The sequence below is a fragment of the Lutjanus erythropterus genome, chromosome 15 (assembly GCF_056507025.1).
Source record: "Lutjanus erythropterus isolate fLutEry1 chromosome 15, fLutEry1.hap2, whole genome shotgun sequence".
Taxonomy (NCBI): domain Eukaryota; kingdom Metazoa; phylum Chordata; class Actinopteri; order Lutjaniformes; family Lutjanidae; genus Lutjanus; species Lutjanus erythropterus.
Window position 1 is genome coordinate 4,856,092 of NC_139331.1, and position 106,915 is coordinate 4,963,006.

The window sequence follows — 106,915 nt, forward strand, 5'->3', positions numbered from 1 at the left end:
TGACTGGACTGGGATACCTTGGGCTCTGTGCTGTGAGTGCTCCAACTTCTTGGAGGTACAATACCTAATTGCTAGAGTGCACCTTTAAAAGACATCAATTAAACACTTATATTTTGTGCTGATAGCTGATATTGTTTGCATACAGTTTTCATGAAATTTTCTACCAGGAAAAATGAATTGTGTGTGGATGAAACATTTGGTACATGATGTAAAATGACGGCTTGATCAAGACTCACCTGAGAACAAATATAAGTAAATGGGGGAACTGCATTTTTTCCTGAATAAAAAGCACTTTAAAGTTTATTTCTTAATCGATTTTCGAGGAGTTGTTTTTATATTCAAGAGTTTATGATCTGTGTGGAGTAAGCCAGAAAAACAAACTTTTTCTACTCCATGTAGACCATCACCTTGAATATAACAAAATTTGGTTGAGAAATTTAAACATTAAAGTGTTTTATATCAACAAAAATGTCAGCTTCTCCATTTACACGATATTTGTTCAGAGGCCAGTTTTGTCTGGACCATTATGGTGGTGAAGTTGATGTATTGAAGTCCAATTTTCATTTTTGGGCGAACAGTCCCTTTAAGAGGTGTTGCACATTTCGCATACACATGTATGTGTTTGTAGGCTCTGAAGGTAGTTTCATCACTCAGGATGGGAAGAAAAACCTCACTGTTAAACATTAGAGAAAGAAATATGTTGATGATGGAGTGTGTGACTCCAGTGACATGGCTGCATTCTGCCTCTGTTTCCACCACCCAACTAAGGTTTATTCTGTTTATGGACACTCACCCTGGATTAACAGGCTCTTACATAACTTCCTATACATATTGGTAATTGGTAATGTGCTTTTCAAATCTGCAGTATGAGTGTTTCACATTATATGTCATCACAGCAAATTTACCAAGTCAGCATTGGTCTTATTATAAAATTTACCAGATTATACACCATCATAAAAGCTGGTTAAATATGATCCATCATCTGGATACACCTGTGGAGGGAAAAGTGAATTAATGAGGCCACATGTTGCGTTACGCTCATGGTTTTTTTCCCCTTTCATCCACTTCTGATAATTCACCGTTTTTCTCACAGATCAGATGATCTCCTGTGTTCTGGTGACAGCTGTCAGCTTTTACCTGTGCATGTGGAGGTGATAAAGACTCCGCTCTCACCAGGCGGAATAAACGTGCTCCGCTCTCCTGCTCAGACTCCACCGAGCGAGCGCACGGACAGCAAATCCGAGCCATCTGACGCGGAGGATTTGTAGGTTTAGGCGAAATTGCTTCCCCCTCCTCTGCGAGATTAAACACGGCGGCTTCCATGTATAGATTCTCACTATGTTTACGGCGCCAAGCATGTGCGGAATGCGCGTCCTGTGCGGGGAACGTTGGAGGAGCAGCGAGCAGTTTTGAGACTTTTTGGAGAGCGCCGGGACGCTGCTGGACACCATGCACACGGATGTGGTGCTGCTGCTGCTCAGCCCGCTGGTCTGGACCGTTGCTGTGTCCGGACAGCCGCGTCCGAGAGGTCAGATGCTGCAGTCCTACAGACTCGTCAGGTCAGTTCATTGTGATGGAGAGAATGACTTTTATGTGCCATGCGTAAATACGCACCAAACGGACAAACGGGCATGTTTGGGCGAATTAAATCATATGTGAAATCCTACATTTCCTACTATAGAATCTGTATTTGTTTATTCAAACTCTTCACTGTAAACATAAAGTGTTTGTTTTAACTTTAAAAAAAAGTCCAGGCTGCTTTAAATTTTCAAGTTGACTGAATTTCAAAAGACAATCTGAGGCATTTTTTGTAGAGATTCAAAACAAATAAACTTTTCTAGTCAAATAAACATGATTTTAATTCAGTTATACTTGATAAAAATATGTTCAGATATAAAGTTGAACCAACAGCTAGGGCCTGACAATACTGGATTTTTGGGGCTGTTGCCAATATCTGTATTAGGGAATGAAAACATTCCGATATCAATATATCAATATTCTTTATACAGAATATAGTGTAAGTACATACACACTTTGTTTTTGCAATGATCTCTAAAACGTGGTGTGACAAAGATATGTAATGGAGGCAGGATATTTTACAGTTCAACACTGAAATTTATTGCCCAAAATGACATTGGAGCACTGAAACAGTAAACCTTCACTGGGATATTTAATAATTATAAATAACTAGAAATAAATTAAAACACATTGAGCAAAATACATTTTAAATTATACCTGAATTAAGAAAAAACATAAATATGCATAAAATGCTGCCAATAAATCTCACAAATAAAAACAATCTGCATTATGTTGTTTTAAAAAAAAATAATAGAGACACATTAGACAACATGTATGCTGATACAGTAGAGCTGTGATAGGCAAATATCAGGCTGATAATATTGTTTGACTTTTGTTTTTTAAGAGTCAGTTCTTCATTTTGCACAAAGAACTTCCAGCACGGACACAAAGACAATGTGTGAAACTGCTCCCATTGAATTCATTGCACTTCAAATGGAAGAGAATAGAGACTGAATTCAATACAAAAGCTTCAGAGTGTTTTTTGTTTGTTTGTTTGTTTGTTTGTTTTGTTGTTGTTGTTGTTGTTGTTGTTGTTGTTAAAATAATCAACCATATATTGTCTTAAAGTGTATTGGAGACACAGCAAGTTTTCATTGTATATGTTTTCTTCAAACTATAAAAAAAAGAGCTCAATTTAATGAGTTGATTGAACTCTGTACAGTACATTCATCCAACTCATTATTTCAAGGTAGAACAACACTTTGTTTACTTAACTTGAACAATTTCACTGAGTGAAATATTCAAATGCAAGACCACATGTTGTTATGGCTGCTCCATTCCATCAAATGTAAATATTCCAGATGTTTTGTGTTATCATTTTATTATGACATTTAACAGCAATTCAAATTTACTTATTGGCATCTTTGGAAACTTGTGACTCACCTTGAGATTGATAAAAAAAGAAAAAAGTTATTTGGATTATAACAATATAAGCTTGTTGACCCAGCAGCTGGTCAGTGGGTTTAAGAGGTTAAGTTCTGCACAAATGTCCTTTTACAGCCTGAATTCTCAACATGTTTTCATCTGATCATGAAAGTTCCTTCTTGACACTGAAAAGAGTTAATTCAATAATCATAACACAATTGTTAATCTGTCTGCTGATGGAGACATGCTGTTGGAATCTGCTGTGAACCACGAGTTACAATAAATTGTCAAAAATGTGTCCATCGTTCTCTTGGCTGTTTTATCAGGATTGGTTTTCACGGAAACGTCAGATTTCAGATTAGTCTTTTGTGGCATCCCGGAGCCCAGTTATGAAATTAGCACATGACACTGTTGCATTTGGTTGTGAAGGATTTTCCCTCTTCTGTCAGGCTTCTGTCATGGTGACGTAATGTTATTATTCATTCTGATTTAGGGATTGCATCAATGTGATCGTGGTCACATAAAGCTGATAGCTGGCAAAATATCTGTAAATAAAGCCAGAATCTATCATCAGAATTATCAGATAAACAGATGACCTGTTAGAAAGACCTGTTTCAAAACTGACCTGTGGGCCCCTGATCACCAGTTCCTCCATTAACCAACTTTGTTTGGTTAGAAATTGATTGAATTGTTGAATATTTTGGTCACACTTTGTATGACATATCCACGGTGCATTAAGGGGCAGTCATGGTGAGTTATAAGGCATTGCTAAAGCTTCATGACTCCACACACACAATGCTTTCTGAAGCACTACATCAACAGAGTTGTCATGAATTGGTTATGAACTAGAGTGTGACTGATAAGGCTTATCAAACGTCATGACTACCTACCTTATATTTTGTCTTTTTCTTACTTTTAAAGGAAAAGTTCACCCCAAAATCATACATACATATTTTTCATCAGGCCTGGATTGCTATTTATCCAGCTAGGTTGTTTTGGTGCGAGTTGCAGAGTTTTGGAGATATTGGCCGTGGAGACCTGGTTCCTCAAAATAATCCACAGACCTTGTTGTGAGCAGTTTCATGTACTTTCCTTGTAATATCGAGAAAGTAGTTCCTGTAGATTCTACTGCAGAAAGAGAGCAGATCCTATACTGAAACTGCTCACAAAAAGGTCTAGATTATCTTGAGCATGATTTTTTCAGAGAGACACTGGTTTTGAATCTTTCAAATGTATTGTTTTTGGTGCGCTAAGCACCTCAGGAGTAGTAGTAGTAGTAGTGCCATTTAGTCCCATTATATTGGAGGGAAGGTAGCTGGGAAAAGATGCATCGTCCTTTCAAAACTTGTAAGAAAGAAAACCTACGGTTGCTGTAAAATTCTCACAAAATGCAAAAGGCTAGAAACATGGCAGTGCAACATGACATAAACATTCCATTTTTTTTACAAATTCATTTGATCTTTTAAAAGATCCCCCAGCTCCAAAATGCAGTTTTGTCCCGCTTTGCAAGAATGACTGATATGCATAAATCCCTGAATCCCATTTCAGTATATTATTGATTTGATCAAGCTAATTGACACACCAGGAAAGTGACCCTGGGGCCCCAAGACAGTTGTATGCTTTGGGCCTGGTTGGCAATCTAACAAAGAGAGTTTATGCTTATCTTCCTTTTGATGAGGCCAAGGCTTCTCAAAATATTCCAGTTCTGATATGATAAACTGTTTCCAATAATATGAACACCAAATGATTATTTCCAGGATACTCCTGCTGTCTTGACCACACCATATGCATGCATTTTAAATAGAAGTGTGCCTCATGAGAGATGCACCAGCCGCTTCCACACCACACACAGTCACTGACTGCGCTGTCTTCTCTTAGCTGGGCTGATGGAGCATCAGGACAGAGTCCTGCTCCTACATGCCTGATGATCAACGCTCTGTGTTTGGTTGACAGCAGCAAAATGTGACATGTGCCTGGTTAGAGAAATCACTTACTCTGATTACGTAACCTGTAATCTAAGTGTGTTAATGTGCTTTCTGAATTATTGCTATTGTTGTGGCTTTGGGAAAGGTTATCCGGGCGGAAGGAAGGCCAGCAATTAAAATGTAATTTTTAGAAAATCACAACTGTAAAACATGTTATACTGTGAATCTGCTGTGCATCTGTCCAAAGACACAAATTTGGATTTAAAAAGTTGAGTTACTATTACTGATGACTGGGAATTTGCTTCACTTGCCTCCAAAATTAATCTTGCTTCATGGAAAGTTGTCAAATGTTGTGCAGGTTCTGCTGTTTTTAGAATATTTACTACAAGTGAACAACATATGATTTGCAAGTGTGTTTGCAAGTAGTACTGTAATTTGGTCAGGACCATTAAAAGTACTGAAGCATATGAACAAAGTTGGAAGTTGTTTGTTTAGTTTGTGAACATAATTATCTTTGGTTTCATTTCTTTCCAACTGGAGCTCAGTGACATAACAATAGCTGATTTTTTTTTTTGGGGGGGGGGGGGGGGCTTGGGGTCAAAAGTCAAAAGACTCAAGTCCAAGTAAAGTCCCAAATTGATTTGCAAATCTTTTATGACAAGCTCAAATTTGTGACTTGAGTCCAAGTCTCTGTCTTCTGCCAGGGGAAAAATCCCCCAGTGTACACGTAGTGGTGTGTTTTAAATGTGTGTCAACAATTGAGACTAAATTAATCTCATGAATCATATCTTTGAATCAGCCTTTCAGAGGATTGGAAAATCCAAGAAGACCAGTGGGTCAACACTGCACTGCTGCTCACCTGTATGTTGTTACTGGCATCAATAAATGATTTCACAGCAATGTTATGAGCTAATCTCATGAAACTAAACCTCTTACTTGAATAGCTACAAAAATGTAAAAAGTCTATGTCAGCTAGATGATTCAAATGATCAGCTCATCATCAAGCCTCTGCAGAAACCTGATAACAACCTGATCATTTGAATCAGGTGTGTTGGAGCAGGGAAACATCTAAAACATGCAGGGCAGTGTGTCCTGAGGACCAGGGCTGAGAAACACTGAGCTAGGCTATGTCAAATTTGTGAGAAAATAACATGTTTTATAAATGAAAAGTTAAATTCTTTAGCAATAAAATAAGTCCGTACAGTCAGGGGTTTTGCTGCAGTCTCCTGTGTCCGAGTCATGAATTTATGCAGCATATAATGATGAAATCAAATGACTCCTCCAATGCTGTTCTGTCTTGTAAGAACCGAATTGCAAAGTGGATTCTCAGAAGAGCCTCTGAAATAAAACAGCAAGACACTGAGGCAAGAAAGAGAAAATCTCTGGTGTTCTGGTCAGTTGAGGACATTCTGAGAACTACTGAAATATTGCAGTGAGCACGTGCAATACCCATGTACACTTTTTCAGAACCACAATGAAACCTGATTAATTACACAACTGTGAAGGGGATTTCTTCTTGTTACATTTCTTGGTAACATGCCACACTTCTTGGCTTCTTGGTACATTCTGTACTGTCCATTTTAACCATACAGATGTTAAACTACTATCTCAAGTCGACTCGGTTATCCTTAAGTCAACTCAGTTTTAGGTTCCAGGGCCAGGAAGAAACCAGACGGTGTTCTGACAGCTCATCAGCTCTTTGACCTCTATCCTCAATCACATGCTTAATCATTTCTCAGTTCCGCTGCATCCAAGCTGATGAGTGAAGGTAAAAGCTAACCATCCGGTTCAAAGGAGTTAACCTTTCCCAGTAAATGCCTTCATAAGTCTTTTCCAACATCTGTCAGTAGGTCAGTAATACTCACCGCAACAACAGGGAACAGATGCAGCAGCCTCAGTCAGCCGAGGCTACTTTTTAGTTTAATAAATGCAGTTTGCTCTGTTGTAATGGGATTTTGGGAGCCTTTGCAAAGGCCAGTGGAGGTCTGATGGTCAAAAGAAATCTTTCAACAGTAGATTCAAGCCAGCATCCGTGGGTTTAGTTTCATCTGGATGGAGCAATCGCCCACTGTTCCTAAATAAATTCTATGTTGATCACCTCCTATGTGTTAGAATTGACCCTTTGTTTAGTTGCTGTTGCTACGCCTGTCAAACTTTACATTCTTGCACTGCATTTAAGCAGTTTAAGGTGAAAACGGTGACAGATTTAACATCATAATTGGGAGTAATTGTTGAAACACGAGGGCTTTGAATCCTTAGGGAAGTAAACAAAAACAGATTCTCATTTCTAGCTGATGATGGTGGATTTTGTTGGCTAACATAATGACTCACAAGCAGATTTCATAAGTGTAGCTGGCAGATGTGAGCTAATGCTAACTCGACTTAAGATGTCCGTCTCCAGCTGACGTTTTAATGTTTCCATCTGACACATTTTGAAACAAAAACCCCATGATAGTGCTTATGTAAAGTTACCTAACAGCTGCATGCATGATATAATGTTAATACTAGAGGACTGAGGCTAAAGCTAGCTTACATCTCAGCAAACATTGGTCAGATGGTGAAATAGGGCAGGTATATCTAAATGATAAATGACAGAAATACACTCATTAACATGAGAAAAGGAAGCAGGGAGCAGCAGATGAAGACAGAGTTCAATCTATTCCCCACACATGTGCTCTCACATTTTTTGGAGACTACAAAAAAGATGCCACCTTCCAGATACACAAAACGCAGAGTATCGCTCTTCTCAGAGTCTCCTGCACACCACGTCAACATGTAGAGAAATGGAAAGCTTGACAGCCCTAGTTACAGTTGCTAACCTATGATTGGACAGTAGCTGTTTGGAGGCAGGGCTTAGCGAAGGGCCATTTATCATATCTAACACCAGTTTCAATTCAAGGTTGAATCTACATTCTTTGGAATTAGTCCACTGGTCCCGGCTAAGATCATTTTTGTTCTTTCTCATGTTTTTTTCCACACTAGAGGGCACTTTATCACATTTGTCCACCCCAGAGGGCAAGTTATCATGATTTGTCCATTGAAAGGACATAACAGAGGGTACTTTGCTCCATTGTTTCCCCCAAAAAGGCACGCTTAAAGTCACTTTATCTTGTTGTTTTGGACACTGAGCCACCCTAGAGGGAACTTTATCATATTTTATTTACCATACAGGCATCCAAGGCACTTTTATGATGCTTTTTTGCCCATGGGGGCACCAGGGTGCACCTCATCTCGAGGGCCTTGGGTGAATTTGATATTATTTGATTTTCTCTCTGTTGTTGAGAAAAAATGTTTTTTGATGTTCATGTAACAAATAAGAGAGACAAAATCATGTCAAAGACCTCCAAAATCTGTTTTTCAGCATGCCCCTCTTACTGACAGATTACTTTCAAGACTTATTCAACTGAGCCTTGGTGCTGTCTAACATTGCATAATGCTTGCGTAAAATCACATAATGTTTTTCCTCTTTCAGATCAAAAAGAGAAATGCCTCTGACAGAAGGATCCGGTCGCAAGATTGGCAGGTATGTGTGTGTGTGTGTGTCTGTGTGTGTGTTGAAAATCTTTTTTAGTCCAATTAGAATGAAAACAGAGGCTAGACAGGAGAATCTTATAGTGGAGATTAAAGCAGCATAACTGGACTTAGAGGCACATGGTCAACATTTTAATCACACTATTGTTAGCAGTGAGGAGGACGGGCCGCTTCCGTGTATCCTACTAAACCCAATATAATCCATTCTTATCCTTCAGAATTAGGAAGTTCATAAGATTATTCGCCTGTGCTGCATAAACTCAATATGATGACAACAAGCTACGATGCGGAACTCACGCTACTGCGGCAAAGTCAGGTGCACACAGCATTGAAAAGCTTATTAGGAGCTGATTCTAGAATAAATACGTGATTTGAAAGAAGTTTGAGAGACACATTAGTAAAATCTAGCTCACTCATTCTTGAGAATTGGGACAAAACCATATTTTGAGGGGGTTTTGATTTTTACTCTTCAATTATGCTGGGAAATATATTTTAAAAGATCAAACTCTTGGCTATTAAACCTTGTAACGTGTCAAACTCCATGAAATTTTCCATCTGACGCAGTTGACAAATTGTAACATTTTCATTTCACAGCATAGTCATAGTGAGCTGACGTTTTATTTTTTAAAATGCACATTTTTAAAGGTCTGCATTTTAAACTTAACTAAGGTAAAAGTATGTCAGTATTATAGCAAAATTTACTGGAAGTGTCAAAAGTAAATGTAGCATTACTCATAGTGCAGTAAAATGTTTCCTATTAGTGTTTTACTATTATTGAATTAGTATCACTGCTGCATTAATGTGTATGTTTCATTTTACTGCTGTAAATGTTTAAGGCTGAGCTCATTTTAACTACTTTATACTGTTGAGTAGTTTAATCTACAGCATGATATTGTATAAAATCATCATGTTTGCACTAGCTGAAAATTTACAGCATGTCATATTAGAGAAAATGTGTATATTGAGATCTATATTGTGGAATAGCCCTAAAACTATGGAGATGTTATTTTTAAGCCACATCGTCCAGCCCTAAACACAAAGTAACACAAAAATGGGGTTGTCATTAGTTTTGTAAGCATGAACCAAAGTAAAGTAAGTCATGACTTGATGATGCTCTATATGGAAAGTTAAAGGTTTACTAAAACTGTTAAGAGGGTCATGAATTAATGTAGGTACCACATTTCATGGTATGTGATACTGTAAAGTGGATTTTTTTTCCAGGAAACGCAAAGTTGTCCAGCTTGTAAGACATACGCGTCTGGTGCCCCATTGGTCTGTGTTAGCGGTCCACTTATTTTTTTTCTAAAATCTCAGTTTCTTTTTGCTTGGCAAAATGTTTGAGAAGTGAAACCCTGTACACACATAACAGTGTTTATAAGTTAAATGCAAACATTGCTCTCATCATCAACCCATTTTTGTCTAGAAAGTGTCAGAATCTACCTTTAAGGATGATGCTCGCATAGCACAGATTTGTTAACAGTTGTTTTTAATCAAATTACTTCAAAATAATTGACAGTGAACCTGGAACCATGTATAATCTGTTGTGTGGTAACATGAAGGCAACAGGCTACATATGGTACAGAATGCACACAGGACTGGGGTTTGGGAAGGTCAATAGGAGTCCATCAGCAGTCTTTTGCCCCCATCCCCCTAACTGGTAAATCTGTCCATGCGTCCACCTGCTCATTAATGCTAATATCCAGTCAGCCAATCACGTGGCAGCAGTTCAGAAAGAGATGCGATATAAGTGATTTTGACCATGGAATGGATGTTGGTGGCAGATGGCTGGTTTTAGTATCTGACAAACCCCTGATCTCCTGGGATTTTCACACACAATGCTGAACACACTGCTGAAATGAGAGAGAATGGCGCAAAAAGCAAAAACATCCAATTAGCAAGGTTTTTTTTCTGTGGATGTCAGCTGACAGGAGGATGACATGCAACTCCTCTGACCATGAGTTCCTCTATTTAGCACACACCTGGTCCCCCTCCTCACGGCTAAAAACCCAAAATTGAGGCTCAGACTCACCAAAACTGAACAGTAGATGTAAAGCGTTGCCTGTTCTGATTCACGTCTGGACAAGCACCTTTAATGACATTTGCAAGCACCTTGTTGAATCCATGTCACAAAGACTTCAAGTTGTTTTCACGCCTAAAGTAGGGTCATACCCAGAACTAGAAAGATTAAAGGCGATAAGCTATTCTTGAAAAAGATAGCTGATTGTTTAGTCTCATTCCAACATCATCAAATGCAGACATTTCAGGTTGGTGGCTCCAACCAAGTGAGACTCAACAATCAACCCAACCTAAAGCGTTGGTATGTGACTCCCTGGGAATGAGAGTGACCAATCAGCTCTCTAGACATACTACAATGTTAATGTTTATACTGACTTTTTAAAATACAACCCAACCATTATTTCTACATGTCATTTCATGACCAGTAAATAGAGTCAATCTTGAATGTTGTCCAGGTTGAAATATAGTTCTGGTTCCAGAAATTTTGGTCACATATACTGAGGCTTTTTGTGTGCAGGAAACTTGTTGACTTTTGTCTTTTTGGTTACATTTACACAAAAGATGTGCCCGTCCTTAGCATATAGTTAATATCAGTTCATTTTGTGCATCACAACAAGTAGGTTACAAGTATCAAGACTGTGTCAGACAAAGACAGTGTGGGCAAATTGAAAGATACTGAGATTAAAGCAACTTTGTGGCAGAACTTCACAAACAGTGACTGGAAGGTGATTACGTGCTGTGCAATGACTCTTCAGAAACGTGTTCTCAGCATCAAATTCCTTTCATTCAGTTGATATGTCTTCACTGTCAAAGGGTATTAAATATTGCACAGTTATGTGCACAGTTTTATAAATACTGGATCAACTTGAGTGAAATAGCATAAAAGGTTTCACTGAGTAACAATGAACAACAATTAATGACAAAATAGGAATGTACTGACATGTAAATGCAAAATGTCAAAATAATAACAAACTTTATATTATGGTACTTGTACTAAGCATTGGTAATAGGTACTAAAGCTCTCATAAGATGTTTATTAACAATATGGGTTCATAAGACTATATAAGAATTCAAATTTATTGTTAGATTATAACACATGTATGAGTACTTATAAGAAACTTGCTAATGGTTTATATTTTTTTTAAAAAAGTAACTCACCTCAGTAGGTCTCTGCAGCTGTCACTGTCTAGAAAATGTAAAAAGCCTCCAGATACTAATAATTACAACAAAAAAGGTCATGGTTTACTGTTGACAAGTGTATGATAAAGGATTAACGAACCTTAATAAGCACTGTTCACACTTTAGCTCCCCCCCCAAATATGTAGTTAGCTGTTAATAATTGCATAACAATGGATGAATTAATCCTATCAAGCACTGCTCACACTTTAGATCCAGTACCGCCAAATGCATAGTTAACTGTTAATAACTGCATGATAAAGGATAAATTAACTTTAACCAACATTGTTCACACTTTAGATCCAGTATCTCCAAAATGTGTAGTTAACTGTTAATAAGAGCACAATTAAGTGCTAATAATAACTGCATAATAAAGTATGTAGAAGTCTTAATGAAGAGATAGCAAAAGTACAGTAAAGTTTTAACAATGATATGACAGGTAAGTTATTTAATCTCAAATGTTTGTAACTCACAAGGCTTTCATTAACATTCTTAAGCAGTCTTTAAACTGTTAATAAGTGTCCCAAGTGCTTATAAATGTCTTATAATCTCACAATATTTGTATTATGTTTATTATGCTATTATTTACACATCTTGTCTTACTAACACATTTTAATGCTAATAAGCATCTTATAAGGGTCTTATTACCTTAATTGATGCTTACTACATGCAACTTGATATAAAGTGTTACCCAATAAGATTGCAGAGTTGTTCATCTTTCTTGGAGACCCTAAACTTAAAATGTAGTGGTTCAGAAATAAATTTTGTGTTGTTGTTTTCCATCAGTCCCATATTCAAGAGGAGTCCAGATATAACTAAAGCCTGGGGTACAAAGACGGAGCAGCTGCTGAGGATAGATGACCATGACTTTACAATGCGACCAGGATTTGGAGGTAAGGGGCTTCATCTGTGTCACTCACTCACTCACCATGCAGCCTGCCAGTAGACTACTCAAAGATGCTTCTGTCTTAATTCAGTGTCCAGACAAGTCATTAGCCACATGTGTTCTTTTAGACTTTACAGTAAACCCCAACCCACACCATCCCATCTATACACTCATCTAAATGTGGGTGGTGGGAGTGTCCCGCGCTGGCTTGTAGAGATGACATAACAGAGCAGGATTATGTCTGAGCCATGCTGCTGTGGGCCAGTGATTAATTACCCAGCAGTCACAGTCAGTAGCTTTAGGTTACTATCACTCCCATCTTAATCTGCCACATTAGCAGCGCTTAAAGCTTGAATTTGTGCACTTTTTTAAATTCTCACACTTGCATTTCCGCTATAAGTACCAGATCTCATATGGAGTTCTTAGAAAGACATTACTCCAGTAACGACAGGCTTTCATCAGTTGTTAATTATTAGGAAATTAAAGCTGGACTGAGCCTGATTAGTTACTTGAGAGTTGTTATGCTAAATACTAATGTTTTTAGTGGAAAGTCGATACTTTATGTGTAAGGTGTTGCGCAAAAAATATTTGAGACAGTCTTCAAAAATTGCATGCTTACTTTAGTGTCTGAATATCCTTCATGCAGCATAACTATGCTAATTGTTCTCTTATCCTGATGTACATACACTGTTTTCAAAACACCCCAATGCCTATGAAACAGGTGTGTTTTGAGTAACGTAACTCCCTAGAATGGTTTGTATCTTCTTTGTCAAACAGATGCTTTTTGGTCTCTATGAGTGACTATGTGTTATATGGAGTACCTCAGGGTTCAATCCTTGGTCCTATTCTTTTCTCTTTATGTATGTTTCCCTTGGGCCAGATAATCAATCTCTTTGATTGTATATCATATCAATCTTACGCAGATGACTCTCAGTTCTATATTTTTGTAGATAATGGATTCAGTAGTTATTTCAGCAGCCTAGACACACTCCACAACTGTTTAGCTGCTATAAAGGTCTGGATGTCACTTAACTTTCTTCAGCTATATTCTGACAAAACTGAGTTTCTCATTATTGGCCTTGAAAATGCTACAGTAACAAAAGTTATATTTGATGCTCAGTTGAAATTTGAACACAGTGTCAACAAACTGGTTCAATCCTGGTTTTTTTTCCAACCCAAAAATCAGCCTATTATTATCATCCTTACTAGGACATGCCGAAGATCATATTTTAGTCTTCCTGCATTGGCTGACAGTGATGATCAGGATTTGATTTTAAGATTCTTTCAATCACTCAATCAACCAATCAAAACCTGTTGGTGATACTGCAATCCTCTCCTAGCACCCAAACCTTGGAACAATCTCCTCCCTGCCATTAGATCAGCTGAGTCTGTTGACGCAGCATTGCAAAGCAGCATCACCAAAGGTTTTAGTGGTGACCATGGGAATAGTAAAAAGAGCAGCTGTAGAGGATTTAAGGGTTTGTGGAGGATCACAGAATGAGAGGGAGTCTGATATAAAGGAGGGTGAGGCCATCTGGTGACTTGAAAACTTAAAAGAAGTACATTAAAATCCATTCTAAAAGATACAGGGAACCAGTGTAGATTATGTAAAACAGGATTTATATGATCTCTCATGTAGTTTTAGTTAAAACCCTGTCAGCGGCATTCTGAAAAGTTTGTCATTTCGCAATAGCTGCTTTGGATAACCCAGTGTGCAACAGTCATTATGACTAGAAACAAGAGCATGAACAAGTCTTTCAGGATCTGTCTGACTCAGTGGAAGTCTCACGTTTGCGATGTTGTGTAAATGATGAAAAACCTTACCTTACCTGCAGCCTTGTGTGCAAGGCTGCAGGTAAGAAAGTTTAGATTCTGACCTTAATTTTACTGCCCATTTTAATTCTTTAACTAAAACTGTTTTTCATCATTTCTGTCCCAGTTCAGCTAGAACTAGGAGGATCTCAGTCTTCAATCTTCGATTTGCTTTACAAAGTTCTTGCTCATTCACTCAATAATGGCTGACACACAGTTAGTTAGGTTGGACAAAGTATTTGGGTCATCTGGGCACATGGACATATATAGCTGTGGTTCCCAGTGGCAGTATGTATACAGAGAACAGCAAAGGTCCTACAATACTGCCACATCATTGACAATGTTTGTTGTTTCTGACCAGTAACACATGGTTGAAACCAACTTAGAGCTGTACCGAGAGGCCGACCCATTTCTCATGACGCCCAAGTAAAGATTGTAGTCAGTATTTTCAAAGGTGGCACTAAGGTCAAGGAGAATAAGGAAAAATACATTTCCATTATTTGCATAAATAAGGAAAGTTTTACTTCCACAAAGTTTAGACACAAAACAACGTAGTTGGGTTTAAGGCTAAAGATATAACTGCTATTTGACTACATTTATGGTCATGTATGCATAGGATGAATTTCTGTGGATGTGCACTTCTGATTTTATAACTTTCTGAAACTCAGAATTTTTTTAAATCATGCCCAGTTGAGAAAATTCTTTCCCTATCTGTTTCACTCATTTGAACAAATGAATAACGCTGTACTACAAAAATAGTACAGCTGAGTGGAATGTAGATGGCAGCATAACTGGGATTTTAAGGCCGGGTAAGGTCACATTTTTGAAAAAAATGTCTGATCTTTACTTTGGGACAAGGATATTTTCCACACTAGTCCTTGGTCTGTGCTAATTCATCAGGAATAATGCTTCATAAATTTAGCTCTTTCCATTTTGAAAATATAGAGAATCCCTACCCAAAAAAACTAAAAATACAAAAACACTATAATAACAGTTAGGATTAGAGTACTCACTGGCTCTGTGCCATGTATTTGTAAAATCTGCACCCAACTGCTTTTATGGGGATTTAAATGACAGAGAGCAGAAGTCTTTGTTTGAAGTAATAGGATTAGTATAAAAGGGAGTCACAACCTCCAAATAAACACAGATAATTCAGTTTTGGTTCCAAATGAGGCAACTGGGCTACATCTGCACACACTGTACTGCTATATTATAAAGGACCAGTGTGGAAGATTTAGGGGGATTCGCAGAATATGGTAGAAATGGAATATAATTAAGTATATTTCAGTAGTGTATAATCACCTGAAAATAAGAATCATTGTGTTTTTGTTACCTTAGAGTGAGCACTTTATATCCACAGATGGAGTGGCTCCTCTTCCATGGAGGCTGCCATATTGAACCATCATGTTTACTCCAGAAAAGACAAACCAAACACTGGGTCTAAATATGGCCTTTTGGATTTTTAGTGAGGTTCTTGGCCGCCGTAGGTTCTCTTACATGCTTGGAAGGGGAGGATGAGGCAAAATGGTTGCAATGTGCCACCTCACTGTTAGATGCCACTAAATCCTACGCACTGGTCCTTTAAGATAATAGTCATGTCAACAGTTTTGTAAATTACAGGTTAATGTTTTTAATGAAAATTGTTGCATATTCTTCAAGGGCCTGCAGTCCCAGTTGGAGTGGATGTTCAGGTTGAAAGTTTGGATGCTATTTCAGAGGTTGATATGGTAAGTCTGGACCAGACTTTGATAAAGATCATTTTAGCAAATTGTTGGTTTAGATAGCAGTGTGTAACACACATGTGTTTCCTCGTTGAAGGACTTCACTATGACCCTGTATCTGAGGCACTACTGGAAAGATGAACGTCTGTCCTTCAGAAGCAACACCAACCAGAGCATGACCTTCGACAGCCGCCTGGTGAAGAAAATCTGGGTCCCTGACATGTTTTTTGTCCACTCAAAGAAGTCTTTCACCCACGACACCACCACTGACAATGTCATGCTGCGGGTTTATCCAGACGGAAAAGTCCTCTACAGCCTCAGGTAATTCCAAAAACCCAAGAAGGCCATTAAAGGCACGGATTGTTGAAAGGTTCAACATTTTGGGAAAAACACTTTTTTACTTTCTATTCAAGAGTGACCTGGAACTATTACTACGGGGTGGGTTTACAGTTTTCACACTAAAACCAGCTCAGATTCCTACATAGTATGAAAAAGTATGGAATTTGGATTTAGTAATTTATGAGTAACAATAAAGTATAAATAAATAATAAAGTATGGAAAAGAGAAAAGAGAGTATGGAAAAATATATGTGTTTCCAGACTGCCCCTATTCTGTGTTATAAAGTATTAATTTCTAAAAATGAACTGAACATACAAGCAGTGTTTTTCATGGAATTTGATGCAGGCTAAGCTGTCATAGTAACAAGAATTTATATAAGGAAAATGTAGGCTCTGCCTCACACTGTAATTTAACAACTTAAAATGTTCTAGGGTGTTTCTGTTTTTTCATGTATGTATATGATAGAATAGTGGCATTAGAATGAACCAGAGACACCAAATTTCAGGCTTTTCTGGCCAAAATTCTTCCTCAGGGGAGCATGCAGACTTGGCTATTTTTTCTGCAGTGGCTGGCTGCTCCATATGCATTGAAAGATCTGTTTATGAGTTGTGCAGTGATAAAGTTATCATAAAAGTAAATGTATTATCTCTTGTGCATAATGAAACTGAACCTTTATGTCCTCATTCATCATCATTCCTATGGACACAGTAAATAAAGAAGGCTGCACAGACACCATGAAAATGAAATATTACTTTCTCCAACTCATTTTTGGTTATTGGTTATAAAAGAGACTAAAAATATGTAATAATAATAGGTAGAGCCAGTTAGTTTTTTCCTCTTTGGGCAGAGTTTGACATTGAAAAGTTATCCAACTTTCTGTGTAAGTTGCAACAACTACAGCGAAAGCAAGTTTGCCAAGAGCTGGCTCAACAATCCCAAACATAGTGCCTGGTTGGCTAAGGATTCATAATGGGAGAAGAACACTAGATTCCAAATTTCCAAATTTAGACTCTGGAAAAGTATAGTATTTTGAAATGGAAAATGTGTAGGAACCATGCCAGCTGCGTGCAGTGAAGCCGCTGGCCACAAAACCAAACCAACAAGCTGGAAGGGCCTAAAAAGCTCTGTAGAGCTGAGGAGAGCTGCAGAGATGTTTATCATTCTCCCTGGGTTCATCGCTACGACTGACTCTTTTCACATAACACACACCGTCTGTATACAAAATGTAGAGCAGCGTTAAATAAGCCATATCCAGCACGTCACACTATTTTACTGGGGCAGGTTATGATGTTAGTGGGTGTTCAGGGATGTAATTACCATCGGCTGCCCCGCCAAGACAAAGTGGCACCAGCTGCAGCAGAACATGATGTGTATTTAAGGGGATAACCTACTGCCAATTATGGCCGCTAATACTGCTGAGCAAGGCCTTGTGATTTTGGCAAGCTGTAGGAGGCTCCTGGCCAAGATAGTTGATTTTCTAATCCACATTACAGAGGCTGGCAGAGATTAACAGCTGGCCATCTGCCTTCTGCATAGTACTGGCCTCCTGACAAACAAACCAAATTCAAATGATGACATCAACATCTGCAAATATTCTGCATTCACTGTTTGATCTGAAATACCTGGGTGTTAGCAGCACTGGGGGTGATTGATAGATATGTTATTGACAGCAGGAGCCTAATGATCAGTAGAAATGATCAGATACATCTGGAAGATAAAATCAAACAAAACTCTGATCACAAGTCTGATCCGACTAGGACTCAATCGGAAATCCTGATCTTGACCTTCATGTGTAGTACTTTGCTACCTAGTGAACGTGTTCTGACTTAGTGATAAATAGTAGATATAAACATCCTCATCACGTGATCAAGGTTAATCTGTGTGGGCTTGGTGCTGGTTGGAGATTTTCCAGACTAAGGGAGATTGGCAAGTGAGGATGACAGTTTGTAGACCTGGCCTGCAGACCGTGTGGCCTTCTCTCGTCCTGTGAGCTGGATTATGTATTTTCATTTATCATCTCTGTGTGTGCTGGAAACCAAATCTCTGCTGAAACCCCTGTCCCACAGTATGCGCCTGTGAATATGGAGGGGTCAGTCCCTGCTGAAGGTTAGACACGCATCGTGGGCCTAGCATGAAAAGTCATTTGCCACTGTTTACAGTATTTATAACCAGATGAAAACTGCAAACATCTTTGTTGATGTTATGAGTCTCCCATCCCCCATGAGCTGCTTAACCTTAACCTTCCCCAAAAGCCAGTTAACTCTCTCTGATCCAGCAGGACTGCACAGAATCCAGCAGCAGAATGCTTTAGCTGATGACTTACAGTATGATAAACAGCATCAGTGCCATGTGTAGAAAAACAGATTCTCTCTGGTCCAGTTCTGTGGCTGGTTCAAGCTGACTTTCATTCACTGCACAGTGGAGACAGAAGCTATGATTCTGTCTGACCAGAGTGAGTTTCTTCCAGGTTTATATGCAGATTTTACAGGAAACCAAGGATGTATAATGTGTCAATCAAGAGGTGGGTGTCTGAGAAACCCTTTTCTGACCAATTCTGTCTGAGAGGCTCTACAATACAAGTTGGGTCTTCCTTGATCAACAGGAATTGATTGTTAATATAATTACAAAAGACTAAAAGGGGAGAGTTCTGGGATTTGGTTAGGTATGACAAGGAAACAGGGTCTCCTCACAATATAACCTAAGGAAAGGTTTCATTCACAGAGATATGTTAATTAATGTAAAAAAAATAGTGCATCAAAAGCAAAGGCAGACACTTAAATAAGAGTATATATATATATATATATATATATATATATATATATATATATATATATATATATATATACACATATATATACATATATATACATATATATATAAATATTTTCCTCTACACATGTCAGCTGTGTTTCAGTGAGTTCTAAATGGTCTTTGCACTGCTCTGCCTGTTTACTAAGTAAGTTTAAGTCACACACAATTTAGCATCATGCTATTGGCCTTTTCCAGCATGCACTGATGTGGTGAAATTCATATCTTACAACAGAAAGTGATGTATTCTTTTGAGAAAGTGTAAATCAGATTTACTCATAGGTGTCCCTCAAGGTTTTGATTTAGGACCACTTCTTTTCTCTATTTTTGTTAATGATCTCCTTATTAAGCACAACTATATGCAGATGATACTATTATATATATATACACCAAAAGCTTCTATCTCACAAATTTAAGAGGCCTTGCAATCTGATTTTAATATTCTACAGACTTGTTCGTCATCTAACAAATTATTGTTCAGTAAAACAAAAGCCTACTCAATGCCTCTTGGTGTGAGGCATAACTTCAAATCAAACCTGTAACTTTAAATGATGGTTGAACAGAGTAAATAATGGTGTTAGCGTTCAGCAGCATTCCAGACATACAGTAATACCTAATTTAATGATTAAGACTATTTAGATTATTATTGTGTTGTAGCCTGATTTGCAAAGCCTCCACAAGAATTCATCTTTGGTCCCACAAATCATTTCAAGAACTCAGTAACTTTACCTTTATTTCAAGCAAAGTAGCCAAAGTCTGAACATAAAGAAGCGGCTGCTCTGTGGGTAGTACTTTCTAAGGCTCAAGAACTATTAGGGCAAAATAAAATGCTGCTGGCTTCAAAACATTAGTCTCCTAATAAAAGTTTGTCACCAGTCGGTGTACTCCAGTGTGTTTGGACCTATTTCTTCCAAGTCTTTCCTTTGACATTTATTAGGGGAATGTTTTTTGTGCTGAAAGTCACTGACTGGTCAAACACAAATCTTACAGCTGCCATAATCTGTGTACAGCAACAAACACAGTAAACCACAAGTAACAATTTTAGGGTGAGTGCTAAACATTTCTTGGTGTTATATCCTTGTTTGGGAAAATTATGCCTTTGGTTTTTTAAATGCTATTAGACTCATTTACCTCATGTTCATGGTTCTTCATATACAATGGAAACACAAAAAGAAATGCTCACCATTGAATTGTTTTGGCATTGCAGGGTGACAGTCACAGCCATGTGCAGCATGGACCTGAGTCGCTTTCCTCTCGACACTCAGACATGCTCTTTGGAGATAGAGAGTTGTAAGTGAATGATTTCTCATCTACAGTTACAATGATCAGTCTTTGTATTTGTGTGGAGTAGTATTGTCATAGCTGCAGAAGCATTGGATTATTAAGATTAAGGAAATGTTATGAAATTGTGGAGGGTGTCGTCTCTGCACTGTACAGAGTCTTCAGTCTGGTTTTATTTTCATATTAGTTACAGTAGAATTTGTGCCACAGATATTCAGTTAAGGATCTTTGTCTGTCCAGATGCGTACACAGATGATGACCTGATGCTGTACTGGAAGGAAGGGAACAGGTCATTAAACACAGACGAGAGAATTTCTCTGTCCCAGTTCCTCATACAGGAGTTCCACACCACCACAAGGCTGGCCTTCTACAGCAGCACAGGTACTGACACAAAGTTCACAGCTGTCTTTTGATTTAGGTCAACACTATCTTCATTCCATAACCTCTAACTTCATCTCTTCTCCAGGCTGGTACAACCGTTTGTACATCAACTTCACTCTGCGGCGTCACATCTTCTTTTTCCTGCTGCAGACCTACTTCCCAGCCACTCTCATGGTCATGTTGTCCTGGGTGTCCTTCTGGATCGACCGCAGGGCCGTCCCTGCCAGAGTGCCGCTTGGTGAGGGTGCTCGGCCTTGGTTAGCCGATTAATGCAGTGGTTAGATAGGCGATTGCTGGCTTAGTTCATGCATTAGTTCATGTTGAAACTTTTTGTCCTGCTTTAGGTATAACTACGGTGCTCACCATGTCTACCATCATCACTGGAGTCAATGCCTCCATGCCCAGGGTGTCCTACATCAAAGCTGTGGATATCTACCTGTGGGTCAGTTTTGTCTTTGTGTTCTTGTCGGTGATAGAGTATGCTGCAGTCAACTACCTGTCTACTCTACAAGAACGCAAGGAGAGGAAACTCAGAGACAGGGTTAGTACTGCCTTGGTTGTTCAGTTGGTCTACCACTTTTGTCAAGAGTGAATTATCTCAACATCTGTTGCTTGGATTGCTTTGAATGTTTGACACATATACTTGAAGTCATAATGTTGCCCTGAATCTTTATTATCAGGTCAGAATTTTAATTGGACTTTATGATGCCATACCTTAAAAATTAATGACATTCCACCAGCATCAGCTAAACTTAGTGTTTAGTGGAAATTAGTAATTACCATTGTGAAAATGATAAATAGGGAGCACAGCTATGTTCTTAAAGTCCTGTGTTCCCAGTGTCCTATGTTCCCATGTCCAGGTATAGGGTTAGCAACAAAGGTGAAAACAGTAAATATTGAGTGTATCAATGATCCTAGGGTCCTATGTTCCCAAGGTCCTATGTTCCCAGGTCATACGTTCCCGGGGTCCCATGTTCCTAAGATCCTATGTTTCCAAGGTCTTATGTTCTCAGGATTAGGGATAGCCAAATCCTAGCTGCAATGGTGAAAAAAAAACGAATAAAGAGTGTATTTATGTTCCAAGGTCCTAAGTTCCCAAGGTCCTAATTGATCAAGGTCTTAATTTCCTATGATCATATGTTCCCAGGATCCTAAGTTCCCAAGGTCATAAGAGGTCATAAGTTGCCAGGGTCCAATTTCCCAAGTTCCTATGTTCCTAAGGTCCTATGTTCCCAAAGTCTTGTGTTCCTAGATACAATGGTGAAATGGTAAATAGAAAGTGTATTTATGTTCCAGGTACTAGGTTCTCAAGGTCCTCAGTGGTCAAGGTTTTAGTTTCCCATGATCCTGTTTCAAGGATCCTAAGTTCCTAAGGTCCTATGTTTCCAATGTCCTATGTTCTCAGGGTTAGGGTCAGCCTATCCCTAACTACAGTGGTCATAGAAATGATCCTTGTTAAACATTACTGGCTGAATATCAGCTTATTATTATTGTCACAGCGAGTATGTTAGCATGCTGATGTTAGCATTTATCATCACTGTGCTGAAGAGCAGCTAGTATGACTGTAGAGTCCAAGTCTTATTCAAATTTTTACCTCAAAATGTTGATATTTGTGAAATTTAATGGATGGATATTAAGCCACAACATTCACAGTTAGAAATGAAAAACTGAATTAAATTTGTCAACGTTATTACCTTTATTGAGTCAGTAAAATTTAAATTACTATGGTTCATGATTTACATTGCTAACAAGGATTTTTTGCTCACATTGTGTTTTGGAAAACTACATACTTACATACATTACAGTAAACCCTTTTGTCTCTCTGCAGCTGCCGTGTACCTGTGGCATGGCCCATCCTGGCATGATGTCAGCCAGCTACAGCGAGGTGGACTTCAACACAACAGGAAACTACGGCATGCCAGAAGAGAACGGCGTGAAACGGGAGAGGATGCTGGTGCAGTTGGCGATGGAGAGCGACCAGGTCACCGGCCATGTTGGCTCCAGCGCTTACAGCAACGTCTGGATTGACACACATGCCATAGATAAATACTCCCGGGTCATCTTCCCTGGATCTTACATCCTCTTCAACATCATCTACTGGTCTATCTACTCCTAACACAGACCGGACTCAAACAGACCTGTGGATAACCAGGTCTGAACACAATCTGCCTCTCTGCTTGTCTGAGTGATTAACAGATGCAGATGCAGACTGGAGACTTGTGCATTAAACTATACGATTCAGGTTTTTGTATCTTCGAAGTTGAAAGAAAGAGTATGAAGCAATGAATCCAAAGACAGACTTGTGTCCTGTGGAGGTCTTCAGACAGTCTTCAGATGTGCAACACGTTCTACTTCACCTCAGTCCTCAGGTCTCTGCAAAAATGTTGACTGGTCAGAAGTAGAGGACCTGGGACTCTAACAGGACCAAAATCTTTAGTCAGTCATGAAAACAATAATTACCCAACGAGGCTTCATCACGGGACAGATGAAGCACCATGATGTGGACTTGATGGGAGCAGTTATGCCTGGACATTTTGAATTCAACTGGTTGTTATCTACCAAATGTTAATGAAGGTTTTTCCCAACTGGTTCAAAGCCTGATGGACTCTTTAATCAAGGGCTTCAAACAAATCGCAGGAAGTAAATACTGAGTGTAAACTTTTTTTTAAAGGATGGTCCATCTTTCACAACTTCTATTCTGGTTGATGTGCAGCAGGGTGAAGCGCAAAAGGCCTGGCTGAGCTGAAATATAGATCAGATGGTGTGGAGATTTTATAAATACAGTCTCAGCCAATCACATCACTGGTATAATAGCTCTGAAACAGCTGATCCAATCACAGTGATGAATAATGACAGAAGTTCAGCAAATGGAAAAGGTTTCTTCAGGAAATTATGTTGTCAGGATGGTGCAGAGCACACTGCACCAAATGTAAGTAATAAATAATGAAAAACAGCTTGATGGAACAGTTTATAACTAAATCAAAAATGTTTCTGTACAAATACACACTGCAAGACATTACATTATAATAACACTAGGGCTGCACAATATGGTAATATTGCAATTATTCTGACAGATATTATAACTGTGATATGATTCATGGGAATGATCTTTCCTGAATCACAATTTTAATTTTCACTGAAAAAATATAAGAATCATGATGATGTGACATTTGATTGGGGTCTGTAGCACACAAGATTTGCAGGTCAGCACTTCATTATTATGCTGTCAAAAAATAGCAGCTCCTGCAATTTGGGCACACCACTTGGTCATATTGCAATTAACTGTGTAGCCCTAAATAATACAATACTTATAATGTTATAGATTAATTCAGACTGGTTTAGAGATGCCCCTGCTCTCTGACTGGACAGTGAGTTAAATGAGTTTATGTACATTTTGAGCATTAATCTGTTGTTGCTGTGCATTAACTGCAAGTTTGCTCTTGTTGACAAAATCACTAGGTTGGCAGCTGTGTGAGGTTTCTGAAACTTCTGTTGTATTCTCAGAAACACAGATGGGTCTAAAATGCATTTGTACCGAAGCTCAGAACAGCCATGGTTGCTTTTTTTTTTTTTTTTTTTAAGAATTTTGTTATCTCAGTCACAGGTTAATTATGACTATTATTATTTAAAGCTTATATCTGGTTGACTAAAATTCACCATTTTCTGCAACAACGCTGCCTTCAAATCTTACTCACGAATTCTTATACACGACTCATGAACTCGCTTTCTGATAGTTTCCAAGAGACGTGCATTCATACGAACTCTTCTTGTGAACACAGCTCAGTCATACATCTCATGTTTTAGATTGTTTATTGCAGCAGCAGGACAAAGTTAGAGTTTGGTGTCTAGGCTCTGACCTCATTGCTCCCCTCAGATTATCTTTACATAGAGATACTGAGGAGTGATGAACACATATCTTGAACTACTTGTTGGAGCCTGTAGGTAGATGCTTGGGTGGTGGTGGGGCTGCAAGAACAGGCAGGGACACTGATGCAAGGCAGCAATGGTAGTGACAGACAGAGGGAGAGACTGGAGGTTTTAGCGGTTTAAATAGACTGCCAGACTGGAAGGGTGTGTTTGGTATGTGCTACAGAGAGTGAGGCATGTCACATGTGGTTAGCGGTGCAGCTCGAGTTGACTGCCTGAACTAGCTTCCAGGTGTCGCTACATTAAATGCAACCCCTGTATACAGGTAGCAAGTATTCATTTCCAGATTGATGACACACAGTGAAAACACTATATGAAAACCATCTGGGGGCGCCACTACAGTGTGATGTTTTTTCCTCTGTGGGTCTGCAGCAGTGACGATGCAGAATGACTGTGACCAAAACTGCTGTCATTGAATCAGTCTATATGAGGTCTCGGTTTGTTTGTTTGTAACGTGGAACTAAACAACAGTGCATCATTTTTTTGTACCTAAAGTGACTACAGTGAAACCTTGTGCAGGGCTCTTAATTTGACACAAGCTATCCATGAGGTGAGAAAAAGTCAAATCTTTCAGGGTTTCATGGTTTAATGTCATTGATCCAGATATTTTTGAACTTATACGAGCACATTATTTTGTACTTTCTCCTGTAACTCTTGTCATCTACATAGTGGCATATTAAATCATGTGGAGTTTAATTAAAATGTTTTCTTACTGCAGTTGCTCTTTGGCTGTTTACTGCAAAAGCTTCACTGACTAACTTTAACAAATGGGAGAAACTTCTGCTGGAAGGCAGAACCTCTGAAACGTTGGATTCTGTTTGATCAGCGGATGAAAGGAGGCCTCTGCAGACCAGCACCCAAAAGTTTTTTGAAATGCATCCTTCTGTTGCTGAGATCTTATGTAATTCTGCTGTAACATCTGTTGCAGCTCATGCCAAATTTCAGACAAAGCCAGACAACAACCGAGAGCTTAGTCAAATCTAGGGTAAAAATTTCATTGTAAACAAACTCAAATATCCTCTGACAAAAAGGGATTAATGGTGACCCTGACATAAAAAGACTGTCAGGTTACAGTTGTGATGGGAGAGACCACCACTTGGTAATTGTAGTGCACTAACAGTTCAGCATCTACTGTCTGCTGATTGCTTTTTAGTTACATCTTATTACATTTAATTCTGAATTTTCTGAGGGCTTTGTCAGCAGAAATACACTGCCTGGCCAAATAAGTCACACTCTAATATTTCATTGGACCACCTTTAGCTTTGATTACAGCACTCCTTCACCATGACATCATTTTGATAAGCTTATGCAAGATCTTGTATTGATGACAGGAGAGTTGGGCCGCTGTGTAAAGTCTTCTCCTGCACACACCAAAGATTCTCAATGGAGTTAAGATCTGGACTCTGTGGTGGACAATCCATGTGTGAAAATGATGTCTCATGCTCCCTGAACCTCTCTTTCACTATTTGAGTGAATCCTGACATTGTCATCTTGGAATATGTCTGTGTCATCAGGGAAGAAAAAAATCCATTGATGTAAAAACCTTTTCATTCAGTATATTCAGGTAGTGAACTGACCTCATTTTCTGGACACATAATGTTTCTGAACCTCGACCTGAGCAACTGAAGTAACCACAGATCATAACACTGCCCCCACAGACTTCTTACCCTGATGCCCCCATCACTCTGGAACAGGGTAAACCTGGACTCATCAGACCACATGACCTTTGTTCATTGATCCACAGTCCAATCTTTATGCTCTCTAACAAACTGAAGCCTTTTTTTGATGATCCCCACTGATAAGTGGTTTTCTTAAGGCTCCACAGCTGTTTAGTCCCAATCCCTTGAGTTCTCTTCACATTGTTTGTGTAGAAATGCTCTTACTTTCACTGTTAAACACAGCCGTGAGTTCTACTGTTGATTTTTTCCAACCTCATTTCTTCCTTGAAGATGATGGTTCACCACTATCCTTCCAGGTTTTAATGTGTTGGACAGTTCTTAACCCGGTTTTAGTAATTTCATCAATCTTCTTAGTTGTTTTCTTTGCTTGATGCAGGACAATAATTTGACTCTTCTGAAACAGAGTAACATCTTTTCCTCGACCACAGGATATGTCTTCTGACATGTTTAAGAAATGAGAAGCTGCTCACTGCATCAGTTAGAGTTCAACAACTTGTTGCTGGGTGAAACATTAATCACTGCAGTAATTATACAATGGAAGGATCTGAAATATTTGACTAGTTAAATCCAGGTGACTTTTTTTGACCAGGCAGTGTATAAGACAATGGAACCAAATGCAGAAGGCAGATCTATGCAGTTACAAAAAAAAATGTAAAAGTCCACTGGAGCAGGCAAAATGCAAAATCCAAATGACACAGAGATGTTCTAGAGAATATATAAAATACATTATGGCAAAAAGCAACACTGCTGCTGCAGATTCATTTCTGATCAGCTTTATGAAAATTTCATGCCTGCCAATTAATTCTACCATGAAAACTGCACATTAAATAGTTAACAGATTAAAATATGATGCACTGTCCCATTATTAAGCATGTATGTTACTGGCTGAATATTATCTGTGATGAATAGTACAGATCAGCAATTCCCAAATTTAAAAATGCAACGGTTCAGTTTGAAATCTGAAAATCTTCTGGGGCCCACCCAAATCTGTAATCACATCTCTGATCAACCCATGAACTGTACCAATGACGAGATATAAGATACCTTCTGGTGTGAATGTGTCAGGTCAGCAGATACAGTGTAACACCAGTTAAACTAGGTAAAATAAATGAAGAATAACATTTGAATCACATGCCTTTATTAGTTCTGATTACTTAAAAAAAAATACATTTTATGGTTATATCAAGCTCAAGAGCCACCTGCAGGGCCTCCGCACTTTGGGAATCATGGGATAGATTAATCAATTCTCTGATCGTTGTTCTGAACTGCGAAATCAGCAGTGTAAAACAGATTTGACAGCAAATCAGAATCAATCTTAAAAACATCACAGATCTACAAATGAACTCCTGCTGCTTCTCCAATTTCTACTGTAGGTAGTACCTCATACAACCACACACAAATAATCTGAACTATCTCTTTAACATGGCAAACATATTTAAGTGCATTGATTGCTGTGAGAATGTGGTGAAGATGACCTGATAAGTTTCTAAGCAAACCATGAAAAAACTTACGGATGAAACTGTGAGGCAATATTTCATTATCTTATTCAATTTGGAAATGAAAGATGTATCACTCATTTATAAATGAACAAATTTAATATATTTTATGTCAAAACAACTGCCTGCCTCCACAGCAGCTACCAATTAAAGAGTTTGAAGTTAGATCAAAGGATCAATTAAACATTTCCCAGCTTTTTAATCAACTTTGACAGGATACAAAAAAAAGGCTCAAATGCAGCATTTGGACCAGGATGCTACATTTTAGAACAGGAAGAGGCTCTCCTGAGTGTGGGGGGACCAGGTCAGCGGTGACCGGCAGCAGCTTCTCCTGCATCAACCAGACTGCTGTGTGTTCTCTCCTGTCAGCGTCCTCTCCTCCTTCCGTTTGGCGTCGGTGAACTCCTGCCTTGCCTTCTGCAGCAGCTCTGGTTGGAGCAGCACATCCAGCGCCGTCATGACCAGAGCCTTCGCTGTCCTCAGGGTGAAGAACTGAGCTTTCTCATCACCTGAATCAAACACACAAACATGTGATATCTACGTCATACGTGATGATTTAAAAGATAGCAAAGGAGAAAGAAAGAACGAGCAGGGTCAAAGACACATCACATCAGAAACGTGATATTTATTTTTGCCATATTGTGCCAACAAATTCCTGTAAATGCACCTTTATAGGAGGAATATGCAGCAACTGCACATGTACGTGTCCACAGACTTTGGGAAAGCTTGGACTGGCTGCAGGAGCACTGCAGGAGCACTGCATCATCGTAAATTGACGATAACAAACTACAGTGAGTCCTCCACTGTGAGCTCACTTGCTGTTTATAACTCTCAGTTGTGTGTCAATGTAAAGTTACGCCCGTCCTGAAAACAAAAATCCACTGCTCTGGAAATCGCACTCTGGACTCTGAGTTCAGCGGCTGCCTGTCTCACTTCCTGCCAAACTCCATTAACATTTTGCTCAACAGTTATAAACATCTATGCCTTCTTACGACTCATTAAACAGACACTTGGACATTTGGTGAACATTCAGCATGAATCTGAACTCTAATTCACATGAAACAGGCAAACAAAGAGAGCTATTCTGGCCCAGAATAGAAAATTTGGGTATTTCTATTCAGTACTTCACATAACATGTTTCCTTGATCTCTGATGAGACATCGTGGTCATTACATGATTTATTACACTACATATATGACAGATTTCTCCTTTAAGATGTAACTATGTCTACATAGCTTTTATAGGAACGTCTCTTATTTTCAAAAGTTGGTTGGGTACCAAGTTTGCTCAACTGTTATTGGAGTATAGGGGGGGACTTCAGTCAGTTGAAATTTCTGTGCTTGAATAAACACTGTGCTGCGTGAACAATGGACCAAACTCCAAAACCCGAGCTGTAACAAACCTGAGTTATCCTTTAACAGTGAGATTTACACAGATCCAGGTTCACGTTCTTAACGTACCAGAGGCCACAGTGTATTCCTCTGTGTGGCTCAGAGCCTTGGAACCAATGTAGAAGTGTGGATGGATGCCAGGAACTACAAAGGTCACATTGCCAAAGTCTGTGGAGCCTGTAGAGAACAGAGACAAGAAAACTGTTCATCAGCACACTGGATTTAATTATACAGTTACAGAGAGGTGGTCACTGTGATGTACAGATAAATAAACGAGATTCAGTTCACTCATGCTTCAACTACTGAATATTAACACACAGGGATGGAAGGTATATTTTTGAGTGTATGTACAGGATGTCATGTATAGTGAGCCCTTTTAACTTTTCATCAGTAGCGGTAATAGCAATCATAGATATTAAAAATTACTTCATGACTAGTCTGAATTTCAGGCCAACATGTCCATTACGTCATTTTGACTGCAAGTTTTTGCGTCTGCACCAAAAGTGGTGCAGCATGCTAGGAGGGACCACTCGCAGCCATAGGCCTGATTTTAGGGATGACGACAGTGAGAGGTGTCCATGGAAGAGGTGAGCTGATTGGTTGAAGTGACAGACACATGGTTCATCCATTCACTGGCTAAGTGTTTTTTTTTATATAAGTGCCTGCCCTTTTCAAATCAACAGGTATGTTCGAGATGAGCCAGGCCTGCACAGATCCCAACTTGCTCTGACATCATGTAAACGTGGACAGCAATAAACTCACGAGATCGAGGTGGCCGCAGTTTTTAGAGCCAGGCGCCGCAGCTGCTCTCCACCGACTGCAAACACCTGGCTGTCACCTGATTGATGAGCTGACGGGCTCTGATTGGCTCTTAATTTTGACAACAAACAACACGGGTTGTATAAAATACTAATTTTCTGTGTAACTGTAATATTTAACGCTGGATATATTAGTTTTATGTTGTGCAACTAAGTTTTAATCTGTCAACAATCATCATTTTCTGGTAAAAACTCAAATCCAGGTTGTTTGTGTGCAGGAATTTTTAAAGTTGTTAATCTATGCGTTTGTCCATTAATTACCTTTACTGTAACTGTGTTGCTACCATCTTTGCTAGGTTTGCCTTGTAAAAGAGATCCTTGATCTCAATGGGACTAACCTGGTTAAATAAAGGCTAAATAAAAATAAAAATAATAATTTTTCAGTTGTAGATATCCATAATTATTATTCTCAGTGGTGAAGATGAATTTACTGATATTTATAATTCAGTTAAAGATAACTTTAAACCAGTTTTGACTGATCAAAATGTATTTTTACATGTGAAAATATATATTGTAACATGTCAAAATTGTTTTGCAGATATCTTGAATTAACATTTAATTAACATGTCATTTCCGCTAAAAACTAAATTGTTACTAGTCAGCCCCACTGGTTACATGTTAAAAGGCCTTGCCATCTGCCATGCCTCATTTATCTGCAGTTTGTAGAACCAGAACCAAATCACAATTTTTTTAAAAAAAAGGAAAAATGTGTGAGAAAACATCATTATAATGAGGTACTGTAGTGCTGCAGAGCTGCTCCTGGCCTGAAAAAACTTGTTCTCCTGATGAATTAAACATGTTTGTTTGATCAGCCCTCAATAAATATCACTTCATCACAATTTAATTTTTATTTCTTTCAGTTAACAAGAAAATTGCAACGCAAAACTGATCATCTCTACTGTCATAATAGCAATTTCAGTCAAAATAATCACCATATGACTTTTTTAACAATTCATGCTGCCCTAATCTAAAGTCTGTTTTTGTTCTCTCACCAGATGCGTTGTTCAGGACTTCTTCATCTGTGGTGAACTCCATCCCCAGAGCCTTGCCGTTCTTCTCATACAAGTCTTCCAGAGTCCTATTTCGCAGTATGTTGTCAAAAGCATTTCTGGCATACTCCACTTCAACCTGTGGCAGAAAGGAAGGGGACACAGTGAACAGCAGCACTGGAGAAACCAGTCCGCTCACTTGGTAATTAATTTTTTTTTGTTTGTTTTACCTGGCAGCCAGTTGCAGCAGCAGCTGATCTAAAACACATCTCAGCTTTCTTCTTCAGGACGGGCAGCTCAGCTCGTGACGGTGTTCTCAGGCAGTACTTCAGCTCAGTGTAGGCAGGGATGATGTTTGGTTTCACTCCTCCGTGCTTTATGACACCTGCACAACACAACAGGATTTAATGTGAGCTTTCTGAGCTCCTCACAGCAACACGTGAGTACAGATGTTCACCAGCTGTTCACCGTGAACTCTCCAGTCTGGCTTCATCTGCTGTCTGAGCACAGACAGGTTGTTGTAGCACAGAACGGCCGCATCCAACGCATTGACTCCCTCCCAGGGGTAGGCCGAGGCATGAGACGCCTTCCCATGATACTTTATGGTTACACTGGAAGACACAAGACAGAAAAACAAAACACACATCAGTCTCTCTGCTGCTCTGGTTAAATAAGGAAGTCTAGAAAAGCATCAAAATCATGACAGAGGGGCAGGACTGGTCATTATAAGGACATTAAAGGAGTAGTTCAAATTATTTTAAAATTCAGTAGATAGTGGAAGACGTGCCCCCAGTTTGGAGAAGCAGCCAGCACACTGGTGTAGGAAGCTAAGCAATGTACTGCTGTGGACAGGGTCAGCAGTAAAACATGTGCATGCTGTATTTAGAATATTTTTACAGCTTTACATTGCTGTCAGAGAGACTTTTCTGGCTGGAAACCACTGTTATATGAGCCAAATATCACTCTCTCTTGCTCAACCAGACTCCACTGGTAAAAACAGTAATTTTACCTCACAGAAAACAGAAGTTTCTGATCTACTGCTGCCTCGATCTGTTAGTTTGTTTATGTCATTGTGTGACTTCTGTGTTTTTAAAGGTTAGTTCAGATTTACAATAACACAAACAAAGCAACAGATCCAGGCTGTTTTTGCCAATGGAGTTTGGTTGGTTTATAGTTAGAGAGTTACATTTGGCTCATAAACAGACAGTTTCCTGTCAGAAAAGTCTGTCTGACAGCAAGATAAAGCTGTGAAAACATTCTAAATACAGTGTCCACTTGAACTGATTTTTCAGATGTCCAAAATACATTTTGCAGTTGACCCTGTCCACAGCAGCACATTGCTTAACTTCCTACACCACTGGTTCTCTTGCTGCTTCTCCAAATCTGGGTTGTGTCAGCCACATCCAAACTATCCCTCGAATAATGAATAATAAAATTCTCTACTAAAATTCTAATTTTCTCTACTTTTCAAGCAGCAGAGATTTAGCTACAGTAATTAGCTGAACCATAATTGGTGAATCTGAAGCATGGTTACTGTGTTTTGTGTCTGTCTTGTTTCTAATTTGTCCCAGTGGCCAATGGCGAAGGCATTTTGAATATAAAGTGTGGGCTGCACACAACAAATTCTGAAAAATATTTAACTGTTCCTTTAAAACTTACTCATGTACAGCCACATGAGGGAGATATGGAGCATCATCCTGTAGAGGGTGGGCCATGAACACCACATCCATATCATCAAACGCTCCCTCCCTTATCAAGTCTATTTTACCTCCACCATCCTCCTCAGCTGGAGTCCCCAGCACCGTCACCTGTGGACATAATAATAATTATTATCAAGGATTATTGTTACGCAGTCATCATCTAATGGAGCAGGTAGGTTGTCACTTTGCTTCTTTGTGGAAATGTACTAAATGTACTGAAATGATACATTTATGACTAAATAGATGGGTTTTTGTCATCAGCTCTTAGAAAAGTCATCAGTGTGTGTAGCCTTTGTCTACAGTGGCTACACATACAACAAAAAGTTGTTTAAAAAGCTGATCTCACCTGGGTGTCAGCTGTCATGTGTCACTGACAGTCATTAGTCTAACTAGGTAGAAAGTCTCATGTTTTTTTTTTTTTTTTATCACCATGGCAACCTGTGCCTCCTAGTGCCTAAACTATGGATTGTGCTGCCTGTACTCTTCAGATCACTCTTGCGTTCCAAACGACCCCAGTCTCCCCTACTGTATTTAATAATTTGTGCCTGCACCTGTAGAGGGAGCATCTTCTCCTCTGCGGTCTGCAGCACAGCTTTGAGCCCCACAGCCGCAGCAGCTCCAACCTCAGCTATCAGGTTGTGTCCACAGGCGTGTCCAATCCCAGGCAGGGCGTCGTACTCACACAGGAAGCCCACGTTGACCCTCTGCTTCTCTCCAGCTCCGCAGCTCCAGCTGGCTCGAAACGCAGTCTGCAGTTTGAAGTGAGGCTCCACCTTCCAGCCTCCTTCTTGCCTGAAAAACTCCACCAGCCTGTCGTGAGACTTGTTTTCCTCATAAGCCAGCTCCGGACAGCTCCATATGTCCTGACTGAGGGTGTGGAGCTTTGCTTTACCTTCATCTATACAGCAGCTGACTCTCTGTTTCAGCTCCAGCAGCAGCTCTGCTCGGTCAGACATGTTGGTCACTTTATTAGAAATGAACGTCAGCTCGTCAGTGTGTTGACAGGATGCACAACTTCAGATGTGCCACTGCAGCTCCTCCTGGCATCTGTGGAGGAAACACTGTCACGTGACTGTTCAATTTTTTTCCCCCCTGAAACTTTATGGAACAAGGTCTATAAACAGAATAAATAAATGAAAAGTTTGTCAACGGTGTACATATACAGATAGGAATAGAAATCATATGATATATATTATTTATAATAATTAAATCAACAAATTAGGAGAGACAAATGGGAAAAATACATAAATACACTAAAATTGAATAAATAAATAAATAAACTAAAAAATAAATGAATATATAGAATAAAATAAGTAAAATGAAATTAAAAAGAAACAAATATATACATTAAATACAATTAAATAAATAACTAAAAAGTAAATAATAAAAAACATCTAAACTATCTAAACTATAATCACATAAATAAATTAATATATAAATTAAAATAAGTAAAATTAAATTAAATAAATAAATAAAAATAAACAATACTAAATTAAACACAATTAAATAAACATCAAATGATTTACATCAAATCATGCAATATTAAACAAAAGGTAAATTAATATTCACATACATGCAAATATATCCATCTATACATATACACATACATACACACATACATACATGTATTCATATCCACACATAACCATACATATCCATTCATACACTTGCACTCATATACATATATATGTATATATATGTATAGGTAGTGTACACATACACAGATGCAGACATGCATATAACTGTATACACACACTCCCTGACATATTTATTGGATGTACAGACAAAATAAATAGGTAATTAAATAAACTAGAGAAGGTGTGAATGCAGCAAGCTGAAGCCAAACTGCAATGCTGCCTTGAATACAATAAAGTTTGAATGATTTGAATGTTTGTTGAAAGGCTGACGCTACACTGACTTGCTACCATGATAATATAAGAATGTTTGAATCACGTGGAACATTTGAATGTTTCTTAAAAAGCCACACTGAATAGCTGCCATGATAATATAATATTTGAATTATGTAGAATATTTGAATATTAGTTAAAAAACTGAAGCCATGCTGAATAGCTGCCTTTTTAATGTAATGACATTGAATTATGTAGAATATTTGAATATTAGTTAAAAAGCTGACGCCACACTGAATAGCTGCCATGAAAATACATTAGAATTATGTAGAAAATTTGAATGTCTGTTAGAAAGCTGAAAGAAATAGATCTGAAGAAAGAACGAGGGAAACAATTTTACATGAAACAGCTCAAAGTTCAAATTTCTCAACAGGTAAAAAAAGACTGCAAGTTGAGCACAGAACAACACAGACAGACAGAGAGACACAGACAGGCATGCAGAGCAACAGACAGAGACAGATAGACAGTCTTTTTAAACTGTTAATAATGTCAAACCTTGAGCTGCTTCAGGTGTAATTGTCTCTGTATGAGGTTTTAACTGCTAAGATCTCAGGTTGGTGAAATTGACCAATCGCCTGTGTGTAACGGCACAGTGAAATTTGAATACTGAGATGACCTAACAGCTGTTGGTTTATTCAGCCAATCACCTGTGTGCAACAGCACATTCAATATTGAATACTAAAAAAAAGGCAAAAGTTGAGACAACATACCTCTCAAACTCCAGCTGTTTCATGAAACACTGTAATTGCTACAGCTATAAACGGTGAGCGAGAGGACAGGATGCCAAATGCGAAGGTGCAAATTTTTATTTCTGTGGTGTGAAAAATGAGGCCACTAACACGATGGAAAAAATCTGCTTTCTTCCAGAAATGTTGGCTCTCACTTAACATGGGAGTGAATGGAGCAGTTAGACATGTTGTCCTCTTAGATCCCGCTCAGCCCAAACCGTTAGTCCGTTTGCTTCTGCGGTCACGCCTCTGCGACCAGCACGACTTTTCCTACAAATCCTCCTCCTACGACTTCATGTACAATTTGTGTATGTAGAGTGAACAGTGTGGCCGTAGCAGTGAGTTTAAGAGAAAATTTCTAGATGATTATAAAAATCTATTGGATGTCTGTATTTGGGGTTGGTGGAGCTTCTTTTGTAGGATTCTCTAATTGGCTTAAGAAGTAAAATCACCACTCAGTGGTTTTGAGGCTCCAGGTTTCATCAATACAACAGAAAGATTGAAAGGCTCTCAGAAAGAGGCTTGAGGTATCTGTGATTCATTGCCTTAGGTAGATAGATCACTACTTCAAAGTTTGAGGACCCTGGTTTGATCCTTGGCTTAGTTTTGAGAGTCGTTTCCAAAGGAAAGAGTGAAAAGCTCTAGGAAAGAGTCTTCATGTATCTCTGATTCGTTGACTTAGGAAGGCAGATCACTGTTTTCAAGTTCTGAAGAACCAGGTTCAGTCCTTGGGTTAGTTTTGAGCTGAAGTTGATGACCTGCTAAGATTTAAGTTCAACTCAGTGTTGGATTGAATCCTGCTTGAGGACATGTGTTGTCTTTAAAGACACCAGCAGAACACACCCCCTACAGGCTGCTCTGGTTCACTGTGTATGTTGTGGATATTAAAAAAGATTCAAGATAGATTTGTAATTTTTTTTTATTTTATTAATAAATAATAATAAATATGAAAAAAAAAATCTCTAATTCAATTTGATTTTTAATGATGTTTTTTGGGTTCATAAGATCAATTAATTGATTTTTTTTTTTTTTTATTGAATTGAACTTTTATTTTACATATGGCCAACAAGAAACAGATGCAAAAAAAATTAAAATCCTAAAATAATTTTTAATGCTTTCCATGAAATAACACATATCAATTGTAGTTTTGCATATTGATAAGGGGAAATAGTCCGTGCAACAGTGTGGCCATAACAGTTATGCAAATACTATATGTGTTTATTTTCATTTTGCATTTGTGTTGTAATTTTTTTTTTAGAATGAATGAATTGAAAATTCAATTTTGAAAGCCTTAATGACTATAGTTCTGTTATTAAAAAAAATAAACAAATAAAAACATGCATGATGAAACAATTCTCAAAGATCATACAATTTTCTCCAGTTCTTTTGAAGATCGATAAACTTTTCATTTTTTGATGCGACTGTCAACCTGCTGGCAGAGACGGAAGTTGGGGACTCTTATTTTGAAGGCAGCACAGTGAAAACTATTTTTATGAAGTTGTATATTGATTTATTGGTTGTGTATCGGTTCTGCAGCAAAAAACAAATATTATTTCCTCATTTCTGTCACTCTCAAGTTCAGTCAAAAAATTAAACTGAGAAAAAGTTCCCTGACACCCAGACACCCCCTCCATCCCCGGGGGTCGTGTTGCCCAGGGCGCAACTTCGCTCGGTGTCGGCGAAGTGATCAGAGGACACATCCGAAAATGCTGCAAATTGAGCAGATAATTCCTGTTTATTGAAGACGTGTGGAGTACGAGAGGGGAAATTAGACCAAATGGACGGAAACAACAACAAAAACTGAAGTTTTGAGGTAAGTCTGAGGCTGAATGGACACAAACACAAACAGTGTCGCTGCGTCCGTTGCTAGGTGGCTAACAGGTAAGCTAACAACACCTGTGTGTACATTAAGTTTGGGGCGGATAAACAAACAGCGGCCATTCCACCTGAATAAATGAAGGACAGTTAAAATTTAAAATGAAGGGGAAATTATGAGATTATTGTGGGAAGTCACATGTCGTTTTATATCACTTTTGTCAAGCTTTCCTTGTGTTATTGTCAGAGTAAATCAACGCCACCTGTGCATGAGTACTGAGCAAAAGCGAATATCGAACGATTGCGTCTAGAAGGGAACCCCAGACCCGCGACAGATCTCGTTTCAGTTTTGAGACAAACCATAAATTTCTGTAACGCTAACCAAGTATATTAAACCATAGACCCAGGCAGGTTTTTGTTGTTTTTTGCCACAGCGTTGTCACCTTACAAAACCACAATATGAAACAATTCGTTTATACAAGCGTGCTCAATAAAGAAACGACATATGCAAATCTTGCGAGAATGATGCAAATTAAGGATTTCATATAACTGTCGATGATAAACATGAGTAAAGACAATATCCCTATAGTAAATCATAATTATGAGTTTAAATCATAATAACGTTGTATCGTTGATTATGACATTTTCTGATTATTTGGGCCTTTATCAGAATTTGGCTTTGTAACTAATAATATCTCTCTTGTCTATCTATATCTATATATCTATATATACGCGCGCGTGTGTGTATGAAGACGTTCATATAAGCTGTAGTTTATTTATTCCTGATGGTAATGATGGATAATTTTATATTCCACAGCTCTGACCAAATCTGACAAAAACAAAGAGCAATTCAGATTAATTTATATTTTGTCTTGTAAAGTTTATAAAAAAAACTTTTGCCTGAGAGTTCATGAGCCCTGACACAATCGGTCAATTCAGTATTATTTTATCTGTTTATCAGCTGTAATTTCAGTGTCAGAATAATAAACAATATTAGAAATTTCTCATCATGGGCTGCAAAATTTATTCATGGTTCCCTAGATACAAATAATTTAAAAAAGGATGTGAAGCTTTAAAGAGTCATAAAAAGTTATTGAATTCTGGTCATTCATAATCCATCAGAAAATGATTATCCTTCTTCTTATCATTATCATTATTATTATTATTATTATTAGTAGTAGTAGTAGTAGTATATTTTTATACTCTCACATGTGACTTTATAGTATGTAAAATATCTATTTTGTATTTTTTACTTTACTTCTTATTTTTTAAGCACAGGTTTTTCAGATACTTCAGATACTACTTACAGATTACTCCAGATTAAAAATATTAGTTTTATGTTTTTCCTATGAAAATATGTATGAAAAATAAAAAACAGACTTGGCTAAGAAGGTCTCTTCTGAAAGATTAAAAAAACTGGAACACATTGGAATGAAAGATAATTGATGAGTACAAATATCCAGTTTTTATCATATATACTGAGGCTGGTTTGAATGTGTACAACTCTGAATTCTGCTGACTTCATTTATTTTGTGTTTGATTGTAGATGGTTCCAGGTGGACTGCTCTGGTCTTCACACTGTCTGTGGGAAACTATGGAGGAGTCTTCAGGTTAGTCCACTTTCTACTGTTAATTCTGATTATACAGAATTATAAAGTTGGTCACCAGCCTGAAAGATAAGCGATGTACTGCTGTTAACAGAGTCAGCAATGAAATGAAAAGATCCCTAACTTCCTGTCCTGTTTTAAAGTATATTGTGGGCATCAAGTATTTGTCTATTCTATTTAGAATTTTTAGCATCCAATTTTACATTTAAATACTCCAAATAATTATACAAACATGTAAATGAATGTATCAGTACAATAGCTATTAACATCGTTATAACATAGTTATCAATAATGTGTTCAGTTCAACCTGTTACGTATTGGTTTAAGTTCTATATGAAATATTTGACCTGGTCTCACAGCCTGACTGTGATCAGTTGTACCACCTGACAGTAATGACAGGAAATATGATGAATTATTGCATTTTTATTTCAAACACAAAAAAATGCTTTTTTTCAGTCAACAATCTCTAATGAAGTAAGTTTACTAGGGAGTTCATGCATTTATGATAAAATAACATTTTAGATGCACTAATTTCAGTTTTCTTGCCCGATTCCAATTTCCAATTTTTCTTTTAAGGGCCTAGTCTGCCGATTCCGATTTTTAGTCTTTCTAAGAACTATAATTGACAGCATTCACAAACATTTTTGCAGCTTTTCACGTAAAAAATAAATTGGATTTTCATAATAAAATACTGTCTATTAATTATTCATTAAATACTATTTTACAGTTTTTTAAAAATCATATCCATTTCACGTAACGTTTTTTTTTCTTGCAACAGTGTTCTTACCCACATTTTCTTCTAATGAGAAAATAATTACTGCAGTTGATTGTCTTTAAATAAACTATTTAACTGTCATAAGGACTATCATGTTTTTTTTTCATGTCCAGACACAGGTAAAAGCATGACCCCTTCAAAGTATGGTTACCATCACATGGTGAGGACGACTATACGATTAAATGTCCCCATCCATGTGAGTCAGCACCAGAAATACTAGTAGTTTAAAATATTTATCAATATTTCATTCATGCACAATGCCAGTTATCTGTTGCCTCTAAGATTTTATGTAGCCACACACCACTAGTCGGGGCTGCGGCACAGTCAGACGGCAGCTCCTCTCGCCCAGCGCGTATGAACCGATATGGCTGATGTTCATGAATGAACAGGTGCTCCTACCCAGTTTACTCAGTCTACCAAGTCTACCACAGTCATGTCAAGTCCACGTCAGCACGAGTCTGCAGAGTCCCCACCAGTAACACCAAGTCTGCCACAGTTAAGTCAGTTCTGTCTGAAGGAGGTGGGTGGAGTGGTTGTTTTAGCTTGGAGGCTGGTCTTCAGGGTTTTGGTGTCCCAAGGTTGATGGTTCAATAACCTCATTCTGACCCATAGTTCTATAGTCCTAATACATTAGGACTATTCCCACATATGCTCTATAAACATGCCATTAAGAGTGTAGGCATAGTATATTTTTGAGATATAAATCTGATACACTGACAGGCTGAACAGCAGGAGTTCATAAACAACTAAAAGAACTTGTGAAACAATCCTGTTGTAAACTGGTTGATCATCATTCAGGTAAGTGGTTGCAGATGAATGTTAATCTTCTTGGCTTAAGAACAATCATCTCCACTGTGAATCAGAGCAGCCTGTAGGGGGCGCTGCTCTGCTGGTGTCTTTCAAGACAATAACACATGTCCTCAAGCAGGATTCAAACCAACACTGATCAGACAACTTCAGTCTTAGCCTCTTAGCCTCCTGAGCTGATCTCTGTGCAGCAAGTTCAGCTTGTTTGGGATTCTTTTAGAGTTGTTGAAGAAAGTTCTGTTTTCAAAAGTTTCTGTCAGGATTCAGGTTTGAATCCAGAATCTTCTCATCCTGCATCCAATCCATAACTGAGTGAGCCATAACCACTTTGGTTTGTCATGAATCAACCCCAAGCCTCTTTCTGAGACCCTTTCAGTCTCACTGTTGTACAGAGGCCTCAAAAATAACCTGAGGATCAAACCTGGGTCTTCATGAATTCTAAGAACTGATCTAACTTGTGAAGCCAATGAATCAGAGAATCCTAAAAAAGAAGCTACAACCCCCCAAAATATAGACATCCAATAGATTTTTATAACTTTTATTAAATGTTTGATCTGTGAATGAATTGATAACTTAATATTGATTTTTGTGTCCTGCATTCAGTCAAATGTAAATATTCTATTTTTCTGCAGATGTGGTCTCACATATTTAGTATTTTTGCAAACCTTTGATCAGCAGTATAATTTCTGATCAAGTTCATTGTGTTTGAACGAAGTTTGTCTGCACAGAATGAGTTAGAAACAGCTGATCTATCAGTGGGACAGTGGCTTCATTTGATGCACACTGAGATTCCTCTGACAGAGTTTCAGAGCGGTGAGCTCTGGTGTACAGAAGCCTGTTTACACCCAGGTGGTGGGAAAAACAAATTACATATTATTTTCCATATTTCGCAGATTGAATTGTGGGTGCAGCCTGTATCTATGTGCATACAATATTATGTTAAGGTATACATGGATATGCATGTTTGTATTTTATGTGTAGGCTCGCTACTTTTGTGTACATGCATAACATAATATTAAGTCATTTAAGTTTACTTATTTAAAAATTGTATCTATATATGTACACTTATTTTCTGTAGTAGTACATTTTTACACCTCGTGTCATCAGTAGTTATTGTTTAAACACGTTTAAATTGTTTGAAGTTGTGAATTCTTGTCTGGGACGAGGCTGTTTTCTGACACAGAGCAAGTTTAAAGCAAACCAAATGTGATGGCCAAGGCCACACAAATGGACAGTTGAGGGTAAAATCATGCACACTCACCTCACTTCTTTGTTCAATGCACAGGTTAGTTTAATTTGCAGTCAACCACACCCCAAACAATTCAGGTCCACACAGTTTATTTGAGTTATAATTTCTTTATTTTCCTTTAGCTTTACACTGTTTAAATGGAGTGCACACACAGTTACCATGCTGGTGGGGGTGGTTTCCTCCTGGATGGGCAAAAGGTGTGGCACAGGAGTGGAACCTGTTAAATCCTGTGGCCAGCTCATCAGGCCGTACCATCTGCAGCCGAGTCAGAGGGGGTTTATGGGTTTAGTTTGTTTTTTCTGTGTATTAGTTTTAGTAGATACCATTTTGTTTTCCCCTTTTTGTGTTAGTTGGTTTGGCCAAGCCGGGATATATGTTCCCTCACATTTAATTTTGGTAGGTCAGTTTGTTCAGTTAACACAGTTTTGTTGATGTCATTTTTGAGTATAGTTATATTTTTTTGACCTCTTTTATAGGCCTCATTATTAAGTTCTTGATTTATATTGTTTGGCATTATTTTTTGGGTAAATAAAAACCCTCTTTTCAACAAATTCCTGTTCTTCTCGTTGCCTTACTGCTTGGTCCCTGACACCAAAACATTTCCTAAATAAATTATATATAAATAAATATATGAATCCTTAAAGAATAAATTCTCACCAAATGAAAACGGGTAGAAGTCGATGCTAAAGCGTCGATTCTGATGTCTCCGCCTGCAACAGTTTCATACAACTGTGACTTCTTGTGTTCCCTACACCTGATTGAAACCATTGATCCATTATAAATCCTATTTGCAAGTGTCCCAGGAGTTTGAGAATTATGGCTCTATTGATACAGTATACAGTTAATAATGAGAAAAGATTGCAAGGAAAGAGCTATTACCTTTATTACCTAATAGTATCCAACATAGTTATTCAAAAATATATCAAAGTCAAATATAAAAAAGCTTTAAAATTGACCAAGTTATTGGCATAAGTGTGTTTTTAGAGACAGGTCTGTCAGGCGGCCATTTTGCGGCCGTCTCGAAAGCGTTGGTCTCCCAAATTTAATCAGTTCATGTACCTGTTATAGAGTGTTAGCACACAAGATTTGGTGCAAATCCGTCCACCTGTTCAAAAGTTATCGCGCAAACAAAACTCTGTGACGGACACACGGACTCACATACGGCCGGACAACCGGAGAACAGTATGCCTCCAGCCCGGCACCTTCAGCGGGCGGAGGCATAATGAATAAAAAAAAAATTTCACTGCTGGTACCCGTACTTGCAGCTGCCATTACACAAACCCACCACATCATGTGCTGTGTGTCCTGTCCTCACATGTCACATGGACCAAACGCAGCTGTACCTTAAATGATAAATCTCAGGTTCCTGGACAAAGAGCAGGACCTCAATGATTAGAATTAAATCAGCCAACCCTGACCCAGCCTCTGCGCTGTTTCAGGCCACGGCACATCAGTGACAACCAATCATCAGACTCCCGCTGAGTGCCGCCCCTCTCGGGATTGAATTATCAGCCTTTTCAGCCCCACTGACATTTCCAGAAAATCAGCAGGCTGACTGGCGTCTGCTCGTCCTCTTCTCTCTCACTAGTTATTACACTTTGATGAATTTATAAGGAAGCTGTTGGCATTTCTGAGAATGCAGCACACTGTCTCTGTTAGTTAATTTACAGGTGCACAGGACAAACCCCAACACGTAAAGGAATTTCACACTGACGAAAAAGTAGAAGAGGCTCTCAATGAAGTTTTACTTTACTTTTACCACTTTTATTGCAAAGTAAAGCCATAAAATCATTTTAAAATGAATATGTTCTGTCACATAAATGTGTGCCAGTTTCTTTTTGGTGGGGGTCTAAGTAACAATGTAAGAATCAGGATAATGTACAGTTAGCAGGTTGTTAGATTATATAAGACCCCTCTGCTTCACATCTGGGTCCTGCTTCACCCTGTCAGGGTTTATTTCTCTATAGTGACGCGCTCGCTCTACATTATCCCACTTATTATGTGGCTACTTATTAAAAAGTATCAATAGTTTGACCTAAAATGTTGATTTAAATATGATTTTATCGATTTAGAAAGGATTTTATTGCTTCTGCTTGAAAAATAGCCTGTTTGTTTCTATGGTTAGAACTGCAACGATAACTCCATAGCGAAGATTAGCCTACTTAGCATTATAATGCACATTAAACTGACAAGCTGAATGTCTGAATACTGAGGCTGATATCTCTGTCCTCAGTTTCCATGTTTCCTCCTCGCTGTAGCCCTGCAGCTGACACACTCAGAAACAGTTTTTACTGTTAAAGCTGCTAACAATACTATCGTATCGCTAACGCTTTAGTAGAAGTGCTCACCTGATCTGCTGCTGCTGCCTGAATTAGAGGACAGGATGCCGCTCCAATTTTCCTGATCTGTAATGGTCGGAGCCCAGTACCTCGTTAGACCTCTCTCACATCTATAACCATGAATCCAAAGTTTTGTTCTCTCCAAATATTGGAAAAAATATTCCATTGATTTTTCTAATGGAACAACAGAAAACTAAAGGTTTCAGACATCTTTCTACGGATTCATATGACAGCCTCCATAACTCTTCATATCAACAGTCTGCTATAAAGAAATAACAGACCTTAGAATGATGCAATTGACCAATCAGAATCAAGTATTTAACAATGCTGTGTAATAATATGAAATAAACCCCTCCAACACCCTTCCGCTTCAGTCAACCCCATTCCTTACATAAAAGAACATTGTGTTGGAGCAAATTTAATATCAGTAGGCAAACTGTTGCTTTCGTTAGGTGCTGCTGAAAGCATCTAAGCAGAGATTTCCACCATGTAAGCAGAGAGATCTGCTGAGATTATAAAAACTGATGACATGTCTGAAATGTCCTGTGGAGCCAGACGAGCAGGTCTGTATTCTTAAGTAAACAGGCAGTGAAGCTTTCAGGAGATTGGCATTATGTATTTTATTTTGTTTGTTTGTTTGTTTGTTCTGCTCAGTACTAGGGCTGCACCATTAATTAGTGATGTGTCGGTCGCGAACGATCCGGATCTTAGAGCCGGCTCTTTGAAGTGAACGACGGGAACCGGCTCTTGATTGGGAGTCGATTTGTTTTTTTCTCCTCTTTTTTTCTGTTAATGTCGCATGTGATTGGTGGCGTGTGTGTGTCCACACTGAGTAGAAGGGGGAGGGGAGGGGTTATAGACACACAACACAGTGAGCACATAAACAAGTGGGAGGGAGACGAGAGAGAACATGCGCTACAGACAGAGACAACATGCGCTACAGACAGAGACAACTTGAAAGGTGAGAAAATACACTCGTTTGAGATGAACTGCGCCTCACCTGGAAAGTAGACGAGATCAGGCGGCCGCAGCAGGAAGTGGAGACGAAAATCTACAGTCAAATTGGACAATTTTCAACAGAGTCAAGAGAGAATAGAGGAAGAGACCACCTGTAGGTTACCTGTAGTCTGTAGACCACGATCATAGCTGAAGAAATAAAGTGCGTTCTTGACCACTGATTGAAGTTAAAATAGAAGAGATCCTCCTTCTGATACATGTAACATCTGTTCTTTTATCTGCCTTGTAAAACCAACTCATATATAAGCCATACATATAATCTTTATTATTATCAGACAAAATATCTGCTTGTTGACAGATTAAAACTTCATTGCACAACAGAAGATTAATATATCCAGTGTTAAATATTACAATTACACAGAAAATTAGTAATTAATATAATATGTGGTGTTTGTTGTCAAAATTAAGCACTCTGCCTAATACTGTAGTACTCTCCTCTATGTTGAGTATGTTGAGTATATAAATAAAGTCATATAAATAATAAACATTTGATATAATGTATGTTTTTTACATTAGTAATTCATTTTACATTATTTTGGGTAATAAATTAATTTGAGCAACAGAAAATCTGAGGAGCCACTTGGGAGCCGAAAGAGACGGCTCTTTTTAGGGAGCCGAGCCAAAAGAACCAGCTCACTAAAAAGAGCCAAAATTCCCATCACTACCATTAATGGAAATATTATCAAACATGCAATGTGGACAAGTGCCCTTCACCTGATTTTTGTCATGTGTGTAACATACAGCTGTTTTACTGTGGGATCATTGTCACACACTTTCTAACCAAGAAGGACACAAGTGCAGCAGTTTGAACTGCTTTCCACATATTAATCAGGGACAACACCTGAGATGTATACCAGTTACTAAATGAATTTCATAAAAACAGGCCAGAGGTCTGCAACCTTTATGATCAAAAGAGGCATATTTGTCCAGAAAGTCTGGAGCCACAACAATGAAATTCTCTCATTTCTCTGAGGACTTTCCCTTTTTTTGATTTGTCATCCATAGCTTGCTTATGGAGACTCAAGAAGACACTGTAAAAATCTACCTGACAAAATATTTTTTGGTGTACAGGCCACAAATGTATAACAGTTAAAGGACTAAAGAATTGATTTAGAAGACAAAAAGTACTTTTCAAGGCAAAATACTGTAATAGATTTTGAGTTTTGACTCCAAGTGAAACTCTTGAGCTTTGAAATAAACTTTAAAAAGTTTTGCTGATAATCTTTAGTTGAGATAATTTACTTCTTTAGATACATCTTTGAGTAAAAGTATTTAAAAAATTGGTCACAGTGAGCTGTGAACCTGATTTGTCATTATTTTGGTGATTGGTGAAAATGATTCAAATTAAATTATTTTAATTGGAAATATTAAGATTTTAAGCATGATTCACTTTCACTTCAGTGAATTTACTCAGTGTATCAAAAATGATACAAGTATTTTGGGTTTCTAACACAACAAAGTTTCATGTTTCAAAATGTGTAAGTAGACTTGGCATCATTAGAGCTGCAACAATTAATTGGTTAGCAATCAAAAACTTAAATTAATTAGTCAGTTTGAATGTTTTTTTTCTTTTAAGAAAACAATCTGATTCCAACCTCTTCAATGTGAATATTTTCTAGTTTCTTTACTCCTGTCTAACTGAATTAAACTGAATATCTTTGGGTTGTGGACAAAACAAGACATGTGAGGACGAGATTTTATGGACCATAAAACTAAGCAATTAATGGATTAAAAAACTGACAGATTAATTGACAATGAAGATAATTGTTACAGGAAAGACTTTCCTATTTTTCAAGTGACAAGATTGTTATTGTCAAAGTAATGCAATTACAATTTCAAGCAGTTTCAAGCATTTTATCCAAAATTCAAGCATTTTCAAGGATTTCCAGCACCTGTGAGAACCTTGAATGTTGTGTTTTTGTATGGTTACCACTGACAGTATATCACACACACACACTAAAAGAATTTCAAGCTCTCTTAGGTGTCCTCTGGTGGCCCCATGCAAGCGCCAAGTTTGCTTCTGCCTTGGTCCGGCTCTGACCTCTAACATGATAATCTTATTGACTTTGCTGTAGATTAAACTACCCAACATTATATAAAGTAGTTCAAATTTGCTAAATCTTAAACATCTACAGCAGAAAAATGCACCAGACACATCAGTGCAGCTGCAACGTCAGTCCAACACCATCATATACGTCACACAAAGTAAAATAAAAGAAACACAAGAAACACATAAATGCCAATCAAATTTTTTTTATTTATTTAAACAGATTGTATAACGAATTGAACAGCCAAATCAAAATGAGCCAATTAATTTAATTTAAAGGGTAACTTTGATTAGAGAATTGACCCAGCAGAGATTAATTTTGAGCGTGATGGCCATCGTGGAAGTTTTGTTTTTGTCCAGTTAATGAAGATGACAGTTAAATGGATAAAGACAAAAATAAAAATGAAACTGCAGTTTTGCAAAGGGCGAAACCAAAACGTCTGTTTCTGCTTAAATAAAACTATATTAGGGCCAAAAGTTTTATACTTGAAAAAATAAAATTTGAAACTGAAAATTCAAGTTTTGATGTTGAATTTTGAAAAATACATCAGTGTATTTAAAATAAAAATAAGTGCACAACATTTTTTTTCAGGTTAAATATAATTATGATTCACTCTGGTAATTCATTCATTCATTCATTTTCTGTAAGCGCTTATTCTGTAACGGTCGCGGGCTGCTGGAGTCTATCCCAGCTGACATTGGGTGAGAGGCGGGGTTCACCCTGGACAAGTCGCCAGTTCATCACAGGGCTGACACATAGACAGACAACCACTCACACTCACATTCACACCTACAGGCAATTTAGAGTCACCAATTAACCCAACATGCATGTGTTTGGACTGTGGGAGGAAGCCGGAGCACCCGGAGAGAACCCACGCAGACACGAGGAGAACATTCAAACTCCACACAGAAAGACCCTGACCCAGCCAGGGAGCTGGAGGATCAAACTCAGGACCTTCTTACTGTGAGGCAGTGCTAACCACTGCACCACCGTGCCGCCCACTCTGGTAATTCTTTTGAATAAATTATTTATTTTCATTTTTCACTTTCATATATTTTGATATGTGAGATTCTATTTTTTTCAGTTGCATGTTTTATCTTTTCAGATTCAAATCTTATTTTTTACAGTTTCCATTTTTTTTTTTTTTTCAGTTTCAGTTCTTGTCTTTTCAGTTTCAGACTTTTGGCCCGGATTTCACGTGGGGGGCGTGGTATCAACTGAGAGGGGTGTGGAATCATGACAGACAGCTTAACAAAAAGGCTAGGGACCTTCCCCTATCACGTTGCCTTCAGGGAACGTAGGAACTAAAACGGTTCAACGCAACACTTTTTGTAGGCTACACCAGGCGATTGGCAGTGAAAAAACTGATGTTAGTGACAAACTTCCATTTGAACGGCATGCATGAATATCCTGCACAGCTAAATCTGTTTTAATTTCCTCTGTGAGGCTAAAGCTGCTAATATGTTACTTTATATAAGTGTTATATTCTTTAATACGTGGTAAGTTTATCCAAATGTGCTGAAAAAACCTGCAGCATGTTGATCCATGCTACAGGCAAGCTGCTGCAGGTTTTTTCAGCACATTGCATGTTGTCACAAACCGACCTTTCATTTTGAACATTTCTCACCTGTGGGCCTGCAGAGCTGGACGCCATCATTGCGAGCGGACACTGCGCATTTTATTTTTTCAAGTACAAAACTTTTGGCCCTAATATAGCTCCATATGTCTTGTTCTTTGAAAACGGGTCTCTAACTGTAGCGATCCTTTCGAATTGTGAATTTGGAGAATCGTGACGCCTCTCAAAGTGATAATGCCTACTTGCTAACCTTCCCAATTTACCCATGAGACTCCTGATTTACATCGCCCTCTCTCAGTTTAGTGTTTTAGTGAAATTCTTTTATTTTCATTCTACATAAATCGCCAAGGTCTCAAGGTTGGCAAGTGTTGTAGCTTAGTTTCATTTCTGCTGGCTGCCGCGGAAAATCTGGTCCAAATCGAGAAACATCAAAGTTACCTTTTAAATTATTGAATGATTCAAAGTACATTACTGACCTGACATACATGTTTTTTTTTTATTGTGGGAGGAAACCGGAGCACCCGGAGGAAACCCACGCAAGCACGGGGAGAACATGCACACTCCAGCTAGAAAGGCCGTGTCTGAACTGGCGTCCAAACTCGGGGCTTTCTTGAGGTGAAAGTGCTGATCACTACACCACCGTGCTGCCCAAAAAGAAAAGAAAGCAAACCACAGTTATTTATTAACTGTAGTTTACCTAGTCCAGTCATTGTCTCGTTTTTGTTTGTCAGTTTGTCATAATAAAAGTTTGAAAAATTCCAACGTGACTGAAGTGAAGCAGGGCAACACAAAAGTTACATGTCGGAAGTCACTTGATGCACGTAATGTTAAGTACTTTTTTACTATGTCCAAAGTCTGGTGTGTCTCATGTAGTCGCTAAAGGGAATGAGAAGGGGCCGAAATGGACGGAAGTCTCCATATGATGCTTCAGTCGGTCTCTGGACTGATGCAAGCGAAGAACGGTTTGCTCACAGCTCTGCCAATAGCAGAAAACATCTTCTTTGAGCGGGAGAACATGTTCCTGGTGGAGGCAGTGATCCGCGTCATGAGTGGAGCCTGGCGTCGCTCTGCTTGGTCTGTTGTAAGTCCTTCTGACCACGTGTCTGTGGGAAAAAAAAAAAACATAAACAAAATTAATATGAATTGATTCTGGAGCCGGTAAATTTTCACTATAGTCAGAGTGACTCTACATAACTGCAATAACACATAAACTTAAGAAATGGAAAGCTGAGATGAGATAAATGTCAAATCAGTGCGTGTTGTGTAGCAATAAACCAAAGGTTTTTAAAGTCCAGACAGTTTCAACATTAGGTTATCTTTGCTCAACAGCTATGGGATCAAATATTATAACCATGTTACCAACTGAGTGAAACTAAGCGAAACACAGTGGTGGTAACAACAGCAACATGAATGACAGTGTTGCCCTGGGGATGGACTGACAGGCTTCAGGTCTGAGATGGGAGAGAGATGGTGCTTTGTTCAGCGTGTAAAACGCTCTTAATAGACAATAAAATATTCTAAATAAATAACAATGTTGCGATTGATTTGTCTGGACTCATTACATTTTGTTATTACAGGAAGAGTAAAGTACAAAAAAAAAGGTATGTCTCCTGAGAAGGTACTTACCCTCAGACTGGCTGATGTCCAAGTCACTGGTTAGAGAGATGACGGAGGAAGTTTTTCTGCAAAACAGTCTTTTAAATTTCTTGAAGGCACCGCAGCTTGTTTTCTTGGCAGGAGGGAGCAGCTGTTTCATTAGCTCTCCCAACAAAGCCGCACTCAGTCTTTCATCCACTGATATCGCCATGATCACTAACTCTTCTTTAGAACCAAACTTCAACACGAGGTTGTCAACAATAATCTGACTTAAGTCTTTGTAATTTTTATCCTTCAGGAAGGCACTGAAATGTTTGTCCAGCTTCAGTGTTTCAAACCCCTCCAACAGTTTGTCTTCCAGCAAAAGAACCAAGTAACCATCATGAATACCGATAATATTAAACATCTCCCAAATCAGCATAGCCAGGGGTATGTGCCAATAGTCATATGGACGCACAGGCTCTGATAGTTCATCATAGGGGATATCCAAATCAGTGTAAACAGGACTTAAGTCTCCTGCTTCTATGTATCCATGTGTATACGTATGGCCAAGATGTCCTTTCTGTTTGTTTGGAGACATGTCTGCGCACAGTAACGACCAGAGAAGAACCTGAATAACGCAACGATTAAGAACCTCCTCTATCTTCAAGTAAAGGGCGCCAGCCACAATGCCTGTGTTAGCGCGCCCTCTCATCGGCTTTTTATGCATCACGGTTTCACAAATGCGTGTTCTGGTTAGCAAAATCTGACAACGGCAAAAACATTTACCCATGAAAATAGTGTAGATCATGTTTGTGAAATCTGCTAATTTAAAGTTGTCAACTAGCTCCGGTCCACCACTGACTATCTGCTCTAACCTCTCTGGGTCTTCCTGCAAGAATTTGTCTACCAGTGTTTTAGCTACTACCTCGATAATTTTGACGTCCTGTGGCTTTAAGTGACAAGAATAGTCTTCTGTTACGGCAATGTCTGTAACTGAACTGAGTGGACACCATTCATCATGTGACAAAGTGTCACTGCTGTCAGGCACAACACCTGGTAAGGCATCCAGATCACTACAGGAAGACAGGGGGGAGTAATGTCCATCTGATTCACTGTCTTCCTCGGTCAAAATGCTGGTATTTGTGCCAACTGTAATACAAATATCTCTACGGTTTCTAGAGCTCACATCACGTAACGTTAGAGGTCTGCTTTTTAATTTTGTTATCGCGCGAAGGAGGTAAGCCGTCAGCAATTTTATTAGGTGACTTTTGGTATCAAAAAGGGAAACGGGGTTTTCAAATTCTCTGTTCTCTCTTTCAACTCTGGTAAGTAGGCAAGCTATCTGATGAACCATATATTTAAGGTCTGTCATGGGAGTCACGCGGCTGCTAACAAAAACCATTGGGATTTTGGACTCGTCAATGGGAGTCTGAGCGACTAAAGCCAAGACTGCGTTGACCGCCTTCGTAACGTTCTTCAAAAGCAACTGGGAGAACATCTTGGTGACCTCAATTTTCTGTCCTTCTGTCTTCAGGGATTTACACAGTGCCTGTTGAAGCGAGTCCCCCAGGTAGTCGTGGATTTGGTCTTCAGTTAGAACAAGGACGGGGGGGGAAATGATGCCGTGGGTTCTCGTGTACTTGTAGACCTGCGGTAGCACGATATCCACGATGTCTTGTGCAAAAGTCTGGATGAGATCCATGCAATAATTGGCTGCCTCGCTCATCGTCGTGCACCTCATGGAGCCGAATTTCATGATCTCCCATTCCCTGTAAGAAAACACAAAAACACAAAAGTTAATTTCCATCTTAACACAACTTACAAACACAGTAGAGTTTTGTCACACACATCAGCAGCTGCCACAGTCGCTTTTGTAAAAACCACAAGATCATGATTAGAGCTGGGCAATATATTAATATTATATCAATATCCTTGAAACACTTTAATTTTAATGTTTTCAAGGTTTGAAAAGCAATTGGACTTTGTGCTTGAAACTGCTTGAAATTGTAATCACATTACCTTCATAATAAATCACAGCCTGATGGAATTTGTTAATTAACTTTTTAGATAAAGAAAAAAATGTCAGATATTTGCTGAGTCAGACTGCACAGTAAGTTAATGATCATTATTTGATTAATTGCCAAATAAGAATTTAAGCAATTAAACATGTATTAAATGATAATTAATCAATAGTCTAGAAATGACAGTAATTCAGTAATTCAGTGGATAAATAAACTTAAGATTAAACTTAAAATAAGAAAAATAAAACAGGAAAAAAACATGTTTTGTCCCTTATTAATTATTAATGATTCATCAATTTATCAATCGTTAGCATTTTCAGCTAAGTCTACTTACAGGCAGGTGACACATTAAACACATTAAACAATAAACTTTCTATCACAAAAAATAATTTTGGTTCATAATAGCACAATAACATGTGTTTTAATGTGAAACGATCATTTTGTTTGTAAATATGTCATTTACCAGCTATAAGGTGCTGGAAAAGATTGAACGTGCACCTTGAAAATGTTTGAAAAGTGCTTGAATTTGATTCCAGAAAAGGTGGCAAGTTGTTATTTTAGTAGACGGGCAAATTTGATTTTGAAGACGTCAGAACAGACACAGTCTTGGGGACTGCCTCTGATTTCTGGCGCCCCTAATTAAAAGTCATATTGCCCAGCCCCAGTCATGACTTGATATGTCCTCATAAGAATGCTTGTAAATACTGTATACTAAGCTGCAGTACTTACAATTGTGGTATCTGTACTAAAAACTTCAGGATGGTAAAATGGACATCCTCTGGATCAGCACACGGCAGATCAATACGCAGAGTATGGGGCGTCTGCACCAATGGCGCAGAATACTCGGTCTGGTCCTGGGTCGATTCTTCAGTCATGGTGATGGTCTGGTACTCAATTATATCTAAAATCTGAAAGGAGAAAATGAGGTTCAGGCTCAGGTTATTTATTTGTACACACAGGCAGATTTGGTTTGCATTAAAAGAGACAGAGACATTTAACAAACGTCTCACAGAAAGATGAACATGATGAAAGGACTCAAATGTTCCTAGGACTTAAAAAAATTAGAAATAACAATAATGATTGAATAAATAAGGTAAAATGAATGTAGGCTAAAATTAACAAATAAATAGATTATAATAATTATATATTATTAATAATTAATAATTATAATATTGGTTTGTAGCATCTGTGCAATGTTGCTATGACTTGCTCATCTGAGTGCTGAGACAAAGAAAAGGATTATTGTGATACATGCTGAGAACATTACTGCATGACCAGAGAAGGTTGGCTGATTATTTTAAATTTATATATATTATGGATATTATTACATTATATTTTGCACAGAATCATGTTAGAGCTACTAATTTAAGGCAAGAAATGTGTCAAGTAAAGTATCTTTAAGATGAAACAATACCCAGCCGTCTGTAAGACTGATACCAACCCACACACTGACAGGATATTGACAATAAATAACACTGGTGTTTGACCACCAGTCAGTGAAGTCCACACAGAAGCTAGCTTACCTTGTCGTCTTTTGAACAAATGTCGAACGATTCTTCGGGGTCTTCTGGTTTGTCGTGAATGTCCATCTCAGAAAGGTCTGTCCTGGTGTCATCTCTCCTGGGATATGTACTAACTGATAGAATGTCCACTCTGATGTCACTTGCTGTGATGTCACTCACTGTGATGTCACTCACTTTGATGTAGTTCTAGATTTTTTTTTCAAAGAAACTTTATTGCCTTTCTAACCATAACATAACATAATCATAACAATAATAACATAATCATAACATTCTGATGATGTCACATCAAAATATATTCATTATATATTCACAATTTCTGATCCAAGTATATATATATATATATATATATATATATATATATATATATATATATATATATATATATATATATATATATATATATATATATATATATGATGTATATATATAAATGATAATGGTAATAATATTAAAAACTTCAAATTTATACAGTGCTGTACTATGTGGTACCATGTTGCCCTCAGGCAACAAACCCATTTTTGCCCTGTCACATCTCCACAATGCATCCCTTTAAATGATGCAATACTTTAAAAAAGAGGGAAAACCATAGGGAACCATTAACAATGCTTTAATTTGTCACATGACGTCCAGGAAGCGATTTTGAAACCCTTCTTGGCGGGCTTTTTCTAAGGAGACAGCTCTGCTATCTTGCTGCAAAAAAAGAATGAAAAAAATGTCTTCACACTAATAGGTGAGTAAACTTTAAGTTTTGATAGTTTCATGCAACTCATTTACTAATTTAATAGTGGAAACTTGTAAAAATGCAGCTGTTGCCCTGAGGCAACAACGTGCCATCATGGAAAATTGCAATGTTGCCTTTAGACAACAGTGAACCATTATGGAATCACTATAGCAAACACAACACTGACCACTGGCCTATTTGGGTGGAGAAAAAGGGCAGATGCAAATACCCTGGATGTAAGGGTATAGTGAAATCACAGTGCACAAAATGTGTCACCTGCCTGTGCTTCACTCCTGAAAAAAACTGCTTCATGGAGTTCCATAAGCACTGAGCTGCAACACCACAAGTGAAGGCAACACATGTCAGGAAAGACACAGGGGACTGACAGAAAACATGCACTGAAATGAAGCAGTGATGATCAAACACTGGAATTTGACACTTGTTGTTTTTGTTTTTCAAATGGTTATGGTAATGGTCATCTTTGTTGATTTAAGTAGTTTAAAGTTAGAAGAATTATACTTTACACGTTTATTTCAATGGGTTGTTCCTAAATGGTACAATGTTGCCTACAGGCAACAATTAGCCAAGAAACCTTTTAAATTCTTTTTAGAATTCTTTAGAATTTAAAATTTAAAATGAATTGTGACTTCTGGATGTTACTGAATATTTTTGCATATGTTTATGAAATAAACAATGTTCAAATTGGAAAAGGAACGTTCTGATTGGTTAGAAGTCATGATCAATCAATCAGCAGACATAGTGTGTCACAGACGGGGCGAGACAGAGCTGCACCGGTGAGCAGAGAGGAGCTGTGTAGAAGTTAAGACAGCTGATATCACCAAAGTTTCAATGAACATCACAGTTTTATGATCTGTTTCTTTGGTGATAGCAGAGTTACATCAGTGAACAAAGTTATGGTCTGGATTTCACTCATGGCGATGTGACGGCTTTTAAATCAGAGATGAGCTGCACACAGCAGCATCTGTCCTGTCTGTTCACTGCAGCTCTGCATTGAGATTGCAGGTCTTATAACTTATAGAAAAGTAACAGAGACAGTAAAACTATGATGCTCACATGTGGTCCGTGGATCACACGCGTGCCGAACCATAGAGGGCGATCTGTACGGGACACGGGTCAACTGTGATCCGTTGCAGCCCTACCCTCGGGTCTTTAGTTTCTAGACTAGCAGTGACCCCTCTCTGGCAGCTTAGCAGCACTTAGCTACAGGGCACATCTGGGCACATCAGGGCAGTGAGGGCACATCTACGTGGATCATGTGACCGACCGAGGGTAGATCTGAATTATTATTATTTTGTTTTATTTTTTTATTTTGGGCCACACAGACAGACTTTCACACACACACTTACAAAAAACAAACAAACAAACAAACAAAAAAACACTTTGACAAAAGGGCACTTTGGGCATCAAGGGGCAAAGGGGCAGGTGCTCCAGCACCCTCTGCCCCCCCATCTGCATGTGCCAGCTGTGGTGTGATTCGTAATGATGAAGTTGTCAGGTCTGATCTTAACCACCCACCTCTTCTGTAGTTCAATGTCTTTGGGAAATGTGTGGAAACTAATAACAGAATTACACGAAGCTGTACACTGCGGCACACAGCAGTGGTGTCCTGATGTGCTGTCCTCCCTTCTTTGAAAAGACAGTTTTACACTACACTGGAAAACATGTCATGAGCTGCCGTGCAGTCTTCCTCACTGAAGTTTTAAGATGTGGGGAGAGGTGGGGCGGCGCCCTATCGCCCTCTGTTGACCAGCTGCCACTGGTACATATATATATATATATATATATATATATATATATATATATATATATATATATATATATATATATATATATATATATATATATATATATATAAGAATAGTAATTATATGATTTATATTATTTATAATAATTAAATCAACAAATTAGGAGAGACAAAGAGAAAAATACACAAATAAACTAAAATTAAATAAATAAATAAACCATAAATAAATAAATAAATAAATATGTAAATTAAAATAAGTACAATAAAATTAAATAAATAACTAAAAATAAACAAATGAATACATTAGACACAAAGAAATAAACATCAAATGATTTACATTAAATCATGCAATATTAAACAAAAGGTAAAGTAATATTCATATATATGTAAATATATCCATACATGCATACACAAATACATAGTGTTTCATCATCAATTTCACCAACCTGAGATCTTAGCAGTTAAAACCTCATACAGAGACAATTACACCTGAAGCAGCTCAAGGTTTATAATGACTCTCTCTCTCTCTCTGTCTCTCTGTCTCTCTGTCACTCTGTCTGCCGGTCTGTCTATTTTTGTCTGTCTTTGTCTTTCTGTGTCTAATTTTGACATTTTTGTCTGTGGTCTATTTCAACTGTTCATAAGTTCAAACCTTGATCTGCTTCAGATTAAATTCTTTCTGTCTTTTGGTCCTTTCAGTATTCAAATTTCTCTGTGCTCTTTCTCTTTTTTGACAGTTCAAACCTCATACAGAGAGAATTACACCTGAAGCAGCTCAAAGTGTGAAGTTATTAACAGTTTAAAAACACTGCCTGTCTGTCTGTCTGTCTCTGCCTGTGTCTCTCTGTGTCCAACTTGGACATTTTAGACTGCAGTCTTTTTGAACTGTTAAAAAATTTCAAAGGTTGAGCTGGTTAATGTTAAATTCATTCATTCATTCATGAAATGTCCATCTTGCCTACACTTAACATATTTTCCCTTCTACTGAATTAAAAAAAATCAAGAATCTTTGAATATGCAAGTTTTGTTTATTTCACAAAATGTCTCCTACGTCACTGTAAAGTCCATTCTCAGTGTATGCACACTTCTACACCACACTTCTATATTTGAAAACTGGACCAGAACTGATTTCCAAGCAGTGATGTCACAAATCATGCTCATCAAAATCACATTTATCATTTATCTAACAGGAGGTGAAGGCGCCCACACTGATTACAGATCAGGTGGACAGAGGACTGACTGAGGTGGTTACATGGACAGTCCTTCTCTCTCTGCCTCTCTTTGTACAGGCACACTGACAGTACAGTTAATGCTGACATGATTTTGCTGCCACCTAGTGGATATTTTGTAAACCACCTACATGAAGCAGCAGGGACTAAACAGTCTCATAAATGTGACAACTGTTGTCCCCTAACCAGCTGTCAGATTAACCTTTAATAATCTTATAATCTTCATAGTTTGTTCATATCTCCCGTGGCTTCATACATCTGTAACTTTTTAAAAGAAAAAAGAGAATGAATGAAGAATGTTGAAGAGAATTTAATAATTGTGTAAGACACAAAAACCTTTACTGCTGAAAAGAACTAAGAGTTTGAGCCACAGGGGAAGAGGGGCAGGGGAGGGTTGGGGTGAAGAGGGTGCAAAGTAACATTTATGACCCCAGTGGTAGTGTAGACAGAGGTTACAATTTTATTTTAATATCTTATTTCATTTTTTTTTTTTCTGATTTCTTTTTCCTGTTATTTTAATAAGTGTTTTGTTTAAATGAACTGACACATCAATGTTCTTATTATGGGTCTTATCCTGCGTGCACAGATGTATGTAATATTTATTTGCACTTATTCATTTTTTGGTATTTTACTTTATTTCATGATGATATGTGAATGAAAAGCAATGTACAGAGGGTTTGTGATTACCCAAATGAACAGATCAGCTATGTACATTCAAAAGCTGTTATGGCACTTTTATATGAATTGTAACCTCCAAAATGAATGAAGAAAAAAACACTAAAAAACATCTTTAACTTTTTTTTATTTCCATGCTTCGACTTTATGAGGGGAGGTCATATAGTGCACCCAGATAAAAACAGTCTGCTCATACAGTACAGTTTATTTTTTTCTTTTTGTTCTTTCTTGCCAATTGACTTCTTAAAGGGAGACCCCCCCCCTCCCAAAATCAAACATATATTTTTTCCCCTGGCCTGTGGTGTAAGCATCTAGATTGTTTTGGTGTGAGTTGCAGTTTGGGAGATATCATCTGTAGAGATGTCTGCTTTCCCTCCAGTGTAACTGAAATAAACGGCACTCAGCCTGTGGTGCTCAAAGAGCCAAAGAAAAATTTATCATGTAGAAACAATTTAAAAAGTAGTTCCAGTGGATTCAACTACAGAAAGACAGTAGTTCTTACATGAAACTGCTTACAACAAGGTCTGTGGATCATTGTGAGTATCTGGGTCATGGATTTTGAAAAGAGACACTCCTGTTGAATTTTTCAAGTATTTTTTTTTTTTTCATGACTCAGCATGACAGTGTGTTCTGTTTTTTTTCTTTTTTAGTTTAAGCTGTTAGTGAAAGTACATTTTAAACAACAAAATCAACACAATAACACACAGAGTTAACAGCAGATGCCGGGCAGTAAGGTCTGCACTGTAACCGTATCTTATTTAAATTCATCTCATTAAAATCTTCTATTTTAATTGACTTTATTCTGTTTTTTTCTTTCCTTTGCCTCTTCAAAGCATTTTGAATTGCCTCAGTTTTTATCAGACTGCTGTGTGTTCTCTCCTGTCAGCGTCCTCTCCTCCTTCCGTTTGGCGTCGGTGAACTCCTGCCTCGCCCTCTGCAGCAGCTCTGGTTGGAGCAGCACATCCAGCGCCGTCATGACCAGAGCCTTCGCTGTCCTCAGGGTGAAGAACTGAGCTTTCTCATCACCTGAATCAAACGCACAGACACGCTGTCAGACATACAAAAGCATATCAGACACTGACATGTTTCAAACCCAAATGCAAAGCGCTTCCAAAATTTCAGTATCTTTAAATAGCATCATGGTTTAATATGGTAACATGAGTCCCTTTAAGATGTCTCAGGCATAGCACTGATTTGGCTCAAATCTTAAATTTCTTATTAAACTTTCTATAGTGCTTTTCACAATGCACTTAGCCCCAGGTTAAAGGAGCTGTTAGTCCTAGACTAAGAAAGCTTTCACACAGGCACAATCCTGCAACATTCTAAAGTGGGCCAACCCTGATTTTGGCCTAGGGTTTGCTGGCTCTGGTCCAGAACAGGGTTAGCTATGAGTTTGTATGGTTATCCCCTAAAAATCGACTAAATCCAGAGCTAAAAAGTGTGAAACAAGGCTAAAACAAAGGAGTAGTCACGGAACATTCTAAAAACCCTGATTTAACAATGTGTGTGTGAAAAGTTAGCCCAGGTTTAATTCTTAGCTCAGGACTAAGAATATGCAGCATGAAAAGCCCTTCAGTCACAAAAGGCAATTAATCCAGGTCCACAGCAGACATGACCTGAGGTGTACCACAGGGCTCAGTTCTTGGCCCAGTCCTCTTCTCCCTCCATATGCGTCCACTATACATACCAGCTGCAACAGTGTATTCCTCTGTGTGGTTCAGAGCATTAGAGCCGATGTAGAAGTATGGATGAATGCCAGGAACTACAAAGGTCACATTACCAAAGTCTGTGGAGCCTGCAGAGAACAGAGAGGAAGGCGAGGGGGGAAACAGAGAGGGTCAACATGCTCAGCCTAATCAGTCAACCATCCCTCATGTATTTAAAATAATATCCTTACTCTTTCTTTAACACAGTTTAGAAGCAGAAAGAACCAACAACTAATAATTAGACCTAGAAAAAATCCTGATACAGGAGCCAGAATCCATCAGGAACAAAGATGTGGCAGCTGCTGACCTACTTTGTTTCATAAAGCTAACCAACTATCCACAGCTGTCTCCCTACACGTTTTGTTTACCATGCCATTGTATAAAAGTATGGAAACTTTGTGCTTCAGTCACCTCTTTATGTCCAGTACACAGCTGTTCTATGTCCTCCACAGAGGATGTAGACGTACCAGATTCATTCTTGAGAACATCTTCATCTATGGTGAAGTCCATCCCCAGAGTCTTGCCGTTTCTCTCGTACAGCTCCTCCAGAGTAGCGATGCGCAGCATGTTGTCAAATTCATTTCTTGCAAACTCTACTTCAACCTGAAAGGGAGACGGTTTCATGTTGGCTGTTTAAACCATCGTGACTTTTCCTAAACTGTAGGATTTCCTGTGAAACCTTAAAACAAAAACTTGCTTTTAATTTTGTTTGTTTAATTTTGTTTAAAGCTCCTGGGAAGATTTAAAAGTTACAAGGCCAACACTAATGTATTTCATACTCAGACTTTTCACAGACTAATAAAGGCCATTTATATGGTCTTTCACGGACACATTGTCTCTCTGTAGTCATTTTGTCTCTCTGTGTGATTGCTTTGTGTCCTTTTGTCATTTTTTTGTTTCCCTTTGTGGTACTTTGGTGTCTCCCTGCAGTACTTTTCTGTCCTCTTGCAGTTTTTTTGTGTCAATTTGTAGCTGTTTTGTGTCTCTTTGTGGTAGCTGTGTGTTCCTTTTGTAGTTGTTTTGTGTGTTTTTTTTTGTATTTTTGTGTCTTTGTTGTTGTTTTGTGTCCCTGTAGTTGTGTTGTGTCTCTTGGTGGTACTTTTGTCTCTCTTTGTGGTACTTTTGTGTCTCTTTGGGGTAATTGTGCCCTTTTGTCTGTCAGGATGACAGAAGTCTAAACAGGTGACCTTTCATTGCTTTGACACAAAATGCATCCAATGACCACATCTTTCAAAATAATTCAATTAATTCAATTTCAAAATTTGCTTTCTCACTCAAACTCAACCACCAGCAGGTCCCTGTATATTTACATTTAACTCCTAAATGAGCCACACAACACTAAATGCTTATTTTAATCCTTGAAAGAAATTGAAAGATGAGGAAAGGGGGAAATTTGTAATCAGTGTATTTCAGTTCTTTCTAGTCACCTTAACACGTCATTATTTCTTGTCTCTTTGAGCATTACTACATCATGTTTGTTTGTTTTACCTGGCAGCCAGTTGCAGCAGCAGCTGATCTAAAACACATCTCAGCTTTCTTCTTCAGGACGGGCAGCTCAGCTCGTGACGGTGTTCTCAGGTAGTACTCCAGCTCAGTGTAGGCAGGGATGATGTTTGGTTTCACTCCTCCGTGCTTTATGACACCTGCACAACACAACAGGATTTAATGTGAGCTTTCTGAGCTCCTCACAGCAACACGTGAGTACAGATGTTCACCAGCTGTTCACCGTGAACTCTCCAGTCTGGCTTCATCTGCTGTCTGAGCACAGACAGGTTGTTGTAGCACAGAACGGCCGCATCCAACGCATTGACTCCCTCCCAGGGGTAGGCCGAGGCATGAGACGCCTTCCCATGATACTTTATGGTTACACTGGAAGACACAAGACAGACAGACAACATGTCAGTCTCTCTTTTTTATACAGTGTTGTATTAATGCAACATCACAAGATAGGACAGATTGAGATAATAATAATCAATCAGTCCTTCAGTAAAGAACATTGTGTCTTTCCAACACAACAAACAAAAATATTCATACAGGACATTTGTACTGTAGTAAACATACTCATGCTCAGCCACACAGGGCAGGTACGCGGCGTCCTCCTTTGATGGGTGGGCCATGAACACCACATCCAGCCCCTCAAAGGCTCCCTCCCTTATCATGTCAATTTTACCTCCACCATCCTCCTCAGCTGGAGTCCCCAGCACCGTCACCTGAGGACACAAGTCCAGCAGATACTTGTATGTATCACAGCTGCACATTGGTCATTAGCTGTAGCAGACTCTTCCCAGCATCCTGTATTTCCCAGCTTTCTATGGCACAAAATGAAAACATGACATATTATATTCTCCAGTTCTATGTGATCTCCCAGGGTCATATGTTCCCGGACACATAGGACATTGGGCACTTCAGACCTTTGGAACTTAGGACTTTGGGAACACTGGTAACTTTAGATCTTTTAACAGAGGACACTGAGAACATAGGACCCTGGAAACTTAGGACCCTGGGAACTTTGGACTCTGGGAGTATATGATTCTGGGAACATAGAACCCTGAAAACGTAGGATCCTTAGAATATAGGACCCAGAGAATATACACCCTTGGGAATATAAAACCCTGGGGACTTAGGAACCTGGGAACTTGGGACCCTGGGAATATAGGACCCTAGGAACACAGAGCCCTGGGAACTTAAGACCCTGGGAATACACTACATTGAGAACATATGACACTGTAAATTTAGGATCATAGGAATATATGACGTTGGGAATATACAACCCTGGGAACTTGGGACTTTGGGAACACAGGACCTTGGGAACGTACCAACCTGGAAACTTATGACATTGGGAACTTGCACTCTTCTAGTTGTCAGATTGATCTTACCTACCCAAACAAACCAAACTGTAAAATTTAATAAAAAGAAAAACTCAGCATGAACTTCTCTGGTTGCGTGACAACAGTGTGAACACTTCATTACAGGATGTTGTGTAGTTGTCCTACCTGCACCTGTAGAGGGAGCATCTTCTCCTCTGTGGTCTGCAGCACAGCTTTGAGCCCCACAGCCGCAGCAGCTCCAACCTCAGCTATCAGGTTGTGTCCACAGGCGTGTCCAATCCCGGGCAGGGCGTCGTACTCACACAGGAAGCCCACGTTGACCCTCTGCTGCTCTCCAGCTCCGCAGCTCCAGCTGGCTCGAAACGCAGTCTGCAGTTTGAAGTGAGGCTCCACCTTCCAGCCTCCTTCTTGCCTGAAAAACTCCACCAGCCTGTCATGAGACTTGTTTTCCTCATAAGCCAGCTCCGGACAGCTCCATATGTCCTGACTGAGGGTGTGGAGCTTTGCTTTACCTTCATCTATACAGCAGCTGACTCTCTGTTTCAGCTCCAGCAGCAGCTCTGCTCGGTCAGACATGTTGGTTATATTGTTATATTGTTCTGTGATCATTGACTTTTGGACTCACAGTCCCCCCTCTGAAATCCAGCGTCCTCCACTCTCACTATCAGATTACAGTAACACCACCCCCACCACGACGGCTAAATTTATAACAGTCTCACTTCAAAACAGCTACACACAACACTGCATACTGTTTAAACAATTCTGAGAAAAAAGGGCACAGTAATCTGTGGTTAACTTGTCATGAGGAGTACTAGTCAGTGAGCTTGTCAAAGGTATAATTACTATGATACTAACATTTGATTATATTCAGAGTAGCAAAGTGCTAAGTGCTCATTCAAGACCTCAGTTTGGTTCAGTCCTTGTTGTCCTGCCGGAATTTGGCTTGCAACAAAACCAGACAGTGTTCAGCTTCTTTTTCTGTACCAGCACTGTGCTATTTTGTGTGGCTAAGACTTTTTTCCCTTTTTGCTGTCATGAAAAAGTTTAAAATTTTGGTATTCTGGTATGGTACTCGTCTACTCTACTAGCCTGTGAAAAGAGCCATAAAATGTTTATAATGTGGCTCTGGAGGAACTTTATGAGGTGGGAAAAAATAACTCTGATCATCGTCCACCTTACCTTCCCCCTTTTCACACAGGCCTTTAGAAGAAGTTACCTTCATTTCAGTCAAGTGTCATCATCCTAATACCATCTAACTTTTTTCTGACCCCTATGAAAACAGAATACAAAGAATTTTTAGTATTATACTCAAATAAATTGTTTGATTATATGTTGTTACCTGCAGTGTCCTCAAGAAAACCAGAGTGACTGACAATGAAGGGAACAGCATCTTTTCTTCAAGAATTCTGTCAAAGTGGACGACGTGACGGGGGACTCGACTCAGGTTAATACCACAGCACTGAGACTGTGCTTAAAATAACAAATGTACTTCATCTGAGAAAGCCTGTTAGTGGTCCGCCTCCTGCTTGCAGAATTACAATTGTCTTGTTTCTATTGGTTACCATATTTCACCTCCATACAAACTACACTTTAAAGTGCCTCCGGTTTGGGACCAATTCTATTTTATATACTCCCACTTAGCGATGTCATTTGTAGATATATCACTTTTTTCCATCATCATGCTGATGATGCACAGCTCTGTGTTCTAGTAAGTTTAGGATATAGATAAATAATGAAATGACAAGTTCAGGAAATACAAAAGTGATAGATTTAGGATATATATAAGTAAAGATAGGTTTACTCTATAAAAAGTTCATTTGAAAATTGTTAGAGAAAGAAAGAGATTTCTTTGTCTCAAGAGACAATGTTCCATTCAAATGCCTTTTTCCTGCTGGGTTGAGGTTATTATGATTCAGAAAATAAAATAAAATCTTTAAAATAAATAATTTTTTAGCAGCTATTTTATTTATTCACATCTCATTTAGTCAAAGTCCAAGCCAAACTCTCAGATCTAGCTGCAGTCAGAATGCTTATGTGAATACAAAGATGTATTCAGGAAATAATTTATGGACAGTAGTGAAAATACTGAACTAAGCTTAAAAGGGTCCCTCTGAAGTTTTCATATAAAGAAACTACTTTTACATCCAGTATTTCTCAGCAAAACATGCATGTTACAGGAACTTGAGGAAATGGAGAGGGTGAGATTTCCCACTAGGCTATGGGTTTCATGCCCGTGTTAAATTCCAGCCTAAACAGCTTACTAACCTGTTAACATGCATGCATTTAAAAAAAAACAAATTGAAAATATTAATTACATTATCATAAGTTGGGTGCAGACCCCGTCAGTCCTCTTCAAGTAACACAAGAGCAAAATAAATATAAATTAGAACATGCTGCTCACATTAATGTTTATTGTACACAACAACAAATTGTTTTTTTATTGGCCACCTTGATTACTCATCAACAGATCTGGTCAGGTTTATGTTGACCACGTGTCCGTCTCTTTGTCCCCTCAGACCTGCCAGGTAGGTCTGAGGTTTGGGCATGCTGCTCTCACCGTCTCTCTTGCTCTGAGTGGCAGCGTCCCTGGGCAGCCAGGTCTGACTGACGTTCTCCCGTCTCATGTGGCTCAGATCAGTCTGCGCTGAGTGTGTCACTTTGGTCCGAAGATCAGCCTGCGATTATGAAATACAAACAGACGTGTTATTAAATCAGCAAGAATCATCCTGTCAGACCCCGAACGGATTCTTTAAATAGTGTCAATGAACACAATTCTTGGTACGTTGGAGAGTTTTTCTTCCCAAAAACAATAAAGTATGTATGTATACTGTATGATTGTTAATGGAAATGCAACGTGAACTCTGGCTCACCAGTTTCATAGCCTTTCTTCGCAGCTCCCACTCATTCCACTCATATGACCTGACAATGTTCGTCTCCACTGGGTGGAGGTCAGTCTGTGTGCCGCTCTCACTCTTGGTGACGGGCTTCACCATTAAACTCTCTCCTGGCTGCATCTGCAAAACCACAAGACAACAACACATTTGGATCGAACACCCAGCGAGGACAGAGTGAGGAAAAAGTGACGTTTCTGTGCAGGTAGCAGTGTGCAACGCTGTCAGACATAGTATCACTCTCACCACCACTAGATGTAGTCATAAATTATTTAAATAAGAAAATCAGGTTTGCAGCTTCCTATGACCGATTTTTGATTTTTTTTTTTGTTTCTACAACTTAAAGATTCAAGTTTATCTAAAGAAGAAAAGTAAATTGCAGTGCACTGCCTTGAAACTTTAAGTTGTCTCAACTTTTTTTTAACAGTGTGGTGGCTTTAATAAAGAAGTGTTTTTAGCTATCCACATATACTGTGTGTGTCTAAAATGAGGAATTTGTGTGGTAAAGCTGTGGCTCAATAACTGAAGTATGTACTTCTGTGTGAACGGAGCTGCTGACCTCAGAGTAAGGACTGACGGAGGAGAACTGCTGGTGGAGTTTGAGGAGATGAATGAGTTCAGGGAGGCGCTTGGCTTTCTCTGCCACCTCTTCGATGAAGTCGTCTGGACTGGAGGCAAATTTCAAGGCAGCTTCTTTGGAGCTGAAAACATAGAGCTTCTCTTTGTGTTTCAGGACGCCAACATGTGGATTACCTGCAAAACAAGTGACAAAATATTTCAAACTGAACAAACTTCAGGGACAAGCTGATCAGTCTGCATCCCTTTAAACAGAATGTATGTCCTGAGAAAAATTGCAAGATTAAAATAAGGCATGGATAAGAAATGTGACCCATATACATTTGTCAATTCTTAAGACCTCAGTATGCTTCAAGTGCTTACAGGATCATGTAACAGCCTCTAAAAAGCTCTTTTAGACAGCATGATTGTGCAGAGCCGACAAACAATCAGAGCTCCTCTTCTGTTTGTGATGTCCGTGGACAGAATCTGGGGATGTTGCCACTTTGGTGACCTCAGGACTGGATGTCTGCTTTTTGTAGTTTGCAGACAAGTGTGGAGCATCCAGAACGACAATCAGCACCTCCAAGCCTGAGGCCAACATAACCTGCCTGAAAACTGGGAGTGAGTCACTGCCCCAAGTGACGGTTCTCAAAGATCTTGTTTACAATGTGTCCTTGGCCAAAGACCGCCTACTCAACTGACTTCCTGTGGGTCCATCATTTGGCTCACTGTCATGCAAATGACATGATTACCTGCCAAGATAAGCAGCAGATGTTTGTAAAAAAACACTAACTGTGATATCCCCAGATTCCCTTAAAAAATCACACAGTTTTAGGAGTTGCTGAGTTAGGAGAAACTTTCAAAACTTTGTAAGATGCTGTTTAAGACAAATTCTTAATTATTTTCTTGTAAATCTGGCAAATGTTGCAACCTACATGAAGTTATATCTTTCTTTGTGTATCTGTTTGTCCCAGCATGTTGTCTAATACTGTTTGGCCACTGGTGAATCAGCGACAAAAAAAAGTGTATGCATCATAAAGAACAGCACCTGGCAGTAGAAGCCCATCTCTGTTCACAAGCGTATAGCCACAGACTCCGTTATATTCTAAGGGCAGATCATTGAAGCTGTCTACTGTTTCAGGCAGGAGCCACTCCTGTGTCTTCATCTCAGCTGGAACAACACGCTCATCTGAAAGGAAGCATGAAGAAGAACAACCACATTTAAAATCTCTCCGTTTCAGTCCAGTTTCTGTGAGACTCGTGGAACAGAATCACATTACTTTAGATGCTGATATCCCATATCTGTTGGTGACATCAGTCATACCTGAGGACTCAGTCATTCTCTGTTCATCTGTCTTCACCTCTGAAGCCTCCAGCAGGTCGTCCAGATAAGCTTCAGGAAAGATTTTGGCCTGAGAGGCGACGAAGGGCTGCAGATTGAGCCTGATGCTGTTGAGGATGTTGAGCAGCTCGGCCTCATCCTGAAGTCCAGACCACAGCTTTGACAGAGACTTGAACAGGGGCTGAAACACAGTATGAAGAATGAGAAGAAAGAGGCAGTAGAAATAACAAAAACTAAAGAAATTCAGGGGTTTATATATAGCATGCATAGCATAGCCATGTGGTATGAAAAATACACATATAAAATACACAAAATCACTAACAAAGTAAAAATGGTGTAAAAAAGGATAAATCGAAAATGCACAGTAAGTCATTTCTGCCACTAGAGGTCTCACATCAAAACAATGACAAAAGACAAAGTTTAACGATGTCATGAAGTGGTGTGGGTTCATGGGAGTTGTTGTCTCCACTGTTAAACTAACACCATAGCTGATGAAGTTCTATCTGATATGTCCCAGGCAGAACTGCTCATGGGTGGAGTATTATTTAAGCTTTATTTGCGTTACGCTTAGTCATGTTCACGGACTTCTTTCATCACTCTCTGACACATCAGTTGACGTTTCCTGTGTCTTCCTGGACACCATTGACAGGCGACCAAATGAATGTAATGCTGGGTTGCGCCTGAACTACGAGCAGGACAACGTAACCTTTACTTTCTCTGACTGTGTGAAAATCTTATGTTTTCATGTCATTAAAATATGAATCTTACTGGTAAATCATACTCATGCAGGCTGGAAGAAGAATTTACTGTGGTGCTGTACCAAGACACTTACAAAAACCTTTGCAGTGGGCACAGCTGTCTTTGACTTCACAGTTTCTTTCAGCAGATTCATCTGTGACAACAGCTCAGTCTGCAGGATCTCAGCGTGATTACCACATAAACATGCATCAGCCTGGTGGTAAACAGAAAACACATATTTATGAAAAATGAATCACCTGCCTTCTTTTACTTATTAAGCTGCAAAATGGATGACTGTTACGTCATTTCACATTATAATAGTAACAGATGTATCTACACAGACCATCGTTAGCAGCCACTGTTAGCTCACCAGTAACATTTTGAGGAAGACTTCATGCTGCCTGACGTTGTAGAGAGCTTGTTTGAGCAGGACGATGGGCACGTCACACTCTGCAGGCTGACTGTCGGGGTCTGTCAGCTTCTCCAGCACAGCTGTGTATTTCCACGCCAAACTCCGTGACGCACTCAGCTCGTTTTTGATGCCATCACTGGTGACTGGAAGAGCTTCGGCAAGAATTGTGGGAACTGTGGACGGAACGTAAAAGTACGACTCTGTATTTACAAATACAGTACTGATCATTTGAGTCTGATGATGTAGTTTAAGATACAAAATGTTATAATGTACAATGCAATAAAGTAAGGCTTCCCAGAGTCTGTCTGACGTTTTGAAACTTTAAAGGGTCACTTCAGATTATTTGAAGAGTGGTTATATTAGGTCAGTGTATTACCTACAGTAGATAGCAGTCAACACACCCCAGTTTGGACGAGCAGTAGGAGGAACATTTAGACACATAAAAATATCAATCAGTCAGTTTAAGTGTAAGTTTTATTTGGAATATTTTTACTGCTTTACCTTGCTGTAAGACAGACTTTTCCAACTGTTATTTTATTTTTATTTTATAATTTGTCATTTACTTCATTGTTTGGGGTGCCAGCCAGGTAACAGCCTGACAAAAATTTTCTAGTCCCACACATTCAAAATAAGCCAACACAAAGGTTGTATTCCTTAAGCGTACATCAATGGAAATGATCATGCAACCTTAAAATAAACATCTCCAGCAAAAGAGACAAACACACCACTCTGCTTTTCAAGAAGTAAAGAATATATTAATCCAAGAAGAGACACACTGATTTTCCAATAAACAAAACCACAAGAAGGTGAATTTAAGAGTTGAATTACTGAGCCCATAAGAAACGTCATCCCCCTTGCAAAAACACACACAGACACACACATACACACAGAGCGAAAAACAAAATAAAACCACAGTCTTTCCTTATTTGCATAAAACTGCCGTTATATAAGCCAAATGTTGCTCTCTCCAAAGCAAAAGTTAGTGTGTGTTATTGTGTGACTTTAGTGTTTTAAAGTGTTAGTTAAGATTCACTTAAGTCACACATTTTCCCATGTTGTTTGGTTGGTTTGGAGAGAGTGATATTTGGTTTATATAACAGCAGTTTGCTGTTGTGAAAGTCTGTCTGACAGCAAGGTGAAGCATGGAAAATCTTCTAAATATAGCACACACTTTTTAGGTGTCCAAAATACATTTTGCCGCTGACTAGGGCTGTCATGATACAATGATCTGGATCGATACATTGGTTCAGTGTTCAATGATCCAATATCGATGCAAAGTGAAAATATCAATCTATATTGTCACCGTTAAGATTCACCTTTATTTTGAAATTTCCATGGTATGTCTACATGAGAAATATGTGGAAGAGTTCAGTCATAAAATTGTTGAATCATAATTTAGTTGCATTTTGTGAGTTTACATAAATGTAACAGATTGTGGTAAATGGTCACATGATATTGTCATATATCATATATTTACATATTCTATGTATTCTGTGCTGCAACCTAAACTTGTGATTCAGACTGACACGAGTGTTCAGCTGGATGTGGAAAGTTATTCTAAAAAGCAGAGAGCTTCCTGTGTGAACCCGCGGTTTGAACCTCAGTTCCCAGGAATCATCTCATGAATGTCAGCGAAGTCTTCACTGACTGTTGCCAAGCTGGCTGCTGTGAGAGGACTTCATACCTGCTGAGTCAGCGGAGTCAGCGTTCTTCACTGATCTCGGCCAGGCCCGCTTTGTCATCTACTCAGAAGATGGTATTATTTTTCCCACCATTTAGAAAACTTACCTTTAAAAAACAAGCTGAATATTCTGTTAATGTGTCTTATCTTTAAAAAAGGAACATTAAATTGTTTGACATCTGATAGTAATACTAATGTGTGTTTAACAATTTTCATAAACCGAACTCTTGTTACGTCAGTAATTGTGTGTACTGTACTTAGATCCTGGCGGTCAGCCTCCTCTTCCTCCTTCTTGTTGGTCTTGTTGAAGAGTCTGATCCCTGTGACGATCATGGTGAGCTCACTGAGCTGCTGCTCCTTGTCCCTCTTCAAGAGCACCATGAAGACTCCCAGTTCAGTCTGAGGGAAGACGCTCTGCAGGGCGGCTGGGACGAGAGAAGCGGAGGAGAAGTCATTATCATCCACATTAAAACAATTACGCTGCAATGTACGCTTAAACAAAAAAGGATCTTACTTTTGAACAAAAAGGTTTTGAAATCATGGAACATCATTTGTGAGTTGTTAAAACTGGTGGCACTCCAGCAGGCAAAATTCTGTCACTGTGCTTTTACTGACTGAGTGTCAAAGTGTCAAACCTGTGGCCTCCCGCACAGTGCTGGCATCTGTAGGTGAGCCCATGCCGGAGCGCAGCAGAATGTATGTGACGATTTTCTGGTACAAAGCGTCCAACTCCTCCCGTGTTTGCACCCTGCTGTCAGTGATCTCTCTGCTCACTGTGCTCAGCCTGGACTCCACCAGACGGTGGTTCTCTTCAAGAACCTCACCTGCACAAAAACACACAGAACCTGCTTTGTCATGATATTCACATCAGAACACTAGTTCTTTCTTTCATTCATTCAGAATGCAGATACATTTAATTAGCTTTGATTCCAAGCTAAAGAGAGTTTTGTATCTTCAATTTCATACAGCGACACTTACGTCTGGAGGTGTAATTCAAACCAAAATACAACTGCATTTTGATCGTGTCGAGGGAGGGGCTGCACTTTTCCACCAGTTTATCCAGACACAGCTGTAAGAAACATTACAGATGGAGATTAGAAACAAAGGATCAGTATCGACACTGTGATGTTTGAAGCAGGGCTGTTGTCACCACTGTGGACACCGAAGTCACACACATGCTGGTTTTAGGAAACGGGAGGGAGATATATTCTACAGCGCAAACTAACACTGAATAAATAAATATCTCTAAACTCAGTCTGCTTTAAATTGGTCCACTTTTAGATGAACAAATAAATAAATATAAGAATTGAGCATTTCTCCACCAGAATTTTATGTTTAGCAGTGTGGAGAAACTAAATCTAAATGCTTTAGCTCTTCATGTTGGGAAATTAAATCAAATAGAACATGAAGAATTTAAGTAATTCAAAAAACTTCAATATATTTTCTGTGTGGTTTCTAGTCAAAATATTCTGCTGGGGACTTGGCCTCACGATCTCAGTATTTCTAAAATCACTGGCTGCAGTTCTGGCATGGAGAAAACAAACTTATTAAATTCCTAAATATTTGGATTAACTTATGGAATACAACTACAGTGTAAGTGAGTACAAAATAATGACAACAATGACAATATAATACCAGTATATTAGCTGTAACTTGTCCTCAAGATAATGTTTCTAGTACACTTGCTCAGTGTGAAAACATCAAAAAGTACAGAGGGATTCAGTGCAGCATCATCAACTGAGGGGGGATTAGTTAAGTTCATCTAAAGTAATCTATTACAGCAAGTAACTCACCTCTTCAAGTTTTTGGATGTCTTGTTTGGTCAGTGTCCGATCAACACTAAAGCCATTTCTTGGGTCCAACACGACAGCTTTCACCTGAGAAGATTTAACAAAGTGTAGAGAGCAGCAGTTCCCAGAATGGAGTTTAGAGCCATCAGTGGGTGTCAGACTGGGTTTAACATGAATTGCAGAATACTTTATTCTACAGAGTTTCAAAATACTACATCAGCGATCATAGAAATAAGTTCTTTTTTAAATTTAAAAATTCCTCAAAACTATTAATCAATTATAAGAGTAGATGCAGACTAATTTAATAGTCATTTCATAGGATATTTGTTGTTGGGTTTATTAGTTTGTCTAGCTGTTCCTCCCTTTGTTGTGTGCAATTTACTGATTGTTTGGTTGATTTAAAAACAAGAAATGTTGACACTGATCAAATAATGAATTGGTAACTGCACACTGTGCACTATTTTAAAATTGCAATCCTACTAATAATACCTATTTTTACTGAATGTATCTTTAATCTGATTACTAATTGTCAACTGTAATGGAGTAATTTAGCTACTTTTTTGGTATCCAGATTACGTATTATCTCGTTACATGCAATCCGTTACTCCATAAACTAGTAGATAACTTATGCCCTTTTCATTAAAATCGGGTGTGCATGAAGAGTAAGAAGTACATATTAGCCTTACAGCGTCCAAACTGGACTTAACGATGACGCATTAGCGTTTGGCTAGCTACCGTTAAGCTAACTAACCTATAGATCTAGCTAACGTTAGCTCAACAGCAGGTTAGTTCAGGTTATTACTTACTGACCATGAAAGCCACCAAAGTGTCCGAGACCACATGTCCTCTGACCACACACTGCTGCGCTATTTCACTAATAAGCCTTTTAATGACGTTTCCTGCTTGGGCTCCAGGCATTTCTACCAATAAAAAGTTATTAATTTTAGCTAGTTAATTGGTACTGACACAGCTAACTGGTTACATATACTACGGTCTGTTGATAACTGGTCGTCATAGTAACACGGCGTCACCCAAGGCTGTATTAGGTGACCGGGTCCACTAGAGGGCGCTACAACAGACCTGTTCCACAGCAGCCGTTTAGTGTAAACACAAGTGTAAGCAATTATACTAATTAAGGTTCTGTTCCATTCAGGTCAAACAGAATCAAGGTGCTGCTCTGGTAGATGCTGGCTCACTGGAAAGGCTCTGCTACACTAAATGGAACGGGACCTTAATTAGTACCATTGCTAACACCCGTGTTTACACTGCTATTTCAAGTCAACAGAACACATTTTATATCAATGTAAAAAAAAGACACATTTCAGTCATTGTTGCAAAGGAAGGTACATTTACAATTCAAATTATGACAAACCCAATAATAATACATTTAAGAATTTAAGGCTTAATACATTTAATTGAATTATATTCAAAAGGGAAACAAATACTTACATTGCTAAGAAATTGTGATTTTGCAAGACTACAAAAAAGGGTTGTAAGAGATGAACTTGTTTAAGTAAGTCCTCATATTTTTCTATTTAATTTTTTATATTTGAGGAGGTATAATGTACTGTATTAAATGTGGAATTGACTTCAAACTTCTGCAGTCTTTAACAGTGGATGCATATGATAGGACTAGTAGAAATTCCATTCTTACTGGAGTGATTCCCATTTATTTCCTGCTTAGACAGCCTCAGGAATGCATTTATTCAGCTAGAACTGTGGAAAATACTCGAACTGAACAAAAAGGAACACCACAAATGATGATTAAAATATTTATTATAAAAACAGACATGACTTAAATAGCATGGTTTGGGTGAAAAATTGCTAGACTCAGTCCAGACTGTTACAGTACATTTGGAGGAGGAAGAGGAGATCCTGTTCTCTTCAAACTACAGCCAGTGAACAAGGCAGGCTGAGCAGTTCATCTCTGTCCTTAGATAAGACTCACACTGAGCTCCAAAGTCACATTTAACGCCGATTTCCACTTAAGAGCTGAGCTTTAGGTCACATGACAACTCTGTGCCTTCAGAGAAAAAATACAAAGAAAAACATGCAGACAAAGTATGCAAAAATGCACAACTAAATTACATGCAACAAAATAATTCCATGCAACGCAGACTAGAGTATAAATACAGAGAATAAATACACAGGGTTGACAAAGGGTTTTTTTTCAGGAACCACGGTAATGAGATCACTGCAGCAGACGTTGGAACACCTTTCACAAAAATCAGTGCTACTGTGCAAGTGTTAAAATCCACACAAGCATGTTCTCAGATCAGAAGATACACAAGAAAAAAGAATTTGTGACAAGACACTGCACGCAAATAGAAAAATTATTCAAGACGATTTCAACTTGACACAAACGACAGAACACTGTACCTGCAGCAGTAGCATTTAACACCGTCTGATTATTTAAACAGACTGAAATAAAGTGATAGGTATTACCAGACCAGTGCTACACCTCACATCTCTCAACCACCATGGACCTGCACTTCATTATTACTAACACTTAACCAATCAAAAGTCAGCTCAGGTGGACAATCAGCATGTGGGAAAAGAACCATTAGTGACACAGAACTCAGCCAACTGATTTTTTTTAGAATATAAACTTCATATCCCACAAATCCACAGGCTTCTCCTCTCCAGTTCACATTACTGCAGCAACACTAAACATTCATGTACATTGATGTTTTACTTTTGGGAGACATCACGCTTGATGAGTTTTAAGGCTCACTGCTTGGGGGAAAAGTGAGAAAAATTGTAAACAAAGTAATGAAAACTGTAATGTTATGAGAAAGTCATACTGCTACTTAATTCTTTTACAAGTTGTAAGGAATATATTGTAATGATCAGGGGAAGAAGTCTTACAACAATTAATATTTTGAGAAAAAAGTTGTAATGTAATGACAAAAAAGTCACAATGGTGAGGGGGAAGAGTCACATTACAAGTAAAAATTCAAAATATTAAGAAAAAGGTTGTAACGTTTAAAGAAACAAGAATTAAGTCATAACATTTTGAGAACAGTTTTCTTTCATAACAGTGGCCCAAATAAACCATCATAAAGATAATTTACTGCTGCTATACTGATAAAAAAAAAAAAAATTCTAGTTATGTACACTGCACAGCTGCACTGGTCCAAAATTCAAATTTTATGCAACTTTCACCATGTCTAAGACATAAAGATAATGTGTTATTCTGAATTTACTTTAAATTTTGTAAAAATACACACAGTAATTTGATATTAGATTAATATATAGTCATCATATTGAGTTTATGTCCCTCAGCTGCTTATTGTGGAAACAAAGTTGGCAGACATCAATTAAAGGCCAGCTTCAATTTTAGTCCCTCAACCACAAACATTAATACACTTGTGCTTAAATTCTCAGGACACAGAAATATATTCCCAGAATGGGAAACTTAAGACAGTTGAAGGTTCTTGAGGGACAAAAACATTGACAGACAGGAACACCACTTTCATCCTCGCCATGTTGCTGGATCAATAAAGCAGGCAGCAGGCTGACTGAAACCCACTGGTGTCGGGATCCACAGTGATGACGGTAAAACTGACTCCACAAACAAACTCATCAATACATAAAAAAAGACAAATAATTAAAAGAGGACCAGTCCATGGCACTGTATTAGAGCTGGAGGTATATTGCACTTGGTAAAATTATATTATTTAATTCATTATTAGAGTCCAGCGTGCCCACCTTCCAGCCTCAGAAGCACTTCCTGAAGACGATCTGCGGGCCATACTCCTCATATTCTTCCTGACTGATCCACGCAGAGCTGAATGTGGGCAGGTTGGCCAGCACTGCTCCTCCACTCCACACCGAGAAGTCTCTGTGCTTGGGGCTGGTGACGCGGACGCTCTCAGCCATGTCGCTGGCAACCAGTCCTTTGATTTCAGTCTGGAGCCGCTCAGGCAGGCCGGCCAGCAGAGTATTCCCACCTTAAGCAAGAGATGAAAAAACAAAATCAAGGCATAAAGCGTGACAGGCTGTGCTTTTGATTGGCTGGCACAGCTGGAGAGCATCTGGGAGCCCTTGGACTGTTGTGTAACACCTTAACAAGAACCAACTGTTACCTGACAGCACAATGTTTCCCAGGAAGCAGCGCCGCAGGTCAATGTCTGAGCCGAGGATTGACTTGAAGACACTCTCATGCATCCCATAGTGGTCCCGTCCAATCAGCTCAGGTTTGAAGAGGATCTCAGGGGCCCTGGATGAATGAGGGGGAGAGTGGTGGACTGTTAGAAGAGGTAGTTGCCCTGTCTGAGGAGTGTGCTCTGAACAGAGGGACCTGGACTGTCTCAACAGTCTGACATGTGGGCTGCACCTGTCGGACGAGGCTCTCCGATACCAGATCTCAAGGGAGTATCTGATATTTATTCTACAAGATCAAAGCCAGGTAGACAAGGTAATTCCCAAAATGGTGGGTGCCAAATAATTTTAAAATCAGTTTTAGCCAGATCAGTTATTGTTTGAAGTTGAGTTTGAGGGGTCACAACTGTTATTAATTCCACAGATATTTGGTAACAAATCAAGATATCGGACAACTTAAAACCTGGACCTGCTGATGATGCTGGATGACAAGAGGATCAAAGTGACTGCAATTCATTCTGAGGATGACTTCAATGTATGTATCAAATATTATGGAAATCCATCCAAAAATTTGGTATTGTTCATACAACCCTGATTCCAAAAAAGTTTAAATGTTGAAACTAAAATGTTAATGTAAACAGAATGAAACAATTCACAAACTCTTTGCCTTGTACTCAGTTGAATGCAGTACAAAGACAAGATAATTAATGTTCAAACTGTTAATCTTCACAGATGTTTTGTAAATATACACTCATGTGAGGTAAGAGTCCAAAAGAACAATATTACTCAACTCACAATGCAGGGAATTTAGTGATTTCACCATCTACAATCCATAATATCATTAAAGATTCAGAGAATCCAGAGAACTCTTTACATGTAAGGGGCAAGGCTGAAAACCAGCACTGAATGTCTGTGACCTTTGACCCCTCAGGCAGCACTGCATTAAAAAAACCACATCATTGTATAAAGGATACTACATGAGCTCAGGAACACTTTGGAAAACTGTTGTCAGTAAACACAGTTTGTCTCTGCATCTACAAATAAAAGTTAAGACTCTACCATGCAAAGAGAAAGACATATCAACAACATCCAGAAACACTGCAGACTTCTCTGGACCTGAGCTCATCTGAGATGGACTGACACAAAGAGGAAAAGTGAGCTGTGGTCTGATGAGTCCACATTTCACATTGTTTTCACAAATCATGGATGTCATGTCCTCTGGACTAAAGAGGAAGAGGACCATTCAGATTATTACCAGTGCCAACTTCAAAAGACAGCAGCTGTGATGGTATGAGAGTGTGTTAGTGCCCATGGCATCATGGGTAACTGTCACATCTGTGAAGGCCCCATTAATACCGAAAGGTTCATACAGGTTTTGGAACAACTTATTTCAGCGAGACAATGCCAAGACACACAGTGCACGTGTTCCAACAGCGTGTCTTTGTAGTAGAAGAGTTCAGGTACTAGACTGATCTGCCTGCAGTCCAGACCTGTCTCCCATTGAAAATGTGTGGTGCATTATGAAGCACAAAATACTAAAACAGAGACCCCAGACTGTTGAGCACCTGAAGTCATATATCAAGCAAGAATGAGAAAGAATTTCACTTTCAAATCTTCAACAATTAGTGTCCTTGGTTCCCAACGCTGACTGAGTGTTGTCAAAAGAAAAGCTGGTGTATGACAGTGATAAACATGATCCATCCCAACCTTTTGGAACATGTTTCTGGCATCAACATGAATATATGACCAATATCTTGTCTTTGTGCTGTATTCAGTTGCATAAAAGGTCAAAATTTTGTTTTTATTTACATTTTACACAGCCATCCCAACTCTGTCATTCGGATCCAGGGTTGTATATATTTCAATTAAAAACTAAATTACAATCAAATGATGGCCCTACAGGAAAAGTCAGCAGATTTGAATTCATAAATGTCTGTTGCCATGCCAATTTAATCCATCCAATCCATAAAGTAGATATTTCAGTCTGAACCAAAATGGTGGGCCAGTGTTGCCACTGGTAGATAAAAACGTCAATTTGTGGTTTTAGGAGGAGTTACGTTTTGTTTCTCATTCCTCTTTCTGTAGAGATTATAGAAATGAGATAAGACTTATTACTTAGAAACCTAAGAGGTTTCTCTTTGGACATCTAGGCTTACCACATCCCACATACAATTCCATACTTTAAGAGGAAATTGACTCCAAATGTGCTTATTATAGAGCTCTTTTTGTTTGGTATGTTCTACATTTAACTAATCATTTCCCCATTCTAAAAGCCACTGAGATTTATTATTAAACCCTGCCAAAACATGAAATTTAGAGTACTCAGCTTTCCAGCATTAATATTGATATCCTTTAAGACCCCACTGAGTGTCCATTGACGCAGGACATGATGTGCAGACAGTTACCTGAACCTCTCCGTGCTCAGAGTGACGATCTGTCCGTCTGGCATGGTGTAATACATCTCTCTGCAGGACGGCCCCCCCTGACTCAGCTCAGCTTCATAGTTGAGAGCCACACAGCAGCACTTCTCCTTCATCTCCCTCACGATCTCTAACTCTGCTGTTGTGCGCATGCACACACCTTGTTCCTGCAGGAGCTGCAAGCACAGACAGACAATTCAACTTAGGTGAATAATCAACCTGTAGGTTAATGTTCACCAATCCCTGTTTTCACAGATGAAAAAAATACAGCTTGGAGAAAAGATCCTGGCAAAACTTTTTTCCACCTGTAAAAAACAAAAAGTCAAGGAACTTACTAATAACTAATAGCCAGATTGTGATTCCTGGATAATCTTCTAACTAAGTCGCAGTAGATTCTACTGCTCACAACAAGGTCTGTGGATTATTTTGAGTAACCAGGTCATAATTTATTGACCTTATTGACCTATAGAATATTTCTTTCCTCATTTGCCTCTCAGGGCTTTTGTACTTTTCTCACCACACTATTTTTTTGTTATTAGTGTTAACAGTGAATACCTTTTTAAGATGCATTGTAACATCTACACCAGCCAGAGGGAAGCGCTGCACTGCATGAGACAGACAATATCCCTCAAACACAGGAACACTGTGGCTCACTCCGTCTCCAGAGTCAAACACCACACCTGGAATGAAAAAACATTGAAAGCAATGAAAACATTTCCTTTTGGATCTTTTGCAGAGTAGTTTAAACGTGTCAAGATGAGACAAATCAAGTCCCAGACATTACAAAGTCCTATTAAGTTCTTATAATGAAATGACACATTTCAAATTAATGACTTAATCAAGCATTGATCTGTGAGTCTCTATACAACACAATGCATAAGTGAATACATAAAAAGATAGATCAATAGATCAGATTACCAGTGGATCTCCCTGCTGCGTACAGTGCCAGCACCGCCTGCATGGCCACGTAGGTGAAGGGAACGCTGAAACACTCGAACATGATCTCCACCATGCGCTGACGGTTCTCCACAGGGTTCATGGCCGCCTCGGTCAGCAGGACCGGATGATCCTCTGGATCCACACACAGCTGCTGAAATGTGTGGTGCCAAATCTGAAATCACAACAGACGGTTTAGAATTTAGTAAACGTGACATGAAAATTTACAGTCACTGAGACTGCTCTTTGTCTATAAGTGGCTGATACCCATCAGTTGTTTTGTTATAACAGCTGATACAGCAGTATTAAAGATCAGTTTGATATGAAGCCAAACTCAACCTGTAATGAATTTTACCACTAGGTGTCACAGGCCACTCCCAAATGAAACATAAGAGCCTGTGACTGAGTTGGAACGTGCCTTTATTCTGCCTCGCAAAAGGTGCAAAATGGAGGGTCAGTTTTCAGAGTAGGATCAACGAAACAGGACACTGCCAAGTTACATGTTCACTGATGTTTCTGACCACTTTCTTCAAATTCTGAATGTATTCCACATATTTATCAGTTGTTTTAAGCAGAGAGAGATGAGCTGACACTTTTTACAGGGCTGACACAGACCTGCATGCACTGAGACGTGCAGGAGGAGAGAAATCCTCCCCACAGATCATCAAACTTAACTGTTTATCCAGGAACATATGAAAAGCTTTATGCTATAAATTCATGAGGTTATGAACTCTGCGTGCGATTAGAAAAGAGCAGGCAAACAGAATCAATCATTGACCTGTGTGCTGCTGTGGTTGTTATGTCACACCTCTTTTGGCTCTGCGATGCTGGCTCACTGTGTAAAAGGAGACACTGGGGCAGCTTTATGCCGGCGCTGCTTAGTTCAGTGCAAATACACAAAGCCGGCTTAAAGCCGAGTCTTCGTTAAAATGATACTGTGGGACCTCTGCAGGAATGTGTTGTGAGAAACCCCTAGCCCTTTTTACACAAATGTTTCACAATAAAGCCTTGCTGGGAAATGAAGGGTTTGTGCTTAGTGAAATGATGGATGACTTTTAATTTGAAATGGATACAGGAGGTCTTGTGTTCATCTTAACAGCGTATTGCAGCAACTTAAACCAGGCAAACGCGAGCAGATCCAACAAGGCTTAGAATTTCTTCTGCTACCTCTCTAACACAGAGAACAGATGTGATGATTTACGTTTAAATCAATGATGCTTGGTGCTCAAACGCAGTCACAGTTGAAATGGTTGCAGTTTCTCTGATCAACTTTATGTAAAGATGTCAAACATATTATCATCACCATCCTGTTGCTGCAGTCTATATTCAACGTGATGCAAATTCATAAAACACAGGGTGAGTAATTGATATACAAATCATTTTGAGGCTGAAGTGCTGCATCAGGTTAGTTAGCATGTGACAATGACACCAACTCAGCTAAGAATTGGCTTAGTTTTTTACCTCATCAAATGGTTCCCACGACTAACGACTAGCAAGCATCAATTGTCATCTCCCGATGGCATATTTTTACTGAATATTAGCAGATAATGATCAGCAACTGAACTGAGCATCCCTCATCTAAGAGTGGTCATAAATCATGACCTTACAGTCTTTGAAGAATGCATGGTCCTGTATGTATTAGCATCTAAAAAAAAAAAAAAAAAAGTGTGAACAGTCCAGAACATCACCTCATCAAAACATTTGCTAGGTAGTAGTTGCCTGAAATCCAACCATACTTTTTAAATAGGCAGGAGCAACAACCATATGCATTCCTACTCACCTTTTCCATGTCATCCCAGTTTCGGATGATTCCGTTCTTTATGGGATGCTTCAGAGCCAGGACCCCTCTCATGTGCTGAGCCTCATGTCCAATGTAGGTCTCCCTTTCAAGGTTACTATTCATTATTTCCTGCAAAGGCAAAAGACCAAACCTCTAATCAGAAGGACTGGCTGGATGCAAAGCCACATTACTTCTCACTAGAATGCTTTTATTTTGTAGAGAACAATAAATAATACACTAAGTATGTGCCCTCACCTCATATTTTGGCATCCCAATAATTGTTGGGAATATAATGTTTGGGAGGTCCTGATCTGCAAATCCTGCTTTCATCAAACCAGACCCGGTATCCAGGACTATGGGCGTCTTAAAATCTGACATCTGCAATCATATTCAGAAAAATAAAATTAAACAGCAATGAACAACAGTGCTCGGTGTGCTCACCAGTCTTTATGAACAATCTGGTTCTTAATGTCTTAAGGCTCATTGTCATTTAACTCGTCCACAAGTGATTTCTTTCAGCGACATATTTTAAATGAAGTCATATTCCATATAGTTTCCACATTCAAATTTATTTTAGTCACATTGCACGCGAAGAAACAGTTCTAACACTGCAGGAAATATGTTTTTTGTTTGTTCCCAGAGTGATAATACTGGTATAATTTTTTTTTGTCTGTCAAGTGTCAAGCAAGAGTCAAGATGTGGTTAGCCAAGGAGAAGACTGAAGGGGGGGGGGGGGGTTGGGGGGGTGACACAGCTAGCCTGGCTGTCTAAAGCGAAAAATGTTGTAGTTTAGGGTTGGGCTATTGAACAAATATTTAGCCGATTTTGGGGGCAATAGCGGTCATTTTATTTTGCTAATGTAATGGTCTGCAGACCCACCCAGCCAGACCATGAGCGCTTTGAGTTGGGCGAGGAGTGGGAGGAAAACAGCCTGCAGCCTCTTTTCACGAGGTGAATTAAGATTTTATTTGAGGAAACCAGAGTTGGCTATTGTTGGACAAATGGACAGACTAACAAGGACAATTCTGGTGAGTTTGAATCAAAGTGCATTTTATGAGGAGTAAATGAGCCAGTTAAGCTCATCTGAGCTTAATAAGAGAGAAGCTTCAATTCAGAGGATCTACGGTTGTTTTTCTTTGTTTAAAAAGAAAAATAGGTGTAAGAATAATTAATTTCTTGACACTTTGTGAGTTTATTTTATATATTATTATATATTTATATATAAGTTTATTAGGCATAGTGAATACATGCAGCATAGTGAATGTGCCACTTGCAGACACATTCCGGTTGTGACTCGAGAGGACGGGAGGAGGCAAAGAGGGGGACAAACAAAACTCGAGTCACTGGTTGATAGGCCACATGTTAAAAATTTCCAGTCGGCCATTATCAGCCTAACTGTACTGACTGCTGTAAAAGTCAATCAATGCTTGAGACGAGTCCCTTTCTAACTGACTGCTTTTACCGAAGACCAAAAAGCACTCTGCCAGCTGTTTTAAGGAAACTTTAAAAAGTGGTCAATCCATATATTCCAGTAAGTATTGTACCTCTCTTGTGCTGATGTTGAGCTGGGCCTCAATCCCAGCTGACCCAGACGCGGATATCCTCATGATCCCAGAGCTGTGAACACCATCAGGCCAGTCTTCATTCTGCTCATCTCCTCCACTGGAGTCAAACTCCAGAGGCTGCTCTGGAGACTGCGGGGCTGCTGACTGCTGATGTGGCTGCTCATCTACAGGAGAGGACGTCTGGATCTCCTCTGCTGGCTCTGAATCTTTCTGTAGCAAACATACAGGTACCACTGAGGGACCCTCTTCATCTTTAGTGCTTATTTCAGAGAGGGGCTCTAATGACACCTCACAGTTCTCCAGGAGTGTGCAGTTATTATTGTTATTGTTGCTGTGTTCCTTCACATTTGCGTTGAGAACCAAACTGTGACTGATGTCTGGAGGTACATTTTCTGGAAGTGCATCAGGTGGTTTCTCTAGTAGATCAAGTTGCACAATGTCAGCATCTTGAGGGACTGAAGACAGAGCTGGACTGAGCTCTGTGGAAGGAGGAGTTTCCTGTTCTGCGAAGTCATCGTTCACAGGAAGCAAAGCCTTTCTTGGTTTAGGCACAGGAGGAAGGTGGGATTCTCCACCTGGGTCAAACGCTCCATCATCTGGCCTCATCTCAGGGGTTAAAGAGGCTTCTGGTTTGGTTATGGTAGTGTTTTCACCAGATCTGACAGAGTCTTTCCTTTCGAGACATCCCTGAGGCTGGATTTCCACCTCGTCAGGAGATTCTTTCAAATCAGAGGTAGTTCTATTCAATACTGATGGCTCAGCTTCAGAGTAATCATCTTGACATTGGGAATCTGGAAGCTGAACCAAGTTTTGTGTTGTATCATCTTTGGCAATATCAGGACCCAATACTGCTTCATTATGTTCAGTGTTACAGGCCTCCTGAGCCTGAGGACTGTCATGGTCTAGAAATGTTGAGTGTGTTCTCTGTGATCTGTTAGAGCTACCTGATAAAAGCTCATCACAGAGCGCTCTGTCCTCCTTATTCTCAGTTCTTGCTTTCTCCATTATTGAACATTTCACAATCTTTCTGGCTTTGTCTTTGTGCTTCTTCACTTTACACTCTTTACTCAAATTTTTCTCAAGTTTGGCCACCTCCTGTTTCTCCTTTTCCAGCTGTAACCGAAAAGCCTCCCTCTCTTTGCTCATATTTGATGACTCGTTTGTATCCAAAGGTTTACTCCTGGAGAGTTCCTCATCCTGGTTTTCTTCACAGCAACGCAGCTCGTGGATCTTCAGGTTCTCCTCCATGATCAGCTGATCCAGGATCTGCACTTTTCTTAGCTCCGTCAGCAGGTCCTGCCTGCTGGGGAACACTTCTGGATCTGCTCCTGTGGCAGCTTCATTGTCAGAAGCCTTGGTTTCACTTGCAGATGCGAGAGATCTGGGTTCATCAAGGTCATCAGATTCTGCAGGGAGGAGGTAATCCTCCAGGCCAATAACACCAGCTTCAGCCAGCTCACTGGATGACATCTTAAAAAATAAGCATGAGAAGAGAGAGAATAATGAACAAACGCTGCCTATTTACACAGAGATATTCACTGTAGTTCAATAAAGGTAGATTTGACATTTGAAATATCATTGGACAAAGTTACACGGGTAAATGAAAACTGGATAAAAACCACAGGAGTATCAGTGTAAAAGTCAGAGCACTTGGCAGAGTAGATCCTGGCAGACTTCTTAGTCTGAAACACAGTCCTTAAACTAAGCAACTGCAAGTGCACAATGTTAATAACAGGTATGTTCAGGTATTAAACAGTAGGGCTGGGCTACTGGAAGACTACAACTGTTTGGTGAATGTTTATTTTTGGAATGATTTTTGACATTTTATTTGGCTAATATAATAGCCTGCCTCCACAGAACAAGTAAGAGCTGTCACACAGTGACAGACTCAATAAGCGGCACAGTTAACACCCACTGAGCTGATGAATGATTGAGAGGCAAATATCATAGAGTCAGACTATTGAGTGTGAATAAAATGTGTTTTACAATTAGTTACCAAGACAATTAAAGCTCATCTTAGTTCAGTAAAAGAGAGAAACTTGGATACAGAAGGTGTGCAGTTACATTTTTCTGTTTAATAAGAACAGGTGTAAGAATATTTTCTTTCTTGACTTTTTGTGAGTTTCTTGTTTTGGTATTAGACATAGAGAACGTACATAGCATACATAACAGTGAATTCGCCACTCATTTCTGAGCTGAAACGCACACACCCTAACCTGCACAAATATATTGGTAATCGTTGGTTGTTGGGCTCACATTTCCAAAAGGAAAATGTTAATGCATAAGTGAGTCTACTGTATGAAAGCCTAATATAAAACAGGTCAACAGCATCTTTTCCGCTCCGATAGACGAAAACAATACATGTAACCATGGTAACCATACACATCAAGGACTCAGAATGTTCACACATAAAAACTAAAAATTCAACAAAAAAATCTGACTAAAAATTCACTGACGAGAACTAGACAACTGTCTTTAGGTTTTGTTGTCTAACACCAGACTGAAACTAACACTCCAATAACAACAATAAGAATGAAACTAATCTATATTTTCAACTTTTTAACTACAATAAAAATCTAAATAAAGCACTAATATTAACAGAGCCCAAGGTAATGGATTAGTAACTTTTACCCACTTTTATGAAGGTTTTTCCTTTTATGTTGTTTCATAGTCTAAAAGATCAAAATGAACATCCCCTTGCTGATGAATTCCATTTTTAACATAATCTGATGTCACTGAGGAGATGCTTCAAACATCATGTTTTTTCCATCACCATGTTTAACATACCACAGCGAGCTGGTCCTCACTGTCCCATGGCGACCACTGATTGTGCCTCTCCTCAGACCTCAGCAGAGAGTCCAGCTCCGCCTCCTGAGCCAGAACATTTTCTTCTTTCTGTAGAGCAACACGTTTATTTGATTGCTCAAGTAAGAAAACATACATCACTGGGCTACTGTAGCTCACGATGGGCATCTGATGTTATATTTAACTTTCTATGGACTTAAACACTGGGAATTATTACTAGTTGCAGCCCATCCTTTTATCAAAAGGTGCATTTCTTACCTCTAGTATTTCATCAGCCCTGTCCAGGATCTTCTCCACTTCCCTCAAACCTTCCTGCTCCTTCACATCCCAGTCCTTTAGAGAGAGATCAATCGAGCTGAGGGGAAAAGAAAGCATGAAAAATACAATTTCTTTTAGCCAAATCAATCTTCCAGTATTCTACAAATCAATAGTTGTGACATCCACGTTCAAATAATTACTACCTGTGATTTTATACCATAATAGTAGTTCCTGTAAAGTACAAATGATTAGTGTATGAAAGTAACAGCAAGTATACTATTAGTGTAGTGTATATATGTTCATAAATGATCATCCTATTTAACCATTATCTTTTTTATTATTACTGTCCTGTGTTTTATTACTTGTGTGGAGCATTCTGGCCCAAGTTTTTCATACGACTGTACTTGTATAACTGGTGTGAAAATAAACATCTTGAATCTTCAATCTATAATAGATTGGTTATTGGACATGATGACACCAAACCACCTGAGAAGGAATGCGTGGAAGCATTTTGGATTCAGCACCACAGTTGGACAAAAGATGTGAATAAAGGTGAGGCTGTTTGGGAACATGTAACTTCTTTAACAAGAACAGTTCGCTCGGCACTCAAGTGAGACACTGAAGGCATCATGAAAGAATAGAACCCTAACCCTTAGTTTAGGTCAAAGTGTGAGAGATGCGCTCAAATTTATTTGAATTTGAGCTTTCGGAAAAACGGACAGCACTGACCAAAGTACATATAATTATGAAACAGACACCTTACCTGTCAACAGAATCCTGATTCTGGTCATGGAGGTCATAAGAGTCCCAGAGCAGAGTGGGGAGTCCCTCTGTGGTACACATGGACTTGTCTCTTCCATCTGTGATCGTGCTGGACAGGATTTTGTGAATGGGACTCAGTTCAGGATCCTCCAGACTGCTCTGTGAATGTAGTATCCAGTCCCTGCTGTGTGGTCCTCTGCCCAACACCTCCGTCTGTGTGAGCTGGTCTCGAGACCTGCTGGCTGTAGTGCGGGGGTCTGAGGGATCATGGAAGCGCAGGTCTATCTTCTGCGGTGTCGGGTTAGGTGTGATGGTGACTGTGTACGAGTTCTCCAGATCATCTACAGGCAGGCTGAGCCAGGGGTTACTGGGGAGAGCAGCTGAGCGCCTCACTTTGATCTCAAAGTTGAGCGACTCCACGGTGACTTTAGGGATGATGTGGAGGCTGGCCCTGGAGGAGTTTCCCACAGACCCAAAGTCAAACTCCTCTCTGTGATCCTCAGAATCCGAAACACTCAAGATGTTCTCTTTGTGGATTTGAGGCAGGCTCAAGACAGGTCTCACAGGGTCCCTGCTCCCAGCTAATCTACACAGACCTTCTCCTCCTTCCCTCCCTCCTGAGGCCTCCAGCTGGCTGCTTCCAGCCCCATCGAAGCCAGAGTCAAAAGAGCTGAGGGAGGGGGGTTTGCCCTCAGCTGACGCCAGCCCAGACACTGCAGCTGAAGGAGACGCTCCTTCCTTACCACTGTCACATTTAGAGAGCTCTTCAACATCCTTAGCTGTTCCGTTTGTAGCACTGTCACCAGATGAAGCTTTAACATGGCTCCGCAACAACTCATACTGCCACTGTAAAGCCAGCTGGAGGTGACCCACAGCCACAGGTCCTGATGACATCAGCAGCTTCCTCAGGGTTATGCATCTAAAGAATAAAAAAGATTGCTATAAAACTGGTCATTTAATATCCATCTGCCAAGAATGTGTCACCACAGCACAGCCAGTCTGTTCCCAGTCGACAATTGGTGTAGATGATGTAGTAAACACATTAGAGCTGGGTTGCACCAACAAGGATTCATTTTAAAACCAGATTAAATCATGATTTAACTTAAGCTTGTGTAAAAGGTTGATGCAAGAAAGATTAAGATGAAGAAAGATTCAATTTAAAACTCTGTTTGGTTTTCACTCTAAACATAGATTCAATTTAACTGTTGCACAATTGCGCAATTTAAAATCTGATTCAGTATTAACTTTAAACTTACACTTGAGGAAGTTTAACTTTTACAATAGTTGCTTTTTGAAATGATTATGATGCAGCATCATAGTCTGCCAGTTGCTGCCAGGCAGTGTCTTTTCTTTACTATGCTGTTGTCTCTCTTTTAAATCTGCTATTATTTGGCCATACTGTTCCATTAATTGGGATAACAAGTTTTTCTAAAAGGAGGAGAGAGCAATGCCATCATGAGTAAACTAACTTTATAGCTAACTAGTAAATAATGTCACATTTTATTCACATTTTAGCGAGCTAACAAACAATGTAATGTTTTCAAGCTGGCTAGAAAACAATGTAACGTTTTGTTACATTTTCAGCTAGTTAACATACTAACATTTCAATTTTTAGCTGGCCAATAAACAATGTAACATGTTATCTGTTCAGCTAACTAACAAACACAAACATTTTGTTATCGTTTCAGCTAGCTATCAAATAAACATTTTGTAATTTCTTTAGCTAACTAACAATGTAACTTGTTGTTAACTTCATAGCCAGCTAATAAACAGTGTTATTGTTTTGTTAACTTTTCAGCTAAGTTTTTTTTTTTACTTTTTTGCCATCTAACAAACAGTGTAGTGGTTTGTTAAGGAACACAGAGCAGCTGAAAGATGTCCTTTAATTTTAAAACAATGTTGTTATCAAATGCACATTCCTGTAACAAACTATTGTAAGAAGACAAATTGAAAGACAGCCATCTTTATGACCTGTCTGTGACATGGAACCGTGCTCTCTCACCGCTGAGACATCTGCTTCCCTGCCTGCTGGATCTCCTCATCTGGGATAACATCACACAGATGAGCCAGATCAATCAGTTCCTCCATATCTGGAGGAGGGTTCTTCTTCAGGAAGGTGGACAGTTTGTGCCTCCATGCAGGAATCGTCCCCCAGTTCCTCCTCTGCCTTTGTGTGGTAGCAGTGTGTCCATTCACGCTGGACAGCAGCTCCTGGAGGAAGTTTTCACAGAGGACCAGCCTGTACCAGCTGCTGGCCTGGAAGATGAACAAGAAAACTGGGTCAAGATAAGTATGGATGGCTGCAGCACCTTCAGCATCCTCACTGATTAACTGCCTACTGACCTCAGACCAGAAAACTCAAATGCTTTCACCCCACACACCTCAACCCTTCAGTGCTTACTGTGCTTTAAGTGCTTCATAGAAATAGAAAAGTTCCAAATCATCATGTTAAAAACTGTATGTATATTTAAGAAATTAATTAAAAATGATTCATTAAATGAGACTGCAGTTGAATGATCTAGTTGACTATAGCAGTGATCACTGATGACCACTCATACATTTTCTCTCATGCTGAGAACTTACTTTGTTGTAGTTATGATGGTAGGTGGAAACTGCTCGGAGGGTTTGGATGATGAAGAGCACAGCCGAGTGGAGTTTGTCCTTCAGCCTCTCTAGATCCACAACCCAGCGCTCCCTGCTCTGACTGTCAAAGGGCAGGATCTCTGCTAATGTGTGGATCACATCCTCAGCACAGCGAACGAGTGCCTGGTAGGAAACCGTCGACGATACAAGTGAACGACAGGACTTAACAAAAAATTCAATGTCAGGGAATATGACAGAATGTATGGTAACCTGTGATAGGATACAAGGATGGCTGTGAGTGGGTCTGACTGATACTAGATGTTACGCAAAGTAAAGAAACAGAACACATCAATGAAATCAGTACCATAGCCGGGGTGTGAATGGACACCTCAAACTCTGACACCAGCATCACAGCCTTTGCGGCATCCTTGGCGATCTCTACTTTGTAAGAATGCAGTTTCTCTTGAAGAGTTTGGATCTGCTCTGTGATCTGTAAGCAGAAGGAAACACACTGAGTTCATAGAGGGAGCCTGACATTTTAACCACAGGTATTTAAACCTGGAGTTTGATATAATTGGACCAGACAAAAGGAAAAAAAATGATACGTTGTTCTATTCTAGTTCTAATGGTTTGAAATTCAGGTTTGCAATTCAGGTTTGCAGCTTGAAATAATGCGTAAACTGCATATTTGCAACTATAAGATCCTGTAGTTGATTAATTTGCTTTCACACCACAAATAAACCGCACCAGGGTTAGACAGACAGCTTTCACATGAGTCCCACCAGAGTTTCCTTTAAGCCAAACAAGTTGTGAAAGCAGCCTCAGAACCAAACGGTTGTCCACTGACTCACCTGCAGAGCTTCCTCTCGCAGCTGGAACACCTGCAGCTGGAGACGGGCCTTAGAAAAGGCTTGCTGCCACAGCAGCTCCACTTTTTCCACAGCTGCAGTTATCCTGTCAAGAACAGAAAAGAGCTTAACAGGTGCCATCAGCTATTTATGTTTATTACAACGCATCGTATGCCATTAGTGGTTGCTTAACCAAAACTAGAGGTTGACCAATTTGTGGATTTTTGTGGTAGATTTCTACAGCAAATTTATTAAACTGCAAACTGGATAACTTTTGAATTGAACATCAAATTCAAAGTCAATAAAAAGTTCTGGAAAAAAATCTAGATGGGACCGATTTTGGCTTTCTCAGCTATGATTTGCCCTCACAGTCAGTGTGCCAGTCAACCTTAAAAAGGACCTTTGTCTTTCAACACATGTCCCCTTAACAGTCACTGACAACCAGGTATTTCAACAGGCACCAGCAGACAATTAAAAGACCATCACAGTGTACTCTACAGTCCGTAGAGAATGAGTCCTTTGCTCAACAACAACAATAAAAAACCTCTTCTGATTCCCAGGAAGTTAAGAAAAATACAACTGAATACAACAGTTGTAACACCTTGTGTCTAATAGACAAGTTTAGTGATTTCTCTGACAACTCCAGGGTTACCTCCTGCAGCCAAAGATGTAAGGAGTTCCCTTGTTAAATAGATGATGTGATCATTTTATGCATGATTTCATGCATTTAGAACAAATCAATTTTGGGCCATAAACAATGGTCACATTTGAGTTTCCCTATCATGAAATGTCTGCTATGATGGTTTAGATTAACATTTTTCAACCTACTAAAACCTCACTAATCAAACTCATGTTGGGACTGTTGTGTAGCTCTTGTGCAACACAGGACCGTTGCAACACTGTGGTGTGGTATGCGTGGGAAGTGTTAGTACAGAGGATTAAGATGAAGGCGTTGGAGAGCAGTAGTGTTTCCTCTCTGGGAGCTGCCTGCCTGCAGTACCTGCTGTGGTTCTGCAGCATGTCGAAGGCAGTGTGAGTGAAGAGGGCAGTGCCGGCCATGGCTTGGTAGCACGGCTCCTTCTCAGGGTAACGCAGCTTCTCCACCACACTCTCACAGTGCCTCAGCAGCTCGTCCAGCCCCAGCTCCCTGCACAACAACACGTACAGATAAACATTAACACAGACATCATCATCAGACAATCCAGGGTTTTGTCCTTGGTTATGTAACCTGCACTGGTGGTTTACATGTTACGAGCGTGGAAAATGCTTTTCATTTCACATCGGTATATTCCAGCAGCCACAGTGGCGACAAAAGATTCTTTTTAAACCCGCACTGTAGTGTCCTTTTCAGTGGACACAGCTGTACTGCTCTGCTGTCTGTGAATGAACTTATGATTTGTGTTTGACACAGGAATTCAACTTCCTGATATGTTCACATTTAAGTGGTTAAATCTCGGAGAACGCTGCAGCTCCAAAAATGGCTACAATGATGAGCGACCGCTGGCAAACCCTTTTTAACAGGAACAGTTATAAATTCAAAGAAACACATTTTCCCCTGGCCTGTAGTTCTATTTCTATGGATATTTTTGATATGGGTTGCAGAGTTTTGGAGATATCAACTGCCTCCTCTCCAATATAATGAGACTAAATGGCACTGTGCTTGTGGTGCTCAAAGCACAAAAAATACATTTGAAAAGTTCAACACTGGTGGCCTGGTAACTGTTAGTGGAGTTTGCACCCCATGTACTAAGGCTGTGAGTCCTCTGCAATGACCGTGGGTTCAACTCCAACCTGAAGCCCTTGGCTGAATGTCATTCAGTCTCTGCCCCTTTCCTGCCCTTATCAAAATAAAGGTAGTGAAATATTTTTCAAAACAGAAAACACATCAGTATTTCTCTCCAGAAATCATGGCCCACTTACTCAAGAGCAGTTCCACATAAGAACTATTTTCTTTCTAGTACAAAGTAATTGTTCTGGTAGATTCTACCAAAGAAAGGAAGTAGTTCCTACATGGAACTGCTCACAACAAGGTCTCAAGTAACTGGGTCATGATTTCTGGGAAGAGACATTGCTGACTTGTAGCAATTTAGTTTGTACTAGTGGAAGTGACATTTTGACAGTCATTTTGATTAATTAAAATGTTGACTGAAGATACTGTGACACGATTCTGACATGTTACAACATATTTTCACATTACACTCAGAAATGACATTTTCATTAGTCACAACAGATTTTTTCAGATATCTTTCACTTATTTATAGATATCAGCAATTCCTTTTCTCTAGTAAGAGTAGTCATTGTCACATGTTGAAAAGGGATTGTGACTAGAAGAAATGTAATCTCCATGTCATATCAACAATTACATATATCCAATAATGTCTGACATATCAACAAAACAGTTTGGATATATAGCCCAAATCACCATAGTCATTTCTGATATATAAACCACCATTTTGACCTTTTGAGTAGTGGAAATTCATTTTTCAATATCTAAAATTCAATTCTGACTAGTCATAAAAGGAACTGTAGATATTAGGGCTGCAACTAACAAGTTTTTTCATAGTTGATTAATCTGCCAATTATCTTCTTGTTTAATTGATTAATAGTTGCTTGCCTATAACATGTCAGAAAAAGGTGAAGAATGTTGATCAGTGTTTCCCAAAGCTCAAGATGACGTCCTCAAATGTCTCATTTTGTCCACAACTCAAAGACATTCAGTATACTGACAGAGGCGTCTAATGAACCAGACCATTTTCACATTTAAGAAGCTGAAATCAGAGGACTCTGACTTTTTCTGAAAAAAATAAATATATTACAAATTACAAATAGAATTGATATTTGAAATTACATTCTTACTAATTCATTTCAAGTTTACTGGTTAGAAGGGGTGTCTATCTCTCTGACTGAGATGATTCAGTACGTATCTCAATACATGTTCAACGATACGATATATCTCATAAATCTTGAAGTGGCCAGTGATTCAGTTTGATATGATTCAGCTCTGTCAAGACTTGCTATAACTGGTTGCGTTTCCTTCCTTTCAATGCTCTGCTAACGAATAATAGTAGATAACAAAAGTGTTCAGTGCTATTTATTTTGTGCGTGTCTAACAATCACCTCGTCACAAAACAAAATGTCAAAACACACTAAATATCAGACAGATAATCCAGTGAAGACAATCTAGACACCTGAGTGAACCTTTGTTTGCCTAATGGAGGAGCAGAAGAACAAATTGAGAGCCTGACCTCCTGAGCTGGAGGAACTTTGCTTCGTTGGTGGAGCAGAAGTGTTGGAGCTCGCTGATGTTGGAGGGCAGCGGCAGCCTGGACAGAGCATGCAGGGTGGAGATGCACGAGGGCAGTCGCTGCACCACAGACAGGAACTCCTGGACAAACGCATCAATCTCCTGCAACAGGAAGCACACAGACAGGATCAATTTAAAATGACGCCATCATAAAAAGACTAAAACATTTATGATTTATGTCATCTATGATTAGCTTTAAGCATGGGGTTGTAAATCTATGATTTATACTTTTAATTTTATAATGAATCAAGCTGATGATGGAATAATTATAAGACTGCTCTGATTTATGCTCAACAGAAGTGGATGTAATTGTTTAACACTCACAACCCAAATGTAGGTCTCAAGTAAAGATGCAGTTGCATCCTAAATAGGCCTCCTATAGGCCGAGAGCTGCCGTGGTTAATGAATCCTGTCATCGTGGCCAAATGGCCCAGTTGAACATGACTGAATGTATAATGTCATGGAAAGAGGGGCTCCTTTCACTTGCTAATAAGGTCAGCTGATTACGCGAGGCATTTGCACAAGCTTCACCAAGGTAACGAACAATAGACGCGGGCCGCTTGGACGGATCTCATGAATGGATTCACAAATGAAAACATCTCCTGACTGAGTGTGCTGAGCACGCTCGCCATCACAAAGGAGCAATATTTAGTTGGAATAAATCATTTGGCTTGAGTATTGTCCATCAGATAAACTGTGTGCTCCTTCAGATGTAAGCAGTGTCTATCTGTGTGTACACACACACTCTACAGCTGCAAAGGACAGTAGGACAATGTTACTTTGTGGTAAACCCTCTGACTGATCACAAGACAGCCTCATAAGGTTTGCTCTCATTCAGATACGTTTAAAGAAACAATCAGAACTGATCAGAATGGCTGACTTGTGAAAGGAAGCTCATATATTGCATATACTGTATTTACTGAATATTAACATGTCTGTGCTCATAATAGGTTAATTTACTGAATAATTACAGGGTATTTTGCCAAGTAAATAAAGAATACTGCTGCAAAATTCACTGATTAGATCTTAATGTACACTGTTTTTATACTTTCTCTGCTACATCTTGTTTTTTTCCATCATGTTTGCTCGCATAAGTTTTCCGAGTCAGATTAACCAGGCTGTTTTATAAGGCTACCAGGTTAAATTTTCATTCTAATACAACAAAAAGTTGTGAGTCGCTGTGCACGTACATTTTAAAACCACTAGCCTCCACTTCAATACAATGTGAGCGTGATGATAGAGAAATGTCATTGTCTCCATCAGTCCCACTCCCACATACACTTTATGTGTTTGTGAGAGAGTGTGCTCAGCTGAGTGATTCTGTCCTGCCGAGCAGAAAGCAGAGAGTTATCTTCAGTGTTTGTGCAATCAATGCAATTATTAATTTGTGTCAATTACTTTGCTAATATTTGTCAGATATCCTCATTAGACGGGCTACTTCACAAAACAACTCAACAACTTGACAACTGCAAACATTGCAAGCATTAGAAAGTTCACTGGGAGCACTGCATTTAGCATATACACCACACCAGGCTTGGGGAGTAACTGATTACATGTAATGGGATTACATAATCTGGATAGAAAAAAAGGTAACTTCTTCAGAAATGAAGAAGCCTCCTGGATGAGAGGTGAAACGTTTTCAAGAACTCTGCCAAGTCCAGTTGCCTACATCAACCTGTTCTATGAATACCCTGATGATGATGACAAGAATCTTCACAAACACACGACCATGCTCAGTGCACACACAGCTGTCTTTTCATGATCGTGGCCTCTAGTGAATAAAAACAGCTTCACCGGGTGCCAATTTTTGTCTTTAAACAAATAAATAAATTGCACAACAAAGGAAGGAACAGCTGGACAAACTAATAAATCTAACAATGAACATTTACCACTTACAGCTGCAACAATTAATCTATCATTTATGTATTTCCGAATCAGTTTTCATTTATTTTGATTGTTTTCAGTCATTTTAAGAAAAAAGTCAAAATTCTCTGATTTCAGCTTTTTATATGTAAATATTTTCTGACTTCCTTTACACCTCGCTGACAGTTAACTGAATATTTTTGAGTCGTGGACAAAACAAGACATTTAAGGACGTCAGCTTGGGCTTTGGTCCAAGAAAAATATTAAAAATAAATAATATTCATCAAACAACTAACTGATTAATTGAGACAAGAGCTGACCAATAAATAAATGATGAAAACAATTGTTAATTGCAGCTCTAAAAACAATTTCACCGTATTTTATATTGACGTAATCCAGAACTAATAGAAAGCAATCAAGTTAAAGTACTTTAATAAGATGATAACTGGATTATGTTACGGACTATATTTTTTTTTAACAGATAATTAGTAACTATTGGAATACATTTTTAAACCCACCCTTGCAACTCTGTGCCACACAGACGTTTGTGGGCTCAATGAATGAACAAAGGACTGAATTTCCTTTATTTACTCTGGGCTTTTTACTGTAAAGGCACCTCTAAGACACACTGAAAACACACTGTCACCGCTTCCTAGCTGTCAATATTCACAGCCAGTGTAGTTGCAGTGGTACGAATTGATTTCTTCTTCTGCCTAACATATTTATTCATAACTATTTTCTCAGCCTTGTTTCTATATATCTGAGAGACAGCTTCCTTACTTGTAACTCCCAACAACTTCCTTTTTGAGGATATCACTATAAAAGGCTGCTGTGGATTATGTAGGACGTGCCGCTTCTCAGCCTCTTAAATTATTCTCTCGTAGTCCATGCTGACTGCTTTGACGAGGGGAAATGGAATCATCAAGGAAGTCAGCCCTGATTTTGACCAATGAAAATAGGTTGTATGTGAAGCAAGTGTGTAATTTCACAGAAGTAGAACCTTTTTTCAAACAAGCAACATGTTGTTCAGCCTGTTCACTCATGCGGAGCAGGTTAGGAAATCTTCACTGAGGAAAACTGAAAAAAAAAAAAAAAAAAAAAACTCACATGGCTTCCAGTAAGGAAGCAGAGTAAACACAGTAAGCGGCCTACATCATGAGGAAAATGTAGATTCTGCCTCAGTGTCACACTGTAATTTACAGTTTAAAATGTCCAATGCTTTTGCATTTTCTGATGCAAAATTATGTCCGATGCTTGAAATCATGTTTCAAAAATAAAATATGATGTAGTGGAACTTCCTGCAGTTGTATTTGTTTATCAGTGGCTTAAATCTTTGGTCACCCTATAACCCTAAAACTCTCCTGCTTCATTCTTATATCAGACCTGCTTACTGATATTTTACTAGCCATTTACAGACTCTGTGGGCTAAAACACACAAGAAGCCTAATTCTCCTTTACAAGAATTCACTACATGTTTACTGTGAGGTAGGCAAACTCATTAAAATTTAATAGAAAATACTGCCATTAGAATATGCTAGAAACTAATTCTGGCTTTTACAGCTGAAATAATTTCTCCCTCTTATCTATTAGTTTGGACGATGTAATATTTTTTTTCATTGCCAAGATGATTCCAATTGCACAACAATGTTTATGAGAAACTATCTTCTACACTTTAATAAGTTAATTTAGCAATTTAGGTTAGTCATTCTTTATGCTCGGCTATACTTTAAAGATAAAACTAACGTCAGCTGCTTTAATGATTTTTTATTTTTTAATACTGATTGTTTCCTTGGAGACAGTCAAGAGTGGAGCATCTTCCCAAAATGACTTACCTTAATGAAGGCGACCCAGCTCTGGTGACAGTAAATAAGGTAGCCACCCAGAGGTGTTGTTAGCTGGCTTCGATCGATGTAATTCGAGAGCTCTGGGATTTCTTTCAGAAGGACTTTCTGCAAAAAGATGAGATCAGTGTTACCGTCTGCAGTGAAGTCTAAAACAAACCAAGGGCTGCGGTGTGTGCTGGTTCATTCACCTTGAAAGAGGCTGTGTAGGACTTGGACGGAGCCAGGAGCTTCAGCAGCAGCTTGACAGCATCCTTCTTCTTGGGCTGAATAAAATACACACTGTGGACTGTCCGCTTGTGCAGCTAGAAAACAAAGGTGAGCAAGCCTACAAGATTAGTTCATAATGCAGGGTGTGCAATTGTTGATTCTGTACTTAAGAGTTGTAATTATGTCCTGAAGACTGATCCCCAAGGTGTGGGCTGAGAAAGCCCTGCAGGTGGGCCTTAAGAGGTCAAGAAAAAAACATGTTTTCAATATTTACATGTTTGAAATGACCATGAGATATTTATGATCAATTTTAAAAAAGTAACCAGAATTAATAAAATAAAGCCATGAGGATTAAATTAAGTGCTATTCTTCATTTATCTGATCTTGTTTAACAGTTGTTACACCATATTTGGTGACCTGTCACATTAACAGCGTAACGGATCTTATATCTCACCATTGGTTTGACTAATCTCATGTGTTGATCGGAGATGTGATTAAAGGTTTGGGTGTGCTGCAGAAAATTATCAGATTTCAAATTGGGTCATGGCATTTTTTAAGTTTGGGAATGGCTGCCTTAAAAATTTCCCAGTAAATTAAATTACCAAAACCCACTGACATTCAGTAAAAGTGGGACTTTTTTCTTTTGAGGTTATCAAGGCAGTTAAAGCAGTTGCCCGCTCTGCCTCACAGCCCAGCGCCGTTCCTAGGAATGATCCAGTGATAAGGTGATGACTCTGAAACTGTTAGTTGTTAACAATTGTTGCATTTATTGTTTACCATTGAATGCATCTTTAAAATAAATCCAACAGTCTTGGAAATAAAAAAAATAAAAAACAAGTCATGTTAAGTTCAGAATGACCACAACACATAAATTAAGACAGAGGTTTTTCTGTATTCCAGCAGTTTGTAATTACAAAATAAAATGTGTAAACATGTTGGTATGCATGTTGACAGCAGGCCAGCAAATCAGACCACAAAAACTATAAAAGTTTTTTCTTCTTCAGTTGATCTAGATGCAAGAATGCAGCATCCCCTGGATAACTGCACTCATTTCATGTAATTTCACTGAGGCTTTTCTATTAAATAACCAAGCATGTGACCAGCCATGCATGTGACCCCCGCCCCCCCTTCTTCCCCCCTCCTCACACACTAAGGAATTCCACTATGACCACCACAGAAATGACGCATTTGGTGTTGTACTGTGAAGATCAGCTCAGACTTGGGCTCTTTGTATAAATAAAACAAATGTTGCACAACTTCATGCCGCAAGAAAGAGCTGTTAGTCAAGAGGGCGATCACAAGTTGAGCACGTCGCTGTGCAGAGGACCAACTGCAAGTCCTGTTCATGCATAATTCACACACAAACACCAAGCTGCAGTTTCACAAAAGCTCTGTGCCTACATGTTTCTAATCTCAACTTATACAATATATAACTTGCAACAAAATAACGGCCTGTGGTCTCAGTTTTTCTGGTACCTGGTGCTGATTTTTAGCATAAAAAGTAACTAACCAATACAGCTTAAAGACCAGCTTAAGATGTGATGTGCAATCCTAATGACTAACAGAGCCCTGACACTTATTTTTTCATGCACAACCTTTTCATGAGATCATTTTCTAATCTAGCAAACCTGGAAGAAAGCACAACAACTTGCTGCCTTCCTTGAGAGCCCAGGGGTTGCAAAGTTCTTGGAGAGGGATTCAAAGATGCTATCAAACATGTTGCCCAAAACAATTCCTCACTTGCCAGAAGTCCTGTTACTTAATAACAGCTCCAACCTGGAGCTCTGTTGAGAAGAGAAATCTCTGTCTATGTGGCATTACCGCTGCCAAGTTACTAATAGCTTGTAGATGGAAAGCTCCACATTCTGTCAGTACACAAACATGGCTTCTTGACTTCATAAATATATTGGGCTGCCAACACACACCAGGCAGCAGAAAACATTTCAAAACTGGAAACCAGCTATTACTAGAGTAATTTCTTCTTTTTAGTCGACTGTCAATTTTGCATTCTTATTAATGTTTAGATGGTGGTTAGGGGTTTAACTATGCTGACTATATCATGCCCATCTTTCTCTCCTCATTCCTGTTAATTAGGCTCCAGCACCTCTGTGATCATTTAATCATTTTACTGCAGCACTCCTAATAATCAAATACTAAAGTCATACCCAATATGCATACATTTTGGCTGGCAAAAAAAAAAAAAAGTCAAAAAGGTCATTTCAGACTTAATGCTGTGCCTTCTCAGCAAGTTGACCCTTACTTCCACAGAACCACTTTGTTTGAACCAATCTGACAGCATCAAAGTTAGGGGTGTCCCGATCCGATATTGATATCGGATATCGGTCCAATATCAGCCAAAAAACGAGTATCGGATATTATCGGACTGCATCTAAAATCTCCGATATAAGCGCTCTGATAAGCAGTCCATTTTCCGCTCCAGCACTTCTATCCATAGGTGACTCTGGTTGCTGACTATTGTTCTCTGTTTGAGTAACATCACTTTATTTAGCCTTTTCAAACATTCCACACTACAAAATAAGTAATAAAAGTCTGTATGATTTGTGCTAATATCGTATCAGATTGATATTGGTATCAGCCAATACTCAAGGCTGCAATATCGGTATCGTATCGGAAGTGAAAAAGTTGTATCGGGACATCCCTAATCAAAGTTGCAGGAGAGATCCAGTTGGAAAGGAATGACACCAAAGAATTTAATTCACGTAGAAAAAACTAGGAGTTGGTCAACAAAAATAACTGTAGTAAGAAAAATCTGCAGGTAGGAAATTGCAGACTGAGACGCAACAACTTCCAACTTCATTCAACATTTGTTGCACAAGTGACAGTAAGTTGAGGCTCTGTTGTCAAAATGACATTATATTTGGTGAAGACTGCTTTATGACTTGTTTAGGGCTTGAAACGTGCACGTTTAAGGCTTGAGACTTGAGACTTACTTGTGACTTGCCCAGGGGAAGTAAATCTGGCAACTCACTTGCCCGATCAGGCAAGAAGTAAAAGATTTAAACTACTTTGACAATCGAGCAATTGTAATTTTAAGTAATTTTTAGTGTCAAATGGCAGAAAATGCTGTTTTCAGCCTCTAAAATATGGAAATTTCCTGATTTTCTCTGTTCATTACATTAAACTGAATATACTTGGGTTTTAGACTGCCAAACTTTAGTCTTTATTGTTATTTAATAACCACTAACAGAACAAATAGTACAGGGGCAGATAAAAACTCACTTCGGGCAAGCTGATTCCTGATCCAACTACCTGACCAGACAAGTTACAAAAAAAACCAAACAAATAAACAAACAAACAAACAAACAAACATGAACACTGAACCCTGTTTAACTGATACACTCAAGACAAACACACATACAGTTTTGCATCTGTATATATGAACGCACAATATCTTAAAGACACCTGAGCAACTGCTGAAATTGTCAGGTAAGGTTTAGAAAGCTTTGTGTATTATTTACAACACTGTGAAGCACACAGGTTACACCGCTGCATCAAGCTTTGTTTGCTCTAAGCAATTATTTTATAGCCCAAGTCCAGACCTTCAAATACACACCCTCCAATGAGTTGGCTCCGCCCACTCTGCTGAGTTGGCTCCAAATATGGAAATAAAGTGTAACAAGATGGCAATTCAGTCCGATATCAGGCGGTGGTGGTTTTAGATTTTATAACAGATAGTGGAAATGCAGGTATGCAGCAACTCAGACTAGTGCTGGTAAAGCCTTGTTATATTGTATGTATCTTTTAACATAAATCAGAAATTTTATGCACTAAATGTTGAGTCCACAGACAAGAGAAGATTTTGGGCTTATCACTGGTCTAGCAGCTTTCATTCAACTGCACAGGCACTATCTTTGAGTGCAGTATCCAGTTCTACAATCATTCACAAAAGGATTATCCATTTTGGATCTATTACCATGGAAATCAGTGGAAACATGCTACAAGCCAGTATCTACCGCAGAAGCACACTCTGTCACAATACCTCGAGCAGAACCAGAGTCTCAGCGATGAACCTGGTCGTAGGGAGCGACGCCTGCCTCAGATCAGCCACCACTGACACCAAACTCTCCTTCTCCTGCTTCTTACTGTCAAGAAAGAACAATCCAAACATCAGTACATCTTGTACTCCCTCTCTCTGACACACACACACACAAAACACACACGCACTATAACTCTGACTCCACGTACTTGTGCAGATATAGAAAGTAATTTATGAAGTGGACCACTTCTGCTTTGCTGAGTTCTGAGGGGAGTCTGTCTTGTCTGTCCACTGGGAACACGATCAAAGGGCACCCATGCTGATCAAAAGCACCTGTACAGACAGATAACACAAATTATTGAAAAGGTATAGAACTCCCAGCAAAATCTGGTATCCATACTAAGTTATAGAGGCAGCTCACCACAAGATCAAAAACACATATTTTACCTCTTGCCTGTAGTGTTTTTGTATCCATCTGGATTGTTCTGGTGTGAGTTTCAGAGTTGTGAATGTAGCAGATGGAAACTGATGTTTAAACATTTTTAATCATGTGTGTTGTGCTAGACACAATACATAGTTTCCTGATGGTCAGAAGGCTTTAGCTTACTTGCTGCTAAAGTAGCTAGCCATGACTGCTAGCTGTTGTTAGCAGCTAACTAAACCGGACTCAATAGCCTCCCAGGCCGGTGACAGGGAACGCAGTACCAAGTTCATATACCACCTTGGTTTCCTTATGGAAAGAAAGGTTTACTTGTTGCTAAAGTAAGTCAGCTAACCAACGTTAGCTTGGAGGAAACCACCTCTGAACTGACTAATCAATTAATTGACAATTGTTTTTTTGAGAACAAAACTCAAAATTCTTATTTCAGCTTCTTAAATGTGAATATTTTTTTGGGTTCTTTAATCCTCCATGTCAGTAAGTGGATTATCTTTGTGCTGTAAGTAAAATAAGGCATTTGAGGACGTCATCTTAGGGTTGGGGAAAACACTATTTCTCACCATTTTCTGACATTTTAAAAAACAAACAACTATAGATTGATTAATCGAGAAAATAATCAACCAATTAATTGAATATGAAAATAATCATTAGTTGCAGCTCTAGTTTCAGGTCAAAGGAACGATTTTCTTTCTACCAAAAGCCGCTGTGTCACTGCACAGAGGGAAGCCTACGTCTACTCATGAGCACAAGCTCCTCTTCATGACTATGTGGGATGTAAACATTAACAGCATCCTCCTCAGCTGAGCCGTAACCTCTCGTCCATGAGTAGATGGATGCCGCCTTCTTTGCTGTGATGTGATTGGCTGGTGTTGTTCAGTAGAAAGAAAATAGTTTCTACATGAAACAAGGTCTGTGAATTATCTTGAGTAACTGGGTTGTGATGTTTAGAAAAATACAACGTGGATTTTTTTGTATTTTTTGGCGATTTGAATACTTCTTTAAAGCTGATATCTCCAAAACTCACACCAAAACTATTTAGATGGCTAAATAGCAGTACAGGAGAAGACAAAAGTATTTTAATTTTTTGGGTGAACTTTCCCTTAAAGGACATTCTAGTCTAGCAAAGTGGCATTCGAGTCAACTCATTTTGGTGTTAGTCTTGCCAATATAACTGAAAATTAAGTGACTGTCAATATTTTAGCCAATAACCTTATCTATCACTTCAATACAATGACTCTAAAGTGTAAATAAGTCTTCATTAAAATTTATCATTCAGGCCAGGAGAACCACATTAGTGTACTGTCCATATAAAAGCTTGTATAAAAGGCAGAACAGTGTGGATGAATATCTACCAGGGAAGAGCACAGCTCCAGAGTTGAGCACATGATCCGCAGGCAGCGGCGGGGAGGAGACACACTCCTGCACCGACTCCTGGACGTCTGAAAGGTTGGTGGGAAATGATTATTTTCATTGAAAACACGCCAGACAAGAATTTCCAGCACTCCTTGCTATATGACCGCTGGAGGAACCGCTCCAGCACATTCCTCTCCGCCTGAGAAAAAGTTGGCTGATGAACACTACCCTATAAAGCGATGAAGACGAATGCGCCATGAAATTATACATTAGTTGTAATTTTATCAGTGACGTATAAACATTTTACCGCCACTTTAGTCTGTGGATGAAGAATCAGGTCGCGTGCACGGTTGCACTTGTCTCTCTTACCTGTTGCGTGTCGGCTCATCTCCAGTTCCTCACGCGCAGCTCATTTCCACTGCAGCTTTTCTCTTGTAGCGTCAAAGCAAACCGTCCCGTCACCGTAATATCCAGAGAGCTGACCTAACACAGAACAGTTCTACTGCAGTACTGCTGGAGAACAGGAGCGGCTGGACCGCGGCTGCTCGCTGCCTCTCTCCGCCATGTTGCGTCCATTCAGCAGCGCCTGTGTGACTTAACCCCGCTGCCTGCTGGATGTTGTTGGGCTCATTTATAAACTAGAGAGGGCGGAGGAACACGGAGGAGGATGGACGGTAACTACTGGCCACGACTAAGGTTGTTATTGTCAACCAAATCCCATTGAAATATATAAATTAGTGGACAAAAATAAAATTAAAAACTACAGCTTAGCAAAACCGAAAAATAACTGGAAGATATTAAGTAGACCTACTTAAAAAACTAACTTCAATAAAATAATCCTCTCTAGGTCTATTTTTTTCTACGAGGCCGTTCAACAGGTAAAAACTACATCAACCAGTGTGTCGATTTGTGGGGGAGAAAAAAAAGAGGGATATTGCAGTAATGAATCATAAAGCTGTAGGCCACTCACCGTAAAACAAAATGAAGAAACAAAATAAAATAAAAATAAGAGGTACAGTTTTGATTGTTATAATACAAGCATAGGCATATTTTGACTTTTTTGTGCATTTTTCGGCACAAAAATACTTTGTTGCATTATTCAGTTCTCACTTTCTACATATAGCCAACTTAAATAATAAGCTAGTTGTAATAGTTTATAGTAATAGTTATTTGAGGAGGGCAGGGACGATAATGGAACTGGGTTTCAAGTTTGATTCAGTCATGACTGTCCACTTTGGATGATCTAACTTTATTTTATTAAGTTAGTATGGCTTATCAACTTCCAGCATCTACTGGTGGGCTTTGGAAATACATTTTATTTGTTCAGTCTGACTAGAAGTAGGGATGCATCGCCACTGGGGATTTAAAATTCGCAAATTCTCAATTCTCACCCAGCATACAACTGTGTGAACAAACAAGCACAATCAATTTAAAAATTGTTATAACAAATTCCTCATTGTCCCAGAGGCAAAACCTTGTGGGTGAAAAGGAAGATCCTAAGACATAATGAGAAACCTTCTCAAAATAATTAGTTACAATCTTAAACTAATGATTTTGTAGCACAAAATGTCACCGTAGTGTCTCAAAATAATGAAAAACTTCCATACTAAGTCTTTTTTTTTTTTGAGACTGTGGGCAATTGTGACATTTTTTTTTTACATTATCCTTCATAACTCACAGAGTATTTGAAATACACCAGTCATCTTTTGATATAACACACATATATATGTGCACTAATTAATAAATAATTGATATATTTTCACTGATTGGGACAAGACTGTAATATTAGATTTAATGCAAAAAGACATTGTGTCTTCATTGCCTCTTGGTGGAGACAGTTTTTACAGTTGTTGGGGCATTTGTAACATTGAATAAATATGTAAAATAAGGCCACATCATATGTGTGCTTAGGGCACCCAAATGGCCAGCAGTGGCTCTAAAAATAATATATTTACAGAGATAATTTGGTTTCAGTAGTTTTAGTCTCAGATATCTGTTTTGAAGCTGCTGAAGTTATTTATAGTTTAGCCAACCTTTTTTTATATATATATACTGGAGCAGTAGCATACTGTGATTATAAGTGGCCCCTGTCCCCCCAAAACACAAGTCCCCACCAAAACATTATCTTCAAAACATTTTTTGTTTTCTTTGGGTTGTTCATATATTATTCATTCAGTTAAATGTTCATTGTGTTTCTGTTTTCCTGGATATTTTATTTCTCAACACAGAGGTCTAAATATGTCTCAAAGGCACTGGCAGGATTATGGAGCCCTGGGCCAATATTGTGCAACTTCTGTGTTTTAAAGGTTTAGTTTGGCTTCACCAAAGTCACACAATAATTCAAACAAACTAACCGATTTAGGCAGTGGTAGACCAGCAACTCCAGGGCTCTATGAGGTAAAATGACCACTGCCAAGGGAGTTTGGTTGCTTTGGAGAGAGTGATATTTGGCTTATATTACAGCAGTTTCCCGTCAGAAAAGATTGTCTAACAGCAAGTTAAAGCCATGAAAATATTCGAAATATAGTGTATGCTTGAACTGATACAAATTCTTTAGGTGGCTAGAATGCATGTTTCTGCTGACCCTGTCCACAGCAGTACATCACTTAGCTTTCTACACTGATACTCCTGCTCCTGTCCTGAGGGTGTTTTCCTGTTGGTAATACACTGACTGGATGAGTACACCATACAGTCCTACTTCAAAAAATCAGATCTCTTCCTTTAAGAATTCCAATTTCTGTGTTCAGTAATTAGTCTCATATATCTATATGAAACTGTAAAAACAGATACAATAACTTACTTGAATAATGACAAAATTATAATTATGATAATAATAAAAACAAAGCAATAGTTCACATTTCTTATCTGTGGGCTCTAAAGTGTCTGTGGGGCTCTAAGCAGGTAGTCAGGTCACTTACGCTGCAAACATTTCCTGTGTGGGAACAGCTAATCCTGCCTTTGTTTAAACTCTGGACTGGTCTGACTGCATGCCTCATGGGGATGTCATTCTAACCCACAACCTTTGTTTCACCTAAGTCATTAATCAATTAACTTTGACCTATTTTACGATCTCCTACTCAGTATCAATATCAAAGTGCTCCGGTAAGGCCACAGAAAATTCCAAATGCAGGTGCAACAAAAGGGATAATCAGCATTTTATTTGTTTCTGTTCATTAATTAGGGGAGTAAGAAAGAGAAACATGATGGTGTCAATTACTTCCATCGATATGCAGAGATTTCAATCTGAGGAATCTGTTCTTGAGAACGAAAACTGAATCCAAATGACATGGTCTGAGCTTCATTAGAACTTATTTGTCTTGTCAGTCTCATGTTTCATACTGCCAGCATGTTATTATCTCAGCCAGGCGTAAACCTGGAGGAGATCATGCATTTTATTTTGTGTGTGAGTGTGTGTGTGTGTTACATCTGTCTGTTTCAGAGGCTGTAGCGGGCTCAGTTTTTAAGTTAGAGTGAAGATACTGGTATCATATGAAACTATCCTTTTGTACTATATTATGTACACTATATACACTCCAACGTTAATCTAAATTTTAGGTGCAGGAAAAACTGGCTTGGCCATTTTCAAAGGGATCCTTTGACCTCTCACCCCAAGATATGTAAAGAAAAATGGGTTCTATGATTACCCAAGAATATCCCATTTACACACATGCCTACTTTATTTAGTAGGCCCCTTCAATAATC

The 106,915-nt window shown here is 38.9% G+C and overlaps 5 protein-coding genes across 5 annotated transcripts; 1 reads left to right on the forward strand and 4 right to left on the reverse strand.

Annotated features, from left to right (window-relative positions):
* Positions 1–1,384: 1,384 nt before the first annotated feature.
* On the forward strand, positions 1,385–22,983 carry LOC146313895 (gamma-aminobutyric acid receptor subunit rho-1-like). The gene is made up of 10 exons (XM_084737210.1): positions 1,385–1,559; positions 8,341–8,391; positions 12,378–12,484; positions 15,949–16,016; positions 16,108–16,331; positions 20,365–20,447; positions 20,679–20,819; positions 20,905–21,057; positions 21,164–21,360; positions 22,648–22,983. Exons 1-10 carry the CDS (start codon positions 1,450–1,452, stop codon positions 22,933–22,935), a joined length of 1,422 nt encoding a protein of 473 aa, XP_084593336.1. The 5' UTR covers positions 1,385–1,449; the 3' UTR covers positions 22,936–22,983.
* Positions 22,984–27,790: 4,807 nt separating this feature from the next.
* Positions 27,791–33,840, reverse strand: LOC146313896 (peptidase M20 domain-containing protein 2-like). Its single transcript, XM_084738039.1, has 7 exons — positions 33,365–33,840; positions 32,779–32,927; positions 31,588–31,730; positions 31,350–31,504; positions 31,123–31,258; positions 29,382–29,489; positions 27,791–28,430 (listed from the first exon to the last, which is right to left on the reverse strand). Exons 1-7 carry the CDS (start codon positions 33,773–33,775, stop codon positions 28,258–28,260), a joined length of 1,275 nt encoding a protein of 424 aa, XP_084594165.1. The 5' UTR covers positions 33,776–33,840; the 3' UTR covers positions 27,791–28,257.
* A 25,139-nt stretch (positions 33,841–58,979) lies between these two features.
* Positions 58,980–63,407, reverse strand: LOC146313897 (xaa-Arg dipeptidase-like). Its single transcript, XM_084738038.1, has 7 exons — positions 62,899–63,407; positions 61,967–62,115; positions 61,632–61,774; positions 61,394–61,548; positions 60,373–60,508; positions 59,887–59,994; positions 58,980–59,225 (listed from the first exon to the last, which is right to left on the reverse strand). The coding sequence occupies exons 1-7, from the start codon at positions 63,340–63,342 to the stop codon at positions 59,047–59,049; spliced, it is 1,314 nt and encodes a 437-aa protein (XP_084594164.1). The 5' UTR covers positions 63,343–63,407; the 3' UTR covers positions 58,980–59,046.
* A 1,271-nt stretch (positions 63,408–64,678) lies between these two features.
* On the reverse strand, positions 64,679–73,131 carry cfap206 (cilia and flagella associated protein 206). The gene is made up of 12 exons (XM_084737384.1): positions 72,956–73,131; positions 72,149–72,232; positions 71,328–71,424; positions 70,991–71,179; positions 70,613–70,780; positions 68,633–68,847; positions 68,357–68,476; positions 67,507–67,705; positions 67,231–67,371; positions 66,184–66,377; positions 65,604–65,747; positions 64,679–65,408 (listed from the first exon to the last, which is right to left on the reverse strand). Exons 1-12 carry the CDS (start codon positions 73,061–73,063, stop codon positions 65,187–65,189), a joined length of 1,881 nt encoding a protein of 626 aa, XP_084593510.1. The 5' UTR covers positions 73,064–73,131; the 3' UTR covers positions 64,679–65,186.
* Positions 73,132–73,903: 772 nt separating this feature from the next.
* LOC146313899 (uncharacterized) lies at positions 73,904–103,810 on the reverse strand. The gene is made up of 23 exons (XM_084737207.1): positions 103,583–103,810; positions 103,213–103,299; positions 101,631–101,754; positions 101,425–101,527; positions 97,406–97,519; positions 97,206–97,322; positions 93,452–93,612; positions 91,207–91,353; positions 90,210–90,312; positions 89,723–89,848; positions 89,359–89,541; positions 88,778–89,031; positions 86,777–87,694; positions 86,014–86,110; positions 85,738–85,845; positions 82,930–84,420; positions 81,641–81,763; positions 81,386–81,514; positions 79,588–79,780; positions 79,225–79,349; positions 78,655–78,845; positions 76,234–76,367; positions 73,904–76,098 (listed from the first exon to the last, which is right to left on the reverse strand). The coding sequence occupies exons 1-23, from the start codon at positions 103,599–103,601 to the stop codon at positions 75,866–75,868; spliced, it is 5,280 nt and encodes a 1,759-aa protein (XP_084593333.1). The 5' UTR covers positions 103,602–103,810; the 3' UTR covers positions 73,904–75,865.
* Between the last annotated feature and the right edge of the window lie 3,105 nt (positions 103,811–106,915).

Bases quoted from the DNA above. Each gene is read 5' to 3' on its own strand.
- LOC146313897 (XM_084738038.1), bottom strand. From the start codon at position 63,342: ATGATCACAGAACAATATAACAATATAACCAACATGTCTGACCGAGCA. The intron at 62,116-62,898 runs GTAGGACAACTA...TTGTGTCCTCAG, and splicing joins TGCTCCCTCTACAGGTGCAG to GTGACGGTGCTGGGGACTCC. The intron at 61,549-61,631 runs GTGAACAGCTGG...TGTGTTGTGCAG, and splicing joins GCCAGACTGGAGAGTTCACG to GTGTCATAAAGCACGGAGGA.
- cfap206 (XM_084737384.1), bottom strand. From the start codon at position 73,063: ATGCCTGGAGCCCAAGCAGGAAACGTCATTAAAAGGCTTATTAGTGAA. The intron at 67,706-68,356 runs GTAAGTGTCTTG...ACTGTGTTTCAG, and splicing joins TGCCCACTGCAAAGGTTTTT to CCCCTGTTCAAGTCTCTGTC. The intron at 65,409-65,603 runs GTGAGCCAGAGT...TCATAATCGCAG, and splicing joins GAAGAAAGGCTATGAAACTG to GCTGATCTTCGGACCAAAGT.
- LOC146313895 (XM_084737210.1), top strand. From the start codon at position 1,450: ATGCACACGGATGTGGTGCTGCTGCTGCTCAGCCCGCTGGTCTGGACC. The intron at 8,392-12,377 runs GTATGTGTGTGT...GTTTTCCATCAG, and splicing joins TCCGGTCGCAAGATTGGCAG to TCCCATATTCAAGAGGAGTC. The intron at 21,058-21,163 runs GTGAGGGTGCTC...GTCCTGCTTTAG, and splicing joins CCCTGCCAGAGTGCCGCTTG to GTATAACTACGGTGCTCACC.
- LOC146313896 (XM_084738039.1), bottom strand. From the start codon at position 33,775: ATGTCTGACCGAGCAGAGCTGCTGCTGGAGCTGAAACAGAGAGTCAGC. The intron at 32,928-33,364 runs GCACAAATTATT...TTATGTCCACAG, and splicing joins TGCTCCCTCTACAGGTGCAG to GTGACGGTGCTGGGGACTCC. The intron at 31,259-31,349 runs GTAAAACAAACA...TTTCTGCCACAG, and splicing joins CTGCTGCAACTGGCTGCCAG to GTTGAAGTGGAGTATGCCAG.
- LOC146313899 (XM_084737207.1), bottom strand. The intron at 85,846-86,013 runs GTAAGAAATGCA...GTTGCTCTACAG, and splicing joins GGGCTGATGAAATACTAGAG to AAAGAAGAAAATGTTCTGGC. The intron at 81,515-81,640 runs GTGAGGGCACAT...TTGCCTTTGCAG, and splicing joins TTGGGATGCCAAAATATGAG to GAAATAATGAATAGTAACCT.